Genomic DNA, 120202 nt, shown 5'->3' with positions numbered 1-120202 from the left:
CCGCGGGGAGGCATGTGACCCCTACCTCCATGGGTTCAGGCTCTGATCCTGAGTGTTTGCCGAAGGAGGGAGAGAAGTGATGAGAATGCCGGCGCTCCCGGAGAAGGTTATCTAGACGGATGACCATCGCAATGAGTGCATCCATGGTCAGGTTGTCGTCTCGACAGGCCAAATCCATCCGGACCTCCTCACGCAGCCCTCTTCCAAATAGCGTATGAAGCGCCTGTTCATTCCATCCACTGGATGCTGCTACTGTCCGGAAGGTGAGTGCGTACTCAGCAGCTGTCTTATCCCCCTGCCATACTTGAAGTAGAAGTAGACGTTCACCTCCCTCTCTGCCCTATGGGGGATGATCGAAGATACATTTAACAGACCCATGAACCCCTCATAGGAATCTAGTTCCTCCTCGCCTCCCTCCCAGATGGCCGTAGCCCATTCCAATGCCCTCCCCGTCAGCAGAGAAATAACCGTGGCAACCTTAGAGCTTTCAGTGGTGGGAGCTCCCATCTGGTGTGTAAAATAGAGGGACCACTGAAGTAGGAAGCCACGACGTTTGGATGGGGTACCATCATATTTCTCTGGCAGGGATAAACGGGTATCGCTGACCTGAGCGGGTTGCTGAATAGGCTGTTGTGCTGGCTCGCTGGGAAGGCTGGTTCTAGAGTATCCTCCGCTTGTAGGATGCAGCGCCTCCCGGGCATGTTCAAGACGCTGCAAACTGCAAAGAGCCTCTTCCATGGCCGTCCCAGTTGTGCCAGCTGGTCATGGTGTTGACGCAGAAGGTAATCTTGTTCGTCGACCGTGTGAGAAATATCCGATTTTCCTGCTGCTTCCATTGTGTGAGTTGGTATTCTGTAATGAAGCCGCTGTGAGTCGAGAAACAGGTGCAGGTGAAACGTTTAATAAAACAACAACCAAGTAATTAGACAACAGAGGCGGAATACATGAACACAGGAATAATACCAACTGAGGAATGAATGGAGGGAGGGACCTATAAAGGGGAGGTAATGAGGAAGGTAATGAAGTCCAGGTGTGAATCATGATGATGAGTGCCAGGTGTGCGTAATGATGAGTGTTAGGTGTGCGTAATGATGAATCCCAGGATCGGTGGTTAGTATTCTGGCGATGTTGCCCGCCGGAGTAGACGTGACAGGTGTACATATTTCTCTGACACTATTCTATGGTCAGTTTTATCCTGGAGGGTAACTCCTACACTGGAGTTGCTTACCAAGAAGAGAGTGAATATTCCTGAGTAGCCGAGTTACAGTTTTGACTTAAATCAGCTTTATAGTCTATGGCAAGACTCGACAATGGCTGTGTAGCAATAATCAACAACCAACTTGACAGAGCTTGAAGAATTTTTTAAACAATAATGTGCAAATATTGAGCAATCCAAGTGTGTAAAGCTCTTAGCGACATACCCATAAAGACTAATTGTAACATGTATTGACTCAGCGGTGTGAATACTTATATGAATTAGATATTTTTGTATTTAATTTTCAATAAATTTGCTAAAATTTCTAAAATATGTTTACACTTTGTCATTACTGTGTATTGTGTGTAGATGGTTGAGATAATCTTTTTCCAATTTAATCCATTTTGAATTTTGTCTGTAACACAACAAAATGTTGAATAAGTCAATTGTATGGATACTTTGTTCAGGCACTGTTTCATGTAAGATCTTTGCACATTAAAATAACTTAATGTCATAAACATTTAGTCTGCATGGTGTGAATGTTCTCTCCACCCACAAACATGTCAAGTAAATATCTTGTCTAATAACAGTGGCATCGATGCCAGAATTAGGCTGCGTTGGCAGATATACCGAACAATAAACCTTGGCTGCAGTGAAGACGAGAGCACAGTCCAAGAAATGAAAAGGCCTTGATGGGGTTCTTCCAGATGGTCAGAGCCCTGCACAACTAGTGCATCCCTATGGAGGTTCTTGCACTGATGTGCTGAGTGGACTCTGCACCCCAAACAAACAGGGTGTGTTCAGTAAGGTGAAATGTTCTGAACATTGCTGATAGAAATGTATTGAATAGAGCTGACATGATTCCATATTCTACCTGACAGACAGTCATATCCGTTTTTCACAATACATTTCTATCTAGACGTTTCACTCTATTGAGCAGTAGTTTAGCTGCAAAATATTAGACACAACACACATTTAAACGACTATTTGAACTTAGAGGTTTGAAAACAGAAGAGGTGATCAACATTGAAGAATGTGAAATGCCTGACTTGAAAGAAGAACTTGCTCAGTTACTTGTATTAAAAATAATTCGAACCAACGTCTCTGCTGATGGTGACTCCTTTACAAGTTCCGTGAGCTGTCTTTTAGAAAGATATACAAACTGTAATGTAAAGTATTAATCAGGCCAGGTCCTTGCTATTCTTCTTCCATAGATGAGACCAAAAAATGCTGCCCTTGCAAAAATAGAATTGTCCCAGTAAACAAAATTACGCTAAAAAGATGTCTAAAACACGTATTTTCCAGACGTTGAAGTTAGGCTTAATTTAGGTTCTGAATTAAAGGTGAAAAGGTATTTTCATATGTTTAAAATACATATTTTACAGAACTTGAAAAGGCACATTTTCCAGAAGTTGAAAAATACGTATTTTCCGGACCTTGAAATCAGGTTTATTTTCGGTTCTGAATTAAAGTTGAAATATGTATTTTCTGGATGTTGAAAGTTCAAAATAAGTAATATATAGACATCTATGTTTGGGCCAAATCAAGGCTGGTCCAGAAAGAACAAAATCTGAACCAAATGTAGAAGTCTGTGATTGGTTCAGATTTGGTCCGGACCAGACCAAAAACCAATGTCTGTGGATGTGAAAATCAAGGCTGGTCTGGAACTTTACCAAAAAAAAGATTCCCAAAATGCATTGAGGTCGATCTGTGCTTACTGAGATGTAGCCTACAGTGTTGCCCAAAATTGAATTTTATGAATGTCCAAGCCTACCGTTTGTAAAACACCAAAAAACGACGTCCAGACAGGACCAAAAAAAGACGTCCAAAAGACGTTGGCTCATTCGTACTGGGCTGTAGCCTACCATGTCGGCCTGCAATGGGATTTTATGAATGCCCATCCATGTGGTAGGCCCAGCGTTTGTAAAACAGGCCGTTACATTGGCTTTATTAATCCTGATTACTGTGACTAATCAATTTGGCTATTTAAGCTCTGAATATCAGCTACCCAACTTTATCAGGCGTCATCATGAGCCTATTTGCAATGTGTTTACACAGCGGGAAATCCAAAAGTAGTATATTTTTCGCTATGATCAGCTTGTCAAAAATGTATGGATACAAACTTGAAACCCCTGATCATGACAATGAGGTGAAACTCCTGGACAACAGTTGTTATTGTCAATTCCATATTGTCCATTTTACTTTGAACTGTCCTGTTTTTAGGATATGTTTGTTAACATGACAGCACATTTTTTTATTTGATTGAGCGCCATTTAAGTTAGCCTATTTCAAACCTGCATGATGTAAAAAGTGTCCCTCTTGTCATACAATTTGTTTCCAGCCAGTAGGCTACAGAAAAGGCCACATACTTTTTCTACCATGTCCTATATCTGCTACATGATTTATGTTAGATCATTTTTTTAATGGAAAGTTGGCTTCTCTCCAAAAGAACCCTGGAGAGGCGCGCCGGGAATGGACAAGCAAAATATGTTGTGCCCCTGCCTTTGACAAAGTTGGCACTGGTTATCAAAGGGCGACATCAGAGCTCACCTAAAATGCCCATATGGCACTGGTTGAGAGAAATTGTCATGGTTTTTGTTGGAGGTACGTCTTGGTCAGTTTAGAAAATGCCGCCCTCGTCAAACTGCCAACATAGGCAGACGCCTAGTCCTGCCTAATGAGTGGGTCGGCGGTGGGATTCATTGAAACGTAATGTAAATGTAAAGGAATCTGTTACTTTATTGTAACTATTCCCTATTCATTTTATATCAGTTTTATTGAAGTCAGCTCAGCTGCTAAGCGGTTAACCTCAGAGTGTAATTACAGTTTTAGGCAGATATATTGCTGTCAGCAATATGAGTGGATAAGATTATTGAAATACTGGTATGTTGTTATGTAAGTCATAAGAATCCTACTGGACCGTTTTAGCCAACTGAAATGTGAGACTAATAAAAGCGTCTCCAGCAGCTTCATTAGATCATACTGTAGATACTGTATATTAATACACATTAGATTTAACCGATTTATAAGCTGCTATTGAAAGCCTAAATGTTTCTGGTCTATATCTTTTAAATATTAGTTTAATATGGTTCCACCAGGGTGATAAATCAAACTAAGCAAATCACGAGGTAACGGCCAACTCTGTCACAAGCACGAGGTGAGGAGACAGTTCAGATGTGTTTACAAGCTAAATAATATAAATTACAGGTGAACATATACATAAAGTTGTTGATGAGGATTAATGCCACTAAAATGGAACTAAATAAGGCCAGATTAGATTTTCATGAATTATTTTAGGGTAGTAGGGCAACATGGATTCCATTACAGTAGTTGTGTGGTAGTAACATTATAATCAGATAAATGAATCAAACTGTTGATATTGTCATAATTATTAGTAATGACATCTCTAATTTCTGTAAATTCAGTGAAATTCAATTCAGAGACAAATAAAAAAAAAGTCATGTAATGGGAATGTGGTGTTCCTGGAAGTGGGAGGTGCTAGTGAGAGACAGATACACAAGTCTGGGGGGGAGGTCTCCCCTACAATCCATGTCCTTCCCCAGAGTGGTCCATAATTAACTTTTGCTTGGTTGCACTTCCAACCAGATATAAGGAGGCTGAGGCCCCAGCATCCATAAGTCAGATACCTTCTTCCTCTGTGGTAAGACCTCTCCACCTCGTTATATTTTTACATTTGTCTCATCTTTGTACTCAGCATCTAAGGCAGTAGCTAACTGCACTGTTTGAATTTAATTCTGCATTTCTCTTGTAAGATTTGACAATATGTAATCAAGTGGCATTGGTTTACAATGTCTTTTTAAATGTGTTTTACTTTAAATCTTTTACTTTAAATCAGTAACTTTCATTTACTGTCAAAAGTTGTGCTCCTGCACTTGTTTGTAAATTGCGGTGTTGTTCTAGAATGTAATTGGGTTTTCAGGGGTATTTTTTTTGTTATTTACAGAATGTGTAGTAAAGTGAGTTGCCACTAGGGAAATTAAAGTTATCAGTTGCACCTGTAATTGAATTGGACATGGCTGTAATGATTGAGTTAAATGTTTCACAGGGTCCTCTAAGAAGTACACATTCATCTGTAGGAGGGGAAAAAGAAGGTGAGACATGGTTTGAGTCTTCACATAAAAATGTATGAGAATATTCTGTGAGAGATGCCACTCACCTAACTCTGTTGACTGGGGAGGAAGCACCACAGAGTCAATCATGTTTCTTGTTTCATCTCTTTCCTAGTTATCCGTCACCATGAGTACGGACGCTGAGATGGAAATCTACGGCAAGGCTGCCATATACCTTCGTAAGTCTGAGAAGGAGAGGATGGAGGCACAAGCCATGCCCTTTGATTCAAAGAACTCCTGCTATGTGACAGACAAGGTGGAGCTGTACCTTAAGGGTTTAGTCACTGCCAGGGCCGACGGGAAGTGTACTGTAACAGTCACGAAACCTGATGGCAGTAAGGAGGTAAGTCTGATCTGAAAAGTATTTAAATTCAAGTCTGTGGAATTACTCTACTCATTGTAAAATCATCTAAGTTCTATATAAAAAAATGGCAATAGGCAATGAGACATAATTAGATTTGGGGAAAATTGAAGAAAAAAAAGGATCCGATCCTAAGAAAAGATAGATTGAGAAGTGTTATTTTTATTTTTTTATTTTTTATATATTCTTCATTTCTATTGCTGCTATTTAAAAATGACATGGAATTTCTCATGTTGATTGTATGGAATGTCTTATGTTGACTAGTCAACAATCACCAGTTGTGTGTCAGTGGGTGATAACAAAGTAGTTGGATTAAATGTGGATATGCATTTTTTAAATGATTAAACTTGTATTTAATGAGCAAAAAGCATTCAGTCGTGTCCAGTTTGATCTGTGTGTAATCTCTATGTCTGACTATTTCAGGAAGGAAAAGAGTTCAAAGATGCAGACATCTATGAGATGAACCCCCCTAAGTACGACAAGATTGAGGACATGGCCATGATGACCTACCTGAATGAAGCCTCTGTGTTGTATAACCTCAAAGAGCGTTATGCAGCATGGATGATCTATGTAAGAAACCTGTACATAAAAACACACACATACATTAACATGAGATATACAGTGCATTTGGAAAATATTCAGACCCCTTGACTTTTTCCACATGTCTTTATGTTACAGCCTTATTCTAAAATGTATTCAATTGTTTTTCCCCTTGTCAATCTACACACAATACCCCATAATGACAAAGCAAAAACAGGTTTTTAGAAATGTATTACAAATGAAAAACTGAAATATCACAGTTACATAAGTATTCAGACCCTTTACTCAGTCCTTTGTTGAAGCACCTTTGCCAGCGATTACAGCCTCAAGTCTTTTTGGGTATGATGCTACAAGCTTGGCACACCTGTATTTGGGGAGTTTCTCCCATTCTTCTCTGCAGATCATCTTAAACTCTGTCAGGTAGGAGGGGGAGCGTTGCTGCACAGCTATTTTCAGGTCTCTCCAGAGATGTTCGATCGGGTTCAAATCTGGGCTCTGGCTGGGCCTCTCAAGGACATTCAGAGACTTGTTCCGAAGCCACTCCGGCATTGTCTTAGCTGTGTGCTTAGGGTCATTGTCCTGTTGGAAGGTGAACCTTCACCCCAGTCTGAGGTCCTTAGTGCTCTTAAGCAGGTTTTCATCAAGGATCTCTCTGTACTTTGCTTTGTTCATCTTTCCCTCCATCCTGACTAGTCTTCCAGTCCCTGCCTCTGAAAAACATCCCCACAGCATGATGCTGCCACCACCATGTTTCACTGTAGGGATGGTGCCAGGTTTCCTCCAGACGTGACACTTGGCATTCAGGCCAAAGAGTTCAATCTTGGTTTCATCAGACCAGAGAATCTTGTTTCTCATGATCTGAGAGTCCTCTAGCGGCCTTTTGGCAAACTGTCCTGTGCCTTTTACTGAGGAGTGGCTTACGTCTGGCCACTCTACCATAAAGGCCTGATTGGTGGAGTGCTGCAGAGATGGTTGTCCTTCTGGAAGGTTCTTCCATCTCCACAGAGGAACTCTGGAGCTCTGTCAAATCAAATCAAATCAAATTGTATTATTCACATGCGCCGAATACAACAGGCCTTACAGTGAAATGCTTACTTACGATCCCCTAACCAACAATGCAGTTAAAAAAATATATAAATAAGAATAAGAAATAAAAGTAACAAGTAATTAAAGTGCAGCAGTAAAATAACAATATCGAGACTATATACAGGGGGGTACCGGAACAGAGTCAATGTGCGGGGGCACCGGTTAGTTGAGGTAATTGAGGTAATATGTACATGTAGGTAGAGTAACCATCACGTTTTTGGTCATCTCCCTGACCAAGATCCTTCTCCCTCGATCACTCAGTTTGGCCAGGTGGCCAGCTCCAAGAAGAGTCTTGGTGGTTCCAAACTTCTTCCATTTAAGAATGATGGAGGCCACTATGTTCTTGGTGACCTTCAATGCTGTAGAAATGTTTTGGTACCCTTTCCAGGATCTGTGCCACGACACAATCCAGCCTCGGAGTTCTACGGACAATTCCTTCGACCTCATGGCTTGGTTTTTGCTCTGACATGCACTGTCAACTTTGGGACATAATATATAGACAGTTGTGTGCCTTTCCAAATCATGTCCAATCAATTGAATTTACCACAGGTGGACTCCAATCAAGTTGTAGAAACATCTCAAGGATAATCAATGGAAACAGGATGCACCTGAGCTCAATTTCGAGTGTCGTAGCGAAGGGTCTGAATACTTATGTATAAGGTATTTGTTTTTTTATTTTTAATAGATTAGCAAAAATGTCTAAAAACCTGTTTTTTGCTTTGTCATTATGAGGCATTGTGTGTAGATTGATGAGGAAAAACATGTATTTAATTCATTTTAGAATAAGGCTGTAACGTAACAAAAAGGGAAAGGGTCTGAATGCTTTCCGAATGTATATGAACATAAGAAATACACACATACAGTACTAAACATAAATGAATGGTAGAAACCAAAACATATCAATACAGTAGACCCACATCAGTATACCAAAGTACACCCACATCCTCACATAAATCCAGGTAAATGTCAATCTGACTTTACTAATCCCCTAATTTAATTTAATCACTTTCATCCAGACCTACTCTGGGCTCTTCTGTGCCACGGTGAACCCCTACAAGTGGCTCCCAGTGTACGACGCAGAGGTTGTCAACGCCTACAGAGGGAAGAAGAGGGTGGAGGCTCCACCCCATATCTTCTCCGTCTCTGACAACGCCTTTCAGTTCATGCTGATTGGTACGAGCTCTCATGGATGGATGGAGGAATGCATGGTTGGATGGATGGATGAATGAATGGTTGGATGGGTGAAGGATGGATGGATGGATGCCCATAAGTGCATATGGATCTCAAAGTCCATAAGCGTTTATGGATGGATGGATGGATGCATCAATGTAAATTAAAATATACTTCAGAGAGGTATCTACTATTTTCTAGTCTAGGTAATAACAGTTTGCTGGGAATATCTGATTTACTACATTTGAGTAGAAAATGTTCCAAAATGAAATTCACGATGATACTATGAATTAAATAATTTCCCCATAATGTTGCTTGAATATGATAAGCAATATGTTTTCTGGTTCCAGATAAGGAGAACCAGTCTGTCCTGATTACGTAAGTTGTTTACAAAAAATGTCACTTTTAAAATATATTGGGTCACTTCCCACTGGGCACACACTGGTTAAATCAATGTTGCTTCCAAGTCATTTCAAGGAAATGACGTGGAACCAACGTGGAACAGACGGTGAATTGATGTCCGTTCCCAATGGGATGAAAATAAATGATGTTTGTGGTACGCTCAATAATGACCCTATAAGCTATAAAATTTGTTCATTTAAGTTTTTGTCATTTAGTAGACACTCTTATCCAGAGTGACTTACAGTAGTGGGTGCATACATTTTCATACTGGTCCCCCGTGGGAATTGAACCCACAACCCTGGCATTGCAAGCCACACAGGATTTACTTATGTTAGAAAACAGGTCAACAGTGTCTTTTTCAATGGTATTTCTTAGTGAAAGCCAATCTGCCACACAAACATGTAACTAAACCCCCTCTTTCTCTGTCATATAAACCAGTGGAGAATCCGGTGCAGGAAAGACTGTAAACACCAAGCGTGTCATCCAGTACTTCGCCACCATTGCAGTGTCTGGTGGAGAGAAGAAGAAGGAAGTAGACCCCAACAAAATGCAGGTAGGTTGTTCTTATGTTTGCCTTTTTAACACATTTCAAGCAATCAAGACAAAATTACTGAGTAACTTGTGTTTGTCTCAATCAGGGGTCTCTTGAGGATCAGATCATTGCAGCTAACCCTCTGCTGGAGGCTTATGGTAATGCCAAGACAGTGAGGAACGACAACTCGTCTCGCTTTGTAAGTATAAAGGGCATACTGTGGAAGTTACCTTATATTGAAAAAAATGTATTTCAATAGTTCCCTTTTGTTATATCAATAGATGTCCAACAAACTGTAACATTTAAAGGGGTCTATACAAGTAAAAGTTTAGATTTATTTGTTTTCCTATTTCTAACCCCCATGCTCTACTATAGGGTAAATTCATCAGGATTCACTTCCAAGGTGGTAAACTGGCTAAAGCTGACATTGAGACCTGTGAGTTGGTTTTGATTGTTTCTCAATGATTTCCTAAATTCACACAGATTATTTTTTGGGGGTTCATATCATCAAATTTAATATAATATTTCAATCCCCCCTCTCACTCTCTCCCTCGTTCTCGCTCTCCTCTTTCTCTTCGTGTCATTCACTCTCTCTCTCTTTCTCTCTCAGACCTGCTGGAGAAGTCCAGAGTGTCCTTCCAGCTGCCCGATGAGAGAGGCTACCACATCTTCTTCCAGATGATGACAGGCCACAAACCTGAGATAGTTGGTACGACAAAGTAGAGGTTCATGGGAAAATATTCCCACCCCCATCTATGAACTTACTTATTAATATTCATATTGCACACTATTAACACTATTACAATGATTACATCCAAGGTAACAAGACATCTAGACACGGGTCAGGTCTTTGGGAAATATCTATCAAGTAATGCACTGTGATGCACGAGTCCACAAATCTCAGTCCCCTCTTTTGATGCTATTTATTATATACTCAAATGAAATCAACTAAAATTGTATTAGTCACATGCGCCGAATTCAACAGGTGTAGACCTTACAGTGAAATGCTTACTTACAAGCCCCTAACCAACAATGCAGTTTAAAAAATATGAATAAGAATAAGAAATAAAAGTAACAAGTATTAAAGAGCAGCAGTAAAATAATAATAGTGAGACTATATACAGGGGGTACAGAGTCAGTGTGCAGGGATAATTGAGGTAATATGTACATGTAGGTAGAGTTATTAAAGTGACTAAGCAGAGATAATAACAGAGAGTAGCAGTGGCGTAAAAGGAGGGGGGGGGGGGGGGCAATGCAAATAGTCTGGGTAGCCATTTGATTAGATGTTTAGGAGTCTTATGTCTTGGGGGTAGAAGCTGTTTAGAAGCCTCTTGGACCTAGACTTGGCGCTCCGGTACCGCTTGCCGTGCGGTAGCAGAGAGAACAGTCTTTGACTAGGGTGGCTGGAGTCTTTGACAACTTTTAGGGCCTTACTCTGACACCGCCTAGTATAGAGGTCCTGGATGGCAGGACGCTTGGCCCCAGTGAGGTACTCGGCCAGACACACTACCCTCTGTAGTGCCTTGCGGCCAGAGGCCGAGCAGTTACCATACCAGGCAGTTATGCAACCAGTCAGGATGCTCTCGATGGTGCAGCTGTAGAACCTTTTGAGGATCTGAGGACCCATGACAAATCTTTTCAGTCTCCTGAGGGGAAATATGTTTTGTCATGCCATCTTCACAACTGTCTTGGTGTGCTTGGACCATGTTAGTTTGTTGGTGATGTGGACACCAAGGAACTTGAAGCTCTCAACCTGCTCCACTACAGCCCCATCGATGAGAATGGGGGCGTGCGCGGTCGTCCTTTTCCTGTAGTCCACAATCATCTCTTTTGTCTTGATCACATTGAGGGAGAGGTTGTTTTCCTGGCACCACACGGCCAGGTCTTTGACCTCCCTATAGGCTGTCTCGTCGTTGTCAGTGTTAAGGCCTACCACTGTTGTGTCATCGGCAAACTTAATGATGGTGTTGGAGTCGTGCCTGGCTGTGCAGTTATGAGTGAGCAGAGAGTACAGGAGGGGATTGAGCATGCACCCCTGAGGGGCCCCTGTGTTGAGGATCGGCGTGGCGGATGTGTTGTTACCTTCCATTACTACCTGGGGGGCGGCCCATCAGGAAGTTCAGGATCCTTAGCTTATTAATGAGCTTTGAGGGCACTATGAGCTGTAGTCAATGAATAGCATTCTCCCCATTGTCCAGGTGGGAAAGTGCAGTGTGGAGTGCAATAGAGATTGCATCATCTGTGGATCTGTTAGGGCGGTATGCAAATTGGGGTGGGTCTAGGGTTTCTGGGATAAGGATGTGAGCCATGACCAGCCTTTCAAAGCACTTCATGGCTACAGAAAACATGGCTACAGACGTGAGTGCTATGGGTCGGTAGTCATTTAGGCAGGTCACCTTAGTGTTCTTGGGCACAAGGACTATGGTGGTCTGCTTAAAACATGTTGGTATTAGAGACTTGGACAGGGAGAGTTTGAAAATGTCAGTGAAGACACTTGCCAGTTGGTCAGCGCATGCTTGCACGTCCTAGTAATCCGTTTGGCCTTGCGGCCTTGTGAATGTTGACCTGTTTAAAGGTCTTACTCACATCGGCTGCGGAGAGCGTGATCACACAGTTGTCCGGAACAGCTAGTGCTCTCATGCATGTTTCAGTGTTATTTGCCTCGAAGCGAGCATAGAAGTAGTTTAGCTCGTCTGGTAGGCTCGTGTCACTGGGCAGCTCTCGGCTGTGCTTCTCTTTGTTGTCTGTACACATCCGTCGAGCATCTTCGCCGGTTTTGTCCTATATTGACGCTTTGCCTGTTTGACGGTTCATCGGAGGGCATAGCGGGATTTCTTATAAGCTTCCGGGTTAGAGTCCCGCTCCTTGAAAGCGGCAGCTCTAGCCTTTAGCTCAGTGCGGATGTTGCCTGTAATCCATGGCTTCTGGTTGGGGTATGTACGTACGGTCACTGTTGGAACAACGTCATCAATGCACTTATTGATGAAGCCAATGACTGATGTGGTGTACTCCTCAATGCCATCGGAAGAATCCCGGGAACATATTCCAGTCTGTGCTAGCAAAACAGTCCTGTAGTTTAGCATCTGCTTCATCTGACCACTTTTTTATACTATATGTATCCAGTAAAGGAGGGAGAGATACTGTAAAGGTCAGACAGCACAGTTCTAAGAGATTTAAATGACAAGCCATTCTCCGTTGTCCACAGAAATGGCGCTCATCACCACCAACCCCTACGACTTTCCCATGTGCAGCCAGGGTCAGATCACTGTGGCCAGTATCGACGACAAGGAAGAGCTGGATGCCACAGATGTGAGTCAAACAAAGGGTTAACCAAACTCTAGATAGGGAATGGGTAGGACCACCATACACACTGAATGCACTGTGAAATTTCAACTTGGACGCAGCTGGGAATTTTCATGTATTTCTTGTGTTAGTTAGGCTTTTGACTCAAGGAACTCTTCATGCTTTCACACTTCGCCTTGAGGCACATACATGTAAGATATACACAAGAGAGCGCCACTAAGTGCCCTGTGGAACTGTGAAAAACTCCTTTTGTGCTGCCATCTACTATTGTATTGGCCAAGCGTTATCATGTGGAACAGAGAAGCCAGTCAAATCTATCCATCCCATTTGTTTTGAAGTCAGCACCACAGAACTGTAGTGTATTGTAACTGAGAAAACTATTGTTCAGTTCATCATTGTTGTAACTCCTCTTTAATGCCAGGATGCCATTACAATCCTGGGCTTCAGTAATGATGAGAAGATTGGCATCTACAAGCTGACGGGAGCTGTAGTGCACCACGGCAATATGAAATTCAAGCAGAAGCAGCGTGAGGAGCAGGCCGAGCCAGACGGCACAGAGGGTGAGTCCCACTCATAGATATACAATATGCAGAGCATTAGTCCAATTCCCAGTCCCCAACATAGAAATAGAACACATAAGACAGACAGTGCCACATGAAAGTCAGGCATTTTTGGAGAACAAAATATTACCTTCAAATATGATTTGGCCAAACTATTTTGTCAGTGTAAAATCAGAAACTATTGATCTTGTGTCCCTGAGTCTGATGTTGTTGGCTCTCTCTCCAGTGGCTGATAAAATCGCCTACCTGCTGGGCCTGAACTCAGCTGAGATGTTGAAGGCTCTGTGCTACCCAAGGGTGAAGGTCGGCAACGAGTATGTGACCAAGGGACAGACTGTGGCTCAGGTAAGACTGCCAAACACAGCATCTACCATTTTCTGAGCACTGGAATTATTTTGGGGACGAGGGCATTGCTTTTGTTTTTCCCAAGCTTGTATCACCTTATCACTAGACATGGTCAATATCTCATGTATTAATTTGAGGTATTATCATTACAGGTTAATAACTCAGTCTCGGCTCTGGCCAAGTCTATCTATGAGAGGATGTTCTTGTGGATGGTCATCCGTATCAATGAGATGTTGGACACCAAGCAGCCAAGGCAGTTCTATATCGGTGTGCTTGACATTGCCGGGTTTGAGATCTTTGATGTGAGTATGATACCAGAACAAGACACTTAGATGTGATTGAGATGGATTACAGTCTTGTATGTTGAAATGATCCCTTTTAAAACTCCATCAACAGTACAACAGCATGGAGCAGCTGTGCATCAACTTCACCAATGAGAAACTGCAACAGTTTTTCAACCACACCATGTTCGTCCTGGAGCAAGAGGAGTACAAGAAGGAGGGAATCGTCTGGGCCTTCATTGACTTCGGCATGGATTTGGCTGCCTGCATTGAGCTTATTGAGAAGGTAAGCTGTCTGTGAAGATTGTAATGGACCGCAAAAGCGAAGATCATAGGGAGTCCTGTGTGAGTTATTATCACAGTGGCACAACACATCTGACTGTTGAAAACTCAATATGTTTCCTATTATGTACCCCAAAATTAATATAATCCTATAATAGCATGTTTACTAAAGGAATAAATGTCATCCTAAATGTTAATATCACTAATTTGATATACATCTCTTTTCGTAAAGCCATTGGGCATCTTCTCCATCCTTGAAGAGGAGTGCATGTTCCCCAAGTCTTCAGACACTACCTTCAAGGACAAGCTGTACTCCCAGCATCTTGGCAAAACACAGGCGTTTGAGAAGCCCAAGCCTGCCAAAGGCAAGGCAGAGGCCCACTTCTCCCTGGTGCACTACGCCGGTACTGTGGACTACAACATCACTGGCTGGCTGGAGAAGAACAAGGATCCCCTGAACGACTCAGTTTGTCAGCTGTACGGGAAGTCCGGAGTAAAAATTTTGGCTGCCCTGTATCCTGCTGCCCCACCTGAGGGTAAGACTAGTATTAAGTCAAAATATTTCATAAATTTTCTCAGGGTTTATCACTGGGTTAATTTACTTATACACTTGGTAACTTTTTGGGTAGCCAGAAAAAATCCACATAGAAATTTGAGTTATAGATCTATCATTCTACTTGAACGCAAGTCTAAGAAGCTGTAGATCTGTTATATTTGCGCTATTTCTATGCTTCCCATTAAGACGTTTTGTTTTTGCTTCTTTCACTTGCGGTTATGTACACCAGCTTTAATTAACAACAATATTTTTGGTTATGGAAAATATATTTCACAGCAGTTTAGCTAGTACAATGATTCTCTGCACTATACTAGTTTATTTTGTCATGTATGTTTTTGCATCCAGGAAATAGCGGAGAGATTTCTGCATAGTGCAACTTTAATTGAATCATACAATAGGTGTTATTTTACACAATCTCCTTGGCAGCATTTGCCTCTAGATAGGTGTGAAGTAAACCAGAGATTATCTGGTTTATAATTAGTGTGCTTGCTGAAGACAAGACCACTATAGATTTCTTACATACTCTTATTATGATTCTATTTATTCCACCCACTCTAGGAAATGTACTTTTCTAGTTATCTTTTACTTTTCCCCATTTTAACAGATACAACCAAGAAAGGAGGCAAGAAGAAGGGTGGTTCCATGCAGACTGTGTCCTCCCAGTTCAGGGTGAGCTTTTGAAAAGTGTATATTCAGTCCTTTAAAAGGTGCAATTATCATAAATGATGTCTGAGAAAATGGTTTGTAACCCTCCTACAGGAGAACTTACATAAGCTGATGACCAACTTGAGGAGCACTCATCCTCACTTTGTGCGCTGCCTGATCCCCAACGAGTCAAAGACTCCAGGTACAAGAAATATTGAGTTAAATATGTCATCTTATCATTACAGTATCAGTAACCTTAACAATTCCATTCTTTAACCTGTTTATGAGTATTAAAATAGACTTGGTTTGTTTTACCAGGTCTGATGGAGAACTTCCTGGTTATCCACCAGCTCAGGTGTAATGGTGTACTGGAGGGTATCAGGATCTGCAGAAAGGGCTTCCCCAGTAGAATCCTCTATGCTGACTTCAAACAGAGGTACATGCACCCAAATACATACACGTACACGCGCACATGTCAGGTCCAACATGATTGGCACTCTTGATAAAGATGACCAGAAAGGACTGGTAGCAAATATATTATAAAGAAACTGAACTATATTGTATTGTCAAACATTTGTGACAATTATATTATTTTATACTATTACATTTGCTCAGAGAAAGAGATTTAAAATAATAATAATTTTGTTTGATTTGTTTAGTCTTTTTTTCTCATCTTTATCATTATGATCTCACTGTATAACCAACCTACAATTGGAAAAAGTCAAGGGGTCTGAATACTTTCTGAATGCGCTGTGTATATTGTATAAAAAAGTACTACTTTGCTAAACAAAAGTCTCTTTCTCTGAGCATTTGTATTAGTATAAAATAATAACAGCAATATTTTGGGGGGCATACAATATAGTATTTGTATTATTTATTTTATACAGTCTTTTTTGCACATCTTTATCAAAGGTGCCAATCATTTTGGACCTCGCTGTATAACCAACCAATTACAACTTGGCATATTTTAAAACTGTCCTCTCATTCAGGTACAAAGTACTGAATGCCAGTGTCATCCCTGAGGGCCAGTTCATGGACAACAAGAAGGCTTCTGAGAAGCTGCTTGGATCCATTGATGTGAATCATGAGGATTACAAGTTTGGACACACCAAGGTCAGTCAAATACCCCCAGCAAAATATGACAACAAAATACAACTTCAATGCTAATTTAAACCCTACAACTTAGAAGCAACCTATCACATGGTTTGTTTGTAACCATTGCAGAAAAGTTAATGTTGTTTAAATCAATCTAGTGGTGTTGTTCCCCTCTTTTGATTCAACCCTTTCTATCTGTCACCATCTGTGGTTCCATTGACCATGTTAACCTGTGTCTCAGGTGTTCTTCAAAGCCGGTCTGCTGGGTGTCCTGGAGGAGATGAGAGATGAGAAGCTGGCCTCTCTGGTCGGCATGCTCCAGGCTCTCAGCCGTGGATTCCTCATGAGGAGAGAGTTTAGCAAGATGATGGAGAGGAGGTGAGGAATAGTAGACATCTTGGCAAAGCTTTCTGTCAACCACCTGTATCTAATGCATTATGATTACATACTGTATATGCTGTGAGATGTTCAGAATGAGAAAGTACATCTTATCATCTATTAAAGCTAGAATCCTTAATTGAAACATTAACAAAGAGGGAACCCCGTCTCTGTTTTGGTAAACAGCTGAGGGATGGGCCTGGAGAAATGCAACTACTCTCAAATTGGTAGACACGACTGGTTATAGTTTTAAGCTTGTTTTGAGTCCATACAGTGTTTGTTTACATTGACATTGTTAACCAAAATTATAGTAAAACAAGCTTCTTTTTGGGTTTAATTAATTTATAAGTCCAAAAAAGGATGTAGCAATTTAGGATTCTGCCTTTTATACCTGCAGTTTGGGATTTGCCTGTTCAATTGTCATTTAAATGTTCGGGGTGTTCGGTTTTGTTGTTCTTCTAATCCCAGAATGAAGCTATAAGCATGCCACTCACCATGCCACTCCATCCTTTCTGTCGACCAGAGAATCAATTTACGCCATCCAGTACAACATCCGCTCATTCATGAATGTGAAAACGTGGCCATGGATGAAGTTGTACTTCAAGATCAAGCCCCTGCTGCAGAGCGCTGAGACTGAGAAGGAGCTGGCCAACATGAAGGAGAACTATGATAAGATGACAGCAGACCTGGCCAAGGCTCTGTCCACGAAGAAGCAAATGGAGGAGAAATTGGTGGCCCTGATGCAGGAGAAGAATGACCTGGCGCTCCAAGTCGCATCTGTGAGTGAAAAACGACCCTCAAATGTGTACATTTACACACAAATGAATACACACATGCACAAGTATGTGGCTAACTCACACATTTGTATTGCCCATGTTATATATTGTATATATTTCATGAATTTCTATTGATTTGCTCTGACCTTTTTGACTAAAATGTATATTTTGATACACAAAGTCAGGCCTATGATTTTTTTCTCCCGTTCCGAAACTAGGATTCAGAGAATCTGAATGATGCTGAGGAAAGGTGTGAGGGGCTCATCAAGAGCAAGATCCAGCTGGAGGCAAAACTCAAAGAGATGACTGAGAGGCTGGAGGATGAGGAGGAGATCAATGCTGAGTTGACTGCCAAGAAGAGGAAGCTGGAGGATGAGTGCTCTGAGCTGAAGAAGGACATTGATGACCTGGAGCTCACCCTGGCCAAAGTGGAGAAGGAGAAGCACGCCACTGAAAACAAGGTCTTGTGTTTTACCATAGACAGTCTAACCAACAATAATCAACTCAAAACATAGCTTAACAGAAATGGAATTCAAGTTGTATTATGGGTGCAGGAAAAATTAAGACAATAGTAGAATTTCAGTTGTGGGGAACTTCCCATCTAGTGTTGAATCTACAGTGCAGTAATTGCTGACACATTTCTAATCTAAATTAAATGAATGCAATATATAACAAACTAAATCTCCCCTTTATAGTGAAGTAATTATGTTGTGGCCATTTACAGGTTAAAAACCTGACAGAGGAGATGGCGTCTATGGATGAGAGTGTTGCCAAGCTGACCAAGGAGAAGAAAGCCCTCCAAGAGGCCCACCAGCAGACACTGGATGACCTGCAGGCAGAGGAGGACAAAGTCAACACTCTGACCAAGGCCAAGACCAAGCTGGAACAGCAAGTGGACGACGTGAGTGGAGTTTGACATTTTGGCCATGATAGTATGTAAGATGATATTATCTTCAGTTGTTTAGATTTGAACAATAAATGTGTTTTTATCTTCTAGCTTGAGGGTTCTCTGGAGCAAGAGAAGAAGCTCCGTATGGACCTTGAGAGATCCAAGAGAAAGCTGGAGGGAGATCTGAAACTGGCCCAGGAGTCCATAATGGACCTGGAGAATGACAAGCAGCAAGCTGATGAGAAAATCAAGAAGTAAACACAAACAAATGACTACAGTATTACCTGCCATAATGGTTGTTCTTGACTAATTCTTGCAACTATGAATTACGAAAAGCAAAGTGAATGTTATGATACTCTCCCTTTTTCACTATCGAACGAAAACAAACATATTTGTGTTTCTTAGGAAGGAGTTTGAGACCACCCAGCTCCTCAGCAAGGTTGAGGATGAGCAGTCTCTGGGAGCTCAGCTGCAGAAGAAGATCAAGGAACTCCAGGTACAGTACAGGATATAGGGATCTAAGCTCCAGACACACTGAATAATTTCCTGAAATAAACTGACGCATTTGTTCGTGTGACTTCTGATGGCTCAGTAGGTTTTTCTTGCTGGTGCTTCTTACTGTTGTAAAGAGGGTTCTTCGATAGAGTTAGATAGAGGTCTCATCTTTGTATTTGTGCCGTTATGGCGTTTGTGACAGAATAGACATCTCAGTTTTATAAGCAGTAATTTTTCTGCTTGTTTGAAAAAAGTTTAAACTAATATTGGTGATTTACCTGAAGTGCTGGAGTCCTGTACCAAGTCTTGTGTGTCATTCCTTCATTGCGGCCATTAGATGGCGGTGATATAGCTTAAAGACATTTACTAACCATAGGAAACCAAATTTGAAGAAGTCAATAATCTGATCATTCGATGATTGCACCCAACCCATAGGAATCCCCACCCAGTTGATTACTTCATAATGGTAGAAGGCATCAATGACAATATACATGTTAGAATGGGTTATTAGAGTCCTCTGTCTAACTCAATGGGACTTTCTTACCATTAAAAGTTTGGCTCCTGCATGGGACATTGTCTCCTGAATATATTAGTTTAACTGGCTTTGCATTAAACACATTTATGCAAAATATACATACTATTATTATTTTGTGAGGTTCAATTGTTTCAACTGTTTTGTAGTGTTCATCCCCCCTGCTCCTACCCCTGTTCTAGGCCCGTATTGAGGAGCTGGAGGAGGAAATTGAGGCTGAGCGTGCTGCCAGGGCTAAGGTTGAGAAGCAGAGGGCCGATCTCTCCAGGGAACTTGAGGAGATCAGCGAGAGGCTGGAGGAGGCCGGAGGCGCCACTGCTGCTCAGATTGAGATGAACAAGAAGCGTGAGGCTGAGTTCCAGAAGCTGCGTCGTGATCTTGAAGAGTCCACCCTGCAGCATGAGGCCACAGCCGCCGCTCTGCGCAAGAAGCAGGCCGACAGTGTAGCTGAGCTCGGGGAGCAGATCGACAACCTGCAGCGCGTCAAGCAGAAGCTGGAGAAGGAGAAGAGCGAGTACAAGATGGAGATTGATGACCTCTCTAGCAACATGGAGGCCGTCGCCAAGGCTAAGGTGAGTAGTGATGATTTGGTCAAGAAGTGTTGAGGAGGGTCAACTACATTAACATTCAAGTGAACTGAAGTTGACAGGAGTCACATATATAAAGTAATGATGGAACATGTTTCACTAACAGGGCAATCTGGAGAAGATGTGCCGTACTCTTGAGGACCAGCTGAGCGAGCTCAAGACTAAGAATGATGAGAATGTTCGCCAGGTCAACGACATCAGCGGACAGAGGGCCAGACTCCTGACAGAAAATGGTACCATCGACAATGAACAACAAGCCAATGCTTTCCTTCAGTAGAACACAACATGTATTATGGGCTATATCCACATAGTTTCTACTGTACTATTCACCACCTAACATTGCCCTACGATTCCTCAGAATCCCTTTTCAATCTTAGAGAACAGAGACATTTACATTTACATTTAAGTCATTTAGCAGACGCTCTTATCCAGAGCGACTTACAAATTGGTGCATTCACCTTATGATATCCAGTGGAACAACCACTTTACAATAGTGCATCTAAATCTTTTAGGGGGGGGTAGAAGGATTACTTTATCCTATCCCAGGTATTCCTTAAAGAGGTGGGGTTTCAGGTGTCTCCGGAAGGTGGTGATTGACTCCACTGTCCTGGCGTCGTGAGGGAGCTTGTTCCACCATAGGGGTGCCAGAGCAGCGAACAGTTTTGACTGGGCTGAGCGGGAACTGTGCTTCCTCAGAGGTAGGGGGGCCAGCAGGCCAGAGGTGGATGAGCGCAGTGCCCTCGTTTGGGTGTAGGGACTGATCAGAGCCTGAAGGTATGGAGGTGCCGTTCCCCTCACGGCTCCGTAGGCAAGCACCATGGTCTTGTAGCGGATGCGAGCTTCAACTGGAAGCCAGTGGAGAGAGCGGAGGAGCGGGTGACGTGAGAGAACTTGGGAAGGTTGAACACTAGACGGGCTGCGGCGTTCTGGATGAGTTGTAGGGGTTTAATGGCACAGGCAGGGAGCCCAGCCAACAGCGAGTTGCAGTAATCCAGATGGGAGATGACAAGTGCCTGGATTAGGACCTGCGCCGCTTCCTGTGTGAGGCAGGGTCGTACTCTGCGAATGTTGTAGAGCATGAACCTACAGGATCGGGTCACTGCCTTGATGTTAGTGGAGAACGACAGGGTGTTGTCCAGGGTCACGCCAAGGTTCTTAGCACTCTGGGAGGAGGACACAATGGAGTTGTCAACCGTGATGGCGAGATCATGGAATGGGCAGTCCTTCCCCGGGAGGAAAAGCAGCTCCGTCTTGCCGAGGTTCAGCTTGAGGTGGTGATCCGTCATCCAAACTGATATGTCTGCCAGACATGCAGAGATGCGATTCGCCACCTGGTTATCAGAAGGGGGAAAGGAGAAGATTAATTGTGTGTCGTCTGCATAGCAATGATAGGAGAGACCATGTGAGGATATGACAGAGCCAAGTGACTTGGTGTATAGTGAGAATAGGAGAGGGCCTAGAACAGAGCCCTGGGGGACACCAGTGGTGAGAGCACGTGGTGCGGAGACAGATTCTCGCCACGCCACCTGGTAGGAGCGACCTGTCAGGTAGGACGCAATCCAAGCGTGGGCCGCGCCGGAGATGCCCAACTCGGAGAGGGTGGAGAGGAGGATCTGGTGGTTCACAGTATCAAAGGCAGCAGATAGGTCTAAAAGGATGAGAGCAGTGGAGAGAGAGTTAGCTTTAGCAGTGCGGAGAGCCTCCGTGACACAGAGAAGAGCAGTCTCAGTTGAATGACCAGTCTTGAAGCCTGACTGATTTGGATCGAGAAGGTCATTCTGAGAGAGATAGCAAGAGAGCTGGCCAAGGACGGCACGCTCAAGAGTTTTGGAGAGAAAAGAAAGAAGGGAAACTGGTCTGTAGTTGTTGACATTGGAGGGATCGAGTGTAGGTTTTTTGAGAAGGGGTGCAACTCTCGCTCAAATGAGGACGGAAGGGACGTATCCAGTGGTCAAGGATGAGTTGATGAACGAGGTGAGATAAGGGAGAAGGTCTCCGGAAATGGTCTGGAGGAGAGAGGAGGGGATAGGGTCAAGCGGGCAGGTTGTTGGGCGGCCGGCCGTCACAAGTCGCAAGATTTCATCTGGAGAGAGAGGGGAGAAAGAGGTCAAAGCATAGGGTAGGGCAATGTGAGCAGGACCAGTGGTAGAAAGTGGACCAGCGGTGTCATTTGACTTAACAAACGAGGAGCGGATGTCGTCAACCTTCTTTTCAAAATGGTTGATGAAGTCACCCGCAGAGGGGGGGGGGGGGGGGGGGATTCAGGAGGGAGGAGAAGGTGGCAAAGAGCTTCCTAGGGTTAGAGGCAGATGCTTGGAATTTAGAGTGGTAGAAAGTGGCTTTAGCAGCAGAAACAGAAGAGGAATATGTAGAGAGGAGGGAGTGAAAGGATGCCAGGTCCGCAGGGAGGCGAGTTTTCCTCCATTTCCGCTCGGCTGCCCGGAGCCCTGTTCTGTGAGCTCGCAATGAGTCGTCGAGCCACGGAGCAGGAGGGGAGGGCCGAGCCGGCCTGGAGGATAGGGGACATAGAGAGTCAAAGGATGCAGAAAGGGAGGAGGGTTGAGGAGGCAGAATCAGGAGATAGGTTGGAGAAGGTTTGAGCAGAGGGAAGAGATGATAGGATGGAAGAGGAGAGAGTAGCGGGAGAGAGAGAGCGAAGGTTGCGACGGTGCAATACCATCCGAGTAGGGGCAGAGTGAGAAGTGTTGGAGGAGAGCGAGAGGGAAAAGGATACAAGGTAGTGGTCGGAGACTTGGAGGGGAGTTGCAATGAGATTAGTGGAAGAACAGCATCTAGTAAAGATGAGGTCAAGCGTATTGCCTGCCTTGTGAGTAGGGGGGGAAGGTGAGAGGGTGAGGTCAAAAGAGGAGAGGAGTGGAAAGAAGGAGGCACAGAGGAATGAGTCAAAGGTAGACGTGGGGAGGTTAAAGTCACCCAGAACTGTGAGAGGTGAGCCATCCTCAGGAAAGGAACTTATCAAGGTGTCAAGCTCATTGATGAACTCTCCAAGGGAACCTGGAGGGCGATAAATGATAAGGATGTTAAGCTTGAATGGGCTGGTAACTGTGACAGCATGGAATTCAAAGGAGGAGATAGACACATGGGTCAGGGGAGAAAGAGAGAATGTCCACTTGGGAGAGATGAGGATTCCAGTGCCACCACCCCGCTGGCCAGATGCTCTCGGGGTATGCGAGAACACATGGTCAGACGAGGAGAGAGCAGTAGGAGTAGCAGTGTTATCTGTGGTAATCCATGTTTCCGTCAGCGCCAAGAAGTCGAGGGACTGGAGGGTAGCATAGGCTGAGATTAACTCTGCCTTGTTGGCCGCAGACTGGCAGTTCCAGAGGCTGCCGGAGACCTGGAACTCCACGTGGGTAGTGCGCGCTGGGACCACCAGGTTAGAGTGGCAGCGGCTACGCGGTGTGAAGCGTTTGTATGGCCTGTGCAGAGGGGAGAGAACAGGGATAGACAGACACATAGTTGACAGGCTACAGAAGAGGCTACGCTAATGCAAAGGAGATTGGAATGACAAGTGGACTACACGTCTCGAATGTTCAGAAAGTTAAGCTTACGTTGCAAAAATCTTATTGACTAAAATGACTAAAATGATACAGTACTGCTGGCTGGTGAATTAGGCTAGCTAGCAGTGGCTGCGTTGTTGACTTTGTTTGAAAGTGTAGCTGGCTAGGTAACCTCGATAGTTTCAGTACTATACCTTTATCATGATACAAAGGCAACTATGTAGCTAGCTAACATAACACTAATCAAGACGTTCCTTTGTAATGTATTTAGTTTCTACAATGCTGCTCGTCTGTAAAAGTTGGCTAGGTTTGGAAAATGGTGTCGCGGGGGACGAAAATAGCTGGCTAGCTAACCTTGATAATGACTCTAAACTACACAATTATCAAACTATGACAAAGACAACTATGTAGCTAGCTAACACTACAATTAATCAAATCGTTCCGTTGTAATGTATTAGTTTCTACAGTGCTGCTAGTCGGTAAAGGTTGGCTAGCTAGCAGTGGGTTTGATGTTGACTTGGTGTGTTGACTAAGTTTGGAGAACGGCATCGCAGCGGACGAAAATAGCTGGCTAGCTAACCTCGATAATTACTCTAAAACTACACAATTATCTTAGATACAAAGACAGCAAAGACAACTATGTAGTTAGCTAACACTACACTAATCAAATCGTTCCGTTGTAATGTATTAGTTACTACAGTGCTGCTAGTTGGTAGAAATTGGCTAGCTAGCAGTGTTGACTAAGTTTGGAGAACGGCGTCGCGGCGGACGAAAATAGCTGGCTAGCTAACCTCGATAATTACTCTAAACTACACAATTATCTTTGATACAAAGACAGCTATGTAGCAAGCTAAAAATTGCTCAGATCAAACAAATCAAACCGTTGTAATGAAATGTAATATTACCTGCGGAGCGAAGTGCAGCATGACTACTTGCTCCAAACCCGGAGGTCTACAGAGACCTTATTAACAAGATGTCCCTCTGTCCCTGCAGGTGAGTTTGGTCGCCAGCTGGAGGAGAAGGAAGCCCTGGTGTCTCAGCTGACCAGAGGCAAACAGGCCTTCACCCAGCAGGTGGAGGAGCTGAAGAGGGCGATTGAGGAGGAGGTCAAGGTAAGGGACCCAAAATGGACTCCACAGAGTTTAGAGCTATATCTTCATATAGACGTTGACTACACCAACCTCAGAGTCTTCTACACTCATTTGTTTGACTATCTCTCTCATCTCTCTTTGTCTTTCTTTCTCACAGGCTAAAAACGCACTGGCCCATGGTGTCCAGTCTGCCCGCCATGACTGTGACCTCCTGAGGGAGCAGTTTGAGGAGGAGCAGGAGGCCAAGGCAGAGCTGCAACGCGGCATGTCCAAGGCCAACAGTGAGGTGGCTCAATGGAGGACTAAGTATGAAACTGATGCTATCCAGCGCACAGAGGAGCTGGAGGAGGCCAAGTGAGTCGCACGCAACAGAAAAAAATAAAATACAGGGTATTGATGGTGAGGGGAGTATATGATGGGGTCAATATATGATGTAACATTTCTTTCAAACTGTAAAACCGACCTCTGTCGTCCAACAGGAAGAAGCTGGCCCAGCGTCTGCAGGAGGCCGAGGAGACCATTGAGGCGACCAACTCCAAGTGCGCCTCCCTGGAGAAGACCAAGCAGAGGCTGCAGGGAGAGGTGGAGGACCTCATGATTGATGTTGAGAGAGCCAACGCATTGGCCGCCAACCTCGACAAGAAGCAGAGGAACTTTGACAAGGTGAAAATGAAAACCTAATGTTCTGCTGTATGATCAACTGTAGTAGGGTGATATTTTATATCTGCTATATGATTAATTGTAGCATATATTTCTGATTCAAAACTCTTCATCAATGACTTCTAAGGAAAATCCCATGGATTCCCCTAGGTTCTGGCAGAGTGGAAGCAGAAGTATGAGGAGGGCCAGGCTGAGCTGGAAGGAGCTCAGAAGGAGGCTCGCTCTATGAGCACTGAACTCTTCAAGATGAAGAACTCCTACGAGGAGGCTCTGGATCATCTGGAGACTCTGAAGAGAGAGAACAAGAACCTGCAACGTGAGTATTTGACAGCAGTTCTATTTGGCTCATGTTTGACTAGTGTTTTGAAAATGGAGGGAACTGCAATCATCAAAACCACTATCACACCATTTCAGAGTTTTCATGTACAGATCAAAATATATATATTTTTTAACCTGTGATCACTATTCCTTTGAACAACCAAAGGATGTGGAGGGCAATTAGATTTGCAAGACCATATGAAGTGCTGTTAATTAATTAACGGTTACTATGATTCAATGTCAACTTCAGTACATTGGTGATTTCCACTGTAAATCCCATGAGTCTAAACTGCTCCTGTGTGTGTGTGTGTGTGTGTGTGTGTGTGTGCAGAGGAGATCTCTGACCTGACTGAGCAGATTGGAGAGACTGGCAAGAGCATCCATGAGCTGGAGAAGGCCAAGAAGACCGTGGAGACAGAGAAGTCTGAGATTCAGACCGCTCTGGAGGAGGCTGAGGTACAAACTACAGCTGTTTGATGGGGAAAGCAGTGTTACGCTAGCAAATGCCAGCTACAGTGAAATGCTCTCTGTATTGGTGTTTATTGTAGTCACACTTTATATATAATTGCTACATCCAAATGTATCGAACACAATTGGCCTGACTGCTTCTGTTTGTCCAGGGAACACTGGAGCACGAAGAATCCAAGATTCTGCGTGTGCAGCTGGAGCTGAACCAGATCAAGGGTGAGGTGGACAGGAAGATCGCTGAGAAGGATGAGGAGATGGAGCAGATCAAGAGGAACAGCCAGAGGGTGGTTGACTCCATGCAGAGCACCCTGGACTCTGAGGTCAGGAGCAGGAATGACGCCCTGAGGGTGAAGAAGAAGATGGAGGGAGATCTGAACGAGATGGAGATCCAACTGAGCCACTCCAACAGGCAGGCTGCTGAGGCCCAGAAACAGCTGAGGAACGTCCAGGGACAGCTCAAGGTAAAGGGACTGGGACATCAGGCTCAAACACCTGAACATGAAGAGAGGGATTTGTTTGTGAATTGGAGAAAATAATACAACAGAGGATTTGAATAGAGTGGTTTATGTACTAAAGGTAGCGATACTGGGGAAATTCTTACCATTGAACATTTCTATCACTGATCGATCCTATCACCCCTACTTCCACAAGTCCTAATGAACGTATGTCATTGTGAACCCCAGGATGCCCAATTGCACCTTGATGACGCCGTCCGTGTAGCAGAAGACATGAAGGAGCAGGCAGCCATGGTGGAGCGCAGAAACGGTCTGATGGTGGCTGAAATCGAGGAGCTGAGAGTTGCTCTGGAGCAGACAGAGAGAGGCCGCAAAGTGGCTGAGACTGAGCTGGTAGACGCCAGCGAGCGTGTTGGACTGCTGCACTCCCAGGTATGGGTCAAAAGCCATTTCTAATGAAACTCAACCAAGCATACAGTTTAAAACACACCTGGAATTTGACAGTGCTTGCTTTCAGACTTTCATAATTTCAGCCTTGTGATCTCTTGATCGTCCTGTTTCCTTCTTCAGAACACCAGCCTTCTGAACACCAAGAAGAAGCTGGAGACTGATCTGGTGCAGGTGCAGGGAGAGGTGGACGACATCGTCCAGGAGGCCAGGAATGCAGAAGAGAAGGCCAAGAAGGCCATCACTGACGTGAGTCCATGAATTACATCAACTTGATTTGTCCCCAAGGTCCAATGGTAGCTGGGCTGGTTAAGCACAACAAAGTTCTTAGAAGGACGTTATGATTGGTGCCAATTGGTACATAAATTATACAAACTACTTTTCCAGGCGGCCATGATGGCTGAGGAGCTGAAGAAGGAGCAGGACACCAGTTCTCACCTGGAGAGGATGAAGAAGAACCTGGAGATCACAGTCAAGGACCTGCAGCACCGCCTGGATGAGGCTGAGAATCTGGCCATGAAGGGAGGCAAGAAACAGCTCCAGAAACTGGAGTCCAGGGTGAGTTATCAGCAGGGTGTTTTGGGTGGATTAAAAGACTGATTGCTGGAAATGTATTAAATCATATAAGGACCCTTTTTGTGATAGTGAATTCATCAGGGACCCATAATATCACAACACAACTCCTACTTTAGTCTGATAACCTGTCTCGATGCAGGTTTTCTGTTACTTCTGCAGTGCATGGCTGGACTAGTGTTGACCCCTGGGAAAGCACATTTTAAAGTCACCTCTTGGAATCAGAAACAAAATATAGCAGTTTTAAAGCTAATTTCCTGTAATTCTACACATTTTGCCTTTGGGCAGAGAGAAAACCCACTGGGCACAGGCGTCATTTCAATGTCTATTCCACATTGGTTCAATGCAATTTCATTGAAATTACGTGGAAACAACATTGATTCAACCATTGTTTGCCCAGTGGGCTATTTCTTGCAATTCTACACATTTTGCAATGGGGAGGAGAGAACATTTTGCAGTTTTAAAGATTAAATTACAGTGAATTAATATTCCAAACAAAACATTTGGGGAACATGTTATATATTATGTAGTGGAGTTGAGAAGAGTTGGAGACCTTCGATATAAAAATTGTACAAATCTAGTTCTTCATTCAGGCCTGTACGGTTGTCTTGGATGACTCCTAAACTGCCATTTTATTCAAATCAAATCAAATTGTATTGGTCACATACACCTATTTAGCAGATGTTATTGAGGGTGTAGCGCAATGCTTGTGTTCCTAGCTCCAACAGTGCAGTAATATCTAACAATTCACAACACACATAAATCTAAAAGTAAAGAATGAGTTCAGGCGTCCTCTAGGGCCCATACACTGAAAAATGCACGCCGAAATGGATATAGAAATACAATTAGAATTGAGTTAGAAAAGAAGTATCATTGATGGAGTACTGTGCCTACCAATATCCCTGTGAGCCTCCCACACCCATGTTGTACATCTAAGGGTTAAGAACATAAATAGTGGATTAATAATATTACATTGTATTGTATTGGACCTTCTAATCTTGTTCCACAGATCCTTGGTAGTTTCATCTGTTGTTGCTAGCAATATTCATGAACAAATTTAAATGTTAATCCCACTTTGGGAACCACTTGGAAAAGTACATAGTGAAAGAACAATTGTGCCTCCTTGACTGGGTAGAAGACTATAGCTCTGTTTTCAAAGATTTGTTTTCACCACCTCAAATGCCTAAATGTATTTGTTCCACAAAGGTGCGTGAGCTCGAGACTGAGGTGGAGGCCGAGCAGAGAAGAGGTGTAGACGCGGTAAAGGGAGTCCGCAAGTATGAGCGCAGAGTCAAGGAGCTCACTTACCAGGTAAGAGATAGAGAAAGTGCCATCTTCACACACTTGACAGTAACATTGACAGGTTTGTGTATAAAACTATTGTGACATTGATTCTTTGATCTTCTCCCACAGACTGAGGAGGATAAGAAGAATGTTAACAGACTTCAGGACCTGGTAGATAAGCTGCAGATGAAAGTGAAGGCCTACAAGAGGCAGGCTGAGGAAGCGGTGAGTCACTGACTTAGTCAAATACTCTGAAAGCATACATTCTAAAACATTTATTTTCCCCCTACAAAACTTAATGTCCATACAGTTTAGTTGAAGTGCTACTTCACATTGCTGTACTAGGGGCTGGTCTAGTGATCGTGCTGGAGGCAGCGTTTTGATCCCCTGTTCTGCCACTCACTTCCTCTGCTGTATCATCTATCTTCCTGTATACATTGTTATCCTAAATCTGTCAGTATCTGTTTTGTTAAAAATATTTGAATTTGCTACCTGAAGCTTCAAACTTTAAATGCTGATGTTCTGCTCTCCCTCTCTTTTCCTCACCCAGGAGGAAGCAGCAAACCAGCACATGTCTAAGTTCAGGAAGGTTCAGCATGAGCTGGAGGAGGCTGAGGAGCGTGCTGACATCGCTGAGACTCAGGTCAACAAGCTCAGAGCCAAGACCCGTGACTCTGGAAAGGTACAGAACTGCTGTTCAACCTGTACCTGACTCATGTTCAGATATGACCACATCAACACCACCTATGATTCAGTCTTCTCAGAGGTCAATACAGACCTTTTACACTCAACTGTATTTAAGATCTCTAAGAAGCACATTTCAGGTAAGGCTGAAAAATAAAGATGAATTATGTTGGTACATAAACAATTGAAAATCCAACCTGAGCACTTCTATCAAAGTCTATTCATATATTTATCATGTTCATTATTATTACTGATCCATTATATTCTATCCATATATTTATCATGTTCATTATTATTACTGATCCATTATATTCTATCTTTCTTCTTGCAGGGAAAAGAAGCTGCTGAATAAACAAGACCAAAGTATTGAAGATCAAAGTCTTACCATTTTCCTGTGTTTCATAAAATATGATTTTCATGGTCAAATGTTGAGCATTGATTAAAAACATGTGGATCTACATACACTTCCTTTGTGACTGTGGACTTATTACTCAGCAAACAGATTTTTAATACCATAAAATATTGTACTTTAATTAAAGGAGCAATCTGGGATTCCAACAACAACAAAGCGTTCACATCAGCTGAGGGATTAGAATGGAGAAATGTAACCACTCAAATTAATAGACTGAGCTATGGATGTAAGGACTGACCAGCTAAACATCAAAATTATAGTTTTAACTCTTTCACTTGGAGGAATTGGCAAGAGCGTCAGAGAGCAGGTGGAGGAGAGAGCATTCAAAGAGGAGGTGGAGGAGAGAGCAGTCAAAGAGCAGGTGAAGGAAAGAGCAGTCAAAGAGCAGGTGGAGGAGAGAGCAGCCACAGAGAAGTTGGAGGAGAGAGCAGTCAAACAGGGGGTGGGGGAAAGAGGAGTGAAATAGGAAGTGGAGGAGAGGAGTCAAAGAGGAGGTGGATGAGGGGAGTCAAAGAGAAGGTGGATGAGGGGAGTCAAAGAGGAGGTGGAGGAGAGAGCAGTCAGACAGGGGGTGGGGAAAGAGGAGTGAAATAGGAAGTGGAGGAGAGGAGTCAAAGAGGAGGTGGACGAGGGGAGTCAAAGAGGAGGTGGAGGAGAGAGGAGTCACGGAGGGGCTGGAGGAGAGAGGATTAAAAGAGAAGTTAGAAGAGAGACCAGTCAGACAGGAGGTGGAGGAGAGAGCAGTCAGAGAGGCGGTGGAGGAGAGAGGAGTGAAAGAAGGGGAAGAAGATAGACCTGTCAAGGAAGAAGAGGAGGACTCTGAACAAAGAAGTAACTACATTAGAAACCTCACTTACCAGAGGGGTCTATATGAGAGCTGTTTTATTATATTTGTATATAATGTGAGACCTCTGAGGGGTCTACTACACAGCAGAATCAATGAGTTAGCCAGCTAACTTTGATAACCAAAAAGACCTACTGATTTTCAAGTTAATTAAGAAAGATAAACTTCAATATGTGTTTTTGGTTGTTGAGTAATTTAGACCATCCCAATTTCACGCTTATCTTTCTAAAAAAAAATATATATATATTAATCCTGCTAAGTAGTATACCCCTCAGAGCTCTCACATTTCTTAAAAACAATATTAAAAACAGCAACAAAGTTCAGGACAAACACACACATATTACCTATAACGTCAATCTGCCATTAAATTCTATATGTGACCTTTACTATATACACACGCACACATACACACGCATGAATAGAATAGAAATTGACTCTATTGACTGTGTTATTGACTGAGTGTTGTTGTAATTCTCTCTCACTCCAGGTGGGGGAGCTGTGGGCTGACCTGGTACCCAGTGTGACCAGTAGGCATATGTTTTCGCAGCCATGACGGTCTTGAGAACATGACTGTATCCTTGCTATCACGGCACATATCGTTCTGGGCCAGGTTTTCCAAAAGCATCTTAAGGCTAAATTCATCGTTATAACCTTCGTAGGAGCATCGTTAAATCTACTAACTGTTTCCCAAAATCATCGTTATTAACGTTGCACTTGAAAATGCTCGTAATATAACGACTGCCTCCGAACACTGGAACAACAGCTAATTGACATCGTTAGATGGGTTTGTTTGACCCTTCTGCATCACTTTAAACACATCTCGGGTAAACATAGAATCATCGTTTATCAGTTTCTCTGTGACCAATGATAACTACACAACAAAGTTGACTACAAATAGAAATTTGGCAATGTCTTTTCAATTGATACAAACAAGCAACATATAAAACGACGCTTCAAATGAAAATCGAGATGACTGCATTCAAATATAAATAGTGTGCTGAAATAGGCCCATTTCAATCATATTGATATACATTTCATGTTCAATCAATTGAGTTCTATTTTGCTACTTGTAGGCTACTGTCTGTAATTTGTCTTAATTTATTTCATGATGGGTAGCCTAACATGTGCGCAATGATGTGCCAAATCGGTGATTTAGTTCCGTTTTATTGGGTAAGCATTACAATAAGCCACATCAAAATGTGCAGCCATATGTGGAAATATCTCTCTAGTAGCCGATCCGTCGTCGGTATTGTGAAATAATTGTAATGTTAAGGTAAGATTTGAATGGAGAAAACTGATCCGAGAGCAGTGCTCCCTTTCGTCCGGTCTTATATCAGTATCCTCACATGCTCCAAGGACGCACTTGGCGACCGTTCTCTCTGCGTGGTGTTTTGTGAAACGCATTTTTACATCTTCGGCCGTTGTAGGAAAGATGCATCATTAAAACACCCCTAAACCTAAATTCCATCGCTATCAGGAAACTGGACCCTGAGCATTTCAATGGCAAATGGAGGGTCAGGGAAATAAATAGTAAAATAAAATGTATTTGGAGTTATTTTCGTTAAATTAACACAATGATTATTTGAAAATAAAAAAGACTGTGTGTGTGCTTTAACATTCTGTCATAAGAAGCACATGTTCAACTTCATACAAAATAAGTTTTTCAATCTCAAGAGGTTAAATTGAAAAATAAATACTATAGTATGTGCCTAGTATGTGCCAAATAAAGTAACAGGTTTGACTGTAATAGAGTTGACTGTAACAGAGTTGACTGTTATAGAGTTGACTGTTACAGGGTTGACTGTAACAGGGTTGACTGTAACAAAGTTGACTGTTACAGGGTTGACTGTAAAAGAGTTGACTGTAACAGGGTTGACGATTTCATCTTAAATCAGCCATAAATCCCCTCGTGAAGCTTGTTGTGTGCAACAGGGTGTCATGTCCTGACCAGTAAAAGGGGTTATTTGTTATTGTAGTTTGGTCAGGGCGTGGCAGGGGGTGTTTGGTTTGTGTGTTTCGGGGTTTTTGGGTTATGTTCTATGTTAGTCTATTTCTATGTTTATTCTAGGTTGTATATGTCTAGGTTGGGAGTGTTTGGGATTGGTCTCTAATTGGAGGCAGCTGTATCTCGTTGCCTCTGATTAGAGACTATATTTAAGTAGGGTTTTTTTTTTTCTCATTGTGTTTGTGGGTGGTTATTTTCTGTTCAGTGTTTCGTGTACCTGATAGTACTGTTTGGCTGTTGTGGTTTTTCTTGTTATGTTTAGTGTTCTAATAAAGTTAATTATGAGCACTCAACCCGCTGCGCCTTGGTCTACCCCCTTCGACGGCCGTTACACAGGGAGTGGGAATTGAATGCAAGCTGCACATTTTTTGTTGTTGAAATTGTTAAAACATTTATAGCCTGTATATCTATGGGTAACAGGGTTGACGTATTATGCTCAACCCACTCAGTTTTCCACCACAAAACACCAGAAATTTTAACCAGCTCACCTGTTTAGAAATAGTTCAATTGGTTTAACACTATGACTTGACTATTATACTGAAAAAAATATAGAAACGCTTCATGTAAAGTATTGGTCCCATGTTTCATGAGGTGAAATAAACGATCCCAGAAATGTTCCATATGCACAAAATCGTATTTCTCTCACATAATTTGTCGTTTACCAAGATAATCCATCCACCGGACAGGTGTAGCGTATCAAGAAGCTGATTAAACAACATGATCATTACACAGGTACACTTTGTGCTTGGGACAATAAAAGGCCACTCTAAAATGCTAGTCCACACCTGTTGTTTCTCTCTGCATTGCTGGGAAAGGCCCATAAGTAAGCATGCCATGACTAGTCCACACCTGTTGTTTCTCTCTGCATTGTTGGGAAGGGCCGTAAGTAAGCTTTTCACTGCTAGTCCACACCTGTTGTTTCTCTCTGCATTGTTGGGAAGGGCCATAAGTAAGCTTTTCACAGCTAGTCCACACCTGTTGTTTCTCTCTGTATTGTTGGGAAGAGCAAGTAAGTAAGCTTTTCACTGCTAGTCCACACCTGTTGTTTACGATGCATGTGACGAATAAAACATTTCATTTGATTGAGAGTAGGATTGAAGTGGGGAAGTTACAGTGACAGCATGGAATTCAAATGAGATGGACAGGAGAGAGGGGGAAAAGAAAATCTCCATTTAAGTAATCCATGTCTCTGTCGTGGACCAAAAAGGGCAGCATAGGCTGAAATGACCGCAGATGACCGCAGATCGACAGTTCCAAACACTGCCTGAGGCCAGGAATTCCACATGGGCTGTGTGCGCGCAGGGTACACTAAATTAGACGTGTTGGCAGCCACGGGCAGTGGGGCGCCATGGACGTCTGTAAAACCTACAAGTAGAGGAAAGAACAGAGATAGAAAACACACACATAGTTGACAAAGCTACAATATAGCCAAAATGATATAACCTAAAAATAACGAAGATACTCAAGTGAGAGCCTTCCTCTCTTTCCTTCCTCTGAATAACTCAGAACATCTTTGTTTTGGAGACAGTCTTAGTTTTGGCGACGACACCGCCGCTTGACAAGACCGCCGCTTACAGCTGCTGCTGAAAAAACAAGAGAGACACTAAGTACTCAGTCTAATTGCCGATTGCCTAGCAGAGGTGAAGAAAAATACCCCTTGATGACAACAGGCCTACGAATTAGCATGACAATTACATAAACAGGCCTGAAAACTAATCTATGTCCACAGCAACAGTCACAAGTACTGACCAATCAGACAGCTCAAACAACAATTATTAAGTAAGCTACTAGGTAGAGGATTGGAACCTGAATTCAATTGCCCTAGCAACAAATTACTGAATCAAAAAAGACACTTGATACTCTTGAAGGAGCTGATGTCCTTAGATGAGACTGGGGCACTGAGACTGGGGCACTAAGACCGGGGCACTGAGACTGGGGCCAAGTCAGTCTCATGAAATAGTCAGGGAAGACCGGTGAGGACACTCCCTCTTAAAACACCCAACACTTACCAAGACTATAACACAAATTGTCCTAAAATGTTTCTAACATATCTGCTGCTCATCCTCCCCCTCCCTGCACATTTCTCTCTTTAATCCCCCTTTTCTGAACTGTGAACCGATATGATCGACACGATGATGTAGCCGATGTCTCAACCCTCAACCGATATGATCAACACGATGATGTAGCCGATGTCTCAACCCTCAACCGATATGATCAACACCATGATGTAGCCGATGTCTCAACCCTCAACCGATTTGATCAACACCATGATGTAGCCGATGTCTCAACCCTCAACCGATTTGATCAACACCATGATGTAGCCGATGTCTCAACCCTCAACCGATATGATCAACACCATGATGTAGCCGATGTCTCAACCCTCAACCGATATGATCAACACCATGATGTAGCCGATGTCTCAACCCTCAACCGATTTGATCAACACCATGATGTAGCCGATGTCTCAACCCTCAACCGATATGATCAACACCATGATGTAGCCGATGTCTCTGCCTCATATTTCTGAACAGCAGAAAGAACAACCCTGTGGCTATTTGAATGAACATTCCAAAAATAAATCTATTTTCTAGGCTAATTTAGGATGTAGGCTACAACCTTCTCTATCTGTTTTCAGTAAGGATATTGCAGTAGCAGAAGCAGGGCTCAGTCTACACATTGCATTGGGGCAAAACAATCTGCCTTTTAACTAGACGTTTACATTTGTGATGATGCTGTAGTATTTATATCGTAGCCTGAGTTGCTGAGTACCACATGATTTGATAGACTGTGCATGATTGAAATTCACCAGAGTAGCTGTTCCAACTCTGGGCAGCTGAAGCGTGTAGCCGCTAACCAGAGTTTGAGAGTGGGCGAGTTCATTTTGGAACAGGCCCAGTGCCTACTGTTATTCGACATAACCTACTTTGAATGGCCTGTCTGCCTCCTTTTAAACCAATGTGTGCAATGAATGAAAAAATTGAATGTAATTGCTGTTTAGACTGCCTGTCTGTGTCTTGCTTGTGTTTGATATGCTAAGTATAAATAGCTTGCCTAAATAGACTTCCTGTTATTTGTGTCATACTTATGTTAGCAATAGCCTACTGTTACAACAGACAAAGAAGTTTGTAGACTACGCTAAACTAGACAAAGGTGACCGATCATTTTTGCTGGGAGGAAGGATGGGGAAGCGGTAGCAGAGTGAGCAGCAGCTAGTTAAAAAATCTACGTAGAGAATCCTGCAGACGCGCAGAAGCTTCCAAGACTTTTAGCTGGTCAGCAGAAGAAATAAAAAGGTCAGGGAAAAGTCTGCTCTGCAGCCACTCCGAAGAAAATATGACTTGTTCAGAAAATATGACTTGTTCAAAAAATATCCATCTCTGAGCAAGTGAATTAGTATAAAATATGAACATTTCCCAAAATGTTTTTTTGCATACAACATAGCTCAGTATTTGAATTATTTATTTTATACAGTATTTTTGCTCATTTCTATCAGTCACCTCCAATCATTTTGGAGGTGACTGCACTTCTAAGCGGTAGGCAAGACAGGTTTCAGACAGAAGCTTTTTATTAATTGTGCTGTCAACGTTCACCTTGAACCACGTCTAAAGGATGTCAGGCTGCTTGGCGAGTACCGACTGCCCTCCTGAAACATATTACCCTGTCGCGCCGCCCAAAACCTAGCTATTCAGCCGAGACACATCAGGCTGAGAGATCCTCATCTGTTACATTCACCCTCCAAACTCACGCTACCGTGACCCCCTAGATAGCTCCGTGACCCCATAGATAGCTCCGTGACCCCCTAGATAGCTTCGTCAGCATAGCGGAGGCTTCACACATAGCAGATGCTTCACACTTTTATGAGACGGCTATAAATAGAATCCACAGACTGTTTGGCCTTTAGGTTGGAATAAAGGCCACACAGTCAGTCAACACAGACTAGATACATGGTGTCAGAAGGCAGTCATGGAGCAGTGAGCAGTTATCCACTCTGTCAGATTACTTTAGTTGCAGGTTTTGTGAAATCTGTGGTTCTTAAGCAAATGGCTCCGTCCAAGCTGACTACATTGCAGATGAATGCCAGATCTCAGAACGCCTGGATTGATGTTTAGGGATAGTTCACCCAAATTACAAAATTACACATTGGTTTTCTAACCCTGTAAGAATTATATGGACAAGGTATGACAGCAATCCATGCTTGGGTTTAGTTTCCCTGGCACTGTTTCCAAATGCTAGAGTTTTAGCATTTGTGTCACAATTTCCATTCAAGTCCCTGTAGTTGGTAGAGCATGGTGTTTGCAACGCCAGGGTTGTGGGTTCGATTCCCATGGGGGGCCAGCGCAGAAAAAAAAATTGTATGAAATGTATGCATTCACTACTGTAAGTCGCTCTGGATAAGAGCGTCTGCTAAAGTCATAGGACTGATTTTAGTATTTTTCAGGCATCATGTCCAAATCATTCGAAAGTATCAAAAATGTATTGTGAAGCTCAACAAAGTCACTTATTGATGTCAATGCTTGAAAAGTGTCTCAGTCAAAGTCCTGTCTGTGGTGATAAAACCATTTGAAGCAGCCTTAAAATATATTGGATCAGGAGTAACTATGGAACCAGGTTAGCTAAAATACATCAAATATGTACAATAAGTTTTATAATGAGTTTACTCAACTGCTTAATGTCATCTGGCAGTTAATAACAGTATATCAGGGGGCTAGAACTCCTGTTCTGGACAGCCCATCCACATGGGGTGCATGCTTTTATTCCAGCCCAGCACTAACACAGTGGGTTCAGGCTGCGTTTAGATAGCCAGCCCAATACTGATCTTTTTTTTCAATAATTGGTCTTTTGACCAATTCAGACAAGCTCTGAAAAAAGATCTGATGTGAAAAGATGTGATTGGTTAAAAGACCAGTGAGGGAGTTCTATTACTGTCCCGGGCATGCCCCGGGGAAGCATGTTAGTGTCTACTCCCGTGTGTGAACCAGATGCCCCGTTATGGCTGACGGCGAAGTTGGCTCCAAGTAAAAGTGACATAGGTTGAGTAATGAGTAGAATTCTGAGGTTTCACAATGCAAAAGTGATTGCTTTTTAGTAAAAAAAAGCTTTGTCTTCCTTCCCAATGAAAATGAGTTTGAACGCTCGAACATGTATTTTATTGGCATGCCATGTTGACAACATGGCATGAGATTAATGATAAATAACATTTAGCACTCCATAGACTTCACACTGCATGCTGAAAGGTGAAGACCTCATACCTATACTGTAGACCACAGAGAGATCTGATACAGGCCAGCACATTATATTGACCTTATTAGTCGACCAGAAGGTCCTCACATTGCAGACACCGTAATAGATTTACAGCGAGATATGCGATCTGGAAAATAAAATCGGAATTAGCTAAGCTTGGTTGTCATGTGGATACATGCCACAGCATGACCCTGCCTCTCCACAGCATGTGACATTTCACATCCAGATTTAGATTTTTACTGGCTGTGACATGTTAATGGATTGAATGATGTAAAAAAATGCTGACGTGAGCCAAGGCTCTGGGGTGTCTAAGCCAAACTCCTGTCTGTGGTGATAAAACTACTTTGCGAGCACAGACTGATCGTTTAAAGCACCCTTAAAATATATTGGATCAAGAGTTACTATCCGATCCTCCCAAGACCCTTCTAAAATACGACAAATATGTAGAAAACGGTTTAATAATGACAGTTTACTCAACTGCTTAATGACATCTGACAGTTAATAACAGTATATCAGGGGGCTAGAACTCCTGTTCTGGACAGCCCATCCATATGGGGTGCAGGCTTTTATTCCACCCCAGCACTAACACAGCAGCTTCAATTACTAGAAATCAGGTTCAGTATGTTAGGCTGCGTATAGACAGGCAGACAAATTCAGATCTTTTTTTTCAAAAATTGGTCTTTTGACCAATCAGAACAGCTCTGAAAAGGATCTGATGTGAAATTGTCTGATGTGATTGATTAAAAGACCAGTGAGGGAGCTCTATTAATGTCCAGGGCATGCATCGGGTGATACGGGTTAGGGTTGATTGCATTCGTTTTGGAACCAGGCTGCTTCTCGTGCATGAGCCAGGTGCCCCGTTTTGGCTCATGCACGACATAGGTTAAGCATGTGGAGTAATGAGTAGGATTATGTGTTTTCACATACGAAAGTGATTGCTTTATCTGAAGTCTTTATCTGCCTTCCCAGTGAAAACTAGTTTGAAATTTCAAACATATATTTTATGGAAAAGAGAGGTGGCAGACTTCGGTGGAAGTCGTGACAGTACCCCCGCACGCCCCCCCGCGCGGATCCAGCAGCGCGTCAACACCAACCTCGGGGATGACCCGGAGGACGAGGCGCAGGGCGATCCGGATGGAGACGGTGGAACTCCTGCAGCAACGAAGGGTCCAAAACGTCCTCCACCAGGTACTGAAGGCCCCTCGCCCGACGCCTAGAGTCCAGTATGGCTCGAACAGCATACGCCGGGGCCCCCTCGATGTCCAGAGGGGGCGGAGGAACCTCCCACACCTCAGACTCCTGGAGTGGACCAGCCATCACGGGCTTGAGGAGAGACACATGGAACGAGGGGTTAATACGGTAATCGGGGGGAAGCTGTAACCTGTAGCAAACCTCGTTCAGTCTCCTCAGGACTTTGAATGGCCCCACAAACCGCGGGCCCAGCTTCCGGAAGGGCATGCGGAGGGGCAGGTTTCGGGTCGAGAGCCAGACACCGGGGCCTCACTGCGGTGGCGGTCGGCGCTCGCCTTCTGATGCCTCACGGCCCGTTGCAGGTGCACATGAGTGGCGTCCCACATCTCCTCCGAGCACTTAAACCATTCTTCCACCGCAGGAGCCTCGAACTGGCTCTGATGCCAAGGTGCCAGAACCGGCTGATACCCCAGTACGCACTGGAAGGGGGAGAGGTTAGTGGAGGAGTGGCGGAGCGAGTTTTGGGCCATCTCTGCCCAGGGGATGAACGCCGCCCACTCCCCCGGCCGGTCCTGGCAATAAGACCGCAGAAACCTACCCACATCCTGGTTTACTCTCTCCACCTGCCTGTTACTCTCGGGGTGAAAACCCAAGGTAAGGCTGACCGAGACCCCTAGACGTTCCATGAACGCCCTCCAGACCCTTGACGTGAACTGGGGACCTCGATCAGACACTATATCCTCAGGCACCCTGTGGTGCCGGAAGACATGTGTAAACAGGGCCTCCGCAGTCTGTAGGGCCGTAGGGAGACTGGGCAAAGGAAGGAGACGGCAGGACTTTGAGAACCGATCCACAATGACCAGGATCGTAGTGTTACCCTGTGAGGGAGGAAGATCCGTGAGGAAGTCCACCGATAGGTGCGACCACGGCCGTTGTGGAACGGGTAAGGGCTGTAACTTCCCTCTGGGCAGGTGCCTAGGGGCCTTGCACTGGGCGCACACCGAGCAGGAGGAAACATAAACCCTCACGTCCTTGGCCAAAGTGGACCACCAGTACTTCCCACTAAGACAGCGCACTGTCCGACCGATGCCAGGATGACCAGAGGAGGGTGACGTGTGGGCCCAATAGATCAAACGCTCACGGACAGCAGACGGAACGTACAGACGCCCAGCTGGACACTGGAGGGGAGTGGGCTCTGTAAGTAACGCCCGCTTGATGTCCACGTCCAGCTCCCACACAACCGGTGCCACCAGGCAAGAGGCCAGAAGTATGGGAGTGTGATCTGTGGACCGCTCCTCTGTGTCATACATCCGGGACAGTGCGTCTGCCTTAGCGTTCTGGGAACCTGGTCTGTAGGACAGGGTGAAAAAAAAAACGGGTAAAGAACATGGCCCACCTTGCCTGGCGAGGGTTCAGTCTCCTCGCCGCCCGGATGTACTCCAGATTGCGGTGGTCAGTCCAGATGAGAAAAGGGTGTTTAGCCCCCTAAAGCCAATGTCTCCACAGCCAACAGCTCCCGGTCCCCCACATCATAGTTTCGCTTCACCGGGCTGAGCTTCTTCGAAAAGAAAGCACAGGGGCGGAGCTTTGGTGGCGTAACCGAGCGCTGAGAGAGCACAGCTCCTATCCCAGCCTCGGATGCGTCCACCTCCACTATGAACGCCAAAGAGGGATCCTGATGAGCCAGCATGGGAGCCAAGGTAAACAGAGCCCTCAGGTGACCAAAAGCCCTGTCCGCCTCAGCCGACCACTGCAGTCGCACCGGTCCCCCCTTCAGGAGTGAGGTAATGGGAGCCGCTACCTGACCAAAGCCCTGGATAAACCTCCGGTAGTAGTTGGAAAACCCTAGAAACCGCTGCACTTCTTTTAACGTGGTGGGAGTCGGCCAATTACGCACGGCTGAAATGTGGTCACTCTCCATCTCCACCCCTGAAGTGGAAATGCGGTACCCTAGGAAGGAGACGGACTGTTGGAAGAACAGACATTTCTCAGCCTTGACGTACAGGTCATGCTCCAACAGTCGACCAAGCACCCTGCGCACCAGGGACACATGCTCGGCGCGTGTAGTGGAGTTTATCAGAATTTCGTCGATATACACCACTACACCCTGCCCGTGCAGGTCCCGGAAAATCTCGTCTACAAAGGCCTGGAAGACTGATGGAGCATTCATCAACCCGTACGGCATGATGAGGTAGTCATAGTGCCTTGAGGTGGTACTAAATGCCGTCTTCCACTCGTCCCCCTCCCGGATACGCACCAGGTTGTAAGCGCTCCTGAGATCCAATTTTGTGAAAAAGCGTGCCCCGTGCATTGACTCTATCGCACTGGCTATGAGAGGCAGCGGGTAGCTGTACCTCACAGTGATTTGGTTGATACCTCGATAGTCAATGTACGGGCGCAGACCTCCATCCTTCTTCTTCACAAAAAAGAAACTTGAGGAGGCAGGTGACGTGGAGGGCCGAATGTACCCCTGCCCCAGGGATTCGGAGACATATGTTTCCATAGCCGCCATCTCCTCCTGTGACAGGGGATACATGTGACTCCTGGGAAGTGCTGCGTCTACCAGGAGATTTATTGCACAATCCCCCCGTCGATTGGGTGGTAATTGAGTCGCCCTCTTCTTACAGAAGGCGAGAGCCAAATCGACATATTCAGAGGGGATGTGCACGGTGGAGACCTGGTCTGGACTTTCCACCGTAGTAGCACCGACGGAAACCCCTAAAAACCTCCCTGAGCACTTTCGTGACCACCCCTTGAGAGCCCTCTGTTGCCACGAAATAGTGGGGTCATGACAGGCCAACCAGGATAGGCCCAGCACCACGGGAAACGCAGGAGAATCAATAAGGAAAAAACAAATTCTCTCCTTGTGACCCTCCTGCGTAACCATGCCCAGTGGAGCAGTGGCCTCCCTAATTAGCCCTGACCCTAATGGTCGACTATCTAGTGCGTGCACAGGGAAGGGCATATCCACAGGAACAATGGCGATCCCTAAACTATGGGCAAATGCTCTGTCAATAAAATTCCGAGCTGCGCCTGAATCTACGAGCGCCTTATGCTGGGAATGTGGGAAAAACTCAGGAAAATGTATAAACCAAAACATGTGAGCAACAGGGGGCTCTGAGTGAGCCTGGTGCCGACTCACCTGGGGTGACACGAGAGTGCCCTGCCTGCTGCCTCGACTCCCAGAGGAACCTCCCCAGCACCAACCAGCAGTGTGCCCTCTGCGGCCACAGATGGTACAGGGAACGGCCCCTCCTCCGGTCGCCCTAACCGCAGCACCTCCCAGCTCCATAGGCGTCGGAGCGGTGGTGCTGGGGGATGGAACTGACAGGCCCCGATCCGGACGTCCGCGGGTAGCCAGCAGGTTATCCAGCCGAATGGATAGGTCCACCAGCTGGTCAAACGTAAGAGTGGTGTCCCTGCAGGCCAACTCCCAACGGACGTCCTCGCGCAGACTGCACCGGTAGTGATCGATCAGGGCCCTGTCATTCCATCCCGCGCTGGTGGCCCCTGCCTCAGGTGGAACAGACGTTCACCCGCCGCTCTACCCTCAGGCGGGTGGTCGAAAACTGCCCGAAAGTGGCTGGTGAACTCCGCGTAATGGTCCAACACCACTTCTCCTTCCCCCCATACGGCGTTGGCGCACTCCAGGGATTCCCTGAGAGACAGGAGATGAGGGCGGACATGCTCTCACGTCCCGAAGGAGCCGGGTGGACGGTCGCCAGGTAGAGTTCCAGCTGGAGTAGGAACCCCTGGCATCCGGCAGCCGTCCCATCATACTCCCTCGGGAGCGCAAGCCGAATCCCACTGGGACCGGGTGAAGGAGGGGTGAACAGTGGTGCCTGTTGTAGTGGTGCCGGTGGAGGCGCTGGAAGAACTCCTCCTGTCTCCCATCGGTCCATCGTCTGCAGCACGCGATCCATGGCGGTGCCGAGACGTTGCAACATGGTCGCCTGCTGCTGGACACGCTCCTCGATCGCCAAAGGGGGGTTGTCTGCTCCTGCTGACTCCATTTTTGAGGTGCGTGATTCTGTAGTGGTCTGGGTGTAGCTGGTGCAGAGGAGTCAGGCGCAGGACAGCAGAGATGAGTAACATAAGTAACTCTACTCAAATATTCGATTAACGTCGTAATACCGAGCCCACAATAACGGACCGAACATACATAAAACAATCACGGACCAAAACCATGGGGAAAACAGAGGGTTAAATAATGAACATGTAATTGGGGAATTGAAACTAGGTGTGTAAAACAAAGACAAAACAAATGGAAAATGGAAAGTGGATCTGCGATGACTAGAAGGCCGGTGACGTCGACCGCCGAACGCCGCCCGAAGAAGTAGAGGGACTGACTTCGGCGGAAGTCGTGACTGTATGGGATCAAATTGGAGTTTCAAGAACAGTTCAGAAGATATGGTTTGATACCATCTCTATGACGCAGGGTCATGAAGAAATCCCAAACTACTTTAGGCTGCATGTATTTCTGACACCCAGTTTTGGATCATGGCCATGGTTGGAGAAGGTCACTGACAGAGGGTAAAACTGTTGACGACGTCTTGTAACTGCCATTTATGTCATTTAGTATGTTTGTCCAAAGATCTGTACAGCTTGCTGAAAAACACAACAGCTCCCCATTTGATCCAAGTGTTTCTCCTTGTAAATGTATTAGATTAATATTACATTTATCCCTCCATTGACTTCACACTGCATGCTGAAAGGTGAAGACCTCATAACCTATCAGCAGCGGCGCGTGGGTAAAATCACTGGGGAAGCCAAGCCGGGAACAAAAAGCCATATTACAACCAATGTGTTGTGATAATTGCGTTGTTTGCTCTATAACCTGTTAGTTCATATGCCTTGCCACCATGATATATAGGCCTAAGGCCGAGACAATAAGAAGACACAGTGGCAGAATAAATTCAACCACACCTTTGTTTAATCATGAAACCGGAGAGCAACATCTGTCCCGTGGAGTCGACAAAGCATATTGCATGTACAGTAACAGACAATTACATGACCTACAGCACGGTCAAGCAAGTTCATTTTTCCGACATTTTTGGACTACTAAACATCTATTGATTTAGAACCATAGAGAGTTACCTCAAGTCGCAAAGAAAACAGGAGCTGCCTCTCTCCACTATTCCAGCACCATTTCAACTTCAACATTTCAACATCATTAAATCACCTATGCTTAGTCTAATACAGTGACAACTAAAAGGTTGACACTGTTTTGGTGCGCCAGGACAATTCACATTTGAACTCACTCAGTTTAGCTCAACGCTGATTGGCTATTATTGTATGAAAAAAAAAATATCAAGGGAGGCCAAATGCTCGCTAGCTCCCCTTGCATTCAATGCCAGGGGCCGCAACATTATCATAGTCTTTTTGACCAGACAGCATCAGATAGATGGCCTACACATAGAGACAGAGGGGCGCTGTTTCACTCGCTTGGATGCTTTCTCCGGTGAGATACATTCAGCCTCTTGCAAGTTGAAGGAAAATTATGAAAACACAGAGAGACGAAAGATAAATTATGTTATATGTTTATTCATTCTTTTATTGACATTTTTTTTGGGGGGGGAAGCCTGGTTTCCCTTGGCATCCATGAATACACGCCACTGTAACCTATACTATGGAATACAGAGAGATCCGATACAGGCCAGCACATTATTTTGACCTTATTAGTCACATTGCTGACACCATAATAGATTTACAGAGAGACATGTGACCTGAAAAATAAGATCTGAATGAACCTAGCAAAGCTGGGTTGTTTTGTGGATCCATGCCAAAGCATGTGACATTTCATATCCAGATTTAGATTTTTACTGGCTGTGACATTTGAATGGATTGAATCATGTAAAGAAAATGCTGACGTGAGCCAAAGCGCTGGGGTGTCTCAGGCAAACTCCTGTCTGTGGTGATGAAACTACTTTGCGAGCACAGACTGAGTCGTTTAAAGCACCCTTGAAATGTATTGGATCAAGAGTTGTTATCCTCCCAAGGCAATGCCAAAATACGTCAAATATGTACAATGCATTTTATAATGATAGTTTTCTCAACTGATTTAATAACGTCTGGCAGTTAATAACAGTATATCAGGGGCCTTCAACTCCTGTTCTGGACAGCCCATCCTCATGGTGGGCAGACTCTTATTCCACCCCAGCAATAACACGGCAGGTTCAGCTGAATCAAATTATCAAAAATATTGCCCTTAATTACTTGAAATCAGATTCAGTATGTTAGGCTGCGTTTCGACAGGCTGCCCAATTCTGATTTTTTTTTCAATCATTGGTATTTTGACCAATCAGATCTGCTCTTAAAAAGGTTGGTCAAACCATCCCATTGAGGGAGTTCTATTAATTAATGTCCACTGCATGCCCCGGGTCAAAGGGGTTAGTGTCTATTGCATTCATTTTGGAACCAGGCTGCCTCCCGGGTGTGAGCCAGGTTCCCCATTTTGTCCGACAGCGAAGTCGTCTCAAAACAAAAGTGAATTAATTAAGCACGTGGAGTGATGAGTACGATTCTGTGCTTTTACATACAAAAAAAGGCTTTATCTGCCTTCCCAATGAAAACTAGTTTGAAAATTCAAACAAATTTTATGGAAAAGAGATGTTGTATGTTTCTGAACGATGAATCACGTTGCCTTGTTGACAACATGACCGAGGGGCGCAGATTACTCTTAGATTTGCGAAGGGCGCTCCTCCTTCACCGCTTTTGCCTGTTCACATCACATCTGACTGTTGCTATTGGCTGCAATAAAACAATAAAAACAAACAGGTCTTTCCTTGCTGACCTCTAACTCCCAACTATTCAACAAACATTTAAACACATGAGTTGCGTTCAGTTCGCTTGAACGTTTGCTACGTTGCGGAATGGTTTGTACTGAACGACATGTAGAGAAATGTTGTAGTTTTAAAGCAGTTCTACACATTTTGCCATGGGGCAGAGATACTTTTTTGCTCTTTTAAACAAATTTCTTGCAATTCTAAACATTTTGCCATGACTTATGCCATGTTAATGATATCTGAGTGAGATTGTTTAACAAAATCATTAGGGGCCCCCCTGGAGTTCAGGGGTCCTCGGCACGTGCCCTACATGCCGGGTCGGTATTTGGCCATGATTACTACAAGTTTAGATAGCTGGCTAGACTAACTTACCAATCAAAAAAATGTTAGCTGACATGTATAGTTGAGTGATTGTCAGTAACTGACATAACAAGAGAAAAACTGCTGATGCACAACCACATTTATAACTTGCACCTTATTACACTATTTTAACTCTTAACAGTAAGTTGAGACCCTGACTGAATCCCCCTAGCAACCCCTGGGGCCCCCTTAGCAACCACATTGGTCACTTATGCTTGGAGCCGGCCCTGCAGGTGTACGTATTCCATTTTTGCACATTAAAATAACTTAATGTCATAAACGTTTAGTCTGCATGGTGCTAATGTTCTCTCAACCTACAAACACGTCAAGTAAATATCTTGTATAATAACAGTGGCATCTGTGCCAGAATTTGGCAGTGTTGGCAGACACATCAAACAATAAACCTTGGCTGAAGTGAAGACGAGAGCACAGTCCAAGAAATGAAAAGTCCTTGATGGGGTCCTTCCAGATGGTCACCCTGCTCATCTAGTGCATCCAGCAGCTCCCCCCTATGGGGCTTCTTGTACTGATGTGCTGGGTGGACACTGAACCTGAACAAACAGGGTGTATTCAGTGAGGTGATATGTTCTGAACATTGCTGATAGAAATGCATTGAAGAGAGTTGACACGATTCCCTGTTCTACCTGACAGACAGTTCTATCTGTTCTTCACAATACATTTCTATCTGAACGTTCTGTAAGGTTTCACCCTATTGAACATTAATTTAGCTGCACCATATTATACACAAATAGCATTTTAACAACAATTTGAATGCAAAGGTTTGAAATCAGAAAAGATGTGATCGACATTGAAGAATGTGAAATGCCTGACTTGATAAAAGAACTTGCTCAACTGCTTAAAATAATTTCTCTACAAGTGGCTAGAGCTGTCTTTTCTAAAAGTTATAAAAACTGTTATGTAAAGGATTGATTGAAATGTAATGTAAATGTAAAGGAATCTGTTACTTTATTGTAACTATTCCCTATTCATTTTATAACAGTTTTACTGAAGCCAGCTCAGCTGCTAAGCGGTGAACTTCAGAGTGTTATAAAAGTTTGAGGCAGCTATATCGCTGTCAGCAATATGAGTGGATAAGATTATTGAAATACTGGTATGGTGTTATGTAAGTCATAAGAATCCTACTGGACCGTTTTAGCCAACTGAAATGTGAGACTAATAAAAGCGCCTCCAGCATCTTCAATAGATCATAATGTAGATAAAAACTACACATTAGATTTAAAAGCTTTATAAGCTGATATAGAAATGTTTTCGTTCTAGCTTTTAAATATTCATTTAATATGGTTCCACCAGGGTGATAAATCAAACTAAGCAAGGCACGGGGTTACGGCCAACTCCATCACAAGCACGAGGTGAGGAGACAGTTCAGATGTGTTTACAAGCTAAATAATAGAAATAACAGGTGAACATATACATAAAGTTGTTGATGAGGATTAATGCCACTAAAATGGAACTAAATAAGGTCAGATTAGATTTAATGAAAACTATTTTAGTGTTGGTTTGGCAACATGGACTCACCCCATTACAGTATTTGAGGGTCAGTGGTAGTAATACTGGAATCAATTTGATAAATCAAACTTTTGATATTGTTATAACTATTAGTAATCAAATCTCGCTTCAGAGACAAATATGACATTAAAAAGTAATGTAATGGGAATGTGGTGCTCCTGGAAGTGGGAGGTGCTAGTGAGACACAGACACACAGAGGTTTCTCATCCAATTCATTTCCTTTCCCAGAGTGGTCCATAATTAACTTTTGCTTGGTTAGCACTTCCAACGAGATATAAGGAGGCTGAGGCCCCAGCATCCATAAGTCAGATACCTTCTTCCTCTGTGGTAAGACCTCTACACCTCTTTAGATTTTTACATTTGTCTCATCTTTGCACTCACCATCTGAAGCAGTAGCTAACTGCACTGTTTGAATTTAATTATGCATGTCTCTTGTAAGTTTTGACAATATGCAATCAAATGGCATTGGTTTACAATGGTACATTTCTTTTTACATTAAATGTTTTACTTTAAATCTGTAACTTTCATTTATGGTGTTGTTTGTAAATTGGTCTAGAATGTAACTGGGTTTTCAGTGGTATTCATTTTAATAAAAATAAAGTGAGTTGCCCATAGGAAAATGAAAGTCACGAGTTGCACCTGTAGTTGAATTGGACATGGCTGTAATGATTGAGATAAATGCTTTCTAGCCCTTCGAGGACAAAATGATGAGGCTTTGGACCACAGGAGGATGGTGGTACCTTAATTGGGGAGGATGGGCTCATGGTAGTGACTGGAGAGAAAAAGGTGGAATGGATTCAAATACATAAAACACATGGTTTCCAGGTGTTTGATGTCATTCCATTTGCTACGCTCCAGTCATTACTATGAGCCCTCCTCCCCTCAGCAGCCTCCACTGGTTTAGACTTGTGTGTTTTCACAACAACTTATGTTTCACAGGGTCCTCTAAGAAGTACACATTCATCTGTAGGAGGGGAAAAGAAGGTGAGACATGGTTTGAGTCTTCACATAAAAAGTGATGAGAATATTCCGTTAGAGATACTGCTCACCTAACTCTGTTGACTGGGGAGGAAGCACCACAGATTCAATCATGTTCCTTGTTTCATCTCTTTCCTAGTTATCCGTCACCATGAGTACGGACGCGGAGATGCAAATCTACGGCAAAGCTGCCATATACCTTCGTAAGTCTGAGAAGGAGAGGATGGAGGCACAAGCCGCACCCTTTGATTCAAAGAACTCCTGCTATGTGGCAGACAAGGTGGAGCTGTACCTTAAGGGTCTGGTCACTGCCAGGGCCGATGGGAAGTGTACTGTAACAGTCACGAAACCTGATGGCAGTAAGGAGGTAAGTCTGATCTGAAAATTATTAAAGTTTGTGTAATTACTCAATTTCTGAAAAAATCATCAACATTTCAATATAAAATCTTTAACAAAATAAATATAATGAAGGGTTTCTTGTTTTTTTGTAGGCAGAATATAACCTTCAAACACATCTTTAACACAGCTATTTAAAATGGAAAATAATTTTTGTTATTGACTACTCAAGAATCTCCAGTTATGTGTCAGTGGGTGATAACTAAGTCGTTGGATTAAATGTGGATATGCTTTTTTTAAATGATTAAACTTGTATTTAATGAACAAAAAGCATTCTGTCATGTCCAGTTTAATCTGTGTGTAATCTAGATTTCTGACTGTTTCAGGAAGGAAAAGAGTTCAAAGATGCAGACATCTATGAGATGAACCCCCCTAAGTACGACAAGATTGAGGACATGGCCATGATGACCTACCTGAATGAAGCCTCTGTGTTGTATAACCTCAAAGAGCGTTATGCAGCATGGATGATCTATGTAAGAAACCTGCACATACAAACACACACATACATGAACATAAGAAATATACACATACAGTACTACACATAAATGAATGGTAGAAACCAAAACATATCAATACAGTAGACCCACATCAGTATACCAAAGTACACCCACATCCTCACATAAATCCAGGTAAATGTCAATCTGACTTTACTAATCCCCTAATTTAATTATTCTTTCATCCAGACCTACTCTGGGCTCTTCTGTGCCACGGTGAACCCCTACAAATGGCTCCCAGTGTACGACGCAGAGGTTGTCAACGCCTACAGAGGGAAGAAGAGGATGGAGGCTCCACCCCATATCTTCTCCGTCTCTGACAACGCCTTTCAGTTCATGCTGATTGGTACGAGCTGTCATGGATGGATGGAGGAATGCATGGTTGGATGGATGGATGAATGGTTGGATGGATGAAGGATGGATGGATGGTTGGATAGATGGATGAAGGATGGATGGTTGGATGGATAGATGGATATTAAAATATGCTTTAGAGAAGTATCTACTGTTTTCTAGTCTAGGTTAGAACAGTTTGCTGGGAATATCTCATTTCACTACCCTTGAATGGAAAATCTTCCAAATTGAAATTCATGATGATACTATGAATTAAATAATGTCCCCATAATGTGTTTTGAGTATGATAAGCAATATGTTTTTTGGTTCCAGATAAGGAGAACCAGTCCGTCCTGATTACGTAAGTTGTTTACTAAAATGTCACTTGAGAAAGTGTTTCTATTGTAATAAGTTGGGGCACTTGGTGTGATGAAATACATGACATTGTGAATGGATTAGAGCATTAGGCTATGTGTAATAAAGAGTCGATGAGAAGGATTATTTGTTAAAGACATGTCAGAACACAGGATAACAGTTTATTTTTCTATGCTATTTCTTAGTGAAAGCCAATCTGACACTCAAACATGTAACTAAAACCCCTCATTCTCTGTCATATAAACCAGTGGAGAATCCGGTGCAGGAAAGACTGTCAACACCAAGCGTGTCATCCAGTACTTTGCCACCATTGCAGTGTCTGGTGGAGAGAAGAAGAAGGAAGTAGACCCCAGCAAAATGCAGGTAGGTTGTTCTTATGTTTGCCTTTTTATTTCAGTTTGGTTGAATCGTGTTTCAAGAAAAGTGATCATGCGAGAAAAATGTGCTTTTCCAGTTTCTGAGCAACTTGTGTTTGTCTCAATCAGGGGTCTCTTGAGGATCAGATCATTGCAGCTAACCCTCTGCTGGAGGCTTATGGTAATGCCAAGACAGTGAGGAACGACAACTCGTCTCGCTTTGTAAGTATGAAGGGCATACTGTGGAAGTTACCTTATATTGGGAAAATGTAAATAAGTAGTTCCCTATTGTTATATGAATAGATGTCCAACAACCTGTAACATTTAAATTGGTCTATCAAAGTAAAAGTTTAGATTAATTTGTTGACCTATTTTTAACCCCCATGCTCTACTATAGGGTAAATTCATCAGGATTCACTTCCAAGCTGGTAAACTGGCTAAAGCTGATATTGAGACCTGTGAGTTGGTTTTGATTGTTTCTCAATGATTTCCTAAATTCACACAGATTTTTTTGGGGCGATCATATCATCAAATTTAATGTAATATTATAATCTCTCTCTCTCTCTCTTTCAACCTCAGACCTGCTGGAGAAGTCCAGAGTGTCCTTCCAGCTGCCCGATGAGAGAGGCTACCACATCTTCTTCCAGATGATGACAGGCCACAAACCTGAGATAGTTGGTACGGAAAAGTAGAGGTTCATGGGAAATTATTCCCACCCCCATCTGTGGAATTTATTAAAAATATTCATAGCCCGCACTAACAATGCTATTACAATGATTACATCCAAGGTAACAAGGCATCTAGACACGGGTCAGGTCTTTGGGAAATATCTATCAAGTAATGCACTGTGATGCACTAGTCCACAAGTCTCAGTCCCCTCTTTTGATGCTATTTATTATATACTACATGTATTACTGAGTCCATCTGTTGAGTAAAGGAGGGAGAGATACTGTAAAGGTAGGACAGCAGAAATCTAAGAGATTTAACTGACAAGGTGTTCTTCGTTGCCCACAGAAATGGCGCTCATCACCACCAACCCCTACGACTTCCCCATGTGCAGCCAGGGTCAGATCGCTGTGGCCAGCATTGACGACAAGGAAGAGCTGGATGCCACAGATGTAAGTCAAACAAAGGGTTAACCAAACTCTAGATAGGGAATGGGTAAGGCCACGAAACACACTGAATGTACTGTGAAATTCCAACTTGCTGGCAGCTGAGAATTTTCATGTGTTTTCTGTTTGATTCTAAATGCCTTGTGTTAGTTAAGCATGAACGTAAAGTTACTCTTCATGCCTTCACACTTTGCCTTGAGGCACATACATTTAAGACATCCACAAGAGAGCACCACTAAGTGCCCTGTGGAACTGCGTAAAACTCCTTTTGTGTTGCCATCTACTAATGTGTTGGCCAAGAGTCAAATCTATCCATCCCATTTGTTCTGCAGTAAGCAGCACAGAACTGTAGTGTAACTGAGCGAAGTACCGTTCAGTTCATCACTGTTGTACTTCCTCTTTAATGCCAGGATGCCATTACAATCCTGGGCTTCACTAATGATGAGAAGATTGGCATCTACAAGCTGACAGGAGCTGTAGTGCACCATGGCAACTTGAAATTCAAGCAGAAGCAGCGTGAGGAGCAGGCCGAGCCAGACGGCACAGAGGGTGAGTCCCACTCATAGATATACAATATGTAGACCATTCCCAGTCTCCAACATAGAAATAGAACACCTAAGACAGACAGTGCCACATGAAAGTCAGGCAGGAGATAATTTTTGGAGAACAAATCACAACCTCCACAAATGATTTGAAATGATGGATGTGGGTGAATCAAAACCTAACCCACAAAGAAGTTATCCAAACTATTTTGCAGTTTGACATCATAAAAAAGCGATCTTGTGTGCCTGAATCTGTTGTTTTTTTCCCCTTCAGTGGCTGATAAAATCGGCTACCTGCTGGGCCTGAACTCAGCTGAGATGTTGAAGGCTCTGTGCTACCCCAGAGTGAAGGTTGGCAATGAGTATGTGACCAAGGGACAGACTGTGCCTCAGGTAAGGCAGCCAAACAAAGCATTTACCATTCTCTGTGGACCAGAATTATTTTGGGGAGGAGTGCATTGCTTTCTTTTTAATAGTGTTGTTGTTTTCCCAAATGTATCATCACCTTATCACTGGACATGGTCAATATCTCACATATTAATTTGAGGTATTATCATTACAGGTTAATAACTCAGTCATGGCTCTGGCCAAGTCCATCTATGAGAGGATGTTCTTGTGGATGGTCATCCGTATCAATGAGATGTTGGACACCAAGAATCCAAGGCAGTTCTATATCGGTGTGCTTGACATTGCCGGGTTTGAGATCTTTGATGTGAGTATGACACCAGAACAACACACTTAGATGTGATTGAGATGGATTACAGCCTTGTATGATGAAATTATCCCTTTTAAAACTCCATCAACAGTACAACAGCATGGAGCAGCTGTGCATCAACTTCACCAATGAGAAACTGCAACAGTTTTTCAACCACACCATGTTCGTCCTGGAGCAAGAGGAGTACAAGAAGGAGGGAATCGTCTGGGCCTTCATTGACTTCGGCATGGACTTGGCTGCCTGCATTGAGCTTATTGAGAAGGTAAACTGTCTGTGTGAGGAATATAATAGACTGCAACACAAAGCTAAGAGGGTTCGCTGTGTGAGACATTATCACAGTGGCACAACACATCTGACTGTTGAAAACTCAATATGTTTCCTATTATGTGCCTCTAAATGAATATACTCCTATTTTATCATGTTTACTAAAGGAATTAATGCCATCCTAAATGTTAATATCACTAATTTGATATACATCTCTTTCATAAAGCCATTGGGCATCTTCTCCATCCTTGAAGAGGAGTGCATGTTCCCCAAGTCTTCAGACACTACCTTCAAGGACAAGCTGTACTCCCAGCATCTTGGCAAAACACAGGCGTTTGAGAAGCCCAAGCCTGCCAAAGGCAAGGCAGAGGCCCACTTCTCCCTGGTGCATTACGCCGGTACTGTGGACTACAACATCACTGGGTGGCTGGAGAAGAACAAGGACCCCCTGAACGACTCAGTTTGTCAACTGTACGGGAAGTCAGGAGTCAAAATTTTGGCTGCCCTGTATCCTGCTGCCCCACCTGAGGGTAAGACCAGCATCACGTCAAAAGATTTAATTAAGCACTAGTTAGAATTTTCTTTAAAGTCTTTGAATATATCACAATTTCTCAGGGTTTATTACTGGGTTATTTAATATTGTACACATACAATAGGTGTTACTCAACACAATCTCATTGCCAGCATTTGCCTCTAGATAAGTGTGAAGTTACCCAGAGATTCTCCGATTTATAATTAGTTTGCTTGCTGAAGACAAGACCACTCTAGATTTCTTACATACTCTTATTATTCTATTTATTCCACCCACTCTAGGAAATGTACTTTTCTAGTTATCTTTTACTTTTCCCCATTTTAACAGATAAAGCCAAGAAAGGAGGCAAGAAGAAGGGTGGTTCCATGCAGACTGTGTCCTCCCAGTTCAGGGTGAGCTTTTGAAAAGTGTATATTCAGTCCTTTAAAAGGTGCAATTATCATAAATGATGTCTGAGAAAATGGTTTGTAACCCTCCTACAGGAGAACTTACATAAGCTGATGACCAACTTGAGGAGCACTCATCCTCACTTTGTGCGCTGCCTGATCCCCAACGAGTCAAAGACTCCAGGTACAAGAAATATTGAGTTAAATATATTATCTTATCATTACAGTATCAGTAACCTTGTAACGGTCGTCGTACGTAATGGACCAAGGCGCAGCGGGTTGAGTGCTCATCTTAACTTTATTAGAACACCTAACAAACAAAACAAGAAAACGATCGAACGACCAGTGTTGCATGCTAACACACAGCAGTACAACAACAACTTCCCACAAAGGGACAGGTGACACAGGGCTACCTAAGTATGACTCTCAATCAGCAGCAACGATTTACAGCTGTTCCTGATTGAGAGCCATACCAGGCCAACACAAAGAAATACACAACATAGAAAACCATAGAAATACAAAACAAGAACATTACCCAAAAACCCCGGAACACATAAATCAAACACCCCTCTTACATAAATACATATCCCATTAAACCCCAAACCACATAAAACAAATACCCCCTGCCACGTCCTGACCAAACTACAATAACCAATAACCCCTTATACTGGTCAGGACGTGACAAACCTTAACAATCCCATTCTTTAACCTGTTTATTAGTATTAAAATAGACTTGGTTTGTTTTACCAGGTCTGATGGAGAACTTCCTGGTTATCCACCAGCTCAGGTGTAATGGTGTACTGGAGGGTATCAGGATCTGCAGAAAGGGCTTCCCCAGCAGAATCATCTATGCTGATTTCAAGCAGAGGTACATGCACAGACATACACAGACACTGACACACACACATACATACACAACCACAGAAATATCTGCTCCAAGCGTTTTCCCAGCATCAGAATAGGCTTACCTTTTACGTAATATAACCAAACAAAAACAACTTGACATATGTTACACATTTCTCCTCATTCAGGTACAAAGTACTGAATGCCAGTGTCATCCCTGAGGGCCAGTTCATGGACAACAAGAAGGCTTCTGAGAAGCTGCTTGGATCCATTGATGTGAATCATGAGGATTACAAGTTTGGACACACCAAGGTTAGTCAAATCAAATTAATCAAATCAAACTTTATTTGTCACATACACATGGTTAGCAGATGTTAATGCGAGTGTAGCGAAATGCTTGTGCTTCTCGTTCCGACCATGCAGTATTATCTAACAAGTAATCTAACCTAACAATTTCACAACAACTACCTTATACACACAAGTGTAAAGGAATGAATAAGAATATGTACACAAAAATATATGAATGAGCGATGGCCGAACGGCATAGGCAAGATGCAGTAGATGGTAAAGCGTACAGTATATAAATGTGAGATGAGTAATGTAGGGTATGTAAACATTATATAAAGTGGCAGTGGCTAGTGATACATTTAGTACATCAATTTTTCATTATTAAAGTGGCTAGAGATGAGTCAGTATGTTGGCAGCAGCCACTTAATGTTAGTGATGGCTGTTTAACAGTCTGCTGGCCTTGAGATAGAAGCTGTTTTTCAGTCTCTCGGTCCTCGCTTTGATGCACCTGTACTGACCTCGCCTTCTGGATGACAGCGGGGTGAACAGGCAGTGTCTCGGGTGGTTGTCGTCCTTGATGATCTTTTTGGCCTTCCTGTGACATCGGGTGGTGTAGGTGTCCTGGAGGGCAGGACGTTTGCCTCCGGTGATGCGTTGTGCAGACCTCACTACCCTCTGGAGAGCCTTGCGGTTGTGGGCGGAGCAGTTGTCGTATCAGGCGGTGATACAGCCCGACAGGATGCTCTCGATTGTGCATCTGTAAAAGTTTGAGTGTTTTTGGTGACAAGCCGAATTTCTTCAGCCTCCTGAGGTTGAAGAGGCGCTGCTGCGCCTTCTTCACCACGCTGTCTGTGTGGGCGGACCATTTCAGTTTGTCCGTGATGTATATGCCGAGGAACTTAAAACTTTCCACCTTCTCCACTACTGTCCCGTCGATGTGGATAGGGGGCTGCTCCCTCTGCTGTTTCCTGAAGTCCACGATCATCTCCTTTGTTTTGTTGACATTGAGTGTGAGGTTATTTTCCTGACACCACACTCCGAGGGCCCTCACCTCCTCCCTGTAGGCCGTCTCGTCGTTGTTGGTAATCAAGCCTACCACTGTAGTGTCGTCTGCAAACTTGATTATTGAGTTGGAGGCGTGCATGGCCACGCAGTCATGGGTGAACAGGGAGTACAGGAGAGGGCTGAGAACGCACCCTTGTGGGGCCCCAGTGTTGAGGATCAGCGGGGTGGAGATGTTGTTAATTACCCTCACCACCTAGGGGCGGCCCGTCAGGAAGTCCAGGACCCAGTTGCACAGGGCGGGGTTGAGACCCAGGGTCTCGAGCTTAATGACAAGTTTGGAGAGTACTATGGTGTTAAATGCTGAGCTGTAGTCGATGAACAGCATTCTTACATAGGTATTCCTCTTGTCCAGATGGGTTAGGGCAGTGTGCAGTGTGATTGCGATTGCGTCGTCTGTGGACCTATTGGGGCAGTAAGCAAATTGGAGTGGGTCTAGGGTGTCAGGTAGTGTGGAGGTGATATGGTCCTTGACTAGTCTCTCAAAGCACTTGATGATGATGGAAGAGAGCGCTACGGGCGATAGTCATTTAGCTCAGTTACCTTAGATTTCTTGGGAACAGGAACAATGGTGGCCCTCTTGAAGCATGTGGGAACAGCAGACTGGGATAAGGATTGATTGAATATGTCCATAAACACACCAGCCAGCTGGTCTGCGCATGCTCTGAGGATGCGGCTGGCGATGCCGTCTGGGCCGGCAGCCTTGCGAGGGTTAACACGTTTAAATGTTTTACTCAAGTTGGCTGCAGTGAAGGAGAGCCTGCAGGTTTTAGGTAGCGGGCCGTGTCAGTGGCAATGTGTTGTCCTCAAAGCGAGCAAAGATGTTGTTTAGTTTGTCTGGGAGCAAGACATCGTGGTCCGCGACGGGGCTGGTTTTCCGTTTGTAGTTCGTAATTGACTGTAGACCCTGCCACATACCTCTCGTGTCTGAGCCGTTGAATTGCGACTCTACTTTGTCTCTATACCGACGCTTAGCTTGTTTGATTGCCTTGCGGAGGGAATAGCTACGCTGTTTGTATTCGGTCATGTTTCTGGGCACCTTGCCCTGATTAAAAGCAGTGGTTCGCGCTTTCAGTTTTGCATGAATACTGCCATCAATCCCCGGTTTCTGGTTGGGGAATGTTTTAATAGATGGTGTGGGCACATGCTAAAAAACTCGCTCACCGAATCAGCGTATTCATCAATGTTATTGTCCGACACTATGCGGAACATATCCCGGTCCACGTGATCGAAGCAATCTTGAAGCGTGGAATCCGATTGTTCGGACCAGCGTTGAACAGACCTGAGCACGGGCACTTCCTGTCAAAGAACTACTTCAATGATCATTTAAAATCTCTTCAGTTGGTATATCCATTATTTTCTTCTATCTTCTTCAGTTAACTAATGGACAAGGTGGAAAAACATTGTAGTGTTTTTCTTCAAGTTGTTTAAATAATTCTAGTGGTGTTGTTCCCCTCTTTTCATTCAATCCTTTCTATCTGTCACCATCTGTGGTTCCATTGACCATGTGTCTCAGGTGTTCTTCAAAGCCGGTCTGCTGGGTGTCCTGGAGGAGATGAGAGATGAGAAGCTGGCCACTCTGGTCGGCATGGTCCAGGCTCTCAGCCGTGGATTCCTCATGAGGAGAGAGTTCACCAAGATGATGGAGAGGAGGTGAGGAATAGTAGACATCTTGGCAAAGCTTTCTGTCAACCACCTGTATCTTATGCATTATGATTACATACTGTATGTGCTGTGAGTTGTTCAGAATGAGAAAGTACATCTTATAATGGTCTACTAAAGCTTTTGGGTTAATTCATTTAGTCCAGAAATGGATGTAGCAACTAAGGATTCTAGCTTTATCGCTGCAGTTTGGGATTTGGCTGTTCAATTGTCATATACATTTGTGATATTTATCCATTCATTCTTGAAGAACATAAAATTCCTCATGAGCTTAGCATGACTGTCAGTTGTTGCATCTAGAGAGCTGTCTATGAGTGGGGTTACATTTCCCTACACCGATTCCTCAGCTGTAAACAAAAAGGGGCAGAGGTTTTGTTGATCTTCGACTCCCAGAAAGTCGCTTTTTAAAGCATCCCAATAGGCAAAAAACTGGTTGAATTACGTTACATCTACGTCATTTCAACCAATGTGATGATATTGAAAAAACATGGATTTCAAAAATATCATTAACCTTAGGGAATTTAATATTTTTTTAACCCAACTTTTAACCTAAAACATGGTGAAATGTTTTGCTGATTTCACGTTGAATTCACGTTAGTTGACAACTCAACCAAATGTAAATCAAAACTAGTCACTCACCATGCCACTCTATACTTTCTGTTTCGACCAGAGATTCCATCTTTACCATCCAGTACAACATCCGCTCATTCATGAATGTGAAAACCTGGCCATGGATGAAGTTGTACTTCAAGATCAAGCCCCTGCTGCAGAGCGCTGAGACTGAGAAGGAGCTGGCCAACATGAAGGAGAACTATGAGAAGATGACAGCAGACCTGGCCAAGGCTCTGTCCACAAAGAAGCAAATGGAGGAGAAATTGGTGGCCCTGATGCAGGAGAAGAATGACCTGGCACTCCAAGTCGCATCTGTGAGTCAGCAACGACCTTCATAAGGGCACATTTATAGACACAAAAACACACAGACACACGAACACTGTTATTGCCCATGTTATTTATATATTTCATGATTTGGTCCGACCTATTTGACTAAATTAAGTCTATATTTTCATACACAAAGTTAGGCCGCTGATATTTTCTCCTGTTCTGAAACCAGGAAGGAGAGAGTCTGAACGATGCTGAGGAAAGGTGCGAGGGGCTCATCAAGAGCAAGATCCAGCTGGAGGCCAAACTCAAAGAGACGACCGAGAGGCTGGAGGATGAGGAGGAGATCAATGCTGAGTTGACTGCCAAGAAGAGGAAGCTGGAGGATGAGTGCTCTGAGCTGAAGAAGGACATTGATGACCTGGAGCTCACCCTGGCCAAAGTGGAGAAGGAGAAGCACGCCACTGAAAACAAGGTCTTGTGTCTTACCATAGACAGTCTAACCAAACAATAATCAACTCAAAACATAGCTTAACAGAAATGGAATTCAAGTTGTACTGGGGGTGTAGGAAAAATGAAGAAACAATAGTGGAATTTCAGTTACGTTGTACTCCCCAACATTCATTGCATGTACTGCTCCCCCTACTTATGACTTCCATTCAGTACACTGGCATGGTGAACACTGACATTTAGTGTTGAATCTATAGTACAGTAATTGTTGATGCAGTTCTAATCTAAATGAAATGAATGCAATAATATAACAAACTAAATCTCCCCTTTATAGTGAAGTAATTATGTTGTGGCCATTTACAGGTTAAAAACCTGACAGAGGAGATGGCGTCTATGGATGAGAGTGTTGCCAAGCTGACCAAGGAGAAGAAAGCCCTCCAAGAGGCCCACCAGCAGACACTGGATGACCTGCAGGCAGAGGAGGACAAAGTCAACACTCTTACCAAGGCCAAGACCAAGCTGGAACAGCAAGTGGACGACGTGAGTGGAGTTTGACATTTTGGCCATGATATTATCTTCAGTTATTTAGATTTGAACAATATATGTGTTTTTATCTTCTAGCTTGAGGGTTCTTTGGAGCAAGAGAAGAAGCTCCGTATGGATCTTGAGAGAGCCAAGAGAAAGCTGGAGGGAGATCTGAAACTGGCCCAGGAGTCCATAATGGACCTGGAGAATGACAAGCAGCAAGCTGATGAGAAAATCAAGAAGTAAACACAAACAAATGACTACAGTATTATCCGCTATAATGGTTGTTTTTGGCTAATTATTGTAATTGCGAATCAGCGTATACATGTGATTCTTAAAGGAATACTTCAGGATTTTGGAAGCCCTTTATCTACTTCCCCAGAGCCAGATGAACTCGTGAATACAATTTTTATGTCTCTGCATGCAGTTTGAAGTTGCTAACTGTTAGCGCAATGACTGGAATTCTATGGTAACTGCTAGCATGCTAGTAAGCATTGACTCGCAAAACTACTTCTAACTTCCTTCATACTGGATGCAGAGACATAAAAATGGTATCCACAAGTTCATCTGACTCTGGGGAAGTAGATACAGGGCTTTATTGCCAAAATGCTGAAGTATACCTTTAAAAGCAATGTGAATGGTATAATACTCTCCCTTTACACTATCGAACCAAAACTAACTCTGTAATTGGCGAATTTGTGTTTCTCAGGAAAGAGTTTGAGACCACCCAGCTCCTCAGCAAGATTGAGGATGAACAGTCTCTGGGAGCTCAGCTGCAGAAGAAGATCAAAGAACTCCAGGTATAGTACATCTAGGGATCTAAGCTCCAGACACATCCAGGTACAAAGCTCCAGAACAGAAAAACACAGACTTGAAAAACATTATTCTGGTAGTACACATTTTTCCCGGTAGATTCTGATGGCTGAATAGGTTGGAAGGTGGTGCTTCTTGCTAGTGCTTCTTACCGTTGTAAAGACGGTGCATCAAAATGGTAGTTTGGTTCCTGCATTGGACACTGTCTACTGAAAATATTAACTGTCTTTGTATTAACACATCAATGCAAAATATACATACTATTATTACTTTGTGAGGTTCGATTGTTTCAACTGTATTGTAGTGTTCATTTCCCCTGCTCCTTTCCCCTGTTCTAGGCCCGTATTGAGGAGCTGGAGGAGGAAATTGAGGCTGAGCGTGCTGCCAGGGCTAAGGTTGAGAAGCAGAGGGCCGATCTCTCCAGGGAACTTGAGGAGATCAGCGAGAGGCTGGAGGAAGCCGGAGGCGCCACTGCTGCTCAGATTGAGATGAACAAGAAGCGTGAGGCTGAGTTCCAGAAGCTGCGTCGTGATCTTGAAGAGTCCACCCTGCAGCATGAGGCCACAGCCGCCGCTCTGCGCAAGAAGCAGGCCGACAGTGTGGCTGAGCTCGGGGAGCAGATCGACAACCTGCAGCGCGTCAAGCAGAAGCTGGAGAAGGAGAAGAGCGAGTACAAGATGGAGATTGATGACCTCTCTAGCAACATGGAGGCCGTCGCCAAGGCTAAGGTGAGTAGTAATGTTTTCGTCAAGCAGTGTTGAGGAGGGTCAACTATATTACCATTCAAGTGAACAGAAGTTGACAGGAGTCCCATATAGAAAGTAATGATGGAACGTGCTTCACTAACAGGGCAATCTGGAGAAGATGTGCCGTACTCTTGAGGACCAGCTGAGCGAGCTCAAGACTAAGAATGATGAGAATGTTCGCCAGGTCAACGACATCAGCGGACAGAGGGCCAGACTCCTGACAGAAAATGGTACCATCAGCAATGAACAACAAACTAATGCTTTACTTCAGTAGAACACAATAAAATGTGTTGGGGATTTATGTCCATAGTCCACATTAGTGCCGGTCGGTGATGTTTAAGATGAAGGAGGACGGTCATATTTTTTTTAGGAGCTTGGCCTTATTTCTATTACAGCATATTGGATGAGTCTTTCATATCCGATTCACCCAGCTCAATGTAACATCGATAGGTTTAGAGTACTACATGATACTCAAAATGTTCCATATACCCATCATGAGGTTGCTACAACCTAGCCTATGAATGACAGTTTACAATGTATGTGCACAGGTCGAGAGAAAAATTTGAGTAATCGAGGTGAGACCCTGACACATTCAATACCGCCTTGCACACTCTTGCCTGCATCTAGCTGATTTAGGTTGTAATCAATAGTCCAACAGTTGCAAACAAGAGTTTCTATTGGACAGGTATGTTTATCCTAATTTTGTTCCATTTGCTTCCGTTTAAGAAAGGTTTTCAACAGATTCGACGGAATGAATAATACCCTGATCACACGCAAACACAGTTCACTTTCATAGAAGCCACATACAAACAGCATTATCATTTTGCTCGTTGTATAATTCCTTCTCGCATCTACGTGCTCTCCTCGTCTCACCTTTTCCCTTCTGGACTTCAGTGCAAAACACATCAGCTGTCTGTGATCAGGCAAAAAAACCTTCATCATAGCATAACCACTAACCGCTACACACAGCCTACATCGATGTCACCATATTAGCTAACGCCATAGCTAGTCAACGTAGCTACTGGAACTAACGCTTTAGTAAACCCGCTACAACAATGCAGTACAGTCAGCAAGCAGTTTAGCAGTTACACAGTGGATCTCACTGGCAATAAATTAATAAAACCAAAAGCTTACCTTGGCTTGGAAGAGTTCTATTGTTGGATAGCCACAGACATCTAACTAACCTAGCATCTGTCTCTGTTTGAGCCGGGTGTTTGAGTAGGCTAATCTAGCTAGCTGCATTTGCTAGCTAAGTGAAAGTAAAAAAAATACATCTCTCTCTCTTTCTTGCTTCCCCTTCATTTTTAAAGAAATTAATATGTTAAACTATGTTCTTTCTCTCTCTTTGAGTCAACTACTCACCACATTTTATGCACTGCAGTGCTACCTAGATGTAGCATATGCTTTCTGTACTAGATTCATTCTCTGGTCCTTTGATTGAGTGGACAACATGTCAGTTCATGCTGCAAGAGCTATGACAGGTTGCAGTATGTCGTCATTATTACTGTGTAAGTATCTGGAAGGGGGTGAGAAACATGAGCCTCCTTGTTTTTGTATTTTTGTCAATGTAATTTCACCGAGGAGGATGATCCTCCCCTGCCTCTTCTGAGGAGCCTCCACTGGTCCACATAGTTTATATTGTATTATTCACCACCAAACAACATTCCCTATGATACATTAAAATACATTTTCCATCTTAGAAAACAGAGACGTCATTAACAAGATATCTCTCTATCCCTGCAGGTGAGTTTGGCCGCCAGCTGGAGGAGAAGGAAGCCCTGGTGTCTCAGCTGACCAGAGGAAAACAGGCCTTCACCCAGCAGGTGGAGGAGTTGAAGAGGCTGATTGAGGAAGAGGTCAAGGTAAGGGACCCAAAATGGACTCCACCGACCCCAGAGTTTAGAGCAGGGATCTTCAACTTGACTCAGCCATGTGCTGATTTTTTTTCTTGAGTGGATGGTCCGGACATAATTACATATAATTTGTAGACTGCCAATTTAACGGAAGAAGCACAACCATATATAATATTTGACTAAAACATTGTAATTTCAAACCTTGCATGTATGCGATCACATACAGGGACGTCATGCACCCAAAACAAAAATCTGATGGGTCACAAATTACGTGATGGTGGCTGGGGGTGCGGTCCTGGGGGGGTTAGGCCCCCGTCCTGAAGTTGGAGTTTTTTTTTTTTAAACACCTGAAACAGCTTTTCGTGCTATCTATAGCCATAATCTTTATACTTAATTCAATGTAAAAAAATATATGTCTGTTTTTCGACATATCTAAGCATACCTCTTCAGCTGTCTGTATCTTCCAGACTGGTGGTTCTTTTTTTTAAAGAAACTAAATATGCTTCTCTTTATCTCTGCTAAAATCTGGGTAAAATATTGAAAGGAATTTGAGACTCATTCAGAACATTTAGTTATTGCTTGCTTTTCTTAAGTCTACCAGCCTTTCCAGCAGGCATGTCAGCTAAGATAGTTAGACAAGCTAGCCACTCTACCTTGATTGATAGCCTAAAATGGCTTCTTGGTAGCAGGTTATGAGGTTGGGATTTTGGGAACCTACAGTATCGGGGCTGACTAAAGTCAACTTCATAAAATTGCAAGGTGGCTAGTAGTATTAAAGAGAAACAACATGCCAAATCTGAAGGGGCACGTGCCCCTGTGCCCCCTATGGGCATGACGCCTCTGATCACATATATCTGTCTGTTGTGCATGGGAATAATTTGGAACAGATTTCCAAAATTAAAATCACTTGGAGCCGATTTGTTGGTGTTTTTACAGTCTTTTATGGTCCCCCCCCCCCCGCCAAAATATGATTTTATTCAGAAAACTTGAGGGGCCAAATAAAATCGCACCCCGCCAGTTGGAGAACCCTGGTTTAAAGACATATCTTCATATACATGGTGATGACACCACCCTCAGAGAGTTCTACTATAATTTGTTTGACTCTCTCCAATCTCTCTTTGTATTTCTCTCTCACAGGCTAAAAACGCATTGGCCCACGGTGTCCAGTCTGCCCGCCATGACTGTGACCTCCTGAGGGAGCAGTTTGAGGAGGAGCAGGAGGCCAAGGCAGAGCTGCAACGCGGCATGTCCAAGGCCAACAGTGAGGTGGCTCAGTGGAGGACTAAGTATGAAACTGATGCTATCCAGCGCACAGAGGAGCTGGAGGAGGCCAAGTGAGTCGTACGGAACAGCAAAAACTAAAACATTTATTTATATTTAAAACTAAAAAAAAATCACCTTTATTTAACCAGGTAGGCAAGTTGAGAACAAGTTCTCATTTACAACTGCGACCTGGCCAAGATAAAGCAAAGCAGTTCGACACATATAACAACACAGAGTTACACATGGAGTAAAACAAACATACAGTCAATAAAAACAGTAGAAAAATAAGTCTATATACAATGTGAGCAAATGAGGTGAGATAAGGGAATATAGGGTATTGGTGGTGAGGGTGGTAGGGGGCTCTGAGAAAATGTTACATCAACATGTATTGTAACATTTGTTTCAGCTCATTAAACCTCCCTCTGTTGTCCAACAGGAAGAAGCTGGCCCAGCGTCTGCAGGAGGCCGAGGAGACCATTGAGGCGACCAACTCCAAGTGCGCCTCCCTGGAGAAGACCAAGCAGAGGCTGCAGGGGGAGGTGGAGGACCTCATGATTGATGTTGAGAGAGCCAACGCATTGGCCGCCAACCTCGACAAGAAGCAGAGGAACTTTGACAAGGTGAAAATGAATAAACCTCACCCTAGGCTGATATTTACTGTCTGCTATATGATTCATTGTAGTATAATTGTAGCATATTTATAATTCAAAACTCTTCATCAATGACTTCTGATGAAAATCCCATTGATTCCCCTAGGTTCTGGCAGAGTGGAAGCAGAAGTATGAGGAGGGCCAGGCAGAGCTGGAAGGAGCTCAGAAGGAGGCTCGCTCTATGAGCACTGAACTCTTCAAGATGAAGAACTCCTACGAGGAGGCTCTGGATCATCTGGAGACTCTGAAGAGAGAGAACAAGAACCTGCAACGTGAGCATTTGACAGCAGTTCTATTTGGCTCATGTTTGACTAGTGTTTTGAAAATCGAGGGAACTGCAATCATCAAAACTACTATTACACCATTTCAGAGTTTTCATGTACAGATCAAAATATATATATTTTTTAACCTGTGATCACTATTCCTTTGAACAACCAAAGGATGTGGAGGGCAATTAGATTTGCAAGACCATATGAAGTGCTGTTAATGAATTAACGGTTACTATGATTCAATGTTAACTTCAGTACATTGACATATCCACTGAAAATCTCCCAAGTCTAAACTGCTCCTGTGTGTGTGTGGTGTGTGTGTGTGTGTGTGTGTGTGTGTGTATGGAGAGGAGATCTCTGACCTGACTGAGCAGATCGGAGAGACTGGCAAGAGCATCCATGAGCTGGAGAAGGCCAAGAAGACCGTGGAGACAGAGAAGTCTGAGATCCAGACGGCTCTGGAGGAGGCTGAGGTACAAACTACAGCTGTTTGATGGGGAAAGCAGTGTTACACTAGCCAACACCCGCTACAGTTCAATGATCCCTGTACTGGAGATTATTGTGGTCATATATATTTAATTCCTACATCCAAATGTATTGAACACAATTGGCCTGACTGCTTCTGTTTGTCCAGGGAACACTGGAGCACGAGGAATCCAAGATTCTGCGTGTGCAGCTGGAGCTGAATCAGATCAAGGGTGAGGTGGACAGGAAGATCGCTGAGAAGGATGAGGAGATGGAGCAGATCAAGAGGAACAGCCAGAGGGTGGTTGACTCCATGCAGAGCACCCTGGACTCTGAGGTTAGGAGCAGGAATGATGCCCTGAGGGTGAAGAAGAAGATGGAGGGAGACCTGAACGAGATGGAGATCCAACTGAGCCACTCCAACAGGCAGGCTGCTGAGGCCCAGAAACAGCTGAGGAACGTCCAGGGACAGCTCAAGGTAAAGGGACTGGGACATCAGGTTCAAACACCTGAACATGGAGAGGGATTTGTTTGTGAATCTGTAGAAAAGAATAGAACAGATAAATTGAATACATTGAACTATATACTGTAGAACGGTAGGGATATTGAGTAAATTCTTCCCAATGAACATTTCCTTCACCCATCCTATCACCCCTACTTCCACAAGTCCTAATGAACGTATGTCATTGTGAATCCCAGGATGCCCAATTGCACCTTGATGATGCCGTCCGCGCTGCAGAGGACATGAAGGAGCAGGCAGCCATGGTGGAGCGCAGAAACGGTCTGATGGTGGCTGAAATCGAGGAGCTGAGAGTTGCTCTGGAGCAGACAGAGAGAGGCCGCAAAGTGGCTGAGACTGAGCTGGTAGACGCCAGCGAGCGTGTTGGACTGCTGCACTCCCAGGTATGGGTCAAAGCCATTTATAATGACACTCAACCAAGCATACAGTTTAAACACACCTGGAATTTGACAGTGCTTGCTTTAGATTGTCAGAATTTCAGTCTGGTGACTTGCAAGTTATCTTGAGAGTTAAACAAATCATGTTGTTTCCTCCTTCAGAATACCAGCCTTCTGAACACCAAGAAGAAGCTGGAGACTGATCTAGTGCAGGTGCAGGGAGAGGTGGACGACATCGTCCAGGAGGCCAGGAATGCAGAGGAGAAGGCCAAGAAGGCTATCACTGATGTGAGTCCTTGAATTACATCATCTTGATTTGTCCCTAAGGGCCAATGGTACCTGGGCTGGTTACGAACAACAAAGATCTCAGAGGAACGTTATGATGAATTAAACAAACTACTATTCCAGGCGGCAATGATGTCTGAGGAGCTGAAGAAGGAGCAGGACACCAGCTCTCACCTGGAGAGGATGAAGAAGAACCTGGAGGTCACAGTCAAGGACCTGCAGCACCGCCTGGATGAGGCTGAGAATCTGGCCATGAAGGGAGGCAAGAAACAACTCCAGAAACTGGAGTTCAGGGTGAGTTATCAGCAGGGTGGATCAGGGTGGATTGAAGGACTGATCGCTGGACATGTATTTGATCATATAAAATTACACAGGAGACTCTCTCTCTCAATTAAAAAATATGTTTTATTGTCATATACACCGGATAGGTGCAAATTAGGGTTAAGTGCCTTGGACATCAACACATTTTTTTCACGTTGAAGGCTCAGATATTTGAACCAGCAACATTTAACTGCTAGGATACCTGCCACCCTAAACCACCTCAATCAAGGGTCTCCAAACTTTTTGAAACGGGACCCCTTTTGTGATAGAAAATTCATGAGGGACCCCCTCATAATATCAGAATACAAGTAAAAATAGCATCCAGGTAGTTTTACCACAGTGTTTCTAAACCCAGAGGTGCAAAATTGCAAGACTTCCGGGAACGCTTGCGATTCAGACCAGACCAGGGTTTGAGATGTCTATGGGAGAAGTGAAAAATTCATCCTTGGTTGTTAATTTTCTTGAAATCTAAAGGCAAGACCTAGATTCGAGCCAATGTCTTAAGATAATGGAGTCTAACTTTAAGTAGCTGAAACGGTCATTACTACAACCTAGTGAAAGTGACAAACTGACACGTTTTAAATTTCATCAAAAACAACTATCTACCGAAGGAGTGCTTTTGACTGCATGAACATGTGCTGTTCAGCACAACTGTTAGACCCGATGATGTGTTTCTGCGCATGAGCTTAGCTAGCTAAGGTCGCAATGGGATTGTCTACAAGTCTTCATCTTTGGATTTGCTACGACTTCTCCAGTGCACGGCCCCTGGGAAAAAAATGTTTAAGTCACCTTTTGGCATCAGAAACAACATTTTGCAGTTTTAAAACAAATGTTCAGCTACTCTATTCATTTTGCCTTTGGACAGAAATAACATTTGGTAATTTTAGAGCTAATTTCTTGAAATTCTACACATTTTGCCATGTGGCGGTGAGAAAATGTAGCAGTTTTAAAAGCTTAATTCAGGATGCATTTATGTTCAAAATCAACATTTTGGGGAATATGTTACACTTAAAAAAAAAATATATATATATATATATATATATATATATATATATTTCACCTTTATTTAACTGGGTAGGCTAGTTGAGAACAAGTTCTCATTTACATTGGTGACCTGGCCAAGATAAAGCAAAGCAGTGCGACACAAACAACAACACAGAGTTACACATGGAATAAACAAACATACAGTCAATGACACAATAGAGAAAAAGTCTATATACAGTGTGTGAAAATAAGGCAAGATAAGGAAGGTAGGCAATAAATAGGCCATAGTGGCGAAATAATTACAATTTAGCAATTAAACACCGGAGTGATAGAGGTGCAAAAGACGAATGTGCAAGTAGAGATACTGGGGTGCAAAGGAGCAAAAAATAAAATAAAAAAATAACAGTTTGCGGATGAGGAAGTTGGATGGGTTATTTACAGATGGGCTATGTACAGGTGCAGTGATCTGTGAGCCGCTGGTGCTTAAAGTTAGTGAGGGAGATATGGGTCTCCAGCTTCACTGATTTTTGCAACTTTTGCAACTCACTTTAGTGAAGTTGAGAAGAATTGCAGCCAAGACCTTAAAATAAAGATATACAAATGTATTTATCTAGTTGCTTCGTTCAAGCTTGTACAATTGTCCTGGCAGACTTCTTCTAAACTGCCATTTCATTCATGATAAGACTAATAAATAACAATTCTCAATAAATAAACACACGGTATAATATACTGTACATGCACCCAATCCATCTCATTGTAATCATTTGTTAGGCTTCATCTAGTTACATTGTTTAATTTCTCTCTCTCTCTAGATCGCTAGCAACTTGACTCATTCACTCAGCTGCAAAAAGGCTGTTGCTAGGGAAGCTAGCGTTGCTATATGGGGCTACCAGCTAGAAGGCTAAATTAGCTTGACGGTTAGCAGATTTTCACAAGTTCATAAAAACGTGAAAATACAACATAACATCTTAACAAATATTTGTACATATGCCCGAAACATTACTGTCATTAATATGGTGCTTTCCCACTTACCTTCAAAATGAATTTATGTCGGTGCTTCTGTCTCGCTTTTGACTTACTTGGCAAACGTCTCTTAACTGCCATAGACAATGTTTCTACCATGGGGAGTTCGTGCTATCTGTGGTGGAAGCAACCTCACAACATTAAAACTGGCGAGTGTCGTCCTCTAGAGGCCATACGGGTACTGAACTATACACTGTTAAATACATGCCAAAATGTATAAATAGTAATATACAGTATATTACAAATGCAAGAAGAATTGAGTTGGGAAAAATGATCAGTGATGGAGTACTGTGGATACCAATATCACTGTGAGCCTCCCAGGCCCATATTGTGTATCTAAGGGTTAAGAACATCAATTGTGGGTTAATATTATTACATTGTATTGGACACATTTTCCACAGATCCCTGTTAGTTTAATCTGCTGTTGCTATCAATATTCATAACATTTGAAATATAAATTCCACTTTGGGAACCACTGACTGAGATAATGAAAAGTTGTTATAATAACAGACTACTTCAATAAAAATTGTGAAAAGGAACAGACAACAATTGTGCCTCCTTGACTAGGTAGAAGATTACCTGTGTTACAAAGATTCGTTACATCTGATTTCACCAGCTCAAACAAATGCCTACGTTTATTTTTTTCACAAAGGTGCGTGAGCTCGAGACTGAGGTGGAGGCAGAGCAGAGAAGAGGTGTAGACGCTGTCAAGGGAGTCCGGAAGTATGAGCGCAGAGTCAAGGAGCTCACTTACCAGGTAAGAGAAAGTGCATCCTTCACACACTTGACTCTAACACAGGTAGGTTTGTGTATATAACTATTGTGACATTGATTCTTTGCTCTTCTCCCACAGACTGAGGAGGATAAGAAGAACGTTAACAGACTTCAGGACCTGGTAGATAAGCTGCAGATGAAAGTGAAGGCCTACAAGAGGCACGCTGAGGAAGCAGTGAGTCACAGACTTAGTCAAATACTCTGAAAGCATACATTCGAAAACATATTTATCTTTAGAAAAAGTTATATAATGAATGCTGATGTTCTGCTCTCCCTCTCTTTATCTCACCCAGGAGGAAGCAGCAAACCAGCACATGTCTAAGTTCAGGAAGGTTCAGCATGAGCTGGAGGAGGCTGAGGAGCGTGCTGACATCGCTGAGACTCAGGTCAACAAGCTCAGAGCCAAGACCCGTGACTCTGGAAAGGTACAGAACTGCTGCTAAACCTATACCTGATTCATGTTCAGATATGACCACATCAACATCACCTATGATTCAGTCTTCACAGAGGTCAATACAGACCTTTTACACTCACTCAACTGTTTTGAAGATCTCTAAGAAGAACATGTCAAGTAGGGCAAAAAAATATGATTATTTCAAACTAAGCTGGTACTTAAAAGTTGAAAATCCAAGCTGAGGACTGAGCCTTAAAATGCTTGTTCCATTATACAGTGTTCTTTCCAAGTGTTCATAATATATTTATCATGTTCATTATTATTACTGATCCATTCTGTTCTATCCAAGTCTATCCATATATTTATCATGTTCATTATTACTACTGTTCCATTATATTATATCCATATATTTATCGTGTTCATTATTATTACTGATCCATTATATTCTATCCATATACTTATCAGGTTAATTATTATTACTAATCCATTATCTTCTATCCAAGTCTATCCATATATTTATCATGTTCATTATTATTTCTGATCCATAAAATAATTGATTTCTTCTTACAGGGAAAAGAAGTTGCTGAATAAACGAAGACCAAGTCTTATCATTTTCCTGTGTTGCATAAAATATGATTTTCATGGTGAAATGTTGAGCATTGATTAAAAACATGTGGATCTACATACACTTCCTTTGTGACTGTGGACTTATTACTCAGCAAACAGATTTTTCATACCATAATAATATTGTACTTTAATTAAACAAGCAATCTGGGATTCCAACAACAACAAAGCGAGTCACTTTTTTTGGTAAACATCTGAGGGATGAAGCTGGAGAAATGTATACACTCTCAAATTCATGGACTGAGCTATGGATGTAAGAACTGACCATCCAAAACATCAAAATTATAGTTTTAACCCTTTACACTTGCAGAAATTGGCTTACATGGACTGGCCCAAATTTAAATGCTTCTAAAATAAAAAAAAATATGAGAAGCACATGCATAACCGTGGTAGCAATTGAAAGGGGAACGGATTTTTGTATTTTAATTTTGTCACAGATTATGCGCACATTAATCACCTGTGGAAAGACTTTGTAAAAAATAAATGTTAATAGCGCATCTGAAACAATTATGTGAGTATATTTCTGTATTTAACTGATATTATGTGCCAAATTTTCCAATTTGGATTACAAATAGATTTTTTGGCATATATACACTTCCGTAATGATTAGCCCGCTAGTGGTGGAATTACGGTAATACACATTACAATCACACAAATACACATTATAAACAGGGTAATACACAAACACAGCAACAAACATTATAAACACAGTAATATACATCATGAACACAGTAATACACATTATAAAGCAGGTAATATACATCAACAGGCAAAATACATTGCTCTGTTTCTGTTCCTGTGAAAATTACGTTATTTTCCGTTTTTTGGTTCTGTTCCCTGAACCGGTTAAAACCCCTAATATAATATACTGTTGCAAGTACTAGCTAGCTATTACATACAGTTGAAGTCGGAAGTTTACATACACCTTAGCCAAATACATTTAAACTCAGTTTTTCACAATTCCTGACATTTAATCCTAGTAATAATTCCGTGTCTTAGGTCAGTTAGGATCACCACTTTATTTTAAGAATGTGAAATGTCAGAATAATAGTAGAGAGAATGATTTATTTCAGCTTTTATTTCTTTCATCACATTACCAGTGGGTCAGAAGTTTACATACACTCAATTAGTATTTTGTAGCATTGCCTTTAAATTGTTTAACTTGGGGCAAATGTTCCGGGTAGCCTTCCACACGCTTCCCACAATAAGTTGGGTGAATTTTGGCCCATTCCTCCTGACAATGCTGGTGTAACTGAGTCAGGTTTGTAGGCCTCCTTGCTCGCACATGCTTTTTCAGTTCTGCCCACTCATTTTCTATTGGATTGAGGTCAGGGCTTTGTGATGGCCACTCCAATAACTTGACTTTGTTGTCCTTAAGCCATTTTGCTATAACTTTGGAAGTATGCTTGGGGTCATTGTCTATTTGAAAGACCCATTTGCGACCAAGCTGAAACTTCCTGACTGATTTCTTGAGATGTTGCTTCAATATATCCACATAATTTTCCTCCATCATGATGCCATCTATTTTGTGAAGTGCACCAGTCCCTCCTGCAGCAAAGCACCTCCCACAACATGATGCTGTCACCCCCGTGCTTCACAATTGGGATGGTGTTCTTCGCCTTGCTAGCCTCCACTTTCTCCTCCAAACATAACGATGGCAATTATGGCCAAACAGTTCAATTTTTGTTTCATCAGACCAGAGGACATTTCTCCAAAAAGAACGATCTTTGTCCCCATGTGCAGTTGCAAACCGTAGTCTGGCTTTTTTTATGGCGGTTTTGGAGCAGTGGCTTCTTCCTTGCTGAGCGGCCTTTCAGGGTATGTTGATATAGGAGTCGTTTTACTGTGGATATAGATACTTTTGTCTCTGTTTTTCCAGCATCTTCACAAGGTCCTTTGCTGTTGTTCTGGGATTGATTTGCACTTTTCACACCAAAGTACGTTCATCTCTAGGAGACAGAACGCGTCTCCTTCCTGAGCGGTATGACGGCTGCATGGTCCCATAGTGTTTATACTTGCACACTATTGTTTGTACAGATCAACGTGGTACCTTCAGGTGTTTGGAAATTGCTGAATGAACCAGACTTGTGGAGGTCTATACTTTTTTTTCTGAGGTCTTGGCTGATTTCTTTTGATTTTCCATTGATGTCAAGCAAAGAGGCACTGAGTTTGAAGGTATGCCTTGAAATACATCCACAGGGACACCTCCAATTGACTCAAATGATGTAAATTAGCCTATCAGAAGCTACTAAAGCCATGACATAATTTTCCTGATTTTTCCAAGCTCAACTTAGTGTATGTAAACTTCTGACCCACTGGAATTGTGATACAGTGAGTTATAAGTGAAATAATCTGTCTGCAAACAATTGTTGGAAAAATTACTTGTGTCATGCATATCCTAACCGTCTTGCCAAAACTATAGTTTGTTAACAAGAAATGTGTGGAGTGGTTGAAAAACGAGTTTTAAAGACTCCAACCTAAGTGTATGTAAATTTTCTACTTGAACTGTATGTAATTATGAAAAATTATAAATAACATTCCACCCATGAGGTCACTACACGGCGATTTGGTCATTTGACTGCAGGAAAGGCTACACACAATGGCCACCCTCCATGCTGACTACATTGCAGATGAATGCCAGATCTCAGAACGCCTGGATTGATGTTTAGGATAGTTCACCCAAATTGCAAAATTACACAGGTTTCCTTACCCAGTAAGCAGTCTATGGACAAGGTATGACAGCAATGTATGTGTCACGTCCTGACCAGCAGAGGGAGTAATTGTATTAGTTTTGGTCAGGACGTGGCAGAGGGTTTGTGTTTTGTATGTTTTCTACGTTCTGTCTAGTTTAGTTTTTCTATGTTTAGGTTTGGGTGTTGGACTCTCAGTTGGAGGCAGGTGTTGCTAGTTGCCTATGATTGAGAGTCCTATATATAGGTGTGTGTTTGGTTTGGGTTTTTGTGGGTAGTTGTATTTGCACTGCGTTATGTTAGCCTGCAAATCTGTTAGCTGTCGTTTCTGTTTCTTGTTTTCCCCGTTACTCACTCTATATAATAAATTAAAGTATGAGTATTCCGGTACCTGCTGCGCCTTGGTCTCATCACTTCAACGACACTTGTGACAGAACTACCCACCACAACAGGACCAAGCAGCGGAGGAAATCTGGCGAGGACTGGGGAACACGGCTGGTAAGGGAACCTGAGAGGCAGCCCCAATAATTTTTTGGGGGGGGCACAAGGGCAGTTTGGCGGGGCGAGGATGGAGGGGCGTGTGAAGGTGGAAGATCGGTTAGGAAATCCACCGACAGGTGCGACCACGGCCGTTGTGGAACGTGTAAGGGTTGTAACTTACCTCTGGGCAGGTGTCTAGAAGCCTTGCACTGGGCGCACACTGAGCAGGAGGAAACAAACCCTCACGTCCTTAACTAAATTGGGCCACCCGTACTTCCCACTAAGACAGCGCACCGTCCGACCGATCCCATGATGACCAGAGGGTGACGTGTGGGCCCAATAGATCAGCCGGTCGCGGACAGCAGACGGAATGTACAGACGACACTGAGGGGGAGCGGGCTCTGCACGTGACGCCCGCTCAATGTCCGCGTCCAGCTCCCACACTACCAGCGCCACCAAACAAGAGGCGGGGAGTATGGGAGTGGGATCCATGGGCCGCTCCTCTGTGTCATACAGCCGGGATAGTGCGCTTGCCTTAACGTTCTGGGAGCCTGGTCTGTAAAAGAGGGTAAACAAAACGGGTGTAAAACATGGCCCCACCTTGCCTGGCGAAGATTCAGTCTCCTCACTGCCCGGATGTACTCCAGATTGCGGTGGTCAGTCCAGATGAGAAAGGGGTGTTTAGCCCCCTTAAGCCAATGTCTCCATGCCTTCAAAGCTTTGACAGCCAACAGCTCCCGGTCCCCCACATCATAGTTTCGGTCCGCCGAGCTGAGCTTCTTAGCCTCTTAGTGACCCCTTAACACGGCCAGTGAAATAGCACAGCGCCAAATTAAAAAAACAAAAATCTCATAATTCAAATTTCTCACACATACAAGTATTATACATCATTTTAAAGATAAGATTCTCGTTAATCTAACCACAGTGTCCGATTTCAAAAAGGCTTTACGGCGAAAGCAAAACAGTAGATTATGTTAGGACATCACCTAAACAAGAAAAGCCAAACAGCCATTTTCCAATTAAGGAGAGGCGTCACAAAAACCAGAAATACAGCTAAAATTAATTACTAACCTTTGATGATCTTCATCAGATGACACTCCCAGGACTCAATGTTACACAATACATGCATGTTTTGTTTGATAAAGTTCATATTTATATCCAAAACCCTCATTTTACATTGGCGCGTGATGTTTAGAAAATGTTTTGCCACCAAAACTTCCAGTGATTTTGCAGAGAGCCACATCAGTTTACAGAAATACTCATCATAAACGTTGATAAAATATTCAACAGTTAAATACACAACATGTAATGAATGGGATTGGAACCAGGTGTGTAGGAAGACAAGACAAAACCAATGGAAAATGAAAAATGGATCAATGATGGCTAGAAGACCGGTGACGTCGCCCGCCGAGCACCGCCCGAACAAGGAGGGGAATCGACTTTTGCAGAAGTCGTGACACCAAGCTGGGCAACTACATATCTAACTAATATTGAGTTTTTTCCCTTTAGTCTGTGAAACCTAAAGTACATTCACAATATTCTCATAGGAAAGTGCACTAAAGAGTGAAATCTGACATGAGGATCACATTTTAATTAAAGTGTATATTCCTCCAGAAATGTATTCAATTTCTACCTGCATAAATCAATACTTAATGAGCTAACTTTCAGTATCTCAATTCAACCAGTCAGACGCTCCTTTTGGTTAGCAATGTGTTACCTTCATAATATATTTGCTGGGTTGTTTTTCCATGAAACCGTAGTTTGCAGGTAAATACATGAGAAACCTTACTCAACAGAAGGGTATACTACAAAGTAGCATCATTTATCAACTTTTGTCAGGCGGTGGGTGTAGCTGGTGCATGAAGTCAGGCGCAGGAGAGCAGAGATGAGTGAACAATGCACTTTACTTAAGAAAATAGCACAAAGTAACAATACCAATGTGCGAACAATAACGGTTACAAACAGCACCCGGAAAAAAAAACTGCCGGAAACATACCGACCTTGGCAATAAACAATCACACACAAATACATGGGGAAAACAGAGGGTTAAATACATGACCGGTAATTGGGGAATGAAAACCAGGTGTGTGGGAAACAAAGACAAAACCAATGGAAAATGAAAAGTGGATCGGCGATGGCTAGAAGACCGGCGACGTCGACCGCCGAGCGCCGCCCGATCAAGGAGAGGAACCAACTTCGGCGGAAGTCGTGACAACTTTGATAACCAACCAGAGATAACTACTCATTTTCAGGTTAATTAAGAAAGCTAAACTTAGATATGTGTTTTTGGTTGTGTGTTTTTGGTTGTCAGTTAGACCATGCCTATCTCATGCTTGCCTATCTTACAAAAGTTTTTAAGTTATTTCAGAATATTTAGGCAAGTTATATACTCCTCAGAGCTCTCACATTATTTAAAAACAGCAACAAAGTTCAGGACAAACACACATATATCACCTATAACGACAACCTACCATTAAATTCTATATGTGATTTTTACTATATATAAACACACGCATGAATAAAATAGAATTTGACTGTGTTGACTGTGTTATTGACTGGGGGGGGGGGGGGGGGTCCTGTAGTACCCTCTCCCCTCCCTCCAGCCCCAGACCCGCTCCCAGCCCCCTGGTTCTCTTCAGACCCAGACCCCCCTCCCAGACCCCCTCCACCCCCAGCCATGGAGCTGCAAGGACCACAGGAGTGTTCTTCCCATGACCAACAGACACACTCAAACACATTCTCCTCATAACTGACAGTTGGAATACAACTATGGTCCGGTCCAGAAACTAAGTTCAACTAGACCCCATTGTAATGTTGGTGTTTGTAGATCTGAAGGAGCTGGGAAGGTTAAACACTTGTAATTGTCTTATTCAACAAACCCTTTCATTTCAGCAAAGCTTTATTGTAGTCCAGGTTGTCGTGTCGCATCAATTCGAATCTGGTATTAGAACAAATTATTTAGCAAAGAGTAACTCCTGTTTTCTTTGTACTTTAATTAATGCAAACACTTGAATGGTAAATATGATGTTCGTATATACGGTCTCACTGTAACACCATGCAGGGCAAAACAGCGAAGAGAGCGTCACATCCTTTGTTCTCCCTTATATACTCTGACAGAGATAGTTCCTGCTCACTGCTGGCCTGTCAGAGGGAGGATGAGCATGGTTTAAACTTACTCATCCTATCGTTGGCATGCAGGCTGGTCCCAGCCTCGTGACGCACTTCCTGTTGCCAGGTGTAGTTCTTGTCTTCAGCAGTTGACTTATCCGTAGTTTATGCTGGAGGTCATTTTGCAGGGCTCTGGCAGTGCTTCTCCTGCTCCTCCTTGCACAAAGGCGGAGGTAGCTGTCCTGCTGCTGGGTTGTTGCCCTCCTACGGCCTCCTCCACGTCTCCTGATGTACTGGCCTGTCTCCTGGTAGCGCCTCCATGCTCTGGACACTACGCTGACAGACACAGCAAACCTTCTTGCCACAGGTCGCATTGATGTGTCATCCTGGATGAGCTGCACTACCTGAGCCACTTGTGTGGGTTGTAGACTCCGTCTCATGCTACCACTAGAGTGAAAGCACCGCCAGAATTCAAAAGTGACCAAAACATCAGCCAGGAAGCAGGAACTGAGAAGTGGTCTGTGGTCCCCACCTGCAGAACCACTCCTTTATTGGGGGGGTCTTGCTAATTGCCTATGATTTCCACCTGTTGTCTATTCTATTTGCACAACAGCATGTGAAATTTATTGTCAATCAGTGTTGCTTCCTAAGTGGACAGTTTGATTTCACAGAAGTGTGATTGACTTGGAGTTACATTGTGTTGTTTAAGTGTTCCCTTTATTTTTTGGAGCAGTGTAGTAATAATAAAGAAAAACCCTGGAATGAGTAGGTGTGTCCAACGTTCTCTCTCTGAACCTATACGCTGTGCAAATCAATCCATGTGCTTACGCGCGCCACCAGTTGCCCATCCCTGATCTAACACGTTCTATGCAGTAATTGAAGTTGTGATGAATGCAATGGATTTAGTAGCTCCATTCAACCAATAGATGGCACTATCGACCCAAAATAAAATAAAAACAGCATGTGCAAGAAATTGCTTTCTTCTAATCAGTTAACATTATTAGCATAGACCTAGGGGATGGATTATTTATTAACTAAACTATTCCAGTACATTGTGAAACTCACCCTGTTTGTGAAACTCACCTTTACATTTTTTTGTTTTACCTCCTTTTTTTAATCCATCCGTACCCGGCTCCAGAACGATTCAGTTGGATGGGCCTTTGATTTCAGTTTACATTGGCCTTCATCAGAATAATCCCACAAAGGGAAGTGCCAGTGTTATGATTTTCCTTTGCAATGATGATTTATTTTTTAGATTGCACCTCAACTCACGTTGATTGAGCGCCCTCCTCTTCTTTCCAAAAAGGAATAGTTTCACCATTTTAAAACGAGAGTTCAGTTTACGTAACAGGGTTAACCTTAAAATGAGGGACGGTCGTAAATGAATCACTAATCACATAAATAAATAATCATCTTCAGAAATGATAACTTGCTGAATTTGCATGATATTTGTATTCGGCACCAACTCGCCCACGGATTGATGTTTCAGGACTGTCTCAATGAAGAGTTTAACATTGGACTAGCGCATCCACCATCGTAGTACAGATTAAGCTTGACATGGAATGTGAAGCTAACTGGCTTTATAAAAGCCTGAGTATATCTAGCTTGCTTCCTAGTGTAACTCTCTGATTTTAACCCCATATCTGTCCATATCCCATTTACATTACGTTTTACATTTTAGTCATTTAGGAGACACTCTTATCCAGAGCAATTTACAGTAGTGAATGCATACATTTCATTAAAAAAAATTCTCCGTACTGGTCCCCCGTGGAAACGAACCCACAATCCCGGCGTTGCAAACACCATGCTCTACCAACTGAGCCACACGGGTACAGTACAGACAGTGAGCTCAATTCCACAGCATCAGGAAACCAGAAACCACAAAGACATAGGAACTCAAGACGGAAAACACCATCACTGCCTCACTAGTTTCTATGAGCCAGAGGAGTTGAGAAGGCACACTTGTAGACCCCACCCCTGTTCAGATTGCAGAGACAATTTTATTTGTCCAACTCACCTGAAATCACACCAGCAGACTCTCAAAAGAAAGAAAACATACCTGTGTGGTCAATGTGGGAACAGATTTCAGACACCAAGGAAACTAAACACGCACCAGCTAACTGACACAGGAGAGAAGTCTTCCCACTGCTCTGTTTGTGGGAAGGGTTTCAGTCAGTCGAACAAACTAAAGACACACCAGAGAACTCACAGGAGAGAAGCCATACCAACGCTCTATTTTGTGTAGATTGTTGACAGAAAAATTACAATTGAATCCCACTTTGTTACACAACAAAATGTGGAAAAAGTCAAGGGGTGTGAATACTTCCTTGAAGGCACTGTATCTGTCCATATTCCCACAGGAAATTCATCAATCACAGACATCATGTCTTTAAGTAGGATTTCTATAATCACCCATTTATTTTTCTCAAGTAATTAAAAAGAAAATTCGGTCACTGTATGACTGTTTTTAAAAACAGTTGTTTCAGAGGGAAATGTATGAAACAAAAACTTCTAAATAGAAAAATGAATAAACATACTGTATGTCGATTACAAAGCTCAGTCTCCTGTCTCACTTTATTATGGAAGCTTGAAGATTGATAATTTCGGGTGTTTTATAGGTAGGCTATACTGTAAGTATAATATAGGTTATACACTTCCTTCTTTAGGCCTTTTCACACCAACAGAGTTGTTTGACTTGGTGAGAAAGGACCATTAGAGGTGGAGGAATTCATCTGGTCTCATACTGTGTGTGGAGGACTGAGATTGGAAAGTAGTCTAATGTCTGACCAAACTATACAAATATGTGGAACAGCTCAAGTCACTGCTTTGATGTTTGAGGAGAACGACAGGGTCTTGTCCAGGGTCAAGCCAAGGTTCTTTACACTCTAGGAGTGGGACACTGTGGAGTTGGCAACCACGATGGAGAGGTCTTGGAGCGGGCAGGCCTTCCCCCAGGAGGAAAATCAGTTTCATCTTGTCGATGTTGAGCTTGAGGTGGTGGGCCAACATCCAAGCTAAGATATCTGCAGGCACTCAGAGATGTGTGTCGCCACCTGGCTGTCAGAAGGGGGGAGGGAAGGCAATTGAGTGTCATCCGCATAGCAATGATAGGAGAGACCATGAGAGGATATGACTGAGCCAAGTGACTTGGTGTAAAGACAAAAAAGGAGAGTGCCTAGAAGCAAGCCCTAGGGGACACCAGTAGTGAGAGCATGTTGTGCAGACACAGATCCACGCCACCTGGTAGGAGAGACCTGCCAGGTAGGATGCAATCAATTTAAGCCCACTAGAAAGTGTGTGCCCCCAGGCTTGGAGGGAAGCAAAAGTCATTCTGCTACCTAAGAATAGTAAAGGCTCCTTTACTGTCTCAAATAGCCAAACAAACATATTCTTACCAACCCTTAGTAAACTTTTGGGAAAAATTATGTTTTTTACCAGACACAATGCTATTTTACAGTAAACGAATTGACAACAGACTTTCAGCGTGCTTATTGGGAAGGATATTCAACAAACACAGCACTTACACAAATGACTGATGATTGGCTGAGAGAAAATTATTAGAAAAAGATTGTGGGGGCTGTTTTGTTAGATGTCAGTGCTGCTTTTGACATTATTGGTCATAGTCTGCTTCTGGAAAAACGTAGTGTTATGGCTTTACACCCCCTGCTATATTGTGGATAAAGAGTTACTGTGTTTGCTAAATTACTAAAATGGAGGAAGGGATGGGAAAGGGGGCAGGTTGTCAGGCTACCAAACATCACTAGTTGCAGGATTTCATCTGGAGAGAGAGGGTAAAAAGAGGTCAAGGCGTAGGTTAATTCTAAGTGAGTGGGACTAGTGGACACAAAACGCTCAGTGAATGAGGAGTGAATTTCGTCAACCTTCTTTTCAAAGTGATTGGCAAAGTAATCTGCAGAGAGGGGGGAGGGGAGGTGGATTAAAGAGGGAGGAGAAGGTGGCAAAGATTATCCTAGGGTTAGAGGCAAATGTAGAAATTTAGAGTGAGAGAAAGTGGCTTTAGCAGCTATAAAAGGCAAAGAGAATTGTGTTAGAATTACCGCAGCACTGAGGTTGAAGTTGCCCAGTACGATGAGTGGTGAGCCATTAGCTTATCAAGGTGTCAAGCTTCTTGATGAACTCTTCCAGGGCACCTGGTGGGTGGTAGATGACAACAATGTTAAGCTTGAGTGGACAAGTGACAGTGAGAGCATGGAATTAAAATGAGGAGATGGACAAGAGAGAGAGAAGGAAAAGAGAAAATCTCCTCTTATCAGAAATGAGTAGCCCTGTGCCACCACCGCAACAACGAGATGCTCTCTGAATATGAGAGAACATGTAGTCAGATGAAGAGAGAGCAGTCAGAGTGGCAGTATTCTCAAGGGTAGTCCATGTCTTAGTGAGGGTCAAAAACTCTAAGGACTGAAGGGCAGCATAGGCTGAGATGAACTTGGCCTTGTAAACCGCAGATCGGCAGTTCCAAACGCTGCTGGAGACCAGGAATTCCACATGGGCTGTGCCTGCAGGGTACTCTAAATTAGAAGGGTTGGCAGCCATGGGCAACTGTAAAACCTTCTGAAGCGTCTTACCCAGTCGCGCCACCAAAAAGCTAACTATTCGGAAGGACAAGTGGACACACTTCAGGCTGATTCAGATTCCCATCTGCTGTACAAGCAATAACAAGTCTATACCCGTTTAGGAAAAAAGCATTTTAATGTATTATGTAATACTAGTTAGATAGCTTTGTCAGCATAGCGAAGGCATAACACATAGCAGAGGCTTCAGACTTTTATGAGATGGCTATAAATATAATCTACAGTGGTGGGAGAGGTTGGAATGAAGGTCAAACAGTCAGTCAACACAGACTAGATACATGGTGTCAGAAGGCAGTCAAGGAGCAGTGAGCAGTGAACAGTTACCCTCTCTGTCAGCTTACTTTAAGTTGCAGGTTTTGTGACATCTGTGGTTCTTAACAACCTTTTATTGCAGTGGGCTAAATCAGGGTCAAACAGAGTGTTTCTTGGTAGTCTTAAACCAATCTACGTTGAAACAAAAGTATTCACCTCACACACATGGTTATGAGCTTAAAAAAGACACCTGTACCATGTCAGATATAGAGTTGAAATGTATTACATTTTCAGTTTGCATCCCAATATTACACTTAATATACATCACAGAAGACTGAAATATAATAAAACCATTTTAAATAGAAAAACAGGATTTTCATTGGGTTTAAAAAAATAATGTTGATTAATTATGAAATTATGAAAAATTATGAATAACATTCCACCCATGAGGTCACTACAGGGCGATTTGGTCATTTGACTGCAGGAAAGGCTACACACAATGGCCACCCTCCAAGCTGACTACATTGCAGAAAAAAACATTCAGGGCTTAACATTATCCTGGAGATGACTGAAAATATTGTGTTGTTTGATGCAAGAAACCACTTTACAAAATAAAATGCATTACTATCCCATAACATTATTACAGAGAATCAGACAAATTATGCTACCATCTGCCTATTGTCAACTTAACTTATTGAAGCCTGTCTCTAAATGAAACACTGCCCCTTTAAGACAAAAAAAAGGTCTTACCTGACACGCTTTTCATTAGATGTCTAGAAATGTACACATTTTGTACTCATGTGTGGGCTGATATTCCTACTGCACAGCAGTCCCGGGGAGCTGCGTGGCAGTCTACTGAACATCTGTGCACATGCGCAGCTTAGAGGGAACATTGGTGCCAGCCACTGCCAGGGAAACTAATCCAAAGGATTGCTGTTATACCTTGTCCATAGACTGCTTACAGGGTAAGGAAACAAATGTGTAAGTTTGTCATTTTGGGTGAACTATCCCTTTAACATATCAGCTAACCGCATCATATGGTATAGCAATATGACGTGGCATGCAACAAATAAGAGACTCTGGAATGATGATTCTATGTGACCTAAAGAGAAAGGTCCTGTCCCAGGACCATGGAGTGTGAGGTAAAGTTGATCAGACACATTGGTTCCACACTGATGTCATTTCAATGTTGTGATGTTGAACAGATTTACTGTTCAACATGTGGAGAGGAAAGTGAATTATGAATAGGTTCTGAAAGAGGAACCCTTAACTACTTGAGAAAGGAAGGTTATCTAGAAAGTCAGTCTGTGTGCCACATTATTGTAGCTATTAGAATGCTGTTGGGGTGATTCCTCAACCAGAACAAAAAAATACCATGATTTCTGAGGGGATTTTAATGACACTTAAGTAAGTGTTACCAGGGGTCTCTTCACCATCCCCAAATCCAAAACGAATTCAAAGCAACCCACAGTATTATATAGAGCCATGATCGCTTGGAACTCCATCTCAAATTACAGTGAATTAGCTTTAAAAAAACGAATGAAACAACATCTCACAGCACAATGCCACTTTAGCAACAGCTAGTGGGGATCCTAATAAAATACAAATCCTAGAAGGGTCTTTTGGAGGAAGGGTTGTTGACATATATTTGACATTTGTATCTTAAAGCATACTTGAGAAATAATTAACTGAAGTTGGAACACTGGTGACATTTAACGACCCTGTAAAACATCCGTTATCTGGTTCTCAGAAACAAAAGCAGGTGAGTGTGTTGTGAACCTCCATCCAAGTTGATTTGCTAAGCTTAATCAAAATTGTTGTCATATTGCCTTAGATGTGATCCTAGAAAGATTTTAATTAAACATTGAGCATTGAACAATGCCTTCTTAAGAAGCTGGTGGCTACCAGCTTCTTAATGTTTAGTTATGGTGTGCCTAATGAACACAACCCTGATTCTGATCCAACAAATTACATACAACATTACTGAGGGGATTGCGACATTAAAGTTGACTATGACAGTTTGACATACAGTTCAAGTCGGAAGTTTACATACACTTAGGTTGGAGTCATTAAAATGTCTTGTTAACAAACTATAGTTTTGGCAAGTCGGTTAGGACATCTACTTTGTGCATGACACAAGTCATTTTTCCAACAATTGTTTACAGACAGATTATTTCACTTATAATTCACTGTACCACAATTACAGTGGGTCAGAAGTTTACATACACTAAGTTGACTGTGCCTTTAAATAGATTGGAAAATTCCAGAAATTGATGTCATGGCTTTAGAAGCTTCTGATAGGCTAATTTACATAATTTGAGTCAATTGGAGGTGTACCTGTGGATGTATTTCAAGGCTTACCTTCAAACTCAGTGCTTCTTTGCTTGACCGCATGGGAAAATCAAAAGAATTGAGCCAAGACCTCAGAAAAAAAATTGTAGTACTCCACAAGTCTGGTTCATCCTTGGGAGCAATTTCCAAACGCCTGAAGGTACCACGTTCATCTGTACAAACAATAGTATGCAAGTATAAACACCATGGGACCACGCAGCCATCATACCTCTCAGGAAGGAGAAGTGTTCTGTCTCCTAGAGATTAACGTACTTTGGTGCAAAAAGTGCAAATCAATCCCAGAACAATAGCAAAGGACCTTGTGAAGATGCTGGAGGAAACAGGTTCAAAAATATCCATATCCACAGTAAAACGAGTCCTATATCGACATAACCTGAACGGACGCTCAGCAACGAAGAAGCCACTGCTCCAAAACCGCCATAAAAAAGCCAGACTACGGTTTGCAACTGCACATGCGGACAAAGATCGTACTTTTTGGAGAAATGTCCTCTGGTCTGATGAAACAAAAATGGAACTGTTTGGCTATAATGACCATTGTTATATTTGGAGGAAAAAGGGGGAGACTTGCAAGCCGAAGAACACCATCCCAACCGTGAAGCATGGGGGTGGCAGCATCATGTTGTGGGGGTGCTTTGCTGCAGGACGGACTGGTGCACTTCACATAATAGATGGCATCATGAGGGAGGAAAATTATCTGGATATATTGAAACAACATCTCAGGACATAAGTCAGGAAGTTTCAGCTTGGTCGCAAATGGGTCTTCCAAATGGACAATGACCCCAAGCATACTTCCAAAGTTGTGGCAAAATGGCTTAAGGACAACAAAGTCAAGTTATTGGAGTGGCCATCACAAAGCCCTGACCTCAATCCTATAGAAAATGAGTGGGCAGAACTAAAAAAGCGTGTACAAGCAAGGAGGCCTACAAACCTGAATGAGTTACACCAGCTCTGTCAGGAGGAATGGGCCAAAATTCACCCAACTTATTGTGGGTAGCTTGTGGAAGCCTACCCGGAATGTTTGACCCAAGTTAAACAATTTAAAGGCAATTCTACTAAATACTAATTGAGTGTATGTAAACTTCTCACCCACTGGGAATGTGATGAAAGAAATAAAAGCTGAAATAAATCATTCTCTCTACTATAATTCTGACATTTCACATTCTTAAAATAAAGTGGTGATCCTAACTGACCTAAGACACGGAATTATTACTAGGATTAAATGTCAGGAATTGTGAAAAACTGAGTTTTTAAACGTATTTGGCTAAGGTGTATGTAAACTTCCGACTTCAACTGTAAGTCCCTCATCACATGGCCCTGTTCATGGGATAATTTGCAGGACTATAAAGCAGAGGCTTCCATCATCAGATCTTCAGTCATCCCAGATATAACAGCTGCCATAGAGGTCGAGGCTATTACCAAAGCAGCAGTTAAACTGGACAACCTTCTATTCAACACCTTGTATTCAACTCATTCACATGCAGACTGGATCAGGATTCCCATTTTTCCCATGATTTAAATCAGTCTTCCAATTGTGCGACTTGATGTGAAGTGTTTCACTTCTAAACATTGACTCGTTGGCTCCCGAGTGGTGCAGCAGTCTAAGGCACTGCATCACAGCTCAAGAGGCGCCACTACAGTACCTGTTTGAATGCAGGCTGCATCACATCCGGCTGTGATTGGGAGTCCCATTGGGCAACGCACAATTGGCCCAGCATTGTCTGGGTTTGGCCGGGGTAGGCCGTCATTGTAAATAATAATTTGTTTATTTAAATAAAGGTAAAATAATAATCATAATAAATATATATAAATTGTGTGGGTCCATCTAGTGGATTGGGCTGTCACTTGTCCTGACTCTTCCAAAAGGCTTGGCTAGAATGAGTCCCCTGCTCCCCCAGAGACGCTTGTGTTCCAACAGCTGCAGCTGAAGGGAGGTTATGGGATTCCCAGTTTTATTTATGTTCTCTGTTATGGACTTGACTGTGTCTTCCTACAATCTACATCATATATGGTCATATCCTCTGGTGCACGGCTCAAATGGAAGCAGATCTGGAGATGAAGCAATAAAGCAATGCCAAATTAACTTAGATATATTGCTGTGGAAGCTGGGATTATTTCTGACACAACCATTTCTGAACATGTCCATATTGGGCTAGTACATTATCTGTGGTGCTTGTACATTATCTGTGGCTTTGGTAACTCTGCCATCGACTGTATGGGATCAAATTGGAGTTTCAAGAACAGTTCAGAAGATGTGGTTTGATACTATCTCTATGACGCAGGGTCATGAAGCATGAAGAAATCCCAAACTACTTTAGGCTGCATGTATTTCTGACACCCAGTTTGGATCATGGCCATGTTTGGAAAAGATTACAGACAGGGGGTAATAATTTGGACTGCTTGTTGGTCCAAAGATCTATACAGCTTGCTGAAAAACACAACAGCTCCCCATTTGATCCAAGTGTTTCTCCTTGTAAATGTATTAGATTAATATTACATTTATCCCTCCATTGACTTCACACTGCATGCTGAAGAGTGAAGACCTCATACCTATACTGTAGACCACAGAGAGATCTGATACAGGCCAGCACATTGTTTTGACCTTATTCGTCGACCATGAGGTCCTCACATTGCTGACACCGTAATAGATTTACAGTGAGATATGTGGCCTGGAAAATAAGATCTGAATGAACTGAGCCAAGCTTGGTTGTTTTTTGCATCCATGCCACAACATTTGACAATTCACATCCAGATTTAAATTTCTACTGGCTGTGACATTTGAACGGTTGAATCATGTAATAAAAAATGCTGATGTGAGCCAAGGCCCTGGGTTGTCTCAGGCAAACTGTCTGTGGTGATACAATTACTTTGCTAGCACAGACTGAGTAATTTGAAACACCCTTAAAGTGGCAGTCCAGGCTCCTTTTCACTTCATTTAACACCTAATTTACTTAACAAAAGGCACATCTCAATAGGTGGTTCAGGTAAGTCATGATATAGCACAAGTAGCTCAACACAGACACTACTGTACATGATCAAAAGTATGTGGACACCTGCTCGTCAAACATCTCATTTCAAAATCGTGGGCATTAATATGAGGTTGTTCCCCTCTTTGCTACTATAACATTCTTCACTCTTCTGGGAAGGCTTTCTTCTAGATAATGGAACATTGCTGTGTGGACTTGCTTCCGTTCAGCCACAAGAGCATTAGTGAGGTTGGCAACTGGTGTTGGGCGATTTGGACTGGCTCGCAAAGAATTCCAATTCATCCCAAAGGTGTTAGATGGGGTTGAGATCAGGGCTCTGTGCAGGCCGGTCAAGTTCTTCAACACCAATCTCGACAAACCATTACTGTCTGGACCTCGCTTTCTGCACGGGGGCATTGTCATGCTGAAACAGGAAAGGGCCTTCCCCAAACTGTAGCCACATAGTTGGAAGCATAGAATCATCTAGAATGTCATTGTATGTTGTAGTGTTTAGTTTTCCCTTCACTGGAACTAAAGGGCCTAGCTCCACCACCAAACTTTACAGTTGGCGCTATGCATTGGGGAAAGTAGGGAGTTCTCCTGGGATCCATCATGCACAACACATCACCAGGGGCAAAGTACCTGCCCTCTAAGACATCTACAGCACCCGATGTCACAGGAAGCCAAAAAGATAATCAAGGACAACAACCACCTGAGCCACTGCCTGTTCACCCCGCTGCCATCCAGAAGGCGAGGTCAATACAGGTGCATCAGAGCTGGGACCGAGAGACTGAAAAACAGCTTCGACCTCAAGGCCATCAGACTGCTAAACAGCCATCACTAACTCAGAGAGGCTGCTGCCTACATTGAGACTCCAATCACTGGCCACTTTAATAAATGGATCACTAGTCACTTTAAACAATGCCACTTTAATAATGTTAACATATCTTACGTTACTCATCTCATATGTATATACTGTACCTTATACCATCTATTGCACCAAGCCGCTCGGCCATTGTGGTACATATTCTTATTCCACCCCTTTAGATTTGTGTGTATTACGTAGTTGTTGGGGAATTGTTAGATTACTTGTTAAATATTACTGCACTGTCAGAACTAGATGCAAAAGCATTTCGCTACACTCGCATTAACATCTGCTAACCATGTGTATGTGACCAATAAAATTTGATTTGATTTGAATCACTGCATCTGCCGATGTCGCACTTCCTCATCTGGAGGTGAAAGGTGACAGAGCTAGAGCGTTGTTTTTCAGACCAAGAGACATGCCGAAAATCGGTCTTTTCACAAAATAGTCTGTAGAATCCGAATGGTTTGAACGCGGTGGTGTTCTCCATTTTGCTCTACGACCCCGATAAGCAGGCTGGGACTCCTCAGATGTCGGTACAGCTGATCTGCCAACTTCTGTCTGTAGCGTCCGAACAGTTTGGACTACACAGTAATATGTGGAAAGGTGAGACTCTCACAAATACTTACATGTTGGTTATTTCGCTCTAGGACGCCCACAGGCCTCACAAGACTCGTCTGAAGGTACCAGTTGAAACAAATGTATGGAAGTACACTATATACGGAGACTGTTAAGTAAAGAAAAATAAGGAGTTAAATACACACACACACACATATATATATATATATGTATATATATATATATATGTATATATATATATATATATATATGTATGAAGACATCAAAACTATGAAATAACACATGGAATCATGTAACCAAAAAAAGTGTTAAACAAATCAAAATATATTTTATATTGAGATTCTTCAAGGTAACCACCCTTTGCCTTGATGACAGCTTTGCATACCCTTGGCATTCTCTCAACCAGCTTCATGAGGTACAGTAGTCACCTGGAATGCATTTCAATTAACAGGTGTACCTTGTTAAAAGTTCATTTGTGGAATTTCTTTCCTTCTTAATGCATTTGAGCCAATCAGTTGTGTTGCGGACAAAGTAGGGTTGGTATACAGAAGACAGCCCTATTTGGTAAAAGAGCAAGTCCATATTATGTCAAGAACAGCTCAAATATCAAAGAGAAATGACAGTCCATCAGTACTTTAAGACATGAAGGTCAGTCAATCCGGAAAATTTCAAGAACTTTGAAAGTTTCTTCAAGTGCAGTCGCAAAAACCATCAAGCGCTGTGATGAAAATGGCTCTCATGAGGACCGCCACAGGAAAGGAAAACCCAGAGTTACCTCTGCTGCAGAGGATAAGTTCATTAGAGTTAACTGCTCCCCAGATAGCAGCCCAAATAAATGCTTCACAGAGTTCAAGTAACAGTCACGTTTCAACTTCAACTGTTCAGAGGAGATTACGTGAATTAGGCCTTCGTGGTTGAATTGCTGCAAAGAAACCACTACTAAAGGACATCATAAGAAGAGACTTGCTTAGGCCAAGAAACACGAGCAATGGACATTAGACCAGGGGAAATCTGTCCTTTGGTCTGATGAGTCTAAATGTGTGATTTTTGGTTCCAACCGCCGTGTCTTTGTGAGATGCAGAGTAGGTGAATGGAAGATCTCTGCATGTGTGGTTCCCATCGTGAAGCATGGAGGTGGAGGTTTGATGGTGTGGCATATTTAACCAACATGGCTACCACAGCATTCTGCAGTGATATGCCATTCCATCTGGTTTGTGCTTAGTGGGACTATCATTTGTTTTTCAACAGGACAATGACCCAAAACACATCTCCAGGCTGTTTAAGGGTTATTTTACTAAGGAGAGTGATGGAGTGCTGCATCAGATGACCTGGCCGCCACAATCACCCAACCTCAACCCAATTGAGATGGTTTGGGATGAGTTGGACCGCAGAGTGAAGGAATATATATATTTATTTTCTTTCTTTTTTAATACTTCAAGGACTCTTACAATTCTAATTCAAATTGCAAAATGATCTTTGGTATGACCTTAAAACAATTTCATATAGCTTAGGCTAGCACATGTGAAACACCTTCTGACTAACGAGATGGACAAGCCAGCACAGGTGTAACACATACTGACTAATGAGGTGACACCAATCCCTACGTGCTAACGTGCTATATGTCCAACATCAAAATGTAAAAAAATTACTTACTAAAAACCTGTAACAATATGAATTATTCATTTGTAGACGAACAGGAATTAGAGCCATACTTAGTCAGTGGCACAGATGGAGCTACCCAAGCAAAATATATATCTCGTTAAAATGTCAATATTTGGTTGCGTTGACAACCAAACACAATTCAAAATCTATTTTATAGTACCTTCAAAAAGTATGGAAAACCTAAATAAGTTCAGGAGTGAAAATGTGCAAGTCACATAACTCATTTTGTGTGCTATAATAATGTTTAACATGCATTTTGAATGACTACCTCATCTCTGTATCCCACACCTGCAATTACCTGTAAGGTCCCTACAGTATGTCGAGCAGTGAATTTCAACCACAAAGAGCAGGGAGGTTTTCCAAAGCCTCGCAAAGAATGGCAGCTATTGGTAGATGGGTAAAAAAAAGCAGACATTGAATATCACTTTGAGCTTGGTGAAGTTATTAATGACACTTTGGATGGTGTATCAATACACCCAGTCTCTACAAAGATACAGAAGGCCTTCCTAACTCAGTTGCCGGAGAGGAAGGTAACCGCTCAGCGATTTCACCATGAGGTCACCAAATCGCCTACTAAAGATACATCGTAACATGGTTCTAACGATGATCTTAACACTACGAAAGCTCTGGGAAACGAGGCCCTGTTGCTTTGGTACGCTTCTTGTAACTCTGCCTTTGACTGTATGGGATCAAATTGGAGTTTCAAGAACAGCTCAGCAGATGTGGTTTGATACCATCTCTATGACGCAGGGTCATAAAGCAATCCCAAAATGTATTTCTGACTTCCGGTTTCGGAACATGGCCATTGGCCATGAGAAGGTCACTGACAGGGGGTGACATTTTTAACTACGTTTTGCAACTCTGCTGTTTATGCCATTTAATATGTTTGTCAAAAGATCTGTAGAGCTTGCTGAAAAACACAACAGCTCCTCATTTGATCCAAGTGTTTCTCCTTGTAAATGTATTAGATTAATATTACATTTATCCCTCCATTGACTTCACACTACATGTTGAAAGGTGAAGACCTCATACCTATAATGTGGAACACAGAGAGATCCGATACAGGCCAGCACATTATTTTGACCTTATTCGTCGACCTTGAGGTCCTCACATTGACCACCACCGTAATAGATTTACAGCGAGATATGTGACCTGGAAAATAAGGTCTGAATTATCCGAGCCAAGCTTGGTTGTTTTGTGGATCCTTGCCACAGCATGTGACATTTCATATCCAGATTTAGATTTTTACTGGCTGTGACATTTGAATGGATTGAATCGTAAAAAAAATGCTGATGTGAGCCAAGTCTCTGGGGTGTCTCAGGCAAACTCCTGTCTGTGGTGATAAAACTACTTTGCGAGCACAGACTGAGTAGTTTAAAGCACCCTTAAAATGTATTGGATCAAGAGTTACTATTCAAACCTCCTAAGACCCTGATAAAATGTATCAAATATGTACAATAACAGTTTTATAATGACAGTTTACTCAACTGCTTAATGACATCTGGCAGTTAATAATAGTATATCAGGGGCCTTCAACTCCTGTTCTGGACAGCCCATCCACATGGTGTGCAGGCTTTTATTCCAGCCCAGCACCACAGCAGGTTCAGCTAAATCAGACAAGAAGAGGCAAAGTGAGAGGTTTACTCTGCCCAAAAGCTGTCCACGAAAATAAGCCACGAAGTGAGGAATTTTTGTATGGAGGTCAATGAGAGAGTGTCGAATTTGGTCAACAAAAACTGGAATTGCTAATATGCTACATGAGGCTTATTTGATGGAATAGAAGTTTCGTAATGGTTAGGTTGTTGCGAATCCACACATTTTGGCAACTTTTTAAAAACTTCTTTATATCGGAGTTGTGCCTGTTGTCATAGAGATAGATAGAGGACGAATCATGGATACAACCCATGGACATTGCCATTGAGGGCTTCTACCATTTTAAAGTAGTCAACAATGAAGAATGCAACTGACTAGTTTAAAATGGAGATAGCCTCAATGGCGCTGGCCATGCTCTCACAGATACTATAATGGCACAGATACTAATATGAGTCCTCTACCTAGCTCTATGGCCTGTTGTTCACAGGTGTATCTGCTCTCTCATTGGATAAAAGGGCCCCACCTGATCTTGCCTCCCCTGCCTTCCATCTTTGAGGACACATATTTCCATTGTTAGAGTGGTCACTCAAATATCTTGTCAATATAATAGACTTTGGCTAAATCAACTTGTTGTGAAGGGTCATGCCTCTCCTACAGGACAATTTTGCCTAATGCCCCTAGGCCTCGCCCCTTCCCTCCACACCTGTTCCCTCTCCAAAATCACCTCTCCTCTGCTTTTTTTCAACCCTTTCATTTCCCATATAAGCAGTATACTTCTACATGGGTTATAGTTATTGCTTGATGATGCCATGGGGCGGCCTGATTCCTTCCGTCCTTCCTTTGTGTGTGACATGAGAAAATAAGTGCCTTTGTAGATATTGTAGCAGTAAATCCTATATATATAATGCTGCCTTTAACTTGCCCTATGTTAATCCTTATATTAATACCCTCAGTTTATGCTAAATGCTATTGCTCCTATGTTAATCCTTTTGGGGCGGTAGGTAGCCTAGTGATTACAGCTTTAGGCCATTAACCGAAAGGTTTCTGGATCGAATCCCCGAGCTGACAAGGTAAAAATCTGTCGTTCTGCCCCTGAACAAGGTAGTAAGCCGTCACTGTAAATATGAATTTGTTCTTAATTGACTTGCCTAGTTTCAAAAAATATAATAAAATCTTTATATTCATGCCCTCGGTTTATGCTAAATGCTATTGCTCCTGATGTTAATCCTGGTAGTCTCCTAAATTTGGAGTTTTATGTTGCTGTAGCAAACCCCTTCCCATTATCTAGTAGGCACACAACATAGGGCGGCGCACAATTAGCCCAGCGTCGTCCAGGTTTGCCAGGGTAGGCCATCATTGTAAATAAGAATTTGTTCTTATGTAACTTGCCTAGTTAAGTAAGAGTTAAATAAAAATCTAGTCACCTGGCACTACATTGTAATTCATTCACCTTTATGTTGATGTGTTCCTAATATTTTCCCTTTCAGATCACCACATCCTTCCACAACTTAACTTTCCTAATGGCCTGACAAGCCCCAACTCTTAAACCCTAATCAACCTCCCTTCTTAACCCTCCCCAATGTGCTCTGTGTTCCTGTTCAACTGTGTGTAATAAATACTAAACTTGGATTCCTCATCTCCATCTCCTCATTGCATTCTGACCAATGAGCCATAGTATCAGCAGAAACTCTAAACCAGTCAGCTATAGAAAACATCCTAATACAGCCCTTCCTATGTTTTACAACTGATCATCTTAAACAATCTTTAATTGAGCTCTGAATTACTTGAAATAAGGTTCAGTATGGTAGAAATACAATTCCATTCAATCACACTGCTTTTAAATGAGAAATCAATTCAGTTTACTTCCTGAAATGACTTGCAATGACCTCAGCCCTGATCTCGATACAGCCACAACAAAGAGAAGGCTGCTACAGGATTGCTATTTTACCATTAAAACGTACTGTATGATACCAATATAATTATTAGCTAACTAGATTACTGAACTGGCTAGAGTCTGATTCGATTTTTACCTTGGCTAATTAGCTAAAAGCCATTTTTGTAATTTGCCTTATTCTAATCAGACTTTATTATTCAAATTTTCTATGTAACTTGCACTTGTGTTTTCAGGCTGATTTATTTCCCTCAAAGTTATTTCATTAAAGTTTGCGATTTATTAATATTATATTACTAGTGTACGTCTTTCCTTATCATATGTAAGATTAAATGCCATTTGTAATATGTTTTGTTACAGATGTGGTTAATATACAATCCACATTTAAAAAAAGTGTTTATTCCATAGAATTCTAAAACACTACAATTCACTAAAACGTGTAACTCATTCACAGTAAAAGGCATTAATATTCTGATTTCAATCCTTACAAAATAAGGAAGACTCGATATGCTCTAAGTTTGTCTCTATATTAATTAGGAAGTTGTGTAAATGGTAGTTGTTTGGGGAAAAACATTGATTTTCTTATAAGATACACATTTTCACAGGTGTTTTTTCTTGACTGATTACCATTTGATTGATGTGGTGCTATTTTATGTCATATATTAGAAAAGGCTGTTTCTCAGTTTTCAAAATATGCATAATGTTTTCATATATGGTTTCACACCAGCAAATTCTGCTCATTAATGCACGCAGTGTTCATGGCCTTTCAGACATTTTTGGGAAATCCTGCCAGTGATGCAACAATGCCAATATGGCGATTTACAGATAGCTAGTGTTCTAAAGCCTAGTGTTTCTATTCCTCTTTAATTACAAGTACCCCTACACTTCATTTTTACTAGCTAAATCCAGTGTAACACCTAGTAATTACATTGTACTTAGGCAGATATTGCATGCACTCTGTGGTGTACTGGTGTGTTAATCCTCACACTTGGATGGCAAGGAGGTTCAAGTTGTCATAATGGGTAACGTACACATGAATTCACGGGTAGGTAATTAAAGCCCATTGAGCCACCAACTTTTGTAATTTTGGACACCCAGTACATCTGTACATTAGAGATGACAAACTTGTGACAGTTGTTACTGAATCAAATGCAGCCAAGAAGAAAGGAAACAGTAAATCAATGAATTTAGAGAGAACTTGCACATTTGTAACAAACAAGCAATCGTTGTTACACCTCTTTAATTACAGACTACAATTACATCCAGTTGTATGTTGTTATTACAGTGTAACTAAGTTATTACAATTAATGACAATACTTGTATTTACAATGTAATAAGGACCCCTTAAAATGAAGTTATTTGTGCTTAGTGGGACTATCATTTGTTTTTCAACAGGACAATGACCCAACACACCTTCAGGCTGTGTAAGGGCTATTTTGACCAAGAAGCAGAGTGATGGAGTGCTGCATCAGATGACCTGGCCTCCACAATCACCCGACCTCAACCCAATTGAGATGGTTTGGGATGAGTTGGACCGCAGAGTGAAAGAAAAGCAGCTAACAAGTGCTCAGCATATGTGGGAACTCATTTTTTAAAATATTTTATTTCACCTTTATTTAACCAGGTAGGCAAGTTGAGAACAAGTTCTCATTTACCATTGCGACCTGGCCAAGATAAAGCAAAGCAGTTCGACACATACAACAACACAGAGTTACACATGGAGTAAAACAAACTTACAGTCATTAATACAGTACAAAAATAAGTCTATATACAATGTGAGCAAATGAGGTGAGATAAGGGAGGTAAAGGCAAAAAAGGCCATGGTGGCAAAGTAAATACAATATAGCAAGTAAAACACTGGGATGGTAGATTTGTAGTGGAAGAAAGTGCAAAGTAGAAATAGAAATAATGGGGTGCAAAAAATAAATAAATACAGTAGGGGAAGAGGTAGTTGTTTGGGCTAAATTATAGATGGGCCATGTACAGGTGCAGTGATCTGTGAGCTGCTCTGACAGCTGGTGCTTAAAGCTAGTGAGGGAGATAAGTGTTTCCAGTTTCAGAGATTCTTGTAGTTCGTTCCAGTCATTGGCAGCAGAGAACTGAAAGGAGAGATGGCCAAAGGAGGAATTGGCTTTGGGGGTGACCAGAGAGATATACCTGCTGGAGCGCGTGCTACAGGTGGGTGCTGCTATGGTGACCAGTGAGCTGAGATAGGGGGGGACTTTACCTAGCAGGGTCTTGTAGATGACCTGGAGCCAGTGGGTTTGGCGACGAGTATGAAGTGAGGGCCAGCCAACGAGAGCGTACAGGTCGCAGTGGTGGGTAGTATATGGGGCTTTGGTAAACAAAACGGATGGCACTGTGATAGACTGCATCCAGTTTATTGAGTAGGGTATTGGAGGCTATTTTGTAAATGACATCGCCGAAGTAGAGGATCGGTTGGATGGTCAGTTTTACGAGGGTATGTTTGGCAGCATGAGTGAAGGATGCTTTGTTGCGAAATAGGAAGCTAATTCTAGATTTAACTTTGGATTGGAGCTGTTTGATGTGAGTCTGGAAGGAGAGCTTACAGTCTAACCAGACACCTAGGTATTTGTAGTTGTCCACATATTCTAAGTCAGAACTGTCCAGAGTAGTGATGCTGGACAGGCGGGCAGGTGCAGGCAGCGATCGGTTGAAGAGCATGCATTTAGTTTTACTTGTATTTAAGAGCCGTTGGAGGCCACGGAAGGAGAGTTGTATGGCACTGAAGCTCGTCTGGAGGGTAGCTAACACAGTGTCCAAAGAAGTATACAGAATGGTGTCGTCTGCGTAGAGGTGGATCAGAGACTCACCAGCAGCAAGAGTGACATCATTGACGTATACAGAGAAAAGAGTTGGCCCAAGAATTGAACCCTGTGGCACCCCCATTGAACCCTGTGGCAACCCTGTGGCACCCCCACTCCAGCTTCACAAAGACATTCCTTGTGAAGCTGGTTGAGAGAATGCCAAGAGTGTGCAAAGCTGTCATCAAGGCAAAGGGTGGCTACTTTGAAGAATCTAAAATCTAAAATATATTTTGATTTGTTTAACACTTTTTTGGTTACTACATGTGTTATTTCATAGTTTTGATGTCTTCTCTATTATTCTACAATGTAGAACATAGTAAAAAATTAAGAAAAACCCTTGAAAGAGTAGATGTGTCCAAACTTTTGACTGGTACTGTATAACCTGTTCTTGAAAGCCTACTGTTTCTGTTCAAGCTTTTGAATATTAATTTAATATGGTTCCACCAGGGTGATAAATCAAACTAAGCAAAGCACGAGGTAACGGCCAACTCCGTCACAAGCATGAGGTGAGGAGACAGTTCAGATGTATTTACAAGAAAAAAAATTGAAAACAATTGATGAACATATATATAAATAAACTTGTTGATGAGGATTAATGCCACTAAAATGGAATTAAATAAGGTCAGATTAGATTTCATGGAAACTATTTTAGTGGTGGTTTGGCAACATGGACTCACTCCATTACACTATACGAGGTTCAGTAGAAGTAACATTGGAATCTATTTGATAAATCTAACTTTTGATATTGTCATAATTATTAGTAATGACATCTCTCATTCACGTAAAACTCAGTGAAATTCAATTCAGAGACAAATATGACATTAAAAAGTAATGTAATGGGAGTGTGGTGCCCCTGTAAGTGGGAGGTGCTAGTGAGAGACAGATACACAAGTCTGGGGGGGAGGTCTCTCCTGCAATCCATGTCCTTCCCCAGAGTGGTCCATAATTAACTTTTGCTTGGTTAGCACTTCCAACCAGATATAAGGAGGCTGAGGCCACATCATCCATAAGTCAGATACCTTCTTCCTCTGTGGTAAGACTCTCTCCACCTCCTCAGATTTTTACATTTGTCTCATCTTTGCACTCAGCATCTGAGGCAGCAGCTAACTGCACTGTTTCAATTGACTTCTGCATGTCTCTAAGATTTGCATGTCTCCTTCAACATTTGTTTTACTTCTGTAACATCCTTTTATGGTAAAAAGTGTTGTTCCTGCAATTGTTTGTAAATTGATGAGGTGGTCTAGAATGTAACTGGGTTTTTAGGGGTATTTACTTGAATTCTTGACAGAACGTGTAGTAAAGTGAGTTGCCACTAGGAAAATGAAAGTTACCAGTTGCACCTGTAATTGATTTGGATATGACTGTAATGATTCAGTTAAATGTTTTCTAGCCCTTCGGGGGCTAAATGATAAAGCTTTAGACCTGTACCTTTTTCAAAACACCCTAATGTTTCACAGGGTCTTCCAAGAAGTACACATTCATCTGTAGGAGGGGAAAAAGAAGGTGAGACATGGTTTCAGTCTTCACATAAAAAGTGATGAGAATATTCAGTGAGAGATACCGCTCACCTAACTCTGTTGACTGGGGAGGAAGCACCACAGAGTCAATCATGTTTCTTGTTTCATCTCTTTCCTAGTTATCCGTCACCATGAGTACGGACGCAGAGATGGAAATCTACGGCAAAGCTGCCATATACCTCCGTAAGTCTGAGAGGGAGAGGATGGAGGCACAAGCCGCACCCTTTGATTCAAAGAACTCCTGCTATGTGACAGACAAAGTGGAGCTGTACCTGAAGGGTCTGATTACTGCCAGGGCCGACGGGAAGTGTACTGTGACAGTCACGAAACCTGACGGCACTAAGGAGGTAAGCCTGATCTGATATTCAAGTTTAAGTTTGTGTAATTACTCCATTTCTTGAAAAATCATTGAAATGATCCAAACAATGTCTATAGGCAATAAGAAATGAGTAACAAAAAATATATTAAGAAGCATTTCATTGTTTGTTTGTGGGCAGTATAACCTTCGAACTAAATGTTTATTGCTGCTATTTAAAAATGACATGGAATGTCTCATGTTGACTAGTCAAGAATCTCCAGTTATGTGTCAGTGGGTGATAACAAAGTAGTTGGATTAATGTGGATATAAAAAAAATTTAAGATTCAACTTGTATTTAATGAACAAAAAGCATTCTGTTATGTCCACTTTGATCTGCGTTTAATCTAGATTTCTGACTGTTTCAGGAAGGAAAAGAGTTCAAAGATGCAGACATCTATGAGATGAACCCCCCTAAGTACGACAAGATTGAGGACATGGCCATGATGACCTACCTGAATGAAGCCTCTGTGTTGTATAACCTCAAAGAGCGTTATGCAGCATGGATGATCTATGTAAGTAACCTGCACATACAAACACACACATACATGAACATAATAAATACGCACATTCAGTACTAGACATAATTAAATGGTAGAAACCAAAACATATCAATACAGTAGACCCACATCAGTATACCAAAGTACACCCACATCCTCACATAAATCCAGGTAAAAGTACATCTGACTTTACTAATCCCCTAATGTAATCACTTTCATCCAGACCTACTCTGGGCTCTTCTGTGCCACGGTGAACCCCTACAAGTGGCTCCCAGTGTACGACGCAGAGGTTGTCAACGCCTACAGAGGGAAGAAGAGGATGGAGGCTCCACCCCATATCTTCTCCGTCTCTGACAACGCCTTTCAGTTCATGCTTATTGGTTCGAGCTGTCATGGATGGATGGATGGATGGATGGATGTGATGGATGTCCTTAAGTATATATGAATCTTAAAGTCCATAAGTGTTAATGGATAGATGGATGTATCAATGGAAGTTAAAATATACTTCAGAGCGGTATCTACTGTTTTCTAACAGTTTGCTGGTAATATCTGATTTCACTACCATTGAATGGAAGATGTTCCAAATTGAAATTCTCGATGATGCTATGAATTAGATAATGTCCCCATAATGTTGCTTGCGTATGATAAGCAATATGTTTTTTTGGTTCCAGATAAGGAGAACCAGTCCATTCTGATTACGTAAGTTGTTTACTAAAATGTCATTACATTATGAAAGGATGAGGACATTAGGCTTTGCAGAATAATGAGACGATGAGTGGAAATATTGTTAATGACTTACTTATGCTTAAAAACAGGTCAATAGTGTATTTTTCAATGCTATTTCTTGGTGTAAGCCAATCTGACACTCAAACATGTAACTAAAACCACTCTTTCGCTGCCATATAAACCAGTGGAGAATCCGGTGCAGGAAAGACTGTAAACACCAAGCGTGTCATCCAGTACTTTGCCACAATTGCAGTGTCAAGTGGAGAGAAGAAGAAGGAAGTAGACCCCAGCAAAATGCAGGTAGGTTGTTCTTATGTTTGCCTTTTTAACACATTTCAGTTTGGTTGGTTGCGTCAACTTTTTTTTCCAGCGGTGAATCAAACTTTACTACTTTTCCAGTTTCTGAGCAACTTGTGTTTGTCTCAATCAGGGGTCTCTTGAGGATCAGATCATTGCAGCTAACCCTCTGCTGGAGGCTTATGGTAATGCCAAGACAGTGAGGAACGACAACTCGTCTCGCTTTGTAAGTATAAAGGGCAAACTGTGGAAGTTACCTGATATTGGAAAAATGTAATTTAGTAGTTCCATATTGTTATATCAATAGGTGTACATAAAACTGTAACATTTAAAGGGGTCTATCAAAGTAAAATGTAAGAATTAATTTGTTGACCAATTTCTATAGGGTAAATTCATCAGGATTCACTTCCAAGCTGGCAAACTGGCTAAAGCTGACATTGAGACATGTGAGTTGGTTTTGATTGTTTCTCGATACTTTCCTAAATTCACACGGATTATTTTGTGGTGATTATATCATTAAATGTATCTCATGTTCTCTCTCTCTCTCTCTCTCTCTCTCAGACCTGCTGGAGAAGTCCAGAGTGTCCTTCCAGCTGCCCGATGAGAGAGGATACCACATCTTCTTCCAGATGATGACAGGCCATAAACCTGAGATAATTGGTACGGCAATGTAGAGGTCCAGAAGAAGTTATTCCCACCCCATCTATGGAATATAAAAAAAATATTCATACTCCACACTAATAATACTATTACAATGATTACATCCAAGGTAACAAGGCATCTAGACATTTGGAAGGTCTCTGGGAAATATCTATCAAGTAATGCACTGTGATGCACTAGTCCACAAGTCTCAGTCCCCTCTTTTGATGCTATTCATTATATACTACATGTATCATTGAGTCCATCTACTGAGTAAAGGAGGGAGAGATACTGTAAAGGTAGGACAGCAGAATTCTAAGAGATTTAACTGGCAAGCTGTTCTCTGTTGTCCACAGAAATGGCGCTCATCACCACCAACCCCTACGACTTCCCCATGTGCAGCCAGGGTCAGATCGCTGTGGCCAGCATCGACGACAAGGAAGAGCTGGATGCCACAGATGTGAGTCAAACAAAGGGTTAACCAAACTCAATATATGGATATGGGTAGGACCACCATACACACTGAATGTACTGTGCAATTCCAAGTTGGTAGCAGCTGGGAATGTTCTTGATTCGGTCCAGTACACTACTTTTGTGAGTAAGCAAACTACCTTTCAGTTCATGACTGTTGTATTTCGTCTTTAACGCCAGGATGCCATTACAATCCTGGGCTTCACTAATGATGAGAAGATTGGCATCTACAAGCTGACAGGAGCTGTAGTCCACCATGGAAACTTGAAATTCAAGCAGAAGCAGCGTGAGGAACAGGCCGAGCCAGACGGCACAGAGGGTGAGTCCCACTCATAGATATACAATATGTAAAGCATTAGTCCCATTCCCAGTCCCCAACATAGAAATTAAACACCTAACACAGACAGTGCCACATGAAAGTCAGGCAGGCAGGAGATCATTTTTGGAGAAAGAAATACTACCTTCAGATATGATTTGAAATTATGGATGAGGGTGAATCAAAACATAACGAATAAAAAAATGTGGCCAAAAAATGTGACATCAGAAACAAGCAATCTTGTGTCCCTGAGTCTGTTGTTGTTGGTTCTCTCTCCAGTGGCTGATAAAATCGCCTACCTGCTGGGCCTGAACTCAGCTGAGATGTTGAAGGCTCTGTGCTACCCAAGAGTGAAGGTCGGCAACGAGTATGTGACCAAGGGACAGACTGTGGCTCAGGTAAGGCGGCAAACACAGCATCTACCATTTTCTGAGCACCGGAATATTTTTGGGGACAAGTGCAATGCTTTAATTGAATAGTGATGTTTTCTCCCAAGCTCGTATCACCTTATCACTGGACATGGTCAATATCTCATGTATTAATTTGAGGTATTATCATTACAGGTTAATAACTCAGTCAGTGCTCTGGCCAAGTCCATCTATGAGAGGATGTTCTTGTGGATGGTCATCCGTATCAATGAGATGTTGGACACCAAGAATCCAAGGCAGTTCTATATCGGTGTGCTTGACATTGCCGGGTTTGAGATCTTTGATGTATGAGACCAGAACAAGACACTTAGATGTGATTGAGATGGATTACAGCCTTGTATGATGAAATGATCCGCTTTTAAAACTCCATCAACAGTACAACAGCATGGAGCAGCTGTGCATCAACTTCACCAATGAGAAACTGCAACAGTTTTTCAACCACACCATGTTCGTCCTGGAGCAAGAGGAGTACAAGAAGGAGGGAATCGTCTGGGCCTTCATTGACTTCGGCATGGACTTGGCTGCCTGCATTGAGCTTATTGAGAAGGTATAATGGACCTCAACAGCAAAGCTCTTAGGGACCATTATTATCACTGTGGTACAATGCATCTGACTGTTGAGAACTCAATGTTTCCTGTTATGTGTCCCTAAACGAATATAATCCTATAAGAGCATGTTTACTAAAGATGTGATGTTATATATACACTGTACCTTACTTTTCATAAAGCCATTGGGCATCTTCTCCATCCTTGAAGAGGAGTGCATGTTCCCCAAGTCTTCAGACACTACCTTCAAGGACAAGCTGTACTCCCAGCATCTTGGCAAAACAAAGTCGTTTGAGAAGCCCAAGCCTGCCAAAGGCAAGCAAGAGGCCCACTTCTCCCTGGTGCACTACGCCGGTACTGTGGACTACAACATCACTGGCTGGCTGGAGAAGAACAAGGACCCCCTGAATGACTCAGTTTGTCAGCTGTACGGGAAGTCAGGAGTGAAAATTTTGGCAGCCTTGTATCCTGCTCCCCCACCTGAGGGTAAGACTAGCATCAAGTCAAACTATTTAATTAAGCATTAGTTCCAACACAGACCCACATTTTCTTTAAAGTCTGACTGTATCGCCATTTTTAAGGGTTCATCAATGTGTGAATATAATTATACAGTGGGGGAAAAAAGTATTTGATCCCCTGCTGATTTTGTACGTTTGCCCACTGATAAAGAAAGGATCAGTCTATAATTTTAATGGTAGGTTTATTTGAACAGTGAGAGACAGAATAACAACAAAAAAATCCAGAAAAACGCATGTCTAAAATGTTATAAATTGATTTACATTTTAATGAGGGAAATAAGTATTTGAACCCCTCTCAATCAGAAAGATTTCTGGCTCCCAGGTGTCTTTTATACAAGTAACGAGCTGAGATTAGGAGCACACTGTTAAAGGGAGTGCTCCTAACCACAGCTTGTTAACTGTAAAAAAGACATCTGTCCACAGAAGCAATCAATCAATCAGATTCCAAACTCTCCACCATGGCCAAGACCAAAGAGCTCTCCAAGGACGTCAGGGACAAGATTTTAGACCTACACAAGGCTGGAATGGGCTACAAGACCATTGCCAAGCAGCTTGGTGAGAAGGTGACAACATTTGGTGCGATTATTCGCAAATGGAAGAAACACAAAAGAACTGTCAATATCCCTCGGCCTGGGGCTCCATGCAAGATCTCACCTCATGGAGTTGCAATGATCATGAGAATGGTGAGGAATCAGCCCAGAACTACACGGGAGGATCTTGTCAATGATCTCAAGGCAGCTGGGACCATAGTCACCAAGAAAACAATTGGTAACACACTACGCCGTGAAGGACTGAAATCCTGCAGCGCCCGCAAGGTCCCCCTGTTCAAGAATACATATACATGCCCGTCTGAAGTTTGCCAATGAACATCTGAATGATTCAGAGGACAACTGGTGAAAGTGTTGTGGTTAGATGAGACCAAAATGGAGCTCTTTGGCATCAACTCAACTCGACGTGTTTGGAGGAGGAGGAATGCTGCCTATGACCCCAAGAACACCATCTCCACCGTCAAACATGGATGTGGAAACATTATGCTTCGGGGGTGTTTTTCTGCTAAGGGGACAGGACAACTTCACTGCATCAAAGGGACGATGGACGGGGCCATGTACCGTCAAATCTTGGGTGAGAATATCCTTCCCTCAGCCAGCCTCATTGAAAATGGGTCGTGGATGGGTATTCCAGCATGGCAATGACCCAAAACACACGGCCAAGGCAACAAATGAGTGGCTCAAGAAGAAGCACATTAAGGTGCTGGAGTGGCCTAGCCAATCTCCAGACCTTAATCCCATAGAAAATCTGTGGAGGGAGCTGAAGGTTGGAGTTGCCAAACGTCAGCCTCGAAACCTTAATGACTTGGAGAAGATCTGCAAAGAGGAGTGGGACAAAATCCCTCCTGAGATGTGTGCAAACCTGGTGGCTAACTACAAGAAACGTCTGACCTCTGTGATTGCCAACAAGGGTTTTGCCACCAAGTACTAAGTCATGTTTTGCAGAGGGGTCAAATACTTATTTCCCTCATTAAAATGCAAATCATTTTCTAACATTTTTGACATGCTTTTTTCTGGATGTTTTTGTTGTTATTCTGTCTCTCACTGTTCAAATAAACCTACCATTAAAATTATAGACTGATAATTTCTTTGTAAGTGGGCAAACGTACAAAATCAGCAGGGGATCAAATACTTTTTCCCCCCACTGTACACTCAGTTAATTTAATCATACATTAGGTGTTATTCTACACAATCTCATTGGCAGGATTTGGCTCTAGTTAAGTGTGAAGTCAATCAGTGATTCTCTGGTTTATAATTAGTGTGCTTGCTGAAGACAAGACCACTCTAGATTTATTACATACTCTTATTATTATTATTCTATTTATTCCACCCACTCTAGGAAATGTACTTTTCTAGTTATCTCTAACTTTTCCCCATTTTAACAGATACATCCAAGAAAGGAGGCAAGAAGAAGGGTGGTTCCATGCAGACTGTGTCCTCCCAGTTCAGGGTGAGCTTTTGAAATGTGTATATTCAGTCCTTCAAAAGGTGCAATTATCATAAACTACAGTATGTCTGAGAAAATGGTTTGTAACCCTCCTACAGGAGAACTTACATAAGCTGATGACCAACTTGAGGAGCACTCATCCTCACTTTGTGCGCTGCCTGATCCCCAACGAGTCAAAGACTCCAGGTACAATAAATATTGAGTTAAATATGTAATTTTATCAGTACAGTACCAGTAACCTTAACAATCCCAATCTTTAACCTGTTTATTAATATTAAAAGAGACTTGGTTTGTTTTACCAGGTCTGATGGAGAACTTCCTGGTTATCCACCAGCTCAGGTGTAATGGTGTACTGGAGGGTATCAGGATCTGCAGAAAGGGCTTCCCTAGCAGAATCCTCTATGCTGATTTCAAGCAGAGGTATGTGCACATGTACACACACGCGCACACACACTCGCGCACACACACACACAGAATGATCTTGTCCAAGGGTATTCCAGCATCAGAATAGTCAAAATATACAGTGCAATTGGAATGTATTCAGACCCCTTCACTTTTTCCACATTTTGTTACGTTACAGCCTTTTTCCAAAATTGATGACCCCTCCCCTCTCAATCTACACACAATACCCCATAATGACAAAGCAAAAACAAGTTAAGACATTTTTGCAAATGTCTTAAAAATAAAATACTGAAATATCACATGTACATAAGTATTCAGACCCTTTACTCAGTACTTTGTTGAAGAACCTATGGCAGCTATTAAAGTCTCGGGTCTTCTTGGGTATGACGTTACAAACTTGGCACACCTGTATTTTGGGAGATTGTCCCATTCTTCTCGGCAGATCCTCTCAAGCTCTGTCAGGTTGGATGGGGAGCGTCGCTGCACAGCTATTTTCAGGTCTCTTCAGAGATGTTCAATAGGGTTCAAGTCTGGGCTCTGGATAGGCCACTCAAGGACATTCAGAGACTTGTTCCGAAACCACTCCTGCGTTGTTTTGGCTGTGTGCTTAGGGTCATTGTCCTGTTGGAAGGTGAACCTTCACCCCAGTCCGAGGTCCTGAGCGCTCTGGTGCAGGGTTTCATCAAGGATCTCTCTGTATTAAGCTCCGTTCATCTATCCCTCGATACTGACTAGTCTCCCAGTCCTAACCGCTGAAAAACATCCCCATAGCATGATGCTGCCACCACCATGCTTCACCATAGAGATGGTACCAGGTTTCCTCCAGACGTGACGCTTGGCATTCAGGCCAAAGAGTTTAATCTTGGTTTCATCAGACCAGAGAATCTTGTTTCTCATAGTCTGAGAGTCTTTAGGTGCCTTTTGGCAAACTCCAAGCGGGCTGTCATGTGCCTTTTACTGAGGAGTGGCTTTCATCTGGCCACTCTACCATAAAGGCCTGATTGGTGGATTGCTGCAGAGATGGTTGTCATTCTGGAAGGTTCTCCCATCTCTACAGAGGAACTCTGTCAGAGACCATCAGGTTCTTGGTCACCTCCCTGACCAAGGCCCTTCTCCCCTGATTGCTCAGTTTGGCCAGGTGGCAAGCTCTAGGAAGAGTGTTTGTTGTTCCAAACTTCTTCCATTTAAGAATGATGGAGGCCACTGTGTTCTTGGGGACCTTGAATGCTGCAGAAATGTTTTGGTACCCTTCCCCAGATCTGTGCCTCACACAATCCTGTCTCGGCGCTCTATATACAATTCCTTCAACCTCATGGCTTGGTTTTTGCTCTGACATGCACTGCCAACTGTGGGACCTTATATAGACAGGTGTGTGCCTTTCCAAATAATGTCCAATCAATTGAATTTACCATAGGTGGGTTCCAAACAAGTTGTAGAAACAACAAGGTTTATCAATGGAAACAGGATGCACCTGAGCTCAATTTCGAGTCTTATAGCAAAGGGTCTGAATACTAATGAAAATAACGTTACATTTGCTAAAAAATGTAAAAACCTGTTTTCGCTTTGTTATTATGGGGTATTGCGTTTAGGTTGATGAGGGAACAAAAACGATTTAATCAATTTTAGAATAAGGCTGTAACTAACAAAATGTGGAAACAGTCAAAGGGTCTAAATACTTTCTGAACGCACTGTAAATATTATATAAAAAAAGTTCTACTTGTTTAACAAAAATCTCTTTCTCTGAGCAATTGTATTAATATAAAACCAAAAAATATTTTAGGGGCATACAATATAGCTCAGTATTTGTATTATTCATTTTATACAGTCTACTTTGCTCATCTGTATCAAGGGTGCCAATCATTTTGGACCTCGCTGTATAACCAACCAATTACAACTTTGCATATTTTAAAACTGTGTTCTCATTCAGGTACAAAGTACTGAATGCCAGTGTCATCCCTGATGGCCAGTTCATGGACAACAAAAAGGCTTCTGAGAAGCTGCTTGGGTCCATTGACGTAAATCACGACGATTACAAGTTTGGACACACCAAGGTCAGTCAAATACCCCCAGCAAAAGCTGACAACAAAACACAACTTCAAAGATAATTTATTATTGGATGAAACATTGAATTTGGCATTACTGCTATTAGCCAATTGAAACACATTGAATAACAGATTCACTACATGGAATTTGGAACATGTATTTATCCTCTTATATTAAGTACAAAACTTTCTCCATATAGACTTCCAATTATTATTTTTTAACTGGTACTGGGGACCTTCAGATGAGTCTTGTGGAGTGGTAATACTGTAGGCCAAACCGCTCAGATGCTACAGACGTTTTTTCAGAAGATCGGTTTGTGGGATGTCTCATGGTCTGACAAACACCTATCTAGCTTTGCCTACCACCTTTCACCGCAGATGCAGGAGACCGACATCGGTGGATGCAGTAGATTGAGATGCAAACTGATATCTCTAGCTTAAACAGATGTATTTTGATGGGGATATTTGTATTATGTTAATTATCTTTAGAAATAGTAGGCTGAATACATGTAATTGAAACACCAAGGTCAGTCAAATTGCCCCAGCAAAAGCTGACAACAAAACACAATTTAAATGATAATTTAAACCTGTACCATATAAAATCTCTCCAGGTGATCTATCCATCCTTTTGTTCTTTCGTCTTCATTTAACTAATGGAAAAGCTGGAAAAACATTGTACTGTTTTTCTTCAAAGTCATGCATCACAAGTATAGAAGAGAAACTAAACTCATTATCATGTACATTGTATTAGAGTTGTATGACTGCAGTTATCTGTGTCTGTGTAGATTATTAATCTACAACTGTACAATAACTAACAACTTAGAAACAACCTATCACATGGTTTGTTTGCAACAATATCAAAGTTCATGTTGTTTAAATCAATCTAGTGGTGTTGTTCCCCTCTTTTGATTCAACACTTTCTGTCTGTCACCATCTGTTGTTCCATTTACCATGTTAACCTGTGTCTCAGGTGTTCTTCAAAGCCGGTCTGCTGGGTGTCCTGGAGGAGATGAGAGATGAGAAGCTGGCCACTCTGGTCGGCATGCTCCAGGCTCTCAGCCGTGGATTCCTCATGAGGAGAGAGTTCACCAAGATGATGGAGAGGAGGTGAGTAATAGTAGACATCTGGGCAAAGCTTTCTGTCAACCACCTGTATCTAATGCATTATGATTACATACTGTATATGCTGTGAGTTGTTCAGAATGAGAAAGTACATCTTATAATGGTCTACTAAAGCTTTTGGGTTAATTCATTTATAAGTCCAGAAATGGATGTAGCAACTAAGGATTCTAGCTTTATAGCTGCAGTTTGGGATTTGGCTGTTCAACTGTCATTTAAATTTGTGGTATTTACCCATTCATTCTTAAAGAATATAAAATGTCTCATGAGCTTAGCATGACTGTCAGTCCTTGCATCTAGACCGCTGTCTATGAATTTAAGAGGGGTTACATTTCCCTAGCCCCATTCCTCATCTGAATACAAAAAGTGGAGGGGGTTCCAGTGTGTTATTCTTCAACTCCTGGAAACATCCCACTGGTCATTACCAACTCATTTCAACACAAAAATGATATGTAATGACGTTGAATCAACGTGGATTTGAAAAAAGTTATCAGCGTAAGGGAATTTCATTTTTTTTTCACTCAACTTTTAACCATAATCCAATAACATGGTGACTAATTTTGATTATGTCGCGTTGAATTGAAGTTCGCCAATTCAACCAAATGTAAATCAAAACTAAAACGCTGAACTGACGTCTGTGCCTAGTGGGATGTAACTCACCAAGCCACTCTGTCCTTTCTGTCGACCAGAGAGTCCATCTTCGCCATCCAGTACAACATCCGCTCATTCATGAATGTGAAAACGTGGCCATGGATGAAGTTGTACTTCAAGATCAAGCCCCTGCTGCAGAGCGCTGAGACTGAGAAGGAGCTGGCCAACATGAAGGAGAACTATGATAAGATGACAGCAGACCTGGCCAAGGCTCTGGCCACGAAGAAGCAAATGGAGGAGAAGTTGGTGGCCCTGACGCAGGAGAAGAACGACTTGGCACTCCAAGTCGCATCTGTGAGTCAGCAACAACCTTCTTAGGGGCACATTTACACACAAAAACACACACACACACACACACACACACACACACACACACACACACACACACACACACACACACACACACACACACACACACACACACACACACACACACACACACACACACACACACACACACACACACACAATGAAGTATATGGCTATCTTACAAATTGTTATTGCCCATGTTATTTATTTAATGAATTTCTATTGATTTGCTCTGACTTTGAATACACAAAGTGAGGCTGATGATGTTTCTTTCTTCTGCTCTGAAACCAGGAAGGAGAGAGTCTGAACGATGCTGAGGAAAGGTGTGAGGGGCTCATCAAGAGCAAGATCCAGCAGGAGGCCAAACTCAAAGAGACGACCGAGAGGCTGGAGGATGAGGAGGAGATCAATGCTGAGTTGACTGCCAAGAAGAGGAAGCTGGAGGATGAGTGCTCTGAGCTGAAGAAGGACATTGATGACCTGGAGCTCACTCTGGCCAAAGTGGAGAAGGAGAAGCACGCCACTGAAAACAAGGTCTTGTGTTTTACCATAGACAGTCTAACCAACAATAATCAACTCAAAACATAGCTTAACAGAAATGGAATTCAAGTTGTATTGTGGGTGCAGGAAAAAGTAAGAAACAACAGTAGAATTTCAGTTGCGGGGTACTCCCAATATTCATTGCATGTTCTGCTCCCCCTCATTTATGACTTCCATTCAAAACACGGGCATGGTGAACACTGCTATCTAATGTTGAATCTATAGTACAGTAATTGTTGATGCAGTTCTAATCTAAATGAAATGAATGCAATATATAACAAACTAAATCTCCCCTTTACGGTGAAGTGTAATTATGTTGTGGCCATTTACAGGTTAAAAACCTGACAGAGGAGATGGCGTCTATGGATGAGAGTGTTGCCAAGCTGACCAAGGAGAAGAAAGCCCTCCAAGAGGCCCACCAGCAGACACTGGATGACCTGCAGGCAGAGGAGGACAAAGTCAACACTCTGACCAAGGCCAAGACCAAGCTGGAACAGCAAGTGGACGACGTGAGTGGAGTTTGACATTTTGGCCATGATAGTATGTAAGATGATATTATCTTCAGTTGTTTAGATTTGAACAATATATGTGTTTTTATCTTCTAGCTTGAGGGTTCTCTGGAGCAAGAGAAGAAGCTCCGTATGGACCTTGAGAGATCCAAGAGAAAGCTGGAGGGGGATCTGAAACTGGCCCAGGAGTCCATAATGGACCTGGAGAATGACAAGCAGCAAGCTGATGAGAAAATCAAGAAGTAAACACAAACAAATGACTACAGTATTAGCTGTTATAATGGTTGTTCTTGACTAATTATTGTAATTATGAATTAGCATTTGCATGTGATTCTTAAAAGCAAAGTGAATGGTATGATCCTCTCCCTTTACACTATCAAAACAAAACAAACTCTGCAATTGACATATTTGTGTTTCTTAGAAAGGAGTTTGAGACCACCCAGCTCCTCAGCAAGGTTGAGGATGAGCAGTCTCTGGGAGCTCAGCTGCAGAAGAAGATCAAGGAACTCCAGGTACAGTAGAGGATAGAAACTCCAGTACAGAAAAGCAGAGACTTGAATCATTTCCTGAAAAACATTGCTCAGGTAGCACACATTTCTCACGGGGGCTTCTGATGGCTGAGAAGGTTGGAAGATGGTATTCCTTGCTGGTGATTCTAACTGTTTTAAAGACGGTGCTTCTTAACATTGTGGTTTTGGTTCGCACAATGGGACACAGTGTACTGAATATATTGGTGTAACTGTCTTTGTATTAAACACATTTATGTAAAATACACATACTATTATTATTTTGTGAGGTTCAATTGTTTCAACTGTACTGTAGTGTTCATCCCCCCTGCTCCTGCCCCCTGTTCTAGGCCCGTATTGAGGAGCTGGAGAAGGAAATTGAGGCTGAGCGTGCTGCCAGGGCTAAGGTTGAGAAGCAGAGGGCTGATCTCTCCAGGGAACTTGAGGAGATCAGCGAGAGGCTGGAGGAGGCCGGAGGCGCCACTGCTGCTCAGATTGAGATGAACAAGAAGCGTGAAGCTGTGTTCCAGAAGCTGCGTCGTGATCTTGAAGAGTCCACCCTGCAGCATGAGGCCACAGCCGCCGCTCTGCGCAAGAAGCAGGCCGACAGTGTGGCTGAGCTCGGGGAGCAGATCGACAACCTGCAGCGCGTCAAGCAGAAGCTGGAGAAGGAGAAGAGCGAGTACAAGATGGAGATTGATGACCTCTCTAGCAACATGGAGGCCGTCTCCAAGGCTAAGGTGAGTAGTAACGTTTTGATCAAGCAGTGTCGAGGTTGGTCAACTACATTACCATTCAAGTGAACTGAAATTGACAGGAGTCACATATATAAAGTAATGATGGAACATGTTACACTAACAGGGCAATCTGGAGAAGATGTGCCGTACTCTTGAGGACCAGCTGAGTGAGCTCAAGACTAAGAATGATGAGAATGTTCGCCAGGTCAACGACATCAGCGGACAGAGGGCCAGACTCCTGACAGAAAATGGTACCATCAACAATGAACAACAAGCCAATGCTTTCCTTTAGTAGAACACAACATGTATTATGGGCTATATCCACAAAGTTTCTAATGTACTATTCACCACCTAACATTCCCCTACGATTCCTCAAAATACATTTTCAATCTTAGAGAACAGAGGCCCTATTAACAAGATGTTCTTCTGTCCCTGCAGGTGAGTTTGGCCGCCAGCTGGAGGAGAAGGAAGCCCTGGTATCTCAGCTGACCAGAGGAAAACAGGCCTTCACTCAGCAGGTGGAGGAGCTGAAGAGGGCTATTGAGGAGGAGGTCAAGGTAAGGAACCCAAAATGGACTCCACCGACCAGAGTTTAGAGCTATACTACGTCACCCTCAGAGACTTCTACTGTCATTTGTTTGACTACCTCTCTAATCTATCGTTGTCTCTCTCTTTCTTTCTCACAGGCTAAAAACGCACTGGCCCATGGTGTCCAGTCTGCCCGCCATGACTGTGACCTCCTGAGGGAGCAGTTTGAGGAGGAGCAGGAGGCCAAGGCAGAGCTGCAACGCGGCATGTGCAAGGCCAACAGTGAGGTGGCTCAGTGGAGGACTAAGTATGAAACTGATGCTATCCAGCGCACAGAGGAGCTGGAGGAGGCCAAGTGAGTCGCACACAACAGAAAAAAAATCGAATATACGGTGTGGATGAAAATGGTGGTAGTGGGGATCTGAGAAAATGTCACATCAATATGTATTGTAACATTTGTTTTCGCACCATAAAACCACCGTCTGTTGTCCAACAGGAAGAAGCTGGTCCAGCGTCTGCAGGAGGCCGAGGAGACCATTGAGGCGACCAACTCCAAGTGCGCCTCCCTGGAGAAGACCAAGCAGAGGCTGCAGGGAGAGGTGGAGGACCTCATGATTGATGTTGAGAGAGCCAACGCATTGGCCGCCAACCTCGACAAGAAGCAGAGGAACTTTGACAAGGTGAAAATGAATAAACCTCACACAACAGTGATATTTTCTGTCCAGTATATGACCAATTGTAGTATAAGTGTAGCATATTTCTGATTCAAAACTCTTCATCATTGACTTCTAATGAAAATCCCATGGATTCCCCTAGGTTCTGGCAGAGTGGAAGCAGAAGTATGAGGAGGGTCAGGCTGAGCTGGAAGGAGCTCAGAAGGAGGCTCGCTCTATGAGCACTGAACTCTTCAAAATGAAGAACTCCTACGAGGAGGCTCTGGATCATCTGGAGACTCTGAAGAGAGAGAACAAGAACCTGCAACGTGAGCATTTGACAGCAGTTCTATTCGGCTCATGTTTGACTAGTGTTTTGAAAATGGAGGGAACTGCAATCATCAACATTAATATTACACTATTTCAGAGTTTTCAAGTGCAGTTAAAAAAAATAAATGGAACATGTAATCGCTATTGCTTTTAACAACCCAAGGAAGATGAGAGCAATTAGTTTTGCAAGACCGTATGAAGTGCTGTTAATTAATTACTGTTATCATGATTCATTGTCAACTTCAGTGCATTGGCGATATCCACAGAAAATCTCCCAAGTCTAATCTTCTCCTGTGTGTGTGTGTGCAGAGGAGATCTCTGACCTGACTGAGCAGATCGGAGAGACTGGCAAGAGCATCCATGAGCTGGAGAAGGCCAAGAAGACCTTAAAAAAAATAAATGGAACATGTAATCGCTATTGCTTTTAACAACCCAAGGAAGATGAGAGCAATTAGTTTTGCAAGACCGTATGAAGTGCTGTTAATTAATTACTGTTATCATGATTCATTGTCAACTTCAGTGCATTGGCGATATCCACAGAAAATCTCCCAAGTCTAATCTTCTCCTGTGTGTGTGTGTGCAGAGGAGATCTCTGACCTGACTGAGCAGATCGGAGAGACTGGCAAGAGCATCCATGAGCTGGAGAAGGCCAAGAAGACCGTGGAGACAGAGAAGTCTGTGATCCAGACGGCTCTGGAGGAGGCTGAGGTACAAACTACAGCTGTTTGATGGGGAAAGCAGTGTTACACTAGCCAACGCCAGCTACAGTCCAATGATCCCTGTATTGGAGTTTATTGTAGTCACACTGTATATATAATTCTTCCATCCAAATGTATCGAACACAATTCTCCCGACTGCTTCTGTTTGTCCAGGGAACACTGGAGCACGAGGAATCCAAGATTCTGCGTGTGCAGCTGGAGCTGAACCAGATCAAGGGTGAGGTGGACAGGAAGATCGCTGAGAAGGATGAGGAGATGGAGCAGATCAAGAGGAACAGCCAGAGGGTGGTTGACTCCATGCAGAGCACCCTGGACTCTGAGGTCAGGAGCAGGAATGATGCCCTGAGGGTGAAGAAGAAGATGGAGGGAGACCTGAACGAGATGGAGATCCAGCTGAGCCACTCCAACAGGCAGGCCGCTGAGGCCCAGAAACAGCTGAGGAACGTCCAGGGCCAGCTCAAGGTAAAGGGACGGGGATATCACTCTCAAAAATCTGAACTTGGGGGGGATTTGTGAATCTGTAGAAAATAATAGAACAGAGGAATTTAATAGAATGGACTATGTACTGTGGAAAAGTAGGAATATATGGGAAAAATCTTACCAATTAATATTTCTATCACTGATCCCACTGCGCCTACTTCCGAATAAAGTCTTAATTGAACCTATGTCATTGTGAACTCCAGGATGCCCAATTACACCTTGATGACGCAGTCCGCGCTGCAGAGGACATGAAGGAGCAGGCAGCCATGGTGGAGCGCAGAAACGGTCTGATGGTGGCTGAAATCGAGGAGCTGAGAGTTGCTCTGGAGCAGACAGAGAGAGGCCGCAAAGTGGCTGAGACTGAGCTGGTAGACGCCAGCGAGCGTGTTGGACTGCTGCACTCCCAGGTATTGGTCAAATGCCATTTCTAATGAAACTCAACCAAGCATACCGTTTACACACACCTGGAATACAACAGTGCTTGCTCTTAGACTTTTATCATTTCAGTCTCATGACTATTAACTCCTCTTGAGAGTCAAACAAATCATGTTGTTTTCTCCTTCAGAATACCAGCCTTCTGAACACCAAGAAGAAGCTGGAGACTGACCTGGTGCAGGTGCAGGGAGAGGTGGACGACATCGTCCAGGAATGCAGAGGAGAAGGCCAAAAAGGCAATCATTGATGTGAGTCCTTGAATTACATCAACTTGATTTGTCCCCAAGGGTCAATGGTAGCTGGGCTGGTTATGAACAACAAAGATCTGAGAGGGACATTATGATTGGTGCATAAATTAAACAAACTACTATTCCAGGCGGCCATGATGGCTGAGGAGCTGAAGAAGGAGCAGGACACCAGCTCTCACCTGGAGAGGATGAAGAAGAACCTGGAGGTCACAGTCAAGGACCTGCAGCACCGCCTGGATGAGGCTGAGAATCTGGCCATGAAGGGAGGCAAGAAACAACTCCAGAAACTGGAGTCCAGGGTGAGTTACCAGCAGGGTGGATTAGGGTGGATTGAAAGACAGTTTGCTGGAAATGTATTTGATCATATAAAATACACAGAAGCATTGTTTAATCACTTTTTCTCTCAATAAACCCCCTAGATCAGGGGTTGTACACATTTCGCCTTGGTGTAGAGAGAACATTGTGCAGTATTACATCTTAAATGACAGTGCATTTATGTTCAAAACCAAAACATGTAATATGTTACACTTCTGTAGTGGAGCTGAGAAGAACTGGAGCCAAGACCATTCATAATAATAATAATAATCAAATAATAATAATAATACAGATTCACAATAAATATCAACACACAATATAATATCCATCCAATTTATCTCATAGTAATACTTTGTTACATTTGTTTAATTTCTCTCTCTATATATCGCTAACGTTAGCTATGGCAGTATTCATAAATGCACTCTGGCTACCTACTCCGATTTCAGAGCACCTCGTCTGAGTGTGCCAGAGCGCAGAATAACTGATGAATTTACGAATGCTCAACATCTGTTGAATATGACTGGTGTCGGTTAACGTCTGCAAAAAAAAGGCGTAATTAAATTGTTGCCAGCAGCCAACGCTCAGGATAACATGAAAACAGCCTAACCAGCTCTGTCTGCAAGGGCGAGTAAAATGGTCAGAGTGAAGTGTTCTCTAATTTTTGTCTGAAAGTAGAAAGTAAGCTAGCCAACGTTGGCCAGTTAGCTCGGGTGCTTGACTGCCGTTGTGAGGTCAGAATGCTCGGATCAACCCTACTCTCCGGCCAGATCTGCCAGTGTGCGCTCTGAACGCTCCTAGAGCGAAACACTCTGAATTTAGGAACGCTCTGAGCGCACTGTGGCACTCCAGGTTTAATTTACGAACACACCCTACATGTCTCATTTATCTGCTAAAAAGGCGTTGCTAGGGAAGCTAGCGTTGCTATGCTGGGCTACCAGCTAGCAGGCTATCGGCTAAATTAGTTTATAGGCTAGCGGACTTGAATAAAACGTGAAAACACAACATAACATCTTACCAAGTATATGTACATACTCCAGAGACATTAGTGCCTTGAATATGGTGCTTTTCCACTCGCTTATCTTCAAAATAAAGACACAAATGTATTTATGTCAGTGCTTCTGTCTTGCTGTTGACTCACTTTGCCAACTTCTCTCAACTGCCATGGCGCGAGACCGACATACTAAAAGAAACATCACAACATTAAAAAAGGCAAGTGGCCATACTGGTACTGCACCATGCACTTCTAACTGCATAACAAAATGAATAAATTGTCATATTACAAATACAAGAAGAAATTAGATGTTTTTATTTTTATGGATCATTGATGGAATACGGTGTCTCTCAGAACCATGTTGTTTATCTATGGTTAAGAACATAAATTGTGGTTTAATAATATTACATTGTATTGTACACTCTAAACATTTCCCACAGATCACTCGTAGTCTAATCTGTTATTACTAGAAATATTCATAAAAATTGAAATGTAAATTCCACTTTGGGAACCACTTATGTAGAAATAATTACAGACCCCTTCAATTAAAATGGTGAAAGTACATAGGAACAGATAAGTTGTGCCTCCTTGGCTGGGTAGAAGACTACTGTATATCTCTGTGTTACAAATATTTGTTATGTCTGATTTCCCCACCTCCAACAAATACCTACATTTATTTCTTCCACAAAGGTGCGTGAGCTCGAGACTGAGGTGGAGGCCGAGCAGAGAAGAGGTGTAGACGCTGTAAAGGGAGTCCGCAAGTATGAGCGCAGAGTCAAGGAGCTCACTTACCAGGTAAGAGAAAGTGCCATCTTTACACACTTGACACTAACAATGACAGGTTTGTGTATAAAACTATACTGACATTGATTATTTGATCTTCTCCCACAGACTGAGGAGGATAAGAAGAACGTTGGCAGACTTCAGGACCTGGTAGATAAGCTGCAGATGAAAGTGAAGGCCTACAAGAGGCAGGCTGAGGAAGCGGTGAGTCACTGACTTAGTCAAATACTCTGAAAGCGTACATAAAACAAATCCCTAGTAGACAATACAAAACTTAATATCCATACAGTTTTGTTGAAGTAAGTGTTACTACGGCACATCAGTCAACAATCAATTATGCACATTTCTGAGTGCCTCCTATGCCTATGTGTTACCAACTTAAATGAGAGGGGGTTGAATATTAATTTACCGTGCTGGGGGCTGGTCTAGTGGTAGTGCTGGAGGCAGCGCCACTCACTTAATCTGCTGTATCATCTATCTCCCTATATACATTGCTATCCTAAATCCGTCAATATTTTTGTTGTTTAAAATACCTTTAAAAACATATTTTAATTTGCTGCCTGAAGCTTCAAACTTTAAATACTGATGTTCTGCTCTCCCTCTCTTTTCCTCACCCAGGAGGAAGCAGCAAACCAGCACATGTCTAAGTTCAGGAAGGTTCAGCATGAGCTGGAGGAGGCTGAGGAGCGTGCTGACATCGCTGAGACTCAGGTCAACAAGCTCAGAGCCAAGACCCGTGACTCTGGAAAGGTACAGAACTGCTGTTCAACCTATACCTGACTCATGTTCAGATATGACCACATCAACACCACCTATGATTTAGTCTTCTCAGAGGTCAATACTGACCTTTTACACTCAACTGTATTGAAGATCTCTCAGAAGAACATTTCAGGAAGGGCTAAATAATCTAATAAGAGTAATTCAGTTAGTACTTCAACATCTAAAATCCAAGCTGAGCACTGAGCATTAAAGACTTGATCCATTATATTCTATTCAAGTCTATCCATATATTTATCATGTTCATTATTATTACTGATCCATTATATTCTATCTTTCTTCTTACAGGGAAAAGAAGCTGCTGAATAAACGAAGACCAAGTCTTATCATTTTCCTGTGTTGCATAAAATATGATTTTCATGGTGAAATGTTGAGCATTGATTAAAAACATGTAGGCCTACATACACTTCCTTTGTGACTGTGGACTTATTACTCAGCAAACAGATTTTTCAAACCATAAAAAATATTGTACTTTAATTAAACAAGCAATCTGGGATTCCAACAACAACAAAGTGGTACCACAACAAAGCAGTCACTTTTTTTGGTAAACAGCTGAGGGATTAGGCTGGAGGTTCTTTTCTAAATGTAATCCATTACAGTTACTAGTTACCTGTCCAAAATTGTAATCAGTAACGTAACCTTTGGATTGCCCAAACTCAGTAACGTAATCTGATTACATTTTGTTCCTTTTAGATTACTTTCCCCTTAAGAGGCATTAGAAGAAGACAAAAATGTTTGTTACCAATTGAACGACATCTATTGCAGGATAAATCAATGTTAATGTTTAAATAGCTGACCATATATGGATGTTCAATTTTACTTTGTGGTGGTTATGTAGGCTTCTTCTAACCCATCGCTTTCCACTACATATAATAATATGATTAAATTATATCTTTACATTAAAACCATAGCATATCAGAATTCCAGTCATTCCAATAATGTTATACCCCGTGATCTTCAAGAATAGGACTTGGAAATATGGGAGTATAGATTAGCCAAATTGTTTATCCTGAGCATAACCCCAAAACGAAGGACTTATTAGCCAGCCCTACTCTGTTGTTTATGATTTTGTTGTCATGGAGGACTGATTGGGCTCATTGATTCGAGTTGAAAAAGAAATGCTCCGCTCATGTAATGGCATGCTTTGAGCTCTACTGAAAAGTGCTATTTACATGTGAAAAATGAATGCCATATGCTGCATTTGCTATAGGCCAATTGCTTACCTTTTTGTTGGTGACATTTTGATATCTTGATAATATGCAGCTTTTCAAAGGGAAAATCGACAGATGAAACAATATCAAAACGGCCACCCTGCCTCTGTTTTGGTAAAATGTAACCACTCTCAGATTAATAGACAGCCATGAATGCAAGTACTGACCATCCATGACATCAAAAGTATTGTTTTATCCA

The 120202-nt window shown here is 42.6% G+C and overlaps 2 protein-coding genes, 2 long non-coding RNA genes and 1 pseudogene across 5 annotated transcripts; 4 read left to right on the top strand and 1 right to left on the bottom strand.

Annotated features, from left to right (window-relative positions):
- The first annotated feature begins 4838 nt into the window (after positions 1-4838).
- LOC106564198 (myosin heavy chain, fast skeletal muscle-like) lies at positions 4839-30105 on the top strand. Its single transcript, XM_045690699.2, has 41 exons — positions 4839-4856; positions 5262-5307; positions 5441-5668; positions 6110-6256; positions 8329-8485; positions 8833-8860; positions 9323-9437; positions 9523-9615; positions 9792-9852; positions 10027-10125; positions 12622-12725; positions 13141-13279; positions 13506-13624; positions 13777-13926; positions 14021-14191; positions 14420-14723; positions 15348-15412; positions 15503-15590; positions 15707-15824; positions 16378-16501; positions 16725-16861; positions 17385-17640; positions 17856-18098; positions 18362-18538; positions 18635-18780; positions 18932-19022; positions 19736-20125; positions 20247-20373; positions 24655-24773; positions 24910-25106; positions 25232-25415; positions 25563-25728; positions 26062-26186; positions 26351-26659; positions 26882-27085; positions 27224-27349; positions 27488-27658; positions 28880-28984; positions 29087-29182; positions 29508-29639; positions 29973-30105. Exons 3-41 carry the CDS (start codon positions 5453-5455, stop codon positions 29991-29993), a joined length of 5820 nt encoding a protein of 1939 aa, XP_045546655.2. The 5' UTR covers positions 4839-4856; positions 5262-5307; positions 5441-5452; the 3' UTR covers positions 29994-30105.
- A 3591-nt stretch (positions 30106-33696) lies between these two features.
- LOC123725410 (uncharacterized) lies at positions 33697-35962 on the top strand. The gene is made up of 2 exons (XR_014379598.1): positions 33697-33784; positions 35044-35962. It is a non-coding gene; the product is annotated as an uncharacterized LOC123725410 (long non-coding RNA).
- A 12318-nt stretch (positions 35963-48280) lies between these two features.
- Positions 48281-71620, top strand: LOC106592630 (myosin heavy chain, fast skeletal muscle). The gene is made up of 41 exons (XM_045690682.2): positions 48281-48333; positions 48946-48990; positions 49124-49351; positions 49707-49853; positions 50064-50220; positions 50538-50565; positions 50828-50942; positions 51065-51157; positions 51333-51393; positions 51515-51613; positions 51950-52053; positions 52458-52596; positions 52864-52982; positions 53152-53301; positions 53396-53566; positions 53795-54098; positions 54428-54492; positions 54583-54670; positions 55237-55354; positions 55518-55641; positions 58196-58332; positions 59012-59267; positions 59453-59695; positions 60034-60210; positions 60292-60437; positions 60905-60995; positions 61347-61736; positions 61858-61984; positions 63498-63616; positions 64745-64941; positions 65307-65490; positions 65627-65792; positions 66138-66262; positions 66424-66732; positions 66954-67157; positions 67314-67439; positions 67560-67730; positions 70417-70521; positions 70618-70713; positions 70832-70963; positions 71503-71620. Exons 3-41 carry the CDS (start codon positions 49136-49138, stop codon positions 71521-71523), a joined length of 5820 nt encoding a protein of 1939 aa, XP_045546638.2. The 5' UTR covers positions 48281-48333; positions 48946-48990; positions 49124-49135; the 3' UTR covers positions 71524-71620.
- Positions 71621-80059: 8439 nt separating this feature from the next.
- Positions 80060-83538, bottom strand: LOC106564196 (uncharacterized). Its single transcript, XR_001319427.3, has 3 exons — positions 83429-83538; positions 81893-81985; positions 80060-80891 (listed from the first exon to the last, which is right to left on the bottom strand). It is a non-coding gene; the product is annotated as an uncharacterized LOC106564196 (long non-coding RNA).
- A 15506-nt stretch (positions 83539-99044) lies between these two features.
- Positions 99045-119198, top strand: LOC106564199 (myosin heavy chain, fast skeletal muscle-like; annotated as a pseudogene). The gene is made up of 39 exons (XR_014379596.1): positions 99045-99275; positions 99652-99798; positions 100007-100163; positions 100455-100482; positions 100695-100809; positions 100940-101032; positions 101192-101252; positions 101368-101466; positions 101802-101905; positions 102097-102235; positions 102512-102630; positions 102796-102945; positions 103037-103207; positions 103388-103691; positions 105657-105721; positions 105817-105904; positions 106021-106138; positions 108048-108171; positions 109133-109269; positions 109971-110226; positions 110533-110775; positions 111114-111290; positions 111387-111532; positions 111712-111802; positions 112147-112536; positions 112658-112784; positions 112972-113090; positions 113220-113416; positions 113558-113741; positions 113878-114043; positions 114628-114752; positions 114917-115225; positions 115447-115650; positions 115809-115926; positions 116055-116225; positions 117923-118027; positions 118124-118219; positions 118634-118765; positions 119081-119198. The product of XR_014379596.1 is annotated as a myosin heavy chain, fast skeletal muscle-like (transcript).
- Positions 119199-120202: the final 1004 nt, after the last annotated feature.

Source organism: Salmo salar, chromosome 12, assembly GCF_965601325.2.
Source record: "Salmo salar chromosome 12, fSalSal1, whole genome shotgun sequence".
NCBI classification, from domain to species: domain Eukaryota; kingdom Metazoa; phylum Chordata; class Actinopteri; order Salmoniformes; family Salmonidae; genus Salmo; species Salmo salar.
Note: the sequence above shows the minus strand (reverse complement) of the source record. Positions and strands in the feature narration are given on the sequence as shown.

Bases quoted from the DNA above. Each gene is read 5' to 3' on its own strand.
- LOC106564198 (XM_045690699.2), top strand. From the start codon at position 5,453: ATGAGTACGGACGCTGAGATGGAAATCTACGGCAAGGCTGCCATATAC. The intron at 12,726-13,140 runs GTGAGTCAAACA...CTTTAATGCCAG, and splicing joins AAGAGCTGGATGCCACAGAT to GATGCCATTACAATCCTGGG. The intron at 25,107-25,231 runs GTGAGTCGCACG...GTCGTCCAACAG, and splicing joins GAGGAGCTGGAGGAGGCCAA to GAAGAAGCTGGCCCAGCGTC.
- LOC106592630 (XM_045690682.2), top strand. From the start codon at position 49,136: ATGAGTACGGACGCGGAGATGCAAATCTACGGCAAAGCTGCCATATAC. The intron at 60,996-61,346 runs GTATAGTACATC...CCCCTGTTCTAG, and splicing joins AGAAGATCAAAGAACTCCAG to GCCCGTATTGAGGAGCTGGA. The intron at 64,942-65,306 runs GTGAGTCGTACG...GTTGTCCAACAG, and splicing joins GAGGAGCTGGAGGAGGCCAA to GAAGAAGCTGGCCCAGCGTC.